General features: G+C 41.7%; 4 long non-coding RNA genes and 1 pseudogene across 16 annotated transcripts; 3 read left to right on the top strand and 2 right to left on the bottom strand.

The window, feature by feature from the left end:
- The first annotated feature begins 14,891 nt into the window (after positions 1-14,891).
- Positions 14,892-15,751, top strand: LOC142840776 (non-histone chromosomal protein HMG-14 pseudogene; annotated as a pseudogene).
- A 13,316-nt stretch (positions 15,752-29,067) lies between these two features.
- Positions 29,068-35,371, bottom strand: LOC142840965 (uncharacterized). 2 transcript variants are annotated; one of them, XR_012908995.1, is made up of 3 exons: positions 35,219-35,371; positions 34,082-34,260; positions 29,068-30,006 (listed from the first exon to the last, which is right to left on the bottom strand). It is a non-coding gene; the product is annotated as an uncharacterized LOC142840965 (long non-coding RNA). The 2 variants fall into 2 exon arrangements; XR_012908994.1 differs by lacking the exon at positions 29,068-30,006 and adding an exon at positions 31,815-32,934.
- A 116-nt stretch (positions 35,372-35,487) lies between these two features.
- Positions 35,488-120,811, top strand: LOC142841440 (uncharacterized). 11 transcript variants are annotated; one of them, XR_012909057.1, is made up of 12 exons: positions 35,488-35,863; positions 52,895-52,975; positions 53,123-53,187; positions 56,327-56,469; positions 56,757-56,897; positions 61,711-61,856; positions 65,216-65,361; positions 68,841-68,986; positions 80,548-80,693; positions 86,890-86,964; positions 91,770-91,915; positions 102,557-105,688. It is a non-coding gene; the product is annotated as an uncharacterized LOC142841440 (long non-coding RNA). The 11 variants fall into 11 exon arrangements; XR_012909062.1 differs by lacking the exon at positions 56,757-56,897 and adding an exon at positions 53,665-53,780; XR_012909061.1 differs by lacking the exons at positions 56,757-56,897; positions 102,557-105,688 and adding an exon at positions 120,635-120,811.
- A 294-nt stretch (positions 120,812-121,105) lies between these two features.
- On the top strand, positions 121,106-122,890 carry LOC142841442 (uncharacterized). Its single transcript, XR_012909069.1, has 5 exons — positions 121,106-121,314; positions 121,438-121,622; positions 122,194-122,312; positions 122,435-122,619; positions 122,744-122,890. It is a non-coding gene; the product is annotated as an uncharacterized LOC142841442 (long non-coding RNA).
- On the bottom strand, positions 121,958-124,316 carry LOC142841441 (uncharacterized). Of its 2 annotated transcripts, XR_012909068.1 has the most exons (4): positions 124,198-124,316; positions 122,693-124,018; positions 122,514-122,543; positions 121,958-122,234 (listed from the first exon to the last, which is right to left on the bottom strand). It is a non-coding gene; the product is annotated as an uncharacterized LOC142841441 (long non-coding RNA). The 2 variants fall into 2 exon arrangements; XR_012909067.1 differs by having other exon boundaries at positions 121,958-122,543.
- Between the last annotated feature and the right edge of the window lie 19,863 nt (positions 124,317-144,179).

Below are 144,179 nucleotides of genomic sequence, written 5' to 3'. Positions count from 1 at the left end.
ACTCGATCATGGGTGATGACTCATGGAGTCTGCATCTATCTGAATCTCTGGAGGTGGTGGTTGACTCCAAAGGAACATCGTTCTCCAGACCCAACAAGGCTGATGCACATAGGACTTCACAGAGACTGTGAGATCAGTCACGAGATCTGCAGGAGCTCAAGCCAGATAAAATCCCAGCCTGGAGGAGGGGAAGTGGCCACAAGGCCCTACACCTAGCAAGTAGCTGTTTCAATGATAGCTGCTTTCTCAATGGAGTGACACTGGGTATGCCAAAGAAACCCGAGAACAGGCAACATGCACAGTAGTTTCCAGTATAAATAGGACTCCATGGTTTTGTTGTTGACTTATAAAAGGACTGTTTGTTTGTTTTAAGCAAGAGAAAGAGCATAATGTTAAGTTGGGAGGAGTTGGGGAAGGGGGAAAATATGGTAAAAATAAATGTAAAATTTAGAAATAAAGAAAAATTAAAAGTAAAATATATATAATGATGAGGCACTGAGGAGATGGCTCTTGCAGAGGACCTGACTTCAGTCCCAAGACCCCAAATGGTGGCTCACAACTGCATGTTATTCCAGTTCCATGGGATATGACAGCGTCTTATGACCTCAGTGGGCAAATCCACAGACACCCACGCTGAGAAAATATCCATACATATAAAATTAAAATAAACAAAAGCTGAAATAATAATAAGATATATCTTTTGATCTGGATAGTGCTCTTAGCCAGAGGACCTGAGTTCAGTTTGCAGAAACTACTAACAGCCATCTGTAATGTGAGGCCACACTGGGCTATTCAACCAATGTTACACAGCAAGACATACATACGAACAAACACACAAACACACACACACACACACACACACGTTCTCCACATAGTCTGTACATTTATATATTTATTCACCATTAGAGTGACTCCATATCATAAGTATTGTTGCCATCCACGTTTCCACAGGAAACTGAGAAACACCCAAAATGGCACATTCACAGCTCACTTCCTAGACTTCCTAGACTCTGGAAACTACTAACTCTCAGCTCTATGATTTGAAAAAGGATCAGAAAGTCAAGGCAGGGGATCCCAGGTTGTCAGACTTTATTCACTGGAAGGGGTATATGAAAGAGAAATATGAGTGTGTGAGGGGAAAGGGCACAGACACTCCTTTGTCTTCCTCCCTAATTTCCTGCGGTGGACCAGAACAAAATCTACCTGTGATTGGAAATGTTGGCGCAGTCTGAAAAGAACTGAAAAGCTTCTCACCAGTATCTCTGAGGACATCTAGTGGTTGTAGATGTGAATGACACCTCATACAAAATGTTCCTGTGGGTCCCAACAGTGAGGACAGGAAGGACCATGAGCAGAAGGGGAGAAGAGCCAGGTCTGTGTGAACGAGACACAGCCAGTCACTGTGACTAGCTTCTCTGATGCGTTTCCTGGCAACTGTTGTCATGTTATCCACAGTGGGTACTATGTTGCAGAAAACTGATGTCACAAAGCTCCTGAAACAAGAGCTGGAGCCATGAATTCATGTGTTCCACGTAGAGAACAAGTATCCACCCATCTAGCCTTGGTCTTGTGAAGACAGGAACCACAGAAAGGGCCTTAGTCCTGTTCTCCTGCTTTCTATTCTGGAGGAATTCCGGGCGCGAGATGGGCACCCCTGGGAGTCAGAGAATCTTACAAGACCTGCTCTGTAGGGACCATCTCCTTTCCTTGGCCAACAGGGACAGGTAGTACAACCTGCCACTCTCCCCTCTGTTCAGCATCCCTGGGGCCTTTCTCAGGCCTGACTAACCCCTCATTCTTACCTTCCAGGATTAAGGTCTGAGGATTCGGCCTCCTCACCAGGCTGAAGCTGTCCATCTACTACTGCAGTCGGCTTCAGTGCCCTTCCCGATCATGGCCAGAACAACTCATTCTGTGTCCATGGTCCCAGGTAGGCTGTGTTGCCCGCTCTTGCTTAAAATGCTTTTGTTGGTCAGGCCTGAAACATGAGCAAGAAAGTAACTTACAGATGGCTAGTCTCACCCTGACTGGTGTACAGTTTCATCATCTTCTCTTTCCACTCAGCATGATTCTGGGAAGCCTGTGCTGGCTGCTGCTGGCTGCTTTCTTCTCTGAGAGCTGGTGCACTGAGCTGAGGAATTACCAAGATCTGAGCCAGATGTCCGGACACCAGACTGTCTCCATTGTGCTGAAGGAAAAACACAAAAAGACCTAGGATTCGAGTATGAGGGCAGTTCACAGTGAAGCTATTAGGCATAACCTGAGCTCTGGGAGGACCAACAGACCACAAAAGACATGCCATAGAACAATGGGTAGGCAGCCTAGGGTCCTAAGTGACATAAAGTTAATGTGGTGGCCTACCTGGGGTCAGGAGAGTAGGAGAATGGCAGTGGGAGACTAGGGATGGCCCAGCTCAGGTCCTTCCAAACAGGATGTGACCAACAATGGTTGCGGTGGTCCATAATAGCTGGATCAGATTAAAACAGTCTCAAGACTTCCTCTGCAGGGTGGCATGCAGAGTGTTCTAACCCTAATAAACTTTCAACTTAGCTTCGTTTTCTCTCTCTCTCTCTCTCTCTCTCTCTCTCTCTCTCTCTCCCTTCCTTCCTTTCTTCATTTTTTTGATTTCTACCTTCCTTCTTTTTTTTTGAGTTTCTCTGTGTAGCCCTGGAAATCCTGGAACATTCTCTATAAACCAGACTGGCCAAAAACTCAGAGATTCATGTGTCTCTGCCTTCATAGTGCTAGGATTAATGGCGTGTACCACCATAACTGACAAACTTCAGCTGTTTCTTAAACTTCTTTACATATTCTTGCATCTTATACACCTACTTACTTATAACAGATTGAATTTTAAATAAGCTGGACTTCTCAGAAAAGCACAACGTTTTTCTAGAAGTATCCATCCTAGGGGGAGCACAACGAAGAGAAGGACAGTAAGAAGAGAAATTTAGGTCATGTGCACACTAGAATCTAGGATGCTGCATCTCAACTTGGCCAGTTTGCTTTGCCTCCTTCATTGCTGTGCTTACACTCCTAAGTACTTGACCAACTACTGCATCCTATCGGAATTCTTCTCTTTTGAGAACAAGAAGGATCAAATGAACAAATGAATGAAAGAGAGAGAGAAAGAAGAAAGGAAAGAAGAGATAAAGGAAGAGACTGCTGCTAAGATCAAGACCAGAGAAAAAGAGTGATCCTCTCCACTTAATAAGAAAACCCGCAAGGCAACTGGAAGTAGGAGTCAGGAGGCCGGAATTAGGTTGAGCAGTGTCACCTGATTTCTTAGCACTGATACCTGGACCTCCTTTCAGGATAATCAAATTAGACCTTGGGCATAAGGTACATAATTCATTCTCTCTCTCTCTCTCTCTCTCTCTCTCTCTCTCTCTCTCTCTCTCTCTCTCCCTCCCTCTCTCTCCCTCTCCCTCCCTCCCTCCCTCCCTCTCTCTCCCTTCCTCCCTCCTTCTCTCTTTCTCTCTCCATCCTCTGCGTGTTGGGGGGAGGTTGTTGTGAGGTTGTAGTGATGTGTGGGATATGTAAGCTCCTAGTATGATCTCACAGCGTATCCAGGGAAGAAAATAACCACATCGGTTGATCAAATACAGGTGTGTGGGTAGCAGTGGTGTGCGTGGGTGGGTGTGGGTTTCTGTGCACACTTCTGGTAGATGCCTAAGGACGGCTATGGGTGTGTTTTCGCAGGTGCTGTCTCTTTTTTTTTCTGAGACAGGGTCTTTATTGGCCTGAAGCTGACAAAATGGGGTAAGTGGTCTGACTGGTAAACCCAAGGGACATTACGACTGCACAGTTTTGTGCTGGATTTTAAGTACAGACTACCAGAACTGGTGTTTTACTTAGATTCTGGGGGTGGAATTTGTGTCCTCGTGCTTGCAAATCAAGCACCTTGCTAACTGAGCTATCCTTCAGATGCTAGGATGAAGTTTTATTTGGGATACAAGATAATCAGAAATGTAGTTTTTAAAAAAAGTGGATGTACTAAAAAAAGTGGCTATATTCTGAAAATTTTAACTTAGACCCTGAGAGTTAAGTGTTTCCCAAATCAGCTAGGCCTCCCACAGACAAAGGTATTATTCCACCAAAACCCAACTTGGTGAGTCAAAGCGTTTAAAACTTACAGCTAACGGATGAGGGATTACTTAGAGGTGCAGAGCAGCGACTGACTGTGGCGAGGAAGAAGGAGTCCTCTGTAGCTGGATAGATAGAAGTGCCTGCCCTGTCAATCGACCTTCCACACTCTCGGTACTCTAGCGTCTCCAGAGGCTATGGAACCACATGTAACTGGGACAGAATCTCACACGCCTGAAAAGGAGATGCTTCACAGAGAGGCTGGAATCTCACGTGAGAGTCTAAAGACACCTGCCCCAAGTCTTGTATAAGAAAACTTCAGCAGGCAGGTGGTGGTAGGGTGTATAACAGGGAAGCTGAGTAAGCCATGGAAAGCAGGCCAGTAAGCAGCATTCCCGCCATGGCCTCTGTATACTGGTATATTTGTGTTTAAATGAATAAAGCTTGCCTGAAGATCAGCGGGCAAAGTAGCCACAATCCTCAGCTATACGGGACAGGGCGGGGTGTGGGGTGGCGCACACCGATAATCCTAGAACTAGAAGACAGAGGCAGACAAATTTCTGTGAGTTCCAGGCTATCCTGGAATATACAAGATTAGTACAGAAACAGATACAAGTGGTGTTGGTTTACACCTTTAATCTCAGTGTTTGGGAGTCACACACTTTTAATCCCAGCAAGAGGGAGTTGGAGACAGGAGCAATTTGCTGAGCAGAGAGAGGAATATAAAGGAGAAGAGACAGGAACTCACTAGAGTGTCGAGTCTGAGGATTCGTGGAGAGAAGACCTCGCCCTTTGAATCTGAACACTTGGTAGCTTAAAAGGTCTCTCTACTGGTTTGCTGCTTTGTTTTCTGATCTTCAGCTTGGACCCCAACACTTATCTCTGGGTTTGTATTACTCTGCTCCACCTCTGCTTTGATTCCTGCTTCGAGATTCCTTCCTTGAGTTCCTTTCACAAAGGACTACAACTGTAAACTTAAATAAATCTTTTCAACTTGCTTTTGAACACAGTGATTACAATTTAAAACTAAGATAGCATATTCCCAAGTGGGGGATAAACCAGACACCTTAAACCTCACATTTGAGCCATGCATAATCTTCAGTGCGTCACATACCCTGCATTCAGAGTCTCTAACCTCCATAAGGCCACATCCTTTTAAGAAATTTTTTTTTAATTTTAGAGATTTATATTTTACGGAAAAGTTGCAAAATAAAGACAGAATATTCACAAATGCCATGCAGCTGGTTGATTCTTTTGTTACTACTTTGAGTAGATGTGTCAAAACTGAGCCAATCAAGGCATTCCTAATTACTGAATCCATGGTTTATTGAGATTTACTTACCTTTTACCATTACTCTTTACCATTGTCCATTACAAAATCCCGCGAGGAGCCTAATTCATACAACAGTGGTTCACATGGCTTTCCTGTAAGACCATGTCGTGTGTGTGTGTGTGTGTGTGTGTAGTTTGTGCTGAGGAATCATTTCTTAGATTTCCAGGGTAAAATGAAACGTTAGTGTGTTGCATCCTTCCCTCCTGTCTTTATCTCAATGGAGTCACCTTTGGGAAGAGCGTGTGCACACTACACCTTGATGAGGCTTCCATAAGAAGTTCTTCTCTGATGTAGATCACCTCCATCAAGGTTGCAGAGAACATCAAGTTCTTCATGTTGTATATTGTTCATTTTATAAAAGCTCCCTCCAGAAATGGAAGCCTCACAGACATGTTGGAAGTCCTAGTTATTTGTTGACCTACCGCAGTGTCTACTGAGAGGGAATCCTCTAAGGAGAAACTACCTACATCAGATTAGGAGGTTGGTCTTTAAGCACATCTGCACGTGGTTTCCTTGATTATTAACTCAGATAAGAGGTCCCACCACTGTAGGCAATGCCATTCCTAGGGAGGAGGCTCTGGGTTAGATAAAAGTCCCAGGGAAGCATGAGCCTATGTGCAAGCCAGAGAAGGGAAAAAGAAACAGCGCTCTTCCTTCCAGGCTTCCCTCCTCCAGGTTCCTGCCTTGAGTTCCTGCCCGCATTTCCCTAGTGATGAACTGTGACTTGGAAGCCTCTGCAAATAAACCCTTTCTTCTCTAAGCTGATTTTGTGTTGGAGTGTTTTAGAACAGCACCAGAAACTCCTACTGTGGCCCACCCTGTTGGCAGGCACGGGCAAGGGAAGGCACATTCCAGACTAGTCTGGGCTACATAATGAAACATTGAATCAAAAACTAAAACCAAAACCCTAGTGATAACCACAAAATGAAAGTGTAAATCCACTCTTAGGAATACAGGTCGCTGAACAACAGTATTCTGCTGTGTCATGGTGTGCCAATGCCTGTCTCTAATGTTCATTCTCTCCTCTCAGAGCCACCAAAGTCGTCCCGTCTCTTGGGCTTTCTAATACTACTGCAGGTATGAGATGAATTGATCTACCATGACTTCCTTTAAAGGTACCATGGAATTGATTTTTCGTGTGAGTGGAAAAAGTGAGGGAAAAAGCCTCATTTGTATACATGGATAGCCAAAATTCCCAAGACCACACATTGAAAAGATGGCCACTCACCTCCATCCACTTGAGGTGCTAGCACATCTAGTATGATGTGTTTTATTCAAAAAGCTGTGACTTTCTCATCAGTGACCTTGGACCCTAGAAGAGAGTGAGGGCGTATTTTACCAATAAGCTAGAATTAAGCAGACCAGCTGAAAAAAACAGATATAATTTAATAATTGAAAAGGATTAACTCACGCGACCGGGTAAAGTTTCTCACTTCCAAAACTGGTCTGGCTAATGAAGCAAGAAGAGTACAAAAGAGAGCAAGGGCAGCTGGATTCCCAGGTTTTCTTCCCTGGCTGCAGGCAGCCACACCCTAGCCAAAAGTGCTTGGCCAAGCTTCCCTATCAAGAGAGCAACTTCCTCTAAAATGTGGTGACAGAAAAAGTTAACTCAGTCTCTTATCCATTGATAACATTCTCCATGCCTGAAGGTGACAGAGCTGTTTTAGGAAAGAAAGAAAAGTAAGAGTCCTGGGAACAAGAGGAATACACAAATATAAACAATCAGAAATTCTTCTGGTTGAAGAAAAGACCAGAAAAAACAATATCCTTTGGTGCAAATAAAGATTATCAGAACGCATGATTGTCATCTTAATACCAAGTTCCCTATTTCCACGTTTTTCTTTATAATACACACAGTGCCTGGCAAGATGGCCCTGTGCCTACAGATGCTTGCACCAAGAACAATGGCCTGAGTTTGCCTTCCTGGGTACAGTGAAAAGAAAGAAGTGACTCCTAAAAGTAGCCTGCTAACTCCACGTGTGTATTGTGACACACATGCATAAATATATGTGGACAAAATGTAAAATATATGTGAATGCTAAAAAGCAAATGATATTTTATGTGTGTTTAACACATATGCACGTGGATTATCTATAGGGTTTTGTAGAATAAAGAGCTCTAAAAAACGACAAAAGTATTTCTATTGTTAAATATTTTACTTATAAAATATGATTTCACCCTGAAACCCATACTTTACTGAACCTCACCATGTGTCCCTGGCTGGCCTCAAAATCATGTCAAACCCTTTGCTTCCACTTTCTGAGCCCTGGGATTACAGGTGTGAGGCACCACACCTAACATCAGGATTTACACTCTGGAGAAAGTAGTCAAAAAGCAATACTGTGTAGACTATAAAATAGTAAGGACATATAAGTTATAATCACTAAAACATATCAGAAAGGCTGATGAGAAATGAGAATGCTCTAAAGCTAAAATATTAAAAATAAGAATGACAGAAACAAAATATGAGGGTCATAAGAGTGCAAATGATAAAGAATAGAACATAACAACAGATACATTAGCTATTAATGCATCAAACACTAGAGATAAAGGATAAATATTTTCTGAACAGTTACAAAAGCAAGAACAGTAATACCTTATCAGTAAGATGGAGATTAAGAAGTCTGTTTGAGGGCTGGGAGGATGGCTCAGCAGTCAGCATCACTGTCTGCTCTTCCAGAGGACCCAGGTTCAATTCCTAGCACCGACATGGCAGCTCACAGCTGGCTGTCACTACAATTCCAGGGGACCTGGCACTCATACACAGGCCTATATCATGCAGGTCAAACACTAACAAACATAAAATAAAAATAAGCAATTCTCTTTAAAGTAGAAGAAAAAGATGCTGGCGACAGTTGTGAACCTGTCACTGCCTTTAGAATCATTTACTGCTAGTTGCTGGGAACAGTTTCTGTTCACAGTTTAGGTTAGTCTACTTAGATTGTTGGTGGGGTTTGCAAGTCTGCTCTTTGAGCACGTAGCCCCCAGCAGGTGGCACTGTTGGAGGAGTGTGGGGAGCATCCCAGGCCTGTAGCATGAGGGCAGGGCCTTTAAGGCTCTTCTTATACTTACCACTCACTGAATCTGATCTGTAAGCTTTGCATCCTGTCCATAGCCACATGAGCAGTCTCCATCATGTGCCGTGGTCCCCATTAACAGCACCGTGATGGCATTGTGTGACACTTTTTCTGGGTATGGAACCCATGTCACACCAAATTGTGGGTAAGGAGTTTATAGAAACAGGGGTGAATCTAAAGCACTTGCATCACTAAAAGCCCACTCTCTCTCTGTTGAGGACCCATGGAGTCTGCATCTATCTGAATCTCCAGAGGTGGTGGAAGACTACAAAGCAGCATCAATCTCCAGACCCAACAGAGCTGATGCACATAGGACCTCACATAGACTGTGACATCACTCACAAGATCTGCAGGAGCTCAAGCTAAATAACATCCCAGCATGGAGGAGAGGAAGTGGCCACAAAGCCCTACTGCTAGCCAAGTAGCTATTTGTGATTGATAGCTGCTTGGAGAATGAAAACAATTTTCTCAGTGAAGTGACACTAGGGATAGCAAACACAGCCCAGAACAGGCCTCATGCCCAGTAGTTTCCAGTATAACTAGGATGCCATGGTTTTGTTTTTGACTTATAAAAGGACTGTTTTGTTTTTTTTTAAGCAAGAGAAAGAGCATAATGTTAAGTTGGGAACAGATAGGGAAGGAAGAAAATATGATAAAAATGAATGAAATATTTAAAAATAAGGAAAAATGAAAAGTAAAATATAAATGTTGAGGTGGGGCTGAGGGGATGGCTCTTGCAAAAGACCTGACTTCAGTTCCCATATCCCAAATGGTGACTCACAATTGCCTGTTATCTAGTTCCAAGCAAACTGACACCATCTTATGACTTATGTGGGTAAACCCACAAAAACACGCGGAGATAAAATATCCATACACATAAAATTAAAATATACAAAACCTGAAATAATATGATACAACTATTGATTTCGACACTGCTCTTAGTCATAGGAACTGAGTTAAGTTTGCTGTAACTACTAACAGCCATCTGTAATGTGAGGCCACCCTGGGCTATTTAGTTCATGGTTTTTTAGCCCATGTTACATACCAAGACATACATACACATTCACACACACACACGTTCTCCACATATCTGTACATTTATATATTTACTTCACTATTATTGTGACTCCATATCATAAGCATTGTTGCCATCCTCATAGTACACAAGAAACGAAAGGCCTAGAGAGACTGAATAAGTAGCTTCCAAGTCACAGAGCAATTAAGATGTTACCCATGGTTTAGTCATGCCTCCTAGGCATCCTGATCATTGTGAGGTCAGAACGCAACCTCGGCACTCAGGATGTAACCCTATGAAGCAGGCAGTAGATATAGGAAACTGAGAAACACCCAAGATGGCACATTCATGGCTCATTTCCTAGACTCTGGAAACTACTAACTCCCAGCTCTATGATTTGGAAAAAGATCAGAAAGTCAAGGCAGGGGATCCCAGGTGGAGCAGATACTGGTTGTCAGACTTTATTCACTGGAAGGGTTATATGAAAGAGAGAGATTAGTGTGTGAGGGGAAAGTACAAGGACACTTGTTTGTCTGCCTCCCTAATTTCCTGTGGTGGGCCAAAACAAAATCTACCTGTGATTGGAAATGTAGCCCCAGCCTGAGAAGAACAGAAAATCTCGCCAGTATCTCTCTCAACATCTAGTAGTCAAGGATGTGAATGACACTTCACACAAAATCTTCCTGTGGAGCCCAGCAGTGAGGACAGGAAGGACCATGAGCAGAAGGGGGGAAGAGCCAGGGCTGTGAGAACAAGACACCCAGTCACTGTGAGGAGCTGCTCTGATACGTTTCTTGGCAAATGTTGTCACGTTACCCACATTGGGCACATGATGCATAACTGATGTCACGAAGCTCCTGGAATCACAGCTGGAGCCATGAATTCATACATTCTGGGTAAAGTCTAAGTCTTCACCCATCTAGACTTGTTCTTGGGGAGATAGGAACCACAGGCAGGGTCTTAGCCTTGTGCTCCTTGCTTTCTATTCTGGAGGGCTTCCTGGTGCTAGATGGACACCCTGGGAGTCAGAGAATCTAATAGGACCTGCTCTGTTGGGTCATCTCCTTTGCTTGGTCAGAAGGGACTGGCAGTACACCCTGCGGCTCTCCCCTCTGCTCATTGTCCCTGTGTTCTTTCTCAGGCCAGACAAACCCCTCATTCTTACCTTCCAGGTTTAAGATCTGAGGATTCTGCTTCCTCCCAGGCTGAAGCCGTCCATCTACTACTGCAGGCGGCTTCAGTTCCCTTCCTGACCAAGGCCAGAACAACTCATTCTGTGTCCATGGTCCAAGGTAGGCTGAGTTGCCCATTCTTGCTTAAAAGGCTTTATTGTTGGTCAGGCCTGAAACATGAGAAAGAAAGAAATTCCAGATGGCTAGACTCACCCTGACTGGTGTACAGAATCATCATCTTCTCTTTCCACTCAGCATGATTCTGGGAAGACTGTGCTGGCTATTGCTGGCTGCTTTCTTCTCTGAGAGCTGGTGCACTGCCCCATATGAGCTGCGGTATAACCAAGATCTGAGCCAGATGTCCGGAAACCAGACTGTCTCCATTGTGCTGAAGGAAAAAGACTAAAAAGACCTTGTATTTGGAGTATGATGGCAGTTGCCAGGGAAGCTATTAGGCATAAGGTGAGCTCTGGGAGGGACCAACAGACCACAAAGACAGGCCATAGAACAATGGGTAGGCAGCCTAAGGTCCTGATGTGGAATTAAGATAATGATGGTGGCCTACCTGGAGTCAAGAGAAAAGGAGAATGGCAGTGGGAGACTCTGGAAGAGCCAGCTCAGGACCTTCCTAAGAAGATGTGACCAACAATGGGGGATGGTGGTCCATATTATCTGGATCAGATAAAAACAGCGTCAAGACTTCCTCTGCAGGGTGGCATGCAGAGTGCTCTAACCCTTTCCCCAGTAAACTTTCAACTTAGGTTTATCCTTTCTTTCTTTCTTTCTTTCTTTCTTTCTTTCTTTCTCTCTTTCTTTCTATCTATCTATATTTCTTCCTTTCTCCCTCTCTTTTCATTTCTTTCATTCTTTCTTTCTTGCTTGCTTGCTTGCTTGCTTGCTTGCATTCTTTCTTTTTTCCTTCCTTTCTTCCTTTCTGTCCTTCCTGCCACACCAACTCCAGTGTCGTCTGTGTGACATGACATCTGTCATTATCCCGGACTAGAGCTACATGTCCTATGGGACGAGGCTTCCTGGAGGGCAATGGCAGACCTGCGGAATAGGCTGGACTTGAGGCATAGATGGATTTCTCGATTAGCTGGCTATGCGAGATATGGGCTTTGCACAATCTCTTTTGTAATAATGATATTCATTATATCTATAACACAAGGAATATCTCTTCAGTAACAACTCTGGGATAGGGAAGCAGAATATGGGGATGTATAAGAATACAGCAGAACCTGTGTCATATACAGGATGTATGATGACCTAGGGAATAGATGGGTTCATGTTGATAGACAAAGACTGTTATGTTATACTTTGAACTTTAAGGATAAGCTTGCTAGATCCCAACCCCCATAGTGTCTGCTGCATAAGGAGGTACTAAAAAGTATAGTTCAGCAGGTGCAGAGAACTGATTACGTATATTTGGTCACTAGATGAAATAAAGGGTTAGGAAGTGGAAGGGCCCCGATAGCAATAATGAAACAGAAACTTTCTATTCATAAGATGAAACCACTTGCCTGAGGTTTACTTTCCCAAGGACAACATTTCCTCTTCTAAGGACGCTTTATGTCTAACACCTGTTCCTGATAGTACACTTTTCTTAAATATCGATGTGACTAAAAGAAGCTTTCATACTGTGCCAAGCAATGATACATGACCTTCTGATTTGTCCGTTGTCTGAATACTATATAATGAAAACCTGAATTCAGTAAAATTGCAGCAGATTCCAACAACTCTCTTGTGTGTTGTGTCTGTCTGTCACTCGCCTAACGTGTGCTTTCCTGTTACTAAGACACTGCTTCTCCCACGGTCTGAGTGGCTCCCCTGGGCCACTTCCTACCTTCCGTCCTACGTATCTTCCTTCGTTTCTTCCTTCCTTCCTTCCTTCCATCCTTCCTTTCTTCTTGTTTATCTGAGTTTCTCTGTGTAGCAATGTTCCAGGAGAGCTCCAGGAAATTTCTCTATAAACAAGACTGACCAAAAACTCAGAGATTCATTTGCCTCTGCCTCCAGAGTACTGGGATTAAAGGCATGCAGCACCATACCTGAAAAACTTCAGCTGTTTCTTAAACTTCTTTACATATTCTTGCATCTTATACACCTACTTACTTATAACAGATGGAATTCTAGATAAGCTGGGATTCTGAGAAAAGCACACTCTTTTCCTAGAAGTATTCATTCTTGGGGGAGGACAAAGGAGAGATAGACATTGAGAAGAGAAATTTAGGTCCTGTGCCCACTAGAATCTAGGTTGCTGCATTACGACTTGGCCAGGATGCTATGCCTCCTTGATTGCTCTGCTGACACTCTTGAGTACTTGACCAACTACTGCATCCTATCAGAATTCTTCTCTTTTGAAAACAAGAAGGATCAAATGAACAAATGAATGAAAGAGAGACAGAAAGAAGAAAGGAAAGAAGAGAGAAAGGAAGAGACTGCTGCTAAGATCAAGACCAGAGAAAAAGAGAGATCCTCTCCACTTAATAAAAAAAAAACAGTGAGGTAACTGGAAGTAGGATTCAGGAGGCCGGAATTAGGTTGGGTAGTATCACCTAAAGGTTGGCAAAGCAGCCAACCCCTAGAGAGACCTTTTACCTCCACCAAGTGTTCATACTCAAAGGGCGAGGTCCTGTCACCACGAATCCTCAGACTCCACACTCCAGTGAGTGCCTGTCTCTTCTCATTTATATTCCTCACTCTGCTCGGAATATTACTCCTGTCTCCAATTCAAAGTGATGGGATTAAAAGTGTGTGATCCCAAAAACTGCGATTAAAGGTGTAAACCACCATCACCTGGATGTGTTTCTGGATCAATCTTGTATAGCCAAGGATAGCCAGGAACTCACAGAGATTTGCCTGCCTCTGTCTTCCAAATCCTGGGATTAAAGGGGTGTGCTACCACCACCCCCTTGTCCTGTATAGCCGACGAGTGTGGCTGCTATGCCTGCTGATCTTCAGGCAAGCTTTATTCATTTAAACACAAATATACCAGTATACAGAGGCCATGGCGGGAATGCTGCTTACTGCCTTGCTTTCCATGACTTACTCAACTTCCCTGTTATACACCCTACCACCACCTGCCTGCTGAAGTTTCTTTATACAAGACTTGGGGCTGGTGTCATTAGACTCTCACCTGAGATTCCAGCCTCTCCTTGAAGCATCTCCTTTTCAGCTGTGTGAGATTCTGTCCCAGTTACATGTGGTTCCATAGCCTCTGGAGACTCTAGAGTACCGAGAGTGTAGAAGGTCAATTGACAGGGCAGGCACTTCCATCTATGCAGCTACAGAGAAGGACTCCTTCTTCCACGCCACAGTCAGTCGCTGCTCTGCACCTGTAAGTAATCCCTCATTCGTTAGCTGTAAGTTTTAAATGCTTTGGCTCACCAAGTTGGGTTTTGGTGGAATAATACCTTGGTCTGTTGGAGGCCTAGCTGATTTGGGAAACACATAACTCTCAGGGTCTAAGTCAATGTTTTCAGACTATACCCACCTTCTTTTTTAGTACATCCACTTTTTTAAAAAAACTACATTTCTGATTATCTTGTATCCCAGCTATACACTTCATCCTAGATCTGAGGGGATAGATCAGTTAGCAAGGTGCTTGCTTTGCTAGCACGAGAACACAAATTCAACCGCCAGAATCTAAATGAAAACTCTAGTTCTGTTAGCCTGTACTTGAAATCCCAGCACAAAACTGTGCAGATGTAATGTTCCTGGGATTTACTGGTGAGAAGGCTTACCCTATTTTGTGAGCTTCAGGCCAATGAAAGACTGTGTCTCAGAAAAAAAAAAAAAGAGGACCGCATCGGAGAAAACACATTCAAAGCTGTCCTTAGGCATCTACCACAAGTGTGCACAGATACCCAGACCCACACCAACCCACCGACCCTACACACACACAATCAAACACACACCTACATTTGATCACCTGGTGTGGATATTCTCTTCCCTGGATACCCGATGAAATCATACTAGGAGCTTAAATACCACACATACCACTATAACCTGACAACACCCTCTGCCGCCACACACAGAGGGATGGAGAGAGAGAAAGAGTGAATTATGTACCTTATGCCCAAGGTCTAATTTGATTAGCCTGAAAGGAGGTCCAGGTATCAGTACTAAGAAATCAGGTGGCAGTCCGTGCGGCGGCGGCTCCGTGACAGGTTCGGCCTCGCATGCGCCTCCCATCCAGCGCTGCCAAGATGCCCAAGAGGAAGGTTAGCGCGGATGGAGCGGCGAAGATGGAGCCCAAGCGCCGCTCCGCGAGGCTGTCGGCCAAGCCCGCCCCTGCCAAGGTGGACGCGAAGCCGAAAAAGGCCACGGGAAAGGATAAGTCATCAGATTAAAAAGTGCAAGCAAAAGGGAAGCGGGGAGCAAAGGGCAAACAAGCTGAAGTGGCCGACCAGCAAACCACGGATCTGCCCGCAGAGAACGGAGAGACAGAGAACCAGAGTCCAGCCTCTGAAGGAGAAGAGAAAGAAGCCAAGTCCGACTAACCATCCATCGTGTCTGTCAGTGTCCCCGCCTCCCTTCTTGTACAATCCAGAGGAATATTTTTATCAACTATTTTGTAAATGCGAGTTTTTTAGTAGCTCTAGAAACATTTTTAAAAGGTGGGGAGAAATCCTGCCTCATCCCATTTTTTAAGTGTAAATGATTTTTTTAAGAGGTTAAATCACTTGCTGGTTGTTTATTTTTTGGTACAACCAGAAAATAGCAGGACACTGAATCAAGAGAGGCTGTGACTGTCTCAGGGGTCACCATAACATTCCGTAGAGGGGGCTAGTTTTATATCCTACAACACAAAGCATATACTAAGTGGTAATTTGGAGTCTCGGTCGTGCGTTTGTGTCTGGAATATTTTCCGTTATATCTGGTGTCGTGTTTCGTAGAACTGTTGGCTAAAAACCCACTCCTTGGTCCTTACCCTGTCAGGACTGTTGGCCTATGGCAGTCCATTTTCCTAACAAGTATAACAATGTGCTGTGAAACATTGAACTTGAGATTGTGTCCTGTGCGTGGCATACAATGGTGAGTCAGTGGAGTTGAGGATTGTGAGGTCTTGGGGAAGACTTGGGGTGGAACATCACTTGGAATAAGTTCAAAGAAAAACAACACATGGCTCTTTTGGGTACGTGAACACGATGTATTACTCCTCAGAGTTTGGGTACATGTTTTAAGAATTGAAATGTCTGTGTACTTTACTCCTCAACCAATAAAATCTCCGTTGTGAAAGAAAAAAAAAAAGAAATCAGGTGACACTACCCAACCTAATTCCGGCCTTCTGAATCCTACTTTAAGTTACCTCACTGGTTTTCTTACTAAGTGCAGAGGATCTCTATTTTTCTCCGGTCTTGACCTTAACAGCAGTTTCCTTCCTTTCATCTTTCTGTCTGTCTTTCTTTCATTCATTTGTTCACTTGATCTTTCTTGTTCTCAAAAGGGAATAATTCTGATGGGATGCAGTAGCTGGTCAAGTACTCAAGAGTGTAAGTAGAACAATTGAGGAGGCAAAGCAAACTGGCTGAGTCGAGATGAAGCAACCTATATCCTGATAGGAACAGGGCCTAAATTGCTCCTCTAACTGTCCATCTCTGCTTTGTCAGCCCCCTAGAATGGATACTTCTGGGAAAAGTGTGTGCTTTTCTCAGAAGCCCAGCTTACCTGGAATTCAATCTGTGATAAGTAAGTAGGTGTGTGAGATGCAAGAATATGTAAAGAAGTGTAAGAAACAGGTTAAGTTCACCGGGCATGGTGGTGCATGCCTTTAATCTGGAGGCAGAAGTAGATAAATCTCTGAGTTCTTGGTCAATCTGGTTTATAGAGAAAGTTCCCGGACAGCCATGGCTACACTGAGATACTCAGATACACAAGAAAGAAGGAAGGAAGGAGGGAGGGAGGAAGGAAGGAAGGAAGGAAGGAAGGAAGGAAGGAAGGAAGGAAAAGAAAGAAAGAAAGAAGAGTAAGAATAAAGGACAAGAAAAGACAAAAATCTTTAATAAATAAATAAATAATAAAAAAACAAAAAAAAAAAAACAAAAAGTAATACCCAAACCATAGTGATAAACACAAAATGAAAGTGTAAATCCACTCTTAGGAATACAGGTCGCTGAACAACAATATTCTGCTGTGTCATGTTATGACAATGCCTCTTTCTGATGTTCATTCTCTCATCTCAGAGCCATCGAAGTCCTCCCGTCTCTTGTGCTTTCTCTAATACTACTGCAGTATGAGGTGAATTGATCTACCATGATTTCCTTTAAAGGGACCATGGAATTGATTTTTCACGTGTGTCGAGTGAGAGAGGAGGAAAGCCTCACTTGTATACAGGGATAGCCGGAAATCCCAAGTACACGTATTGAAAAGATGTCCAATCCCCTCCACATACTTGAGGTGTTAGCATATCACACAAGACACGTTTTATTCAAAAAGCTGTGACTTTCTCATCAGCGACCTTGGAGGCTATTAGAGACTGGTGGTGTGTTCGACTGGTATGCTAGGAATAATCAGACCAGCTCAAAACAGCAGATATAATTTAATAATTGAAAACGGAGAAACTCAACACTACTGGGGTAAAGGTTCCCATGTCCAAAACCAGTCTAAGACAGCCAAAGGGAGCAAGGGCAGCTGGATTCCCAGGTTTTCTTCCCTGCCCCCAGGTAGCCACACCCTAGCCAAATGTGATTGGCTGAGCTTCCCATCAAGAGAGAAACTTCCTCTAAAAGGTGGTGACAGAAAAACTTAACTCAGTCTCTTATCCATTGATAACATTCTTCCTGACAGAAAAACTTAACTCAATCTCTTATCCATTGATAACATTGTTCCAGCCTGAAGGTGACATAGATGTTTTCAAAAAGAAAGAAAAAGCAAGAGTCCTGGGAACGAGTAGAAGTATACAAATATAAACAATCCGAAATTATTCAGGTTGCAGAAAAAGAATACCACAGATAACAACATCTTTTGCTGCAAATTAAGCCCATCAGAAGGCTTGAATGTCATCTTAATACCAAGTTCCCTATTTCCACTTTTTTTATTTAAAATACACACAGGGCCTGGCAAGATGGCCAAGTGCCTACAGATGCTTGTGACCACAATTATGGCCTCAATTTGCTTCCCTGTGTACACTGAAGAAAGAAGTGACTCCTAAAAGTTGTCTGCTACCTCCACTTGTATACTGAGACACACATGAATAAACACATGTGCACAAAATAAAAAATATATTGAATGCTTAAAAGCAAATAATGATACTTTAGGTATGATTAACATATCAGCACATGAATTAACTACAGTGTATTGTAGAATAAAGAGCACTAGAAAATGGCAAAAGAGTTTCTATTGTTAAAAAGTTTTACTTTTGAAATATGATCTTACCATGGAACCCATACTGGCCTGAACCTCACTATGTGGGCCCAGCTGGCCTCAAACTCATGTCAAACCCTTTGCTTCCACTTCTTGAGTCCTGGGATTACAGGTGTGAGGCACCACACCTACCATCAGGATTTACTTCTGGAGAAGGGACATAAAGCAATACTGTGTAGACTATAAAATAGTAAGGACATATAATTTATAATCACTAAAAAATATCAGAAAGGCTGATGAGTAATTATAGAGTTCTAAAGCTAAAACATTAAAAATAGGAATTAGAGAAACAAAATATGAGGGGGATAAGAGAGCAAATGATAAAGAGTAGAACGTCACAACAGATACATTAGCTATTAATGCATCAAACACTGCAAATAGAGGATAAATATTATCTGAACAGTTACAAAAGCAAGAACGGTAATACCTTATCAGTAAGATAGAGATTAAGAAGTCTGTTTGGGGGCTGGGAGGATGGCTCAGCAGTTAGCATCACTGCCTGCTGTTCCAGAGGACCAGAGTTCAATTCCCAGCACCCACATGGCATCTGGCAGCTGTCTTTCAATAAAATTCCAGGGGACCTGGCACCCGTACACAGGCCCATATCAAGCAGTTCAAACACTAACACACGTAAAATAAAAATAAGTAATTCTCTTTAAATTGAAGAAAAAGATGCTGTCGACAGTTGTGAACCTGTCACTGCCTTTAGAATCATTTACTGCTAGTTGCTGTGAACAGTTTCTGTTCTCAGTTTAGGTTAGTCTACTTAGATTGTTGGTGGGGTTTGCAAGTCTGCTGTTTGAGCACTTAGCCCCCATCAGGTGGCACTGTTTGGGTAGTGTGTAGAGCATCCCAGGCCTGTACCATGAGGGCAGGGCCTTTTAAGGCTGTTACACTTGCCACTCACTGAATCTGATCTGTATGCTTTGCATCCTGTCCATTGCCACATGAGGAGTCTCCACCATGTGCCGTGGTCCCCATTAACAGCACCGTGATGGAATTGGTGACACATTTCCTGGGTAGGGAACCCATGTCAGACAAAATTGTGGGTGAGGAGTTTACATAAACAGGGGTGATTCTAAAGCACTTGCATCACTAAAAGCCCATTCTCTCATGGGTGAAGACACACGGATGCTGCATCTGTCTGAATCTCTGGAGATGGTGGATGAATCCAAAGTAACATCGTTCTCCAGACCCAACAGAGTTGATGCACATAGGACCTCACAGAGACTGTGACATCACAAACGAGATCTGAAGGAGATCAGGCCATATAAAACCCGAACATCGAAGAATGGAAGTGGCCACAAAGCCCTACACCTAGCCAAGTGGCTATTTGTGATTGATAGCTGCTTGGAGAGGGAAAAAAGTTTTCTCAATGAAGTGACACTGGGTATAGCAAACACACCCCATAACAGGCCCCATGCCCAGTAGTTTCCAGGATAACTAGGACTCCATGGTTTTGTTTTTGACTTATAAAAGGACTGTTTTGTTTGTTTTTTTTTTTGTTTTGTTTTTTTTGTTTTTTTTTTTTGGTTTTTCAAGACAGGGTTTCTCTGTGTGTTTTGTTTGTTTTAAGCAAGAGAAAGAGCATAATGTTACATTGGGAAAAGTTAGGGAAGGAAGAAAATATGATAAGAATGAATGAAATATTTAAAAATAAGGAAAAATGAAAAGTAAAATATATATGTTTAAGTGGGGCTGAGGGGATGGCTCTTGCAAAAGACCTGACTTCAGTTCCCGGACACCAAATGGTGACACACAATTGCCTGTTATCTAGTTTAAGCAATCTGACACCATCTTATGACCTATGTGGGCAAATCCACAAAGATACACGGAGATAAAATACCCCAACACATAAAATTAAAATAAACAAAACCTGAAAAAATAAGATACAACTATTGGTTTCGATACTGCTCTTAGTCATAGGAACTGAGTTCAGTTTGCAGAACCTACTAACAGCCATCTGTATTGTGAGGCCACCATGGGCTATTAAGCCCATGTTAAATAGCAAAACATACACACACACACACACGCACACATGCACACACACACATACACACACACATTATAAACATATCTGTACATTTATATATTTCTTTCACTATTAGTGTGCCTCCATCTCATTAGCATTGTTGCCATCCACATTGTATACAAGAAACGAAAGGTCCAGAGAGACTGAATAAGTAGCTCCCAAGTCACAGAGCAACTAAGATGTTACCCATGATTTAGTCATGCCTCCTAGTCATCCTGATCATTGTGAGATCAGGAGGCAACCTGGGCCCTCGGTGTTTAACCATATGAAGGAGGCAGTAGATACAGAAAACTGAGAAACACCCAAGATGGCACATTCACAGCTCATGTCCTAGGGTCTGGCAAATACTCAGTCTCAGCTCTATGATTTGGAAAAGGATCAGAAAGTTAAGGCAGGAGATCCTAGGTGGGCCGGATACTGGTTCTCAGACTTCATTCACTGGAAGGGGTATATGAAAGAGATATATGAATATGTGAGGAGAAAGTATGCGGACACTTGTTTGTCTGCCTCCCTAATTTCCTGCAGTGGACCAGAACAAAAGCTACCTTTGATTGGAAAAGTTGGCCCAGCCTGAAAAGAACAGAAAAGCTTCTCGCCAGTATCTCTGTCGATAAGCATAAAATGAAAGTGTAAATCCACTCTTAGGAATACAGGTTGCTGAACAACAGTATTCTGCTGTTTCATGCTATGCCAATGCCTGTGTCTGACGTTCATTCTCTCCTCTCAGAGACATCGAAGTCCTCCTGTCTCTTGGGCTTTCTCTAATACTATTGCAGTATGAGGTGAATTGCTCTACCATGACTTCCTTTAAAGGGACCATGGAATTGATTTTTCATGTGTGTCGAGTGGGACAGGAGAAAACCTCATTTGTATACAGGGATAGCCTGAAATCCCAAGACCACGTATTGAAAAGATGGCCAATCCCCTCCACACACTTGAGGTGCTAGCATACCACACAAGACAAGTCTTATTTAAAAAGCTGTGACTTTCTCATCAGCGACCTTGGAGGCTATTAGCGACTGGTGGTGTGTTCGACTGGTATACTAGGATTAATCAGACCAGCTCAAAACAGCAGATATAATTTAATAATTGAAAACGGAGAAACTCAACACTACCAGGATAAAGGTTCCCAAGTCCAAAACCAGTCTGTGAAACTGCACTAAGAGAGCCAAGGACAGCTAGGGCACTTGGATTCCCAGGTTTTCTTCCCTGCCCCAAGGCAGCCACACCCTAGCCAACTATGATTGGCTGAGCTTTCCCATCAAGAGAGAAACTTCCTCTAAAAGGTAGTGATAGAAAAAGTTAACTCAGTCTTTTTCCATTGACAACATTTTTCCTGCCTGAAGGTGATGTAGATGATTTCAAAAAGAAAGAAAAGAAAGAGTCGTGGGAACAAGGAGAAGTATACAAATATAAACAATCAGAAATTATTCAGGTTGCAGAAAAAGAATACCACAGATAACAATATCTTTTTGTGCAAATTAAGCCCATCAGAAGGCTTGAATGTCATCTTAATACCAAGTTCCCTATTTCCACTTTTTTTAAAAAATACACACAGGGCCTGGCAAGATGGCCCAGTGCCTATACATGCTGGCACCGAGCATGATGGCCTCAGTTTGCCTCCCTGTGTACACTGAAGAAAGAACTGACTCCTAAAAGTTGCCTGCTACCTCCACTTGTATACTGAGACACACATGAATAAACACATGTGCACAAAATGTATAATATATTGAATTCTTAAGAGCAAATAATGATATCTTAGGTATGATTAACATATAAGCACATGAATTAATTACGGTGTATTGTAGAATAAAGAGCACTAGAAAATGACAAAAGAATTTCTATTGTTAAAAAGTTTTACTTTTGAAATACGATCTTACCGTGTAACCCATACTGGCCTGAACCTCACTATGTGGCCCCAGCTGGCCTGAAACTCATGTCAAACCCTTGGCTTCCACTTCTTGAGCCCTGGGATTACAGATGTGAGGCACCACACCCACCATCAGGATTTATTTTGTGGAGAAAGTGTTCAAAAAGCAATACTGTGTACACTATAAAATACTAAGGACATATAATACATAATCACTAAAACATATCAGAAAGGCAGATTAGAAATTATAGAGTTCTAAAGCTAAAACAATAAAATTAACAATTAAAGAAACAAAATATGAGGGGCATAAGAGTGCAAATGATAAAGAATAGAACATAACAACAGATACATTAGCTATTAATGGATCAAACACTACAAATAAAGAATAAATATTTTCTGAAGAGTTACAAAAGCAAGAACCGTAATACCTTATCAGTAAGCTAGAGAGTTTAAGAAGTGTGTTTGAGGGCTGGAAGGATGGCTCAGCAGGCAGCATCACTGCCTGCTTTTCCAGAGGACCCGGTTTAATTCCCAGCACCCACCTGGCAGCTCACAGCTGGCTGTCACTAAAATTTCAGGGGACCTGGCACCCTCACACATGCCTATATCATGGAGGCCAAACACTAACACACATAAAATAAAAATAAGTTATTCTCTTTAAAGTTCAAGAAAAAGCTGGCGACAATGGTGAAGCAGTCACTGCCTTTATAATCATTTACTGCTCATTTAGGAAGGGCTGGTTGCTGGGATTAGCTGCTGCCTTTAGTTCACATTAGTCTACTTAGATTGTTGGTGGGGTTTGCAAGTCTGCTGTTTGAGCACTTAGCACACATCAGGTGGCACTGTTGGAGGACTGTGTGGAGCATCCCAGGCCTGTAGCATGAGGGCAGGGCCTTTGAAGGTTATTACACTTAGCATTCACTGAATCTGATCTGTAAGCTTTACATCCTGGCCATTGCCACATGAGGAGTCTCCACCATGTGCCGCGGTCCCCATTAACAGCACCGTGATGGCATTGTGTGACACTCTTCCTAAGTAGGGAACCTATGCCAGACCAAATTGTGGGTGAGGACTTTACACAACAGGGGTGATTCTAAAGCACTTGCATCAGTGATAGCCCACTCTCTCACGGGTGATAACTTACTGAGTCTGCATCTATCTGAATCTCCAGAGGTGGTGGATGACTCCAAAGTAGCATCGTTCTCCAGACCCAACAGAACTGATGCACATAGGAACTCACAGAGACTGTGAGATCACTCACAAGATTGGCAGGAGCTCAAGCAGATAAAATCCCTGCATGGAGGAGGAGAAGTGGCCACAAAGCCCTACACCTAGCCATGTAGCTATATGTTATGGATAGCTGCTTTCTTAATGGAGTGACAATGTGTACAGCAAACACACCCTAGAACAGGCCCCATGCCCAGTAATTTCCAGTATAAATAGGACTCCATGGTTTTGTTTTTGACATATAAACAGACTGTTTTGTTTGTTTTAAGAAAGAGAAAGAGCATGACGTTGCATTAGGGGTAGTTAGGGAAGAGTGAAATATGATAAAAATAGAAAAAAAATTAAAAATACGGAAAAAATTAAAAATAAAATATATATGTTGCGGCGAAGCTGAGGGGATGGCTCTTCCAGAGGCCCTGTCTTCAGTCTCCAGACCCCAAATGGTGGCTCACAACTGCCTGTTATTCCGGTTCCAAGGGATATGACTCCATCTTATGAGCTCCGTGGGCAAATCAACAGGCACAAGCGGAAGTAATATACCCATACACATGAAATTAAAATAAACAAAACCTGAAATAATAATAAGATATACCGGTTGTTCTGGATAGTGCTCTTAGCCAGAGGACCTGAGTTCAGTTTGCATTACCTACTGACAGCCATCTGTAACTCTGAGAGGCCACTCTGGGCTATTTAGCCCATGATTATTTAGACCATGGTACATAGCAGGACACACACACATACATACATACATACATACATACTTACATACACACAACACATTGTCTACATAGTCTGTACATTTATATATTTCCTTCACCATTATAGTGATTCCATATCACAAGTATTGTTGCCATCCACAACACAATTTTGTGTGCCTCCCTACTTTCTGAGGTGGACTAGTACAAAGTCTACCTGTGCTTAGAAATGTTGGCCCAGCCTGAACCGATCAGAAAAGCTTCTCACCAGGATCTCTGTCGACATCCAGTGGTCAAGGATGTGGGGGCCAGCAATGAAGACAGTAAGGACCATGAACAGAAGAGGAGAAGAACCAGGGTTGGGAGAACAAGACACCCAGTCACTGGGAGGAGCTGCTCTGAAGCGTTTCATGGCAATTGTTGTCATGTTATCCACAGTGGGCACGATGATGCATAAAACTGATATCACAATGCTCCTGAAACCAGAGCTGGCGCCATGAATTCATATGTTCGCGGGAGAGACCAAGTCTCGACCCTTCTAGCCATGGTTTTGTGGAGATAGGAACCACAGAAAGGGCCTTAGCCTTGAGCTTTTTGCTTTCTATTCTGGAAGGCTTCCTGCAGCCTGATGGATACCCCTGGAAGTCAGAAAATCTGACAGGACCTGCTCTGTAGGGACCATCTCCTTTCCTTGGCCAGATGGGATTGGCAATACACCCTGCTGCTCTCCCCTCTGTTCAGCATCCCTGGGGCCTTTCTCAGGCCTGACTAACCCCTCATTCTTACCTTCCAGGTTTAAGGTCTGAGGATTCTGCCTCCTCCCCAGGCTGAAGCCGTCCATCTACTACTGCAGTCGGCTTCAGTGACATTCCCGACCATGGCCAGACCAACTCGTTCTGTCCCAATGGTCCCAGATAGGCTGTGTTGCCCACTCTTGCTTAAAATGCTTTTGTTGGTCAGGCCTGAAACATGAGCAAGAAAGAAACTTACAGATGGCTAGACTCACCCTGACTGGTGTACAGTTTCATCATCTTCTCGTTTGACTTAGCATGAATCTGGGAAGACTGTGCTGGCTGTTGCTGGCTGCTTTCTTCTCTGAGAGCTGGTACACTGCCCCAAATGAGCTGAGAATAACCAAGATCTGAGCCAGATGTCCAGACACCAGACTGTCTCCATTGTGCTGAAGGAAAGAGACTGAAAAGACCTAGGATTTGGTGTATGATGGCAGTTGACAGTGAAGCTATTAGGCATAAGGTGAGCTCTGGGAAGGACCAACAGACCACAAAGACAGGCCATAGAACAATGGGTAGGCAGCCTAAGGTCCTGAGATGGTATAAAGATAATGGGGGTGGCCTACCTGGGGTCCAGAGACCCGCCTGCCTCTGCCTCCTGAGTGCTGGCACTAAAGGCATGCACCACCACTGTCCGGCGGGGATGGCTCTTTCAGAGGACCTGACTTCAGTCCCGAGACCCCAAATGGTGGCTCACAACTGCCTGTTATTTCCATTCAAGGGATGACACCACCTTATGACCTCCATGGGCAAATACACAGACATACACGCAGGTAAAATAACCATAAAATAAAATGAAAATGAAAAAATCTGAAATAATTATAAGATATATACTCTGGTCTGGATAGTGCTCTTAACCAGCGGACCTGAGTTCAGGTTGCAGTACTTACTAACAGCAATCTATAACTGTGAGGGCTCCCTGGGTTATTTCGCCCATGTTTATGTAGCCCATGTTACATAGCAATACATACATACACACACACACACACACACACACACACACACACACACACGTTCTCCACATACTCTGTACATTTATATATTTACTTCACCATTAGAGTGACTCCATATCATAAGTATTGTTGCCATCAACATTGTACACAAGACACGAAACGCCCAGAGAGGATGAATAAGTAGCTCCCAAGTCACAGAGCAACTGAGATGTTACCCTTGATTTAGTTATGCCTCCTAGTCATCCTGATCATTGTGAGGTCAGGAGGCCACCTGGGCCCTCAGAATGTAACCATATGAAAAAGGCAGTAGACACAGGAATCTGAGAAACACCCAAGATGGTACATTCATGGCTCATTTCCTAGACTCTGGCAATTACTCGCTCTCAGCTCTGATTTGCAAAAGGATCGAAAAGTAAAGCCTGGGATCCCTGGTGGGCCATATACTGGTTCTCAGACTTTATTCAATGGAAGAATTATATGAAAGAGAGATATGAGTGTGTGAGGAGAAAGTACACGGACACTTGTTTGTCTGCCTCCCTAATTTCCTGCAGTGGACCAGAACAATATCTACCTGTGATTGGAAATGTTGCCCCAGCCTGAAAAGAACGGAAAATCTTCTCGCCAGTATCTCTCTCAACATCTAGTAGTCAAAGATGTGAATGACACTTCACACAAAATGTTCCTGTGGAGCCCAGCAGTGAGGACAGGAAGGACCACGAGCAGAAGGGGGGAAGAGCCAGGGCTGTGAGAAGAAGACACAGCCAGTCACTGGGAGGAGCTGCTCTGATACGTTTCTTGGCAAATGTTGTCACGTTACCCACATTGGGCGTTCTGTCCCAATGGTCCCAGATAGGCTGTGTTGCCCACTCTTGCTTAAAATGCTTTTGTTGGTCAGGCCTGAAACATGAGCAAGAAAGAAACTTCCAGATGGCTAAACTCACCCTGACTGGTGTACAGTTTCATCGTCTTCTCTTTCCACTCAGCATGATTCTGGGAAGCCTGTGCTGGCTGTCGCTGGCTACTTTCTTCTCTGAGAGATGGTGCACTGCCCCAAATGAGCTGAGGAATAACCAAGATCTGAGCCAGATGTCCGGACACCAGCCTGTCTCCATTGTGCTGAAGGAAAGAGACTAAAAAGACCTAGGATTCGGAGTATGATGGCAGTTGCCAGGGAAGCTATTAGGCATAATGTGAGCTCTGGGAGGGACCAACAGACCACAAAAGACATGCCATAGAACAATGGGTAGGCAGCCTAAGGTCCTGATGTGGAATTAAGATAATGGTGGTGGCCTACCTGGGGTCAAGAGAGAAGGAGAATGGCAGTGGGAGACTCTGGAAGAGTCAGCCCAGGTCCTTCCAAACAGGATGTGACCAACAATGGGGGCGGTGGTCCATATTAGCTGAACCAGATTAAAGCAGCCTCAAGACTTCCTCTGCAGAGTGGCATCTAGAGTACTCTAACCCTTTCCCCTAGTAAACTTTCAATTTAGCTCTAATTTTTCTTTCTTTTCTTTCTTTCATTCTTCCTTCCTTCCTTCTTTTCTTTCTTTGTTCCTTCCTTCTCTTCCTTCCTTGCTCCCATCCTTCCTTCTTCCTTTCCTTCCTTCTTTCTTGTTTATCTGAGTTTCTCTGTGTAGCCCTGGCTGTCCTGGAACTTTCTCTCCAAACCAGATGGCCGACAACTCAAGAGATTCATCTGCCTCTGCCTCCAGAGTTCTGGGATTAAAGGCATGCACCACCATGCCCGGCAAACATCAGTTGTTTCTTAAACTTCTTTACATATTCTTGCATCTTATACACCTACTTACCTATAACAGATTGAATTCTAGGTAAGCTGGACCTCTGAGAAAAGCACACACTTTTTCTACGAGTATCCATTCTAGGGCGAGCACAAAGGAGAGATGGAAAGTGAGAAGAGAAATTTAGGCCCTGTGCCCACTAGAATCTAGGTTGCTGCATCTTGACTTTCCACTTTGCTTTGCTTCCTTGATTGCTCTGCTGACACTCTTTTGTACTTGACCAACTACTGCATCCTATCTGAAATCTTCTCTTTTGAAAACAAGAAGGAACAAATGAATGAAAGAAAGACAGACAGAAGGAAGGAAGGAAGGAAGGAAGGAAGGAAGGAAGGAAGGAAGGAAGGAAGGAAGGAAGAGACTGCTCCTAAAGTCAAGACCAGAGAAAAACAGAAATCCTCTCCACTTAATAAGAAAATCCAGTGAGGTACCTGCAAGTAGGAGTCAGGAGGCCGGAATTAAATTGGGTAGTGTCACCTGATTTCTTATCACTGATACCTGAACCTCCTTCCCGGCAAATCAAATTAGACTTTGGGCATAAGGTCCAAAATTCACTCACTCTCCCTCCCACCCTCTGTGTGTGTGTGTGTGCATGTGTGTGTGTGTGTGTCTGTGTGAGTGGGATGGTATGTTTTGAGGTTGTAGTGGTGTGTGTGGTATGTAACCTCCTATTAAAATTTCGTGAGGTATCCAGGGAGGAGAACCTCCACACCAGATGATCAAATGTAGTGGTTTGTGTGTAGGTGCGTGTTCACGCGCGCAGGTGTATGTGCACACTTGTAGTGGATGCCAAAGGACAGCTTTGGTGTGTTTTCTCAAGTGCTGTCTACTTTTTTTCTCAGACAAATTCTTTAATTTTCCTGAAGCTCACAAAATAGGGTAAGCTGTCTGACCGTTAAATCCTAGGAACATTACTTCTCCACAATTTTGTGCTGGGATTCCACAACTGGAGTTTTATGTAGATTCTGGGTTTTGGAAATCAAGCACCTTGCTAACTGAGCTTTCCCCGAAGGTACTAGGATGAAATATTTAATTGGGAAAGAAGATAATGCGTTAGAAATGTGGTTTCAAAAAAGTGGATGTACTTAAGAAAAAAAGTGGGTGTTTCTGCAAACACTGAATTAGACCTTGAGAGTTAAGTGTTTCCCAAATCAGCTAGGGCTCCAACAGACCAAGGTATCATTCCACCAAAATTCAACTTGGTGAGCCAAAGTTTAAAACTTACAACTAACGGATGAGGGATTACTTACAGGAGCAAAGCAGCAACTGACTGCTGCGTGGAACAAGGAGGCCTTCTCTGTAACTGGATAGATGGAAGTGCCTGCCATGTCAGACGACTGCCCAGACTCTCGGTAATCTAGTGTCTCCAGAGGCTACGGAACCACATGTAACTGGGAGAGAATCACACACAGCCGTAAAGGAAAAGCCTCATGAGAAACTGGAATCTCAGGTGAGAGTCTAATGACACCCATCCCTAGCCCAACGCCCTTGTATAAATAAACTTCAGCAGGCAGGTGGTGGTAGGGTGTATAACAAGGAAGGTAAGTAAGCCATGGAAAGCAAGCCAGTAAGCAGCATTCCCGCCATGGCCTCTGTATACTGGTATATTTGTGTTTAAATGAATAAAGCTTGCCTGAAGATCAGCGGGCAAAGCAGCCACACTCCTCAGCTACACAGGAGGGAGGGTGGCAGACAACTATAATCCCAGGACTGGGGAGACAGAGGCAGGCAAATCTCTGTGAGTTCAAGGCTACCCCGGGCAATACAAGATTGATCCAGAAACAGATCCAGGTGGTGGTGGTTTACACCTTTAATCTCAGTGTTTGGGAGTCACACATTTTTAATCCCAGCACTGGGGATGTAGAGACAGTGGCAATATGCTGGGCAGAGAGATAAATATAAAGGGGAAGAGACAGGAACTCACTGGAGTGTAGAGTCGGAGGATTTGTGGAGACAGCATCTCGCCCTTTGAGTCTGATTACTTGGTAGAGGTAAAAGTTCTCTCTAGTGGTTTCCTGCTTTGCTTTTGTGATCTTCAGGTTGAACCCCAATACCTGCCTCTGGGTTTATATTATTCTGCTACACTTCTGTTGATTCCTGCTTCGAGATTCCTCCTTGAGTTCCTTTCATGATGGACTACAACTGTAAACTTAAATAAACCCTTTCATGTTGCTTTTGACCATAGTGATTACAATTTAAAACTAAGACAGCATATTCCCAAGTGGGGCATAAACCAGACACCCTTGAAGGTCACATTTGAGCCATCCATAATCTTCAGCATGACACATACCCTGCATTCAGAGCCCCTAACCACCATAAGGCCATTTGTCTTTAAGAAAAAAAATTAATTAAAACTGTTTATATTTACAGAAAAGTTGCAAAAATAGGACAGAATATTCCCAAATGCCCTGCTCCTGGTTGATTCTTTTGTTACTACTTTGAGTGGATGTGTCACTATTGTCGAGCCAATCAAGGTAATTACTAAATCCATGGTTTATTCAGATTTCCTTACCTTTTACCATTACTCTTTACCATTGTCCATTACAAAATCCCGCGAGGAGCCTAATTCCTACAGCCGTGGGTCCAATGGCTTCCTGCAAGACATATATATATATATATATATATATATATATATATATATATATATATATATTGTGCTGAGGAATCTTTTATACTTCTCGGGTAAAATGAAACGTTAGTGTGTTGCATCCTTCCCTCCTGTCTTTATCTCAATGGTGTCAGTTTTAGGGAAGAGCATGTGCACATTAGAGCATGGTCAGGCTTCCGTAAAATGTTCTTTTTTGAAGTAGATCACCTCCGTCACAGTTGCAGAGAACATGAAGCTCTTCATGTTGTATATTGTTCATTTTATAAAAGCTCCCTCCAAAAATTGAAGCCTCAGAGACACAGTGACTAGAGTGAGAGAGGAGGAAAGCCTCATTTGTATACATGGATAGCCAGAAATCCCAAGACCACGTATTGAAAAGATGGCCACTCACCTCCATAAACTTGATGTGCTAGCATATTATGCATTACATGTTTTATTCAAAAAGCTATGACTTTCTCATCAGTGACCATGCAAACTAGAAGAGGGCAACTTCCTCTAAAAGGTGGTGACAAAAATAAGTCAACTCAGTCTCTTAGCCATTGAAAACATTCTTCATGCCTGAAGGTGACATAAATGTTTTCAGAAAGAAAGAAAAATAAGAGTCCTGGGAACAAGCAGAAACACACAAATATATACAATCAGAAATTCTTCAGGTTGAAGAAAAAGAATATCTGAAATAACAACATCCTTTGGTGCAAATAAAGACCATCAGAAGGCTTGAATGTCATCTTAATGCCAAGTTCCCTATTTCCACTTTTTTGCTTTAAAATACACACAGGGCCTGGCAAGATGGCCCAGTTCCAACAGATGCTTGTGCGGAGCAGGATGGCCTGAGTTTGCTTCCCTGGGTACAGTAACAAGAAAGAAGTGACTCCTAGACGTAGCCTGCTACCTCCACGTGTATATTGTGACACACATGAATAAATACATAAACACAGATAAAATATAAAATATATGTGAATGCTTAAAAGCAAATGATGATATTTTATGTGTGTTTAACACATATGCATGTGGATTATCTATAGGGTATTGTAGAATAAAGAACACTAGAAAATGGCAAATGTATTTCTATTGTTAAATATTTTCCTTTTGAAATATGATCTCACCCTATAACCCATAATGGCCTGAACCTCACCATGTGTCCACCACTGGCCTCAAACTCATGTCCAACCCTTTGCTTCCACTTCTTGAGTCCTGGGATTACAGGTGTGAGGCACCACACCTAACATCAGGATTTACTGATTAAAGTGGTCAAAAAGCAATACTGTGTAGACTATAAAATAGTAAGGACATATAATTTATAATTACTAAAATATATCAGAAAGGCTGATGAGAAATTATAGATTTCTAAAGCTAAAACATCAACAATAAGAATTAGAGAAACAAAATATGAGGGGGATAAAGAAGTCAAGAAACTAGATATCAAGAGAACAAATATCACAATTAAAAATGGTTATAGATATAAGCAGAGAATTCTCTTTAGAGGAAACTCAGATGGCTAAGAAACACTTAAAGAAATGTTTAACATCCTTAGCCATCAGGGAAATGTAAACAAAAACTACTTTGAGGTTTCATCTTACATCTGTCAGAACGGCCACGATCAATAAAAGAAGTGACAGCTCATGCTGCTGAGGATGTGGAGTAAGAGAAACACTCCTCTGTTACTGGTGGGAGTGCAAACTTGTACAGCCACTGTGGAAATCAATGTTGTGGTCCCTTAGGAAGTTTGGAATCCATCTACTTCAAGACCACTATAGGACTCTTGGGCAAATACCCAAAGGCTTCATCCCACCACAGAGACACTTGCTCAACCATAATATCCAGAAATGGTGGCCAACCTGGATGTCTCTCAACAGAGGAAGTGCTGAAGAAAATGTGGTACATTGACACAATGGAGTATTACTCAGCTGCTAAGAAAATGGCATCATGAAATTTTCAGGAAAATGGATGGAACTAGAAAAAAATCAACTTGAGTGAGGTAACCCAGACCCAGAAAAACAAATATGGTGTGTATTCACTTATATGTGGATATTAGCTGTACGTCATTGATAACCAAGCTACAATCCATACTATCAGAGAAGGTGGGTGTAGAGTAAGAGACTAAAGGGAACAGATAGATCTCATTAGATAAGAAATTGAACAATATATATGTATAGAAAGGAAAGCTGGAATTGGAGGATCGAGTGAGGAGTGGGAATCGAGGGGGTTGTGGGAAGGAATATGGGGTAAAAACAGGTAAAATTAAGGGGCATTTCAGGGGTAGTATGGAAAAATACAGTAGAAATTAAAATATATACATATATGAAGGCAATCCAGATGAAATCACCAAATAGTGGAGGAGACAGAGTCACCAAATGAAGCTTCCAGTATCAGGATTGGGTTATCTAATTGAGTTGTTGGCCAAAGGGGTTCCATGAGAAATGGCAAACAACTCAGACTATTGCCAAGATTGTAGGTTTCTCTCTGTAAACCGAGAGCGAGAGCGAGGCTCCATTGATGAAGACAACACCCACACAAGTCAATAAACATGTCAAGCTGGTGCCTACATAAAGCCTTCACCCCCATGTTCCAGTGTCTTCGATACAGTATGGTATTCTGTATGTTATCAGAAGAGAAACGTAACCATCGAGTGAGCTACAAACCATTCGTCTACAGCGGTGTGCTCTCTGCAAGATATACGAGGGCAGTGGTGGCACAGAGCTTGTGGGAGTAACCAAACAAGAACTGATTTAACCTAGGGTTCATTCCATGAGATGGAACCCATACCTCACACTGCATGGGTGAACAAAAAGCTGAGATTAGAAAGCCAAGAAACCTAGGGCAAAATCAAATACTTCTAATATTGAAGAAGAAAAGAACGGAGTGATGACGCCTAATGATATTCTGCTGGACTCATCACCAGAGAAGCTTCCTCCTGCAACAGATGAGAACAAACATTTTCACTTTCTGCTTTCAGGACACATGTGGTCCATTGTGCTCTGTTTTTTTCCTCTCCATCCTCAAGACCTCTTCCTCTCCTCTCAAGTTCCTCTTTCTATTTTCGTGCCCTACATATGTATGTGAATATGCACACACATATACAGACATTTAACTCTAGAATGTATACATGAGGAAAAAGGAGATATTTTGCTTATCTTAATATTTATATTATGTTTATAGAAATGTTTGTGTGTACATCACATGTGTGTGGGTGCCCTAGGAAGGCAGAAAAGAATTTTGGGTCTACTGGAGCTGATGTTACAGATACTTGTGAGTGGCCAAATGTGGATGCTAGAAACTGAACTCCAATCCTCTGAAAGAACAGTAAGTGTTCTTAACTGCTGAGCCATCTCTTCAGTCCCTTTTGCTCGTAAAATACATTTATCACCATCATTAGTGGTGGTGGTGGTGGTGGTGGTGGTGGTGGTGGTGGTGGTGGTGGTGGTGGTGGTGGTGTGTGTGTGTGTATGTGGTATGTGCCATGACCCGTATGTAAAAGTCAGAGGGCAGACAACTTTTTAGGAGTTGTTTCTTTCCTTCCACTGTGTTTGGAAGTAAGTTCTCCCTTGAAGTTTGTCATACTGAGTTCCCCAAACTAATTGAGCCACTACATTTATCCATTTATAAAAGACCTAAAAAGACAAACTACTCAGGATCTGGGAGGAGAACCTACAAGTACCACTTTACTAAGCTAGATATCAATTTTTATATACATATATATGCTGTGATAATTGTATTTTAATGGCTACACGAAAAACCTTTTTGGCAAATAATTACATAATATAAAGTCTAGTCTTCTTTGGCACATTTAGTGACATTTAAAGTCGCTTTTCAAAATAAAAGATCAAAGAAAGGGAAAACTTTCAAAAAAGAAATTCCCATTTGCAAATCATGACATTTGAAATACATGTCCCCAAATCCTGCACAAAGACAACAGAGAGAGAGAGAGAGACAGAGAGAGACAGAGACAGAGACAGAGAGAGAATGCATATAAACAAATGGTAGAACACCATAGATTGAAATATCAGCTGAGTTAATATGATAAAGAGTAACTTAAGAAGTAACTTCTGTCTTATAATTACCCAGCTTATCGTTTGTTTTCTCCATGTGTATATTATCCTCAGGAATTGGTCAACAAGTGGGTTGTAGATGGTATAAGAGAAGCTTCAGGGTGGGGGCATGGTGGTGCAGATCTTGGGACAAGGGAGCCTGAGCCATCGGGTCTTGAGTTGAAGGGTAGCCTGGGCTACAAAGAGAGAACCTGAATTAAAAAAAAAGAATGTTATAAAATTAAAACAAGCCAATGAATATTTATTCTGTTAGAAAGTATTCATTTTGCAATGCTAGATAAATAAACAGTGGCAGAAAACACGACCATTAGAACTGGGATGTGACTGAAGAAAATAAATAATGATGTGTTTATGTGTGAGTGAAGGTGCTTCAGGCATCTTGTAAGCAAACAGTTTATTGACGTGCAGGTGGCCATACGCTTTTGGTTAAACAATGTCGGTTCTCATGAGTAGCTGTACATCTTGTTTATAACATTTGAACACAAGTACCCATTAAGGTGCCAATAGGAGCTCCCCTGGGACAAGCTGATTTTAGATAAAGTGCTTCCATATGGCTTTTATAGACTTGTGTATGCTACAAGAATTTTCATAATGCTTACACATGTGATTCAGTAACAGATCCAGAACGTAATTATTGTGCTGTCCACACGCAAGAGGCTTAAGTATATATGCACATATATTTTAAATTTCTTAAAAGATTTTTTTTCATTTTACATACCAACCACAGTTCCCCTCCTGCCACTGCTTCTCCCCCACCTTTCCCTCACCCAGCCCCCCATCCACTCTTCAGAAAGGGTGAGGTCTCTCTTGGGGAGTCAAAATGGAAGAACCTGAGACTTTAGCTAACATAAAGTTCTGTCCCCAGCCACTGGGTATTGTCCTGTTCTCTGCAGTCAGATTCTGCTACTAAAAGTACCCTACACCTCGGAGATCCCACGCACGTGTTGGTCTCCTCGGAGGTCCAAGGGAAAAAAGGCGGAAAGTCGGTCCGCGGGTGGCCTCCCTAGTCCCGCCTACTCTCCTAGAGTACTATCTTCTGTAACATGAAGAATAAACATCCAGAGACAGATATTGGGGTTCAACCTGAAGATCAGAAAACCAAAGCAGCCATATGGTCAGCCGTACGAGCCATGGAGTAGTGGCACACACCTTTAAAGCCGGGACTCCTGAGACAGTGGCAGATGGATCTCATGGAGGAGATAGGTTCTTTTAGATAGAGTTCTGAGTGCGACTCCGCCATGGTGAGGACATTTCTGGAAAATTTTGCGAAGCTTTTTCTTCCCCCAACAGAGCAATCCCCACAGGGCAAGACCTCCCTCTGGAGTCCACGTGTGGTGAGATGGCCTATGGTGGAAGCGCAAGTAGGGGAGGTGCTGAGAAGCAGCGGGAGGTTCTCGGAGAGTAGGCGGGACTAGGGAGGCCACCCGCGGACCGACTCCCCTTCTAGCTGTTCTACTTTCCGCCTTTTTCCCTTGGACCTCCGAGGAGACCAGCACGTGCGTGGGATCTCCGAGGTGTAGGGTACTTTTAGTAGCAGAATCTGACTGCAGAGAACAGGACAATACCCAGTGGCTGGGGACAGAACTTTATGTTAGCTGAAGTGTCAGGTGCTTCCATTTTGTTTCAGAGACTTAGAGAGGAGTGGAAGAACCCAGAGACTTAGAGAGGAGTGGAAGAACCAGGGCAAGCGAAAAGAGGTCAGGATATGGAGGAAGCCGACCACGGCAAACTTACTGCGACCACAGAGGAGACCAGAGGACCGAAGACGAGCAGCCAGAAGGTCATCTGCTAGAAGTGAGTAACTTAGCTTCGCTTTTTCAAACATAGGTGTTATATGGTAGGTCGTAATTTGGGGGCATGGTTGTTTCTAGAAAACACAAAAGCAGGAGAATTTTTTTAAAGCATCAGCATTCTAAAGATTAGTAATATTTTAAAAGCAGTAAAGCTACAAATGAGGAAATCTAATGATTTAATGTCCAATGTACAAGGGAATGTATCCATTTTTTTAATTTGTTTATTAAAGATTTCTGTCTCTTCCCCGCCAAAAAAGTCTATATTCCACACGCAAAGCAAAGCTTTGAGAATGTGTGGCAAGGCCGTTTTGGTTGCTTTTGCGATTAAGGTACCATTTGTTTTTACTCTGTAATTTCTCAAAATTGAATACTTTGCCAGGAGCAGGGAAACTTTTACTATTTTTTGAGGTCGAAAGGGCTTCCGGGGTAAAATACAAGCAGTGATACTAATTCGAAGCAGTTAGAATTCTACAGTGATTTGTTGGGCAGCAAAATGATTTAGCACCGAGCACTTTGCGTAAAGCTATACCCGACACGCGTCCGGGTATGTTTAAAGAGAAGCGAGCAACGAGTTCATGGTTATATGCAACCATTTCCTTGTAGACATTGTTTAAAGGTTTATACTTTCAATCCTGGTCGGTGTTAAGCCGGAATGACTGCGCTATTCAACCTGAACATCTCAGCCAGTGTTGGGTATTCCTATCTATATGGTATTTATACGTCTATACTATACAAAGACATAACTGAAAGGATACTGCGACGTACAAAGGGTGTGAATTGCATCTGCTGGCCAGTTTTCTTAGACTATACACGTGTGACTGAATTTCGGAAATACCTGTTTTGTTTTCATAAAGAAAACTGCTTTTACTAACTGAAAAAATACTGCGACGTACAAAGGGTGTGAATTGCATCTGCTGGCCAGTTTTCTTAGACTATACACCTGTGACTGAATTTCGGAAATACCTGTTTTGTTTTCATAAAGAAACCTGCTTTTACTAACTGAGAGAATACTGCGACGTACAAAGGGTGTGAATTGCATCTGCTGGCCAGTTTTCTTAGACTATACACGTGTGACTGAATTTCGGAAATGCCTGCTTTGTTTTCATAAAGAAACCTGCTTTTAAGATGAAAATAACTGCTGAATTCTGTATAGTGACTAAGTTCTAAACGGTAGCTTTTTTTCTGCCTTTACTAAAATATGATTAACACATGAAAATTGGGTGGGTGTATTCAGGTATACTACATGTTTATATATAACATGTATTCTGAAATGATGAGCCCAATCAAGCTGAAAGCCACAAGTTACTGTTTTCCATGTGTGGCGAGAATGTTTGAAATCTTCTGGGTTGGCAATTTTCAAGAGAAATGCCAATATCGACCATTAGTTGTTAAATTCTGCTTGTTTTCCAGTGTTTAGAGACATTTTTTGAGATGATGATTTGGCTAGAGTTCCTACGTTTCTTAAGCTTCATTGTGTAGTACCTGTTTTTTTTTTTATCGTGTGGCAGGTTAGGTAAGGAAGGCCTCGCTAAGAAATTCGAAATTCTTTGAATGGTAATATAGTTATTTTATATGCTATGTAGATTTTTTAATATTAAAGGAGAAAATAATATTCTTTAATGAGCAAGGTCAATGAAGAAACACTTTGTAAATCTTTTACTTATCTAAAATCCAGGCCTTTCAAATATTTCAGGTTATTTTAATCTACCCAGAAATACAGGTTTGAAATTTAAAATGTGAATGTGTGTCAGTCCAATTTTGTGATAAATTGATTGCAGTTTATCGACCTTATGTGTGCTGAAAAAATGGGTAAACTTGAAAAAATCAGGGTTTACATACTGCTTTCATTCCTGATCAAGACAGGGCAACTTTCTAAATTCTTTGCAAACACTGGATCTTAGGAGAAAACACTGTAAGGCCGACTCCTAAGCCTTGGTGATTGTACAGTAATGTTATAGGAAGCATTACTGGTTCATGAGTGAAGGAAACGTGTTTGTGCTCCAACATCAAATGAATTTATGAGATAGACGCATGGTCTTTTGGCAGGAATGATAAAGTCACTCCAGGAGGGACATAATACTATGGAATTGGGCTGTGCAGTTCCTTTGACCCTCCATTTAGACTTCCAGCCACATTGCCTCCTACTGAAGACAAAAGGCCAAAGACCTTGGTGAGAAAATGGAGGATTCCTTGGGCATCTATCCTGAGACCTAAGTCACCTAAAATGGTGCCGAAATTTGCATTTCTCTAGGAGCTAAATTTCAGAGTGCTCTTTTAGAATTCATGAAAACAAAGCAGAGTTAATGAAACTAGGTGCTACAGGCCTGCTTGATATCCCCCATGGGAGCAAATGGATCTTTCCTCAAAGAGGTTTTGGTTTGTGTGTGTGTGTGTGCGCGCGCACGTGTGTGTTTTTTCCAGCCAACGAAAGGGAGTAGAAGCGCCAGGGCTAAGCAGGTTTTCCAGAACAGTATTACTGCCCAGAAGAAGTTGTTTGCCAATATCCTGTGGTGTGAGTGGGATCTCCAGTAAGTCTAGCAGTTAAGAAAGCTTGCCTCTTTGGTAAAGTTGAGTGAGTCAAGGCCCTGAGCAGACCTCCTTCAATTTCAAAGTAGGAGTCTGATGGACTCAAGGGAAGAAACTAATGGGGCAGACAGTGGCTGCAGAACTGAGGCTAAATACCAGGTAGATCAGGGCCTAGTGGAAAGGATACTCTAGAGCCGGCGGCCCCCAACCATAAAATTATTGGGTTGCTCCTTCATGACTGTCATTTTGCTACTGTTATTATGCATCATAATGTGAATATCTGTTTTCCGATGGTCTTAGGCAGCCCCTGTGGAAGGGTTGTTCGACCCCCAAGGTGGTCCTGACCTATAGGTTCATGGACTGTAGGGGGACATGCTCATACCTCAGTTTTTATAAGGGGGTGAGACTTTGCCTATTTAAACCTGTTGTCATTCTGGTAATAAAACTGAAACTCATACTTGGGACCTAACTGTTTATTCATGTTAGCAGGTATTCAACTTCCTGCTTCATAGCATTTTCTATTGAGTATTCGTTATAGGCCTACTGAGATACCCTCTTATGAGAATTTTAAGCGCACCAGGAACCCTAGGTCATTTGGTCAAGCAAAGTAAGAAATATTGAATATTTCACAGGATTCGCTGAAATGCACATTTCTTTGTACCAATGACAGTGCTGGTAATGACCACTTACAAGAGAGGACAGAATTGTATTTTGGTATACTGTTGTAATGTTTTTCTCACCACTTGAACACTATTTACCCCGAATGTTTCACCTCTACTATGAAGCCTTCATCTGTTGACCCTAGCGTTCAATCACAGAGGAGGAGGAGTCGCCCGAAGAGACCATCTCTCATATCACAGCTGACGTAAAAGCATGAGGATTTTACTGATTCTGTCATGACAGGGTCTTCCAGCAGTCGGGAGGCTAGAAGACCCTGAATGGCTAGTACAGGCTATTTTTAAAGGGAAAAACCACAGAAGGAAGGGGGGTGTCTGGGGGTTGTTCTTTAACTATTATGATTGACTTATTCAAAGGGGCTGTTACCAATAATTGGCTGGAGAGTGGTTGCCAGATCAGATGAGGTAAAGGGAAACTTCTGAGGGTCACTTTGCCCCTTCCCAGGGACTAAGTTAAAACATCAGTAACTGAGTCAACACCTAAGGGTTATCTTGCCCCTATTCAGGGAGATGGAAAGTTCCCAACATCTCAGTACATGCATGCATAGCTGTTATGTCCTTGGTTCCCAGAGGAGGATGGGAAGTACTGAGAGTTGTCAGAAATGGCTTCAGAATTGTCTTAAAGTTCTACATTTCCCCCTCTTATGTGGTCAAATATCCCAATCCTGGGATATTAGTAAATTTGGGGCACTAATTTGATCAGTACAGAGAAATTAGCAGTATCATCAGAGATACAAGGGGTTAAACCAATGTTGTAGGCCCATCATAGATCAATAGAGGGCACCAGTACCAGTTTCTTGTCTTGGGATTTGGGAGAGTCAGGTTACACAGGTACTGATATTGAGGGGTTGGAGTCCCCAAACATACTTTTGTTAAGGTTAACTTTTTCTCTTGCCCCCATCTACAGGACGTATGAGAGGTGATATTGTTGAAACTGCCAGATGAGGCTATTCCCTCGTAATAGGGAGATCCTCCTGACAGGCAGAGCCAGCAAGATTGTGTCAAGCTGGGCTCAGTACTATTTAGCAAGGAAAAGGCTCCCTGCACAAGGTCAAATAGTCCTTGGCTGGTGGTGGGAGGTCCCTGCAGAGAAGCAGGGAGAGTAGCTTAGTCCAGCTGGCAGCAGCAGGCTCTGGTCAGATAGTACTTGGTTCTCTACCTTAGCATAATGGAGAAGGTGGCACCTAAATCTTGCTGCTGTATCCTGTTTTGGGAAATACCATGGCATGCCCCAATTCCTTTCCGACATCCATGGAGACAGTCCTGCTGCTTGCCCTTGGGAGACAAGTGTGGGAGATGTCACAGGTCCCTGTGCTCCACATGGAGCATTGCTTTGGAAGTCTAATTTTTTTTTTTTTTTGGAAGTCTAATTTTTACAAACAGTTATCCAGTCCCAGGAAGAACTAGATATTCAATAAGCATCCCCAGTAGTTTTACATTTTCAGGCAGGCACCACAGTATAAAAATCTAGTTTTCCCAAGTGGCATCTATGTTCTGGACCCCCATACCTGAATATTTCCGACAGGGGAAAATCTTCTGCCAGCCTCCAGGGGCAGCTGTGGGGGATGTGCATCTCGGATATCCCAGGATACTAGTTGACAGAAATCAGGGACTGTTTTGGAGTTGGTCCATACCACCTTTCCAGTTTGTAAGGAAACCTGCCAAGTCAGTTTCTGGGGTGCATAGGGATCATTACAAAAGGGGTGGGGTAACAAAGCAAGGGCTTGAGGAGGCATGGATTGTGGCGCAAACAGATGTGAGCTGGTGGTTGCTGCTCTGGCTGTGGAGATTTTGCTGCGCTTTTCTCACATCCCTCCAGATATACCCCAGGAGTCACAATTCTGGAACAGATGCGAGATTTCCGGGTGCCCGGGCTGGTTCAGATTGATAGATAACAGTCTGGGAAGAACAGCATTAGGATTATATACTGTTTTACATAGGATCCTGAAAGGGGGGTTTCGGGCCCAGAACAGGACAAAGGAAGGGGGGGGGTGCCCGGTCATTCCCAGACGGTCTATTTTTTTTATACCTGTCCTGAACACTGGAGTCAGTAATTTTTCTCAGTCTTGTCCACATCCAGATTTATCTGGGCAACAAGGCAGTTGATTATCAACAATCCCGATTACCTCGGGCAGGCCAAACCTCAGAAAGATTTCTTCTTTATTTTCTTTACCACCAATTGAGCTATTTCTCATTTGGTGGGAAAAACTTCTGTCTAACCGGAGAAGGTGCTATAAAAACTAGGAGATATTTATTACCATATTTTCCTGGTTTTATCTCAGTGAAGTCCACTTCCCAATGTGTACCAGGTCGGTCTCCCCTTATTCTTATGCCCTCCAGGGCATTCTGATGACCTGCATTTACCTTGGTACAGGGGACACAAGTCGGACATTACCTGCTGTATGAGGGACTTAAGGTCTGGAATATAAAAAAATCTGTCTTTTTCATTAGAGATTTAATTTTTTTTTTCCTAAATGAGTCCATCGGTGCATTTGAGCGACCAGGTCAGGGGCATCCTTCTTGGGTAACATGATTTTGTCCTGATACTTGCAAGCTTTTTGTTGTTCATCAAAATCTTCATTAAGTTTCTGGATAGTCTCTAGATCCTGGGCAGAGTATTGGAACTAATTCTCTGACTCTGGAGAATCTGGTATCTCCACCAGAGACAATATTCTCGAGCCCAGTGCAGCATGCTTGGCTACCTTATCGCCACACCATTTTCTCTGACTGCAAGGTCATTGCCTTTTTTTGGTGTCCTGGGCAATGAATAATGCTCACCTTTTTTGAGCAGAAAGAGGGCCTTCAATAGCACCAAGATTTCAGTATTGCTTTTAATCTCCTTTCCTGGCTGATGTTAACAATCCCCGCCTCTTATAGATCTCCCCATGCAGTGGGCCATTGCAAACAATAGTGGCTGGAGGAGGCGAAAATTTTTTTCAACAACTAAAAAAAGAATAAATAAACAAAACAAAAAAAACCGCATAACGGCTATCCGTGTAGATGTTTACCTTTTGTCCTTCTGATAGATCTAGTGCCTTCATCAGGGCTATTAATTCTGCATATGGGCTGAGGTTTCTGGCAGCAGTGCCGCTGCCCATAAGATGTCTTGCCCATCTACCACCGCCGCCCCTCCCGCTTTGTGCTCACCTTCTTTGAGGAAACTGCTGCCATCTGTAAGTCTGCTCAGCTCTGCCACCGGCTCTGTTTGGGCAACTTTGTTTGAAGCTGGGAGCTGGGAGCTGGGAGCAGTTGTTCTCTGTGAAACTTGCAAGCAGCTTGGGAAGGCTGTTTGGAATTTCTCCAGCACCTCCCGGACCCCTCCTCACTTCAGTCAGTCGCTGCCTGGGGAGACTGGCGGCTGTAAGCAGAGTTCCTGGGCTTGGGCTGCGACCAAGGCAGCTTCCTCAGCGAGGTGGGCATGGCGAAGGCTGAGGAGCAGCCTGCTTTTCCCTGCAACACTCGGGAACAGCAGGGAGTGAAAACAAAAAAAAGGCTTTTGATCACCTAAACCTAATCGGGGGGCTTTGACTTTGTCAGTAAGTCTTTCTAATGAAGTCCTGAGACACTCAGAGTCACTGGCTCTTTTTCTCAGCCCTACAGTTGCTAAGGTGGTTCGCTCATAAAGGTTGTTTTAACATAGAGTGCTCAGCCCTTGTGTCCACAGTCAAATGTTTTGGACACAGTGACACCCAGCCTGGGTGCACAGCATAAGCAAGGGAGGGTGTCAGGCTACTGTGCTCCAGCATGGTCACCTTGGCAGTTGCGCGGGGCAGTTGTGCGGCAGTTGCATAGACCTCTCAGGTGGGCAGAGCGCTGCTTCAGTAGCAGGCTGTGCTCCTTGCCGTTCTCCACCCCTCACTTCTGCTCAGGAGCTGCTTTAGGAAGGGTCTCTTTCTGCGGCTGCAGGGCCGCTCCTCTTCACTGTTTTCTTTTGTCACTGGGCCCAGGCGGTGGTCGCACAAGTCTGCATTCGGCCAGGTCAGGGGCTGCTCTGTCTGAGGCGCGCAGTCTCTGAAGCTGCTGTCTTTTTTTGCCTCCCTATCTGCCTAATTCTTTCTCTCCTACCACTGTGGCCAAAATTCTTTACAAATTTCTTTCTTGCTTACGATCCCTCCGGTCCGCTTTCTTTTGCTTCCCGCCTCCCCCACTTTCTTTTCACTTTCTCTGCCTCCTGCTTCTGAAACAGTTATTCAGACCTTTCGTTTAAATCTAACCACTGTAACTTTCCCCTTATCTCTGATGCTAAATGCTCTATGAAGGCCATAGCTCCCGCTGTCTGCTATCAGAGGCTGGGTCAAAGGGAGTAAAACGCCTGTAAATCTTAAGAAACACAACTATTTGTTTAACTGGCCCCTGAAGAACCTCTCTTACCTAGACCAAATGAGTGGGATGCCTTACAACCAACCCCCTGAGATAGAGAGACTGGTGGCTTTGACTGTCAGCCACCCCCCTACCTGCTGCCTTATTGAGATTCCAAGTGGGCTGGTGGGTAGTCAGAACAGATTCTATGAGTCCAGGCACAGCCTGCGAGTCTGAGAAAAGGGGGAAATGTTTGGGAGGTCCCTCCCTTTTACTCCCTTCTCCACACCCGTTCCTGAGGAGCTAGAAGACCTTGAATGCCTGGTACAGGCTATTTTTAAAGGGAACAACCACAGAAGGAAGGAGTGTCTGAGGGTTGTTCTTTAACTATTATTCAAAAGGGCTATTACCAGTAATTGGCTGGAGAGCGGTTGCCAGATCAGATGAGGTAAGGGAAAATATGAGGGTCACTTTGCCCCTTCCCAGGGACTAAGTCAAAACATCAGTAATTGAGTCAACACCTAAGGATTATCTTGCCCCTATTCAGGGAGATCAGTACGTGCATGCATAGCTGTTATGTCCTTGGTTCCCAGAGGAGGATGGGAAGTACTGAGAGTTGTCAGAAATGGCTTCAGAATTGTCTTAAAGTTCTACACATCCATGTCTACAAAAACAAGAAAGTTCCTGGGGAAATTGGTGATGGGCCTGGCTGGCCTTGAGGATGCTCTTGAGTGAGGTAAGCTACCCAGTGAATGGTGATGTTTGATGAAACAGCATGTTTCCATTGTCTTGGGTAATAGATGAAAGCCCTGAAGTGACCCATGCCTTCTTCAGCGCATTGCAGATATGCTCGTGGGCTGTGCTGGCTAGGTTAAGCTGCGTGCAGTGAAGTAATAGTTTCTCCAGGGTCTAGACTAAGGAGCCTGCACCTGTGATGATGGTGTGTTGTTTCTGAAGTCAGACTTTTGGATCACAGATAAGATAGCCGAAGCCCCTGCCTCCAGAGGGCAGGCGGATCTCTGTGAGTTCGAGACCAGCCTGGTCTAGTTCCAGGACAGGCTCCAAAGCCACAGAGAAACCCTGTCCAGAAAAAAACCAAAAAAAAAAAAAATAGCCGAAGCCCTAGAAATCATCAGGTGTGTGAACTTCCTATTTGTCTGGCTATAGTGGTGCACACCTTTAATTCTAGCACTTGGCTAGCGGAGCTCTGAGTTCAAGGCCTTCCTGGTCTAGAGAGCGAGTTGAGTTCTGCGACAGCCAAGACTACACACACAAAACCAAACCAAAACAAAACAAAACCAAAAAAAAAAAAACCCATCCTATCTTGGAAAACCAAAAACCAAACCACACCAAGTTTGTATTCACATACATTTTAGTTTAGACTAAGAGATTACATCTAGCCAGTCCTTTTCAGGACACAGATATATGCCTTTGTTTTAGGAATGGAAAACAAACTTTAGTTCTTTTTTGTTGTTGTTGGAACTTTAGGATGAAGCTAATTTAGTTAGGGAATACAAGAGAAACAATGTGTCTTTCTCCACTTATTACATACATGTTTAAGTCAAGTAGACCACAGAAACATGGATTCAAAAAGTGAGTAGGTACAAAGGAAGTATATGGAAACTTTCAAATGAAATAACTAATTACGTAACTGCCAGTTGTTTAATTGCCTTTAAAGTTTAAAGTTGTGTGTGTGTGTGTGTGTGTGTGTGTGTGTGTGTGTGTGTGTGCGCACGCGCGTGCATACTTTATTTTCTGCGAATGGGTATTTTGTCTGCATGAGAATGGAGACACACATGAATGGTGCCCATAGAGGCCAGAAGAGGGCATCATATCCCCTGGAACTGGAGTTGAAGCTGTTGTGAGCCAGATGTGGGAGTTGGGAACAGAACTCAGGTCCTGGAAGAGCAACAAGAGTGCTTCATTACTTAGTCACCTCTTCAGCTGCAGCCTTGACTCTTTAACTTAGTCTTGTGTTTAGACTTATAATGTTGAAATTAGAAAACATGTAATATTTGAAATAATTGGTAGTAATAATTACCAATAAAAATAAAAGGTAAACCTTGGTGCCATTCAAAAGTACAATTGGAAAATATCCTTGTCTTTTTTCTCTAGAAATAATCATACTTCTATCCAAGATTTAAAGACCTCACGTTTTACTGGCCTGGATTACTGTACAAAGTAGTGGGTTTCACTTTGGTATTTTTCTATTTTGTAGGGAGAGGGCCAGGGCTTAAGACTCTCAAATTCAGACTAGGCTGGAACCATGATATAGTCCAGATTGTCCTCAAATTGGTGACCATCCTCCTGCCACTCTGGAATTAGACATGCACCATCATAGAGATGTGTAACAAACTTTGATAATATATATCCCTTCTAATACCTTGTACGTTGTAACACACGTTTTCCCCATTTCATATCGCCTTATCCCCAGTAGCCCCTAAAGGCCCCACTCTTAAAAGACCTCACTCTTCAGTCTTCTTTTTTATGCATGTGTAATGCTATCTTTAACTTTTATATCTAATGAAACATGACAAGTTTTGTGATTGGAGAAAATTATAATTGAAGCAAATGAAGAGGTACATAGCATACAAGTCAAAGTCCATGCCAGTAAATCCTTTGGCCTATATACATACATGTGCCCACACATGTGTAATAAACATAACAGCAGAATGTAAGGGATCAAAGATTACATAGCTATAACATATTTTAAGAGTATTTGCTCCAGTTGCTATTATTTTGTTTGTGTTTTGTGGGCTTTTTGTTTGTTTTTGCCACAATGCATGTTAGTCTTTGTATTTGCTAACTACAAGGTAATACTTTGAAGGGCCTGGAGAGATGGCTCAGCAGTTACGAGCACTGGCTGCTCTTGGTTACGAGCACTGGCTGCTCTTGCAGAGGATCTGAGTTCAATTCCCAGCGCCCAGATTGTAGTTTATAGCCTCTATAACTCAAGTTCCAGGGGATCTGATGCACTTTCCTAATTTCTACGAGGACAAGGCACATGTGGGAGACATGCAAACAACATTCCTACAATAAAAGTAAATTAAAAAAAAATTTAAAGAAATGCTATCTTCGGGGCTGGAGCAATGGTTCAGCGGTTAAGAGCACTGGCTGCTCTTCCAGACGACCTGAGTTCAATTCCCAGCACCCACATGGCAGCTCACAACTGTCTGTAACTCCAGTTCCAGGGCATCTGACCATCACACAAATAAAGATAAAGTAATAAAAATAAAAAAAGAAATGATATCTTTCCCCCAAAAGCTCCTGTCAATTGTTAATGCTTACTATCACGTGTTGAGTGAAGGACTCATGCACCAAACTGTATGTATAATGTAATAAAAAAGGAAAAAATAGAAATGTTTTGTGTATGTCAATAAGCCTGCCTTAGATAATACAGGAGTAACTGGGCTTAGCACTTGAAAAGTGCATCAGGAGTTCAAGACCAGTGTCATAACAGGTTGTAGGACAGCCTGGGCTGAGACCCTGTCTCTCTTACAAAAGAATGTGGGGGGAGCTGGAGAGACGGCTCAGAGGTTAAGAGCATTGCCTGCTCTTCCAAAGGTCCTGAGTTCAATTCCCGGCAGCCACATGGTGGCTCACAACCATCTGTAATGAGGTCTGATGCCCTCTTCTGGCCTGCAGACATACACACAGACAGAATATTGTATACATAATAAATAAATAAATAAATAAATAAATAAATAAATAAATAAATAAATAAAAGAATGTGGGATGTTTAAATAATGAGGAAACTAAAATTGATTTAGTTAGATAGCTCCAATTCTCCTACAGAGTTTTCCATCACTTTGGTAATGTTTAAGCTGGGGCTAGGAGTACCGCTTAGTGTTAGAGCATCTACCAGCATTGCAAGGCCATGGGTTCCAAAGAAATAGGTAGCCGAAAAACTTTTAGGGTTTTCGAGACAGGGTTTCTCTGTAGCTTTGGAGCCTGTCCTGGACTTGCTTTGCAGACCAAGCTGGTCTCAAACTCAGAGATTCACTTGTCTCTGCTTTCCGAGTTCTGGGATTAAAGGCACGCACCACTACTGCCTGGCGATGGATGAAAATTGAAAGATGTACTGCTCTCAGCTCTTAATAGTCTTTCCAGAAAATTGAATTTGTGTTAGATAAGTTGTGATGTCCAGAGAATCTTTAAGAATTGTGAATCAATTTAGAACAAATAACGTGCAGAAAAAATTGCTCATGAAATGTGATTCATTGGCTATTTGTGATTTCATATATTTTTATCTCCAGTTGTTCATAGGAAACAGAACTAAAGACACTTTATAAAATCCTTTGTGTGCCTGAATTTGTGGTGCTGGTAACCTCTGCACTTTTTTTTCTTTTCTTTTTTTTTTAAAGATTTATTTATTATGTATACAACTTTCTGCCTCCATTTATACCCACATGCCAGAGGAGGGTGCCAGATCTCTTTACAGATGGTTTGGAGCCACTATGTGGTTGCTGGGAATTGAACTCAGGACCTCTGGAAGAGCAGACAGTGCTCTTAACCTCTGAGCCGTCTCTCCAGCCCCACCTCTGCACTTTTTATCCATGACTAGTTCGTAACTCAAAGAAATGTTTAATTCTAAAACCATTGGAGTTAAGAAATATTAAAAATATTACATACTCCAGGGCTGGGTGTGGTGGCACTGCCTTTAGTCCCAGCAGCCAGTCATTCACAGGCAGGTGGGTGGATGTCTTTGAGGTCAAGGTCAGCCTGGGCTACAGACGTGAGATTCAAGGGGAAAAGTTTGTATTTTAATGAATAGTTAGCATGCTTGTAAGACTTCAAATTGTAAAAAGCTGTAATAGGTGGTAGAGTAATCTATCTGAACCCTTCAGGTGCAAAGTAACTAGGTTTTAGGTTAAAAGTGTGTGCGTGTGTGTGTGTGTGTGTGTGTGTGTGTAGTTGGATTTTCTTTATCTTTACTCTTTGGGGGCCCACAGCCCAGCTCCCATATGTAATGTATCTTCAACTAATATTCTATATGTAGTGTGTGATATGTGGATAGAGGCAATATGACAATATATAAAGAAGTTGTTCTAATTTTGATTAGGTGTTTAACAATCTTTTGACTTTGTAATTCTCCAAATGAGAACACATTACCAGCAATGGTGCGATTTTTGTAATTTGGAAGAAGATCTACTTCCAAGAATAAATATAAAAAGATTTCCGTCTAGGGAAAATGTCTTAATATGGAAGTAATGGAAGCCTGCGGAGTATATCATTGACACAGAAGACAAGAGAAAATCCTACTCGGGATGAGTCATTGTCATTAAGGTTTCAACCTTAATGTGCATTTATATACGTATGGATACTATGTAGCACATGTGGGTGAATATAGTGAATGAAATGACAAGTATCTTTGGTAATGATTTACTTTCTAAAAATGAGAACTTGATAATTTATATGTAATTTTGTCAGGCTGCTTAGGAATCAGGACTGTTTTTGTTACTTGGTTTATTGACTTTTTTTTCTTTCTTTTTATTTTGTTTTAAAACTTCTTTATGGAATCTTTGGGAGTTTCACATCATGCACCCCAATTATGTTCACCTCCCGGTTTCCCCATATTTTACCCTCATCCCTGTTGCATTCCCCCCCACGAAAGAAAATAAAACAAAGTCATCAAGTGTGCCATTGGGATGGATGAAGAGGTGATGGAGAGGCAGGAGAGAGGACACAGAGAGATTTTGCTATTTCAGGTGTGGTTATTTTTTTTGTTTTTTAGGCAAGGTCACACTTTATAACAGCTTTTGCCTGGTCACACTTGTAACTTAGGCTGGCCTCAAACTTGTGCTAATTCTCCTGCCTCAGCCTGTAGAACATGAAGATTACTGAGCTGAATCAACACACTGCAGTTGGTCTTAATTAATCAAAACCCAGAGATAGATATAGGGGTTAAAGCTGAAGGTCAGTGAAGCAGAGCAGTAAACCATTAGAGAGACCTTTTACCTCTACCAATGCTCAGAGCTAAGAGGGTGATCCTCAGACTGCCTAGAAGGCACTGTGTCTCCACCAAACCTTAGACTCCAATAAGCTCTTGTCTCCTCCTCCTTACATTCCTCTCTCCGCCCAGCCTTATCACTCCTGTCTCCACCTCCCTAGGGCAGGGATTAAAGTGCTGGGAGCACCTTTGTGTGAATTCTGTTTCCCTTTTCAGTCCTTTCCCACAGCTCAGGGTGGCCTTGAGTTCTGGGATTTTTAGGTGTGAGCCACCACGCCCTGGCCTCTAGTGACTTAGCTCTGCTCTGTGGTCTTCAGGCAAGCTTCATTTATTAAAACACAAACAAAATATCACTACACTACACTTAGCTCAAGGAGTGGAAATTTCTTTGCACACCATAATGTACAAACATCTAATTTTAATACAAATTTATTGTTGTGTGAAAGAATTTGGACTCTATTGAAAGGGACTAAAGGAAACAATTCAAAATGTGGTTTTAACAGGCTTTGTGAGAGTATTTATTTTCTGATCCTCTGACTTGGCCTATGTGATAGATCCGAATGAGAACATAGCTTTAATACTTTTCTCTAGAAGACATATGATAGCGCATACACACCCAAAGAAGATACAGAAAGCAGTTGAAGTCTATTTAATGGCAAGGCAGAGTGCTGTGTTCAAAGGGCAAATGAAAGCATCCATGTAAAAAGCGCAGGTCTTACTTCAAAGGGAATAAGAGATGATGCTTTATTTTGGAACCAGAGTGACCGACACCCAGGAACACAAATACCTTGTTCCACAGTCAAAGCACTTACATGATATTTAAAGGCTATAAATCAAATATTTACCAAGTGTTTTGGTAGGGGTCACGGGTGTATGAGTTATAGCCAAGGGAAGAGCTCTGATGTAGGTTGCAAAACAGATAACTTTTGGATTGACGAAAGCCATTGGATACATTTAAGAATACATTTTAAGGTTTTGCTAATCACTGGGGTGTTAGTTCAGGCACCAGCAGGCAGTGAATGACTTTCAGAGAGACAGAAAATAGCCCAAGATAGTTTGGCTTGGTCTGTAATACCTCTTAACTAGGTACTTAATTTAACTAGCATTAAAGTTCAGCTAGTTAAATAAATAAATATTTATTTATTTCTTATTTATACAGTATTCTGTCTGTGTGTATGCCTGCAGGCCACAAGAGGGCACCAGACCTTATTACAGATGGTTGTGAGCCACCATGTGGTTGCTGGGAATTGAACTCAGGACCTTTGGAAGAACAGGAAATGCTCTTAACCACTGAGCCATCTCTCCAGCCCCAGCCTATTGGCCTTGTAGACTGTTTAACACAGGGACAGCTCTGTTCTTCCTTCTTGGGGCTTTAGTGAATAAAAGCCTAAGAAGACACCTACACAGGAATCCTGCCATGTGGTGCATATAGTGAGAACTCCCTGGGCACTCCCCTTAAGGTTTTGGCCAAAAGGCTGCTAACAAACTCTATGGCCTAGGTCTTTTTTTTTTTTTTAAGAAAATGGGAGGATGGGCAATGGTGGCGCATACCTTTATTCCCAGCATTCAGGAGGCAGAGGCAGGCAGATCTCTGTGAGTTTGAGACCAGCCTGGTCTACAGAGTGAGTTCCAGGACAGGCTCCAAAGCCACAGAGAAACCCTGTCTCGAAAAACCAAAAAAAAAAAAAAGAAAGAAAGAAAGAAAGAAAGAAAGAAAGAAAGAAAGAAAGAAAATGGGAAATTACTTTGGAGATGCAAAGATGAACCAAAAAAGGACATGGTTTGTTACCTGGAGAGGTACTCCTGCTCTTGAGGTCCCACATTTTTCTTTCTTCCTTTTTTAAATTTAATATAAAATTTTCTTAGATTTAGATCATTTTTGATAAGTTGGGAAAACACTAGAGATGTGATGCCCAGTGAGTGAGAGCTGAGCTGTGAAAGCTAGCTGTGAGATGGTTGCTTTATTGTGTTGGTTCGCTGTTTCATCCATAGGCTGGCAAGGAGATCAGTGGTTCAGGTAGAAATTCTGCATCAGGTGAGACTACAGTAATATACCATACATGGAGGAAACAAAATTATTAGTTTTATGTTTGTTTGTTTGTTTTTTAAATAACCTTTTCTCTCTGTTGCTTTGGTGCTTGGCCTAGAGAAAGCTCTTGTAGACCAGACTGGCTTCGAAGGCACAGAGATCCCCAGGCCTCTGCCTCCCGAGTACTGGTTTTAAAGGTATGCCCTGCTACTGCCTGGCTTATTAATTAATTTTTGAGATATGGTCCCTCAATATAGTCCTGCCTGTAATTTTGTAGGCCAAAATTAGTTCACGCAGGCCTGGAACTCAGCGATTTGCCTGCCTCCGCTCCCCAGTTGCTGGTATTAAAGGCTTTTGCCAGGAGAAGCGACTCAATTACTTTTTTTAAAAAAATACTTGATAAGCATAATGATATCCAGCCTCTGTTTCTTTTTATGTGGAAAAGAGACAAAAATTAATGAGATTTCTTTGATTTCTTTTCTAATGACCTATTAGGGATGTTTTCAGGAGCTTGAACTGATTCATGCCTCCTCCCTTTTTCCGAAGGGCGGGAGGAGGACCGCTTGCTGGTATTGCTGAAACACTAAGGAGCACTACTGCCATCATGCGGATGTAGTTTTAAATCAAATAGAGCAGTTACTGCATTATCGTGAGGACTGCTGGTTTATATAAATTCATTCCGCATAGAAGCCCAGCTAGCCACAACTTTAAACTGGTCCACCCTTTTTCGTCTGTGTTAGTCCAGTAGTTTTGGGCAAAAGCTTGATGTTGACCTGAAAACAGATTTATCCATGGTGAAAAATGCCTGAGCAGCCCGCATCTTTCCAGAAGTTATGGGGCGGGACTTTGGTGGTGGAAGCCTTGAGCCTAGCGGGCCTTACTTAACCTCTGTATTATTCCTTTATTTTACCTTTTCCTTATGCAGCATTACTGCGTAAGAAACCGATTTAGTAAAAGTGTTACCCGCCAACTCCCCAACTCTGTGGATTTGTTTTGGCAGCTTTCACTGAGTCCAGGCTGCCCAGGAACTTAATGTAGCCAAGGTCTTAATCCTGTGCATTCTGCTTCCACCTCCCAGTTTCCAGGAACTTAGCACCTAGTGCCTGTTTGGAGGTGCTATTTTAAAGCAGCATATGTGCTTGCTCAGGTATATGGACACAGCAAAAGTCTATCTCATTGCCTTGAACAACGAGAGCAACTGGAGAAGGGCTAGAGGCCAAGTTGGCTTCAGGATCTGAGTACATTCATTTCCTTGGCCCAAAAATTAAAAATTTGGTTTAGGGCCAATAAATAGAAGATTACAAGGAAAGAAGCAGTGCTAATATTAACATCAAACTAACACACTTGAAGTTTTCCTTTCCAGGATATTTGCAATGATAAAGTAGAGTAGCATCAACTAGATAAGTGAATATCTGTGATCAAACCATTTCGTCATAGCTGATCCTGGTACTTTTTTATGAGATCTAACTAAAATAATTATTGGTAGTGTTGTACATGTTTTTAATAATACTAATGATTTTTATTTCATTTTTCTACTTTCATTATCTTCAGGACTCCTCAGAAGTTTGAGAAATGAAGACTTTTCTGTTATTTGTGGTGTTAGGAATCCTTTTGCTAGTTTCCCACTGATCAGTAAGTTAAATGTAGATTTTTTTAAATGGAAATTACTTGTACAGTATCAAGTTTCCTGTGACATTTTCATTTACGCTTAGCATGCTTCGATTTTATGCATCCGCAGTACCCTAACTTTTTATCTCTTATCCTTTTCCTGTTCCCTAGTAAACGCCCATCTACTTTCGTGGCCCAAGGAAGATATCTGAGAATGCCTTCTAGGAAGCAAATAGGTACTTGCTGATAAGCTTCTTATTTTTAAAAAATTAATTCTCTGATTTTTTTCTTTTGTTGTTTTTTGAGACAGGAGTGCCTCATCTCCTGTCTCTACCTTGTCCTGGGGTTACAGGGATGTGCCACAATTTTTGCTTTGCTATGCTGGGGATGGTGTCCAGGGTCTCCCTCCTTACTAAACAACATATTTCCCTCCCCTACCCCTGTGGACTCCCCCTCCACGCATTATTTTCTCTGCACATCTCTCCATCCCTCCTTTAGCTCCTGCCTGTAAATCCCCAGCTGCCTCTGCTGAATTCAGGATTGAGCCTGATTTATTTCTTCCCCCATTGAAAAATTCCTGTAGCGATAATCTTGGTTGTTTTAACAATGATCAAAGTAATTTTGTCATTAATATTAGTAAGTCAAGTCAGGATGCTTACAGATGGCCTATTTCTGCCACTGATTTTTTTTTTTAATTTCTTTATATCCTTTAGGTGAGGCTTACGAAGATTTGCTCATAAAGCAACAAGCTGATAATTTGGGTTGCCAAAGACAAAGCAAAGAATGGTGGTATATAATCCCAAGATATCAAGACTGAGAATGTAGAGAGGTAGTTCTCGATTTGGTTTCAAACAGAAACTAAGAATTTACTGCTGTGAGCTTATCCAAACAAATCAAATGTAAAGCAGCCTCCATGTTTCTTGATGCCTTTGCCTCTGATTAGTTTTTTTTTTTTTTTTTTTGAGATGGGCTAGGCGGGGAGTACGCATATGTACAAATACCCAGAGTGCTTCTGCAAACTTGCTAGTTTCTTTAAGAAAGAAAAGGTGCCTAGTCTGGTGGCACAGCTAATGGCAGCGTGATTTAATTGCAGCCCTTGAGTGGCTGGATCTGGCAGATTTTGGCGAGTTGTAGGCTGCCAGTCTACGCAGTGAGTCGCAGTGGGCAATTTACTGGACAGGTACTGCGGTGGAAATTTACCTTGAGAAAAGGCGAAAGTCCGAACTCAGTGGTTTTAGTCCTTAATTTGGCCTAGAAGGAAAACAAAAGTAAAATGGCTGCTCTAGGGGCTCCACTGATTTCGAACAGGATTTCTTGGCCTTTTTTTTTTTTTTTTTTTTTTGGTCTCAGAGTGGCGGTTTTGTTTTTTCAGACTACGAAGGGCGGGAGAGGAGACAGCTAAGATGGCGGTGCTGGCGCTCTATGGAACACTACTGCCATCGTGCGGTCAGAGTTTCAGAGACTCAATGAACAGTTTCTTCACTGTATTCAATGCCAAGGCCGCTCTAGGCATACTTCTTCAGGCATGGGCATATTCTGTGTTAGGGTTGGTTCGCTAGGCACAGGCGTATTTCTAAGGCCCTAAGTATGATCCGAGCCCAAGAACTATTTATGTAGAACCTGGAACGCGAGAGGCCTGTGTACCAGGGATTTGGAAGCTTCCAGGACGTACAGACACAGGAAGTCCTAGGGCGGGACTTATGTTTTGAATACAAACAAACACTTGGCATTTGTTAATTGTGTCTGAGAGAGGATTTACAGGCTTCAGAGTTGTCTCTTCTCGGCCTTCATCCACCAAGTTTAGCCCTTGAAGCACAAGTTAACTTCAAGGGAAGTAAAACATGTCTGAATGGATAAGGTTCAGTGGAGAATTATCAGTTACAAAATGCTAACCAACCGCGTTCCTAGGCCTTTGTCTCTAGATTCTGATTCTGACTATTATTAGAATCACTATTGGGCTTGGAGGGCGGGAGTAAAGCAGTCAAGGGTGGCCCTTGTGACTGTCTATAGAGCACTATTGCCATTGTGCAGGAATAATTACAGTACACACGGCACCATTACAGCTTCATTCCCGTGAGTCTAGCAGTGGGGAAAGAATTCCTGGAAGGATACACCTGGCTTAGACTTTGGGGCCCAGTGCCTTTCCCCTGAGGCAAGAGGAGAAACTTGGACAGCAGTACAATCGTAGTATTAAAAATGAAGTAAGTGCAAGGAGCCAACAGAGGACCTGCAGGTGCTTAGACTAGCAGACAGGAAGTTGCGGGTTGGCATTTTGGTCTTTTTATCTGGGGCATGAACTTTCAACTCTTGGTGGGGACGCCTGTCTCCTGCTCCTTAAAGTATGAGTCAGCAGGATTTTAAGTAGTGTCCTCTTACTAACAGGCTACATCTCACATACGTGACCAAGAGATACATGCCATGTTTGTGGGGTGGAAAGCTAACTATAGTTAAGTTGGCCATATTACCAGAAGAGATTTTCACTGTTGTGGCAGACCTCATTGTCCTAATGACCATTCTGCAGAAGCAGAATGCCTGACCCTAAAAGTCATATGGAATTTTTTTTTAATTTATTTATTTATTAAGGATTCTGCCTCCTCCCCGCAACCGCCTCCCATTTCCCTCCCCCTCCCCCGATCAAGTTCCCCTCCCTCATCTGCTGGAGGAGCAATCAGGGTTCCCTGACCTGTGGGAAGCCCAAGGACCGCCCACCTCTATCCAGGTCTCCTAAGGTGAGCATCCAAACCATATGGAATTTTGATAGACCGACAAATCTAAAATTATCTTAAAATAACCAATATACAGCATCTAGATCTCATAACTTAGTGTCAAAATGGAATTAATCTAACAAGCATGTTACATACGTTAATCTAACAAGTATATTTGTGGCATATAGACAGGTTGCGAACCCAGAAATCCACTGAGGCAGAATCTCAGCATCAAGCTTAAGCGACCCTGGAACACATTATGTAGGCCAAGGGAAAGTGTAAGACTAAAGTATGCTAAACAGTCCAGTATCAAAACAACAACATGTATGCAGTTAAACTATAGGAAAGAGCAGTGGGCCGCCTATGTTCCCATTGGATAGGAGGGAGCCCCGAGAGAAACTCTGTGATATATCCAGTTGGAAATCAGAGACATTTCAATACACACATGTGTTTCTCCTTGTAGGGATTTGTCCAGCATTCCGTGTTGACGGGTATCTGTGCCGCTAATGTCAGCCTCCCACTGTGCACCCAGGCCCATTTTCTAGATCTCTTTGTGTAGATCTCCAGTGGTCTATGATAGCCAGGGAAGTTGTGGTGTGAAAGTAGATAATAACAATTAGATTTGCTTTTTTTCAAGCACTGTGGTGACCGCATTTTTTTTCCTACCTAGACCTGGATGCCTAGTTCTGCGAGGCGAGACCAGAAATCAGGCAGCCACCGTGAGCAAGCACTGGATGGAGAAGCTGCTGGTGCAGACCAGGAGAAATGCAAGATTGGACCATTGACAGAACACTGACTTCTTCCAAAGAGAAGGTGGTTGCCTCAGATCTCACTTTCATCTGTCTTTCCTTCTTCCTGGTATTGCTCTGAGATGTATTTATTTATCCATTTACTCATGTATCTATTTACGGGCTTCTTTTTGTCTTTTGATAGTGGAGGTCCAATGCAGGTGCAGACCCATTAGATATGGCATTGATATAAATGAAAAAATAGAAGCTAAGCTCTGAGAGTGCAGTGCAGCATGCACCCAAACAGGGAACAAGGAAACCAAGGCTCATTCAGTTACTGGAGACTTTGCAAGGGATTTTTTTTTTTTTCAGTCTGGAAAGGCCTGAGAGGAGATGCATACAGGATACCTTCTCTATTCTGGAGCAACACTGCCCTCGTGTGGAAATTGTTTCATACATACCCTTCCATGTGCAGACACAGCTTTGTAAAATCGGCTTCTACCCATTTGGAAGGTAAGGGTCAGGGGATTTTAAATTACCAAGTTTGCCTGGCCTCATACCATTTTTTTTCTTTTTCTGTACGCAAACTGAAATGAGGAGCCCTTTTAGAGTCTTAATATAAACCCTGTTGACTGAAGGCCCAGTTACTAGTGCACAGCTGTCCTGAGGTCCAAAAACAGGAAGTGAGGGGCAGGGTTTGCACCGCTCAGATCGCAAATTGAATCTACTAGCTCATATCTTGGGGCAGGAAGGCGCCTCCTTCTCCAGGTTCTAGTGAGAAAACTGAACGGTCTGTATTTCTCTTGAGGCCTGAGGAGAAGTCGAGGAAGCCCATGTGGGCTTCTAGTTTTCTTGTAATTGTCATCTTCCGCCATGGCTAAGAATCATGGGAAGGAAGCTTAGCTCAGTGGTGCTGTGAGTTGTGAAACTCTATCCTGATGATGGCAGTAGAGCTCCATGAAGGACCTGGTACCCTCTGGCCTCCCGCCCTTCCTGTCTGAAAAAACGGCATCCAGAGACCCAAATAAAATGGTTGCTAAGAATTTTGCCCAGCTCTGAGTAATTTAAAAGCCATTTTTTTTTTATTTTGTTTTCCACATTCATCAAAAGTCACACCTAAATTTAGCAGAGGTCTTAGGACTCTTTTTGTTATGGGGAGAATGTTTCCTTCTTTATAACTCTTGATTTTTACCCTTGCTGGATATGTATGCTGTTCTTAAAAATTTGGTCACATTAATTTGTTGTAGGTCTTACACAATAAAGTTAGGAGATTGAGGAGGAAAGAATTATGTTACCCCATACAGGGCAATGGATATACAGGTGGGGTTCGTTGCTTACTTAGCATGCCCTAGGTACCTGAGATTTATTTAATATAGTGATTTGTGAGGCTACTTCCTATTTAGCCAATTTGCTTAAAGTGTTTAGGCATTTCCTAGTGGAATTTTCAGGATGACTTCTGTCTACTGTCATCGTCTACAAGTAAAGATACCTTGATGTCTTCCTTTCCAGTGTATCATTTGCTCTCCTTCAGTTGTCTTATCCCTCAAGGGAAGATTTTTCTAAGAAGAGACAGGCCCCACCTAAGAGGTTGGGACAGGGAATTGGATGTAACCTGGCATGCTCAGTAGGAGGAAACAAACCCACTTACTCCTTTGAGGAGATGATAAAAGATTCAAAGATGCCTGCACCAATATACCTGGCCTTTCAAACTTTGTATGGCTTTGATGAAAATTGCTCAGAAATCCATAATGAAAAGTACCAGTTTTTTGTTTTTGGGGGTTTTTTTTTGGTTTTTTTGTTGTTGTTGTTGTTGTTGTTTTGGTAAACAAATTTAGCCCTTTTGAGCTTCTTCTACTTAAACCTTGGACAGCACAGTTTCCTTTTGCTACGTTTTTCTTCCTACTTCCCTTGAGAGCACTGCTTGCATTGACAGTAAAACTGTGTGTCACCTCCAAAGTTTCCTCAAAAATAGAGGTATGAGGAGCTACGCATAACATGGTCCAGTGTAGATGCAATTTTTTTTTTCGTATTTAGTTTTATTTATGAGACAAAAGTTTATAGGCACAGCCCTGTGATCTCTGTGGTTGGAATTTATACTTTCCATTTTCCCTTCTTAAGAATTTTGTCTTTTGTGCTTTGATGGTGGATTCCTGTGAAGGTCTAGACCTGCCAATTGTGACATTGACAGAAAATTAGAAAATTAAAATGGAAGCTAAGCTCTCAATAAATCAATTCTCCCTTTTAAAGAAGTTCTGCCTGTCACAGTTTTGTACTCTGCCTTTGTATTGTACGTTTTTTTCATATTGGAAAGGCGGGAGCAGAGCAATGCACGAATGTTGCCCTCTTTGCAACGGGGCAACAGTGCCATCATGTGGAATGTGTTTCGTTTATCCTTGCGCATGTATGCACTGCTTTCTCAAGCCTATTTCTGTCCATTCTCGCCTCCTTCGTGTAGGCAGACTGGAATCATGGGATCCTTCAGAGACTTAATATAGACCTTATTGTCCTAGTGCCCAGTTACTAGGACACAGCTGTCCTGAAATGCAGGAACAGGTAGTGGGGGGCAGGGTTTGCACCGCTCCCCTTGCAATAGGAATCTACTAGTTAGTGTCCTAGGGCTGGAAGGCGCCCCATTCTCCAGATTCTGGTGAGAAAACTCTGCAGTCCATCTATCTGTTGGGGCCTGTAGAGAAGTTACAGAACCAGAGTCGGCATGTAAGGTTGTAGTTCTCTGCACCCTCCATCTTCCACCATGGCTAAGAATCATGGGAAGGAAGCTCAGTGGCGCTGTGGGTTGTGAAACTGCATCCTGATGATGGCAGTAGAGCTCCATGAAGGACCTGGTGTGCTCTGGTCTCCCGCCCTTCCTGTCTGAAAAAACGCTACCCAGAGACTAAAGGAGATGGCTTCCGGAGTTTTGTCTGGATCTAAGGGCTTCTTGTGTTTTGATTTTCTTGTTCAGTCAAAGTGAGACATAAATTTAGCTGAGGGGGATATTTCTTTTTTTATGACATTTTGCTTTTAGCCTTGCTGGATACTTAAGGTGTTCTTACACTTTTGGTCCCATTAATTTATTGTTGGTTTTGCACAATAAAGTTATGCTGAAAGATTGGGAAGCAAAGGATTATTGTGTTAACTCCTGCAGTGAGATGGATACAGATGAGGGGGATCATTGCTTACACAGCATGACCTAGGCATTGTTCGTTTTTTTTGGAGCCTGTCCTAGAACTAGCTCTTGTAGACCAGGCTGGCCTCAAACTCACAGAGATCCACCTGCCTCTGCCTCCCTAGTGCTGGGATTAAAGGTGTGCACCACCACCACCACCTGGCCCGCAATTGAGTTTAATAAACTGTTACAAGTGACTGGGTGGGGTAACTAACAGACACATAGTATATGTCATTTAGGTCATTTCGCAATGCCTAATTTTGGAAGAACCATCCATGGCAGTAAATCTTACCTATGGGGATAGAAATGTAGAAAACGATTCTTAATAGTGAGACCTATTTATTTTGCTGTAATAGTTTTATTAATCATTTTACTGAATAATTTTAATGCATGCGAATCAGTTCAATGTTTTCAATGCATTTGAATCAATTCTAAAATATCAAATGTTTTCACTGATTTGATATTGCCTGCATACTTCAGATCCCACAATTTATTAGAGAAAAATGAACTTTCTAAAGCCTGCTCCATGACATCTAAAGAATAATAATAATAAAATAAATTAAACCCAAACTAATTGGATTCTGACAACCAAAGACAAAATGGAACTAGCTAGGCTATGGTGGTGCTCATCTTTAATTCCAGCACTCTGGAGGCAGAGGCAGGCACATTTCTTTGAGTTCAAAAATGTTCTAAAATGAAAATTCCAGGGCCAGTTGGACTGTTACACAGGGAAATCCTGTCTCAAAAGAAGCAACAAAACTAAACTCATCTAAAATAAAACAAAATAAAAAAGGCAACTAAATAAAGACTTACAGAGACACACATTTATACACATTGGAATAACACAACTGGAAACCAGAGTGTGTATGTCTTGTGTATATATGTATCTTATATATATATACATATATCTGCAAAATTTTCTGGTTTTGTTTTTAAATGCTCTGAGTTCATTATGAGATAGAAAGAACAAATGTCATTAAATCACTTTGTGGTGGCCTTCTACTGCTTGGCATGAGGCCTAGCTTCAAGCGTAGTTTGATTTCTCAGTGTCCTTCCATTGAGGAAAGCTAAGTTTGCATTTCTAACTGGCTGTCAATGGCAAATAGTTTTGGGGTTAGGGTTGGAATTGTGTCATCTTCTCCTTTCAGCTCCAGGACCCCATCTTGAGCAGTGCCATGTAGGCCTTGTGCATGCTGCCTCAGTGTCTGAGTTGATATGTGTTGTAGCCATGTTGTGTCCAGAAGGCCTCAGTGGCGTCCTCCATCCCCCCCTGACTCTTAAACCACTCTATCCATCTTCTCTCCTGAGAGCTCCTGAGCCCTGGGGGGGGGCGGGGGGTGGGTTCATGTAGACTTTGTTCTTTTTCTCCTTCCTTCCTTCCTTCCTTCCTTCCTTCCTTCCTTCTTAGGGTTGAGTCCTTTAAAGTTTGTTACTTTCTGCATATTGTATGACTGTTGGTCTCTGTTTTTGTGGGCATATGCTGCAGGAAGAAGTTTCTCTGATGTTGACTGAGTAAGGTCCTGATCTTCAATTGTCTTATCCCCAAGGGAAGACTTTCTAAGGAGATACAGGCCACATCTAAGAGGCTGGGACAGGGAATTGGATGTGATGTGGCATGCTCAGTGGAGGAAACAAACCCACTTACTACTTTGAGGGGGTGACTTAACTTACAAAAGATTCAGAGATGCCTGCACCAACATACCTGGCTTTAAATTAATGAAAGGCATTTGAAACCTTGTATGGCTTTGAAGAAAACTTCTCACAAATCCATACTGAAAAACATCAGTTAAAAAAATATGTGTTTTGAGAATGTTCTACTTAAAACTTGGAGTACACAATTTCATTCTGCAGTTTTTCTCCCTACTTTCCTTGATATCCATGCTTACATTGACATTAAAACTCTGTGTAACCTTCTAAGGTTTCCCAACAATAAAGGTTTGAGGAGCTATGTATAACATTGTCTAATTTAGATGGAGATTTATTAGATATTCAGTGTTTTTTGTAGGACAAATTCTATAGATACAACTCTGTGATCTGTCTCAGTGTCTGGATCAGGATGTGGGTTGGTTACCAGAAAATCTGTGAAGTGAATCTGGCAGAGAACCAGACTTCCTGGTTTCTAGATATGATTGACTGGCTGCATTTTCTTATTCTTCCTAGAACTGGAGCCTAAGATTTAATGTCAAGCACCAGACAGTCCTATACCAGCATAGACACTGGAGGTAGAATCGGCTGGAGAGGAGGAAACTCAAGGCTTGCTCACTGACTGGCCACTGACTGCTTCAAAACAGAAGAGGCCTGAGATGGTGGGCACTTCAGCTCTCCATCTCCTTCCCTTTCCCTCCTGCTTCCATCAGTTTCCATGTACTTTCCTTCTTCCCTTCTTTGGATTTTTGTCTTTAGTCATTTTTGGTGGTTTCTGATGAAGGAACAGAGCTACTAGTTGTGGCATTCAGATAAAACTCAAATGGAGGCTAAGCTGTCAATGAATCACTTTTGCTCTCTCTGAAGGAAGGAGAAACATTGTTGGATTCTGCTTTGGTTTGTGTGTGTGCTGTAGATTTTTTTAAAATAGGAAAGGCGGAGAAGAGCAATGCATGTTCTTTTCAGTGGGGCAACATTGCCATCATGTGGAATGTGTTTACTTTATCCTTGCGCATGTATGCACTGCTTCCTCAAGCCAATTTCAGCCATATTTGAAAGTGAGCGTCAAAACGATTCTCAAGTGGCCTAGCCTTGCCTCCTTCTGTTTTCTACTTTTGTCTTGTAGGCAGACTCGAGTCTTGGACTCCTTCAGAGACTTAATATAGACCTTAGTGTCCTAGTGCCCAGTTACTAGTGCACAGCTGTCCTGAGATCCAGGAACAGGACGTGGAGGGACGGGGTTTGCACTGCTCAGATTGCAAATTGAATCTATTAGCTTGTGTCCTAAGGCACAAGTCGCCTCCCTCTCCAGGTTCTGGTGAGAAAACTTTACAGTCCATGTTTGTGTTGGTCCCTGAAGAGAAGTTAGAGAACCCAAGTCGAGCCAGCACCTCCAGTTTTAGTGTCTGCAGCCGCCATCTTCTGCCATGGCTAAGAATCATGGGAAGGAAGCTCAGTGGGGCTGTGAGTTGTGAAACTCCATCCTGATGATGGCAGTAGAGCTCCATAGAGGAGCTGATGAGCATTTTTCTCCCGCCCTTCCTGTCTGAAAAAACGCCATCAAGAGATAAAAGGCCCAAAGTAGATGGCTGTCTAAAATTTGTCTAGTTCTAACAACTTGTGTTTTGTTTTTCTTGTTCAGTCAAAGTGAGACCTAAGTTTAGCAGAATTATTGTGTTAACTCCTGCAGTGCCATGGGTACAGATGTGGCGATCATTGCTTACACAGCATGACTTGGGCATTTGAGTTGTTTTTTTCTTAGTTTGTTCTGTTTTGTTTTATCTTAGACATGGTTTCTCTGTAGCTTTTGGAGCCTGCCCTTAACTAGCTATTGTAGACCAGGCTGGCCTCGAACTCACAGAGATCTGCCTGCCTTTGCCTTAGGAGTGCTGGGATTAAAGGCATGCTTCACCATCACCCAGAGGCATTTGAGTTTTATATACTGCCACAAGTGACTGGGTGGGGTAACTAATGGACACACAGTTCATGTCACTGGTCCTTTCCCAATGTATAATTTTGGAAGAAACATCCATGGCAGTAAATCTTACCTATGGGGATGGAAATGTAGAAAAAGAGTCTTAATAGTTATTGAGATCTATTTATTTTGCTGTAATAGTTTTATTAATCATTTTACTGAATAATTTTAATGCATGCGAATCAGTGCAATGTTTTTAATGCATTCGTATTATTTGTAAAATATCAAATGTTTTCAGTGATTTGATGTTGCCTACGTACTTCAGATCCCACAATTTATTAGAGTAAAAAGGAACTTTCTAAATCCTGCTCCTAGTACCTTTACAAAATCTGTGTGTTGCATTCACATGTTATGTGTGAATCAACTTTATATACTTCTGTAACTCTAAAGTGAAGTATTTTTATATATTATATGACATCTTAATAATAATAAAATAAAATAAACCCAAACAAATTGGATTCTGACCAAACAACCAATGACAAAAAGGAACTAGCTAGGCTATGGTGGTGCTCATCTTTAATTCCAGCACTCTGGAGGCAGAGGCAGACACATTTCTGTCAGTTCAGGGTCAGCCTGTTCTAAAATGCAAATTCCAGGGCCACTAGGACTGTTACACAGGGAAATCCTGTCTCAAAAGAAGCAACAAAACTAAACTGAACTAAAAGAAAACAAAACAAAAAGGGAGCTAAAGAAACAGAGACACACATGTTTGTACACATTGGATTACCACAAAAAACAAAACAGGAAACCAGTGTGTGCGTATGTATGTTGTAAGTATGCATTGATGTATGTGTGTGTATATGTATATATATGTAAGATTTTTCTGTTTTTTGTTTTTTAAATGGTCTGAGTTCATTATGAGATAAAACCTACAAATATCATTAAATCACTTTGTGGTGGCTTTCTACTGCTTGGCATGAGGCCTAGCTTCAAGCGTAGTTTGATTTCTCAGTGTCCTTCCTTGAGGAAAGCTAATTTTGCATTTCTAACTGGCTGTCAATGGGAAACAGTTTTGGGGTTAGGGTTGGAATTGTGTCATCTTCTCCTTTCAGCTCCAGGACCCCATCTTGAGCAGTGCCATGTAGGCCTTGTGCATGCTGCCTCAGTGTCTGAGTTGATATGTGTTGTAGCCATGTTGTGTCCAGAAGGCCTCAGTGGCGTCCTCCATCCCCCCTGACTCTTAAACCACTCTATCCATCTTCTCTCCTGAGAGCTCCTGAGCCCTGGGGGGGGGAGGGGGGTCATGAAGACTTTGTTCTTTTTCTCCTTCCTTCCTTCCTTCCTTCTTTCTTAGGGTTGAGTACTTTAAAGTTTGTTACTTTCTGCATATTATATGACTGTTGGTCTCTGTTTTTGTGGGCATATGCTGCAGGAAGAAGTTTCTCTGATGTTGACTGAGTAAGGTCCTGATCTTCAATTGTCTTATCCCCAAGGGAAGACTTTCTAAGGAGATACAGGCCACATCTAAGAGGCTGGGACAGGGAATTGGATGTGATGTGGCATGCTCAGTGGAGGAAACAAACCCACTTACTACTTTGAGGGGGTGACTTAACTTACAAAAGATTCAGAGATGCCTGCACCAACATACCTGGCTTTAAATTAATGAAAGGCATTTGAAACCTTGTATGGCTTTGAAGAAAACTTCTCACAAATCCATACTGAAAAACATCAGTTAAAAAAATATGTGTTTTGAGAATGTTCTACTTAAAACTTGGAGTACACAATTTCATTCTGCAGTTTTTCTCCCTACTTTCCTTGATATCCATGCTTACATTGACATTAAAACTCTGTGTAACCTTCTAAGGTTTCCCAACAATAAAGGTTTGAGGAGCTATGTATAACTTAGTCCAATTTAGATGGAAATTTATTAGATATTCAGTGTTTTTTGTAGGACAAATTCTATAGATACAACTCTGTGATCTGTCTGAGTGTCTGGATCAGGATGTGGGTTGGTTACCAGAAAATCTGTGAAGTGAATCTGGCAGAGAACCAGCCTTCCTGGTTTCTAGATATGATTGACTGGCTGCATTTTCTTATTCTTCCTAGAACTGGAGCCTAAGATTTAACGTCCAGCACCAGACAGTCCTACACCAGCATAGACACTGGAGGTAGAATCGGCTGGAGAGGAGGAAACTCAAGGCTTGATCACTGACTGGCCACTGTCTGCTTCAAAACAGAGGAGGCCTGACAAGGTGGGCACCTCCATCTCCTTCCCCCTTTCCTCCTGCTTCCATCAGTTTCCTGTACTTTCTTTCTTCCCTTCTTTGGATTTTTGTCTTTAGTCATTTTTGGTGGTTTCTGATGAAGGAACAGAGCTACTAGCTGTGGCACTCAGATAAAACTAAAATGGAGGCTAAGCTGTCAGTGAATCACTTTTGCTCTCTCTGAAGGAAGGAGAAACATTGTTGGATTCTGCTTTGGTTTGTGTGTGTGTTGTAGATTTTTTTCAAGTAGGAAAGGCGGAGAAGAGCAATGCATGTTCTTTTCAGTGGAGCAACATTGCCATCATGTGGAATGTGTTTCTTTTATCCTTGCGTATGTATGCACTGCTTTCTCAAGCCTATTTCCAGCCATATTTGAAAGTGAGCGTCAAAACGATTCTCAAGTGGCCTAGCCTTGTCTCCTTCCGTTTTCTACTTTTGTCATGTAGGCAGACTCGAGTCTTGGGCTCCTTCAGAGACTTAATATAGATGTTAGTGTCCTAGTGCCCAGTTACTAGTGCACAGCTGTCCTGAGATCCAGGAACAGGACGTGGAGGGGCGGTGTTTGCACTGCTCAGATCGCAAATTGAATCTATTAGCTTGTGTCCTAAGGCAGGAAGCCGCCTCCCTCTCCAGGTTCTGGTGAGAAAACTTTACAGTCCATGTTTGTGTTGGTCCCTGAAGATGAGTCAGGGAACCCGAGTCGAGCCAGCACCTCCAGTTTTTGTGTCTGCAGCCGCCATCTTCTGCCATGGCTAAGAATCATGGGAAGGAAGCTCAGTGGGGCTGTGAGTTGTGAAACTCCATCCTGATGATGGCAGTAGAGCTCCATAGAGGAGCTGATGAGCATTTGTCCCCGCCCTTCCTGTCTGAAAAAACGCCATCGAGAGACAAAAGGTCCTAAGTAGATGGCTGTCTGAAATTTGTCTAGTTCTAACAACTTGTGTTTTGTTTACCTTGTTCAGTCAAAGTGAGACCTAAGTTTAGCAGAATTATTGTGTTAACTCCTGCAGTGCCATGGGTACAGATGTGGTGATCATTGCTTACACAGCATGACTTGGGCATTTGAGTTGTTTTTTTCTTAGTTTGTTCTGTTTTGTTTTTTCTTAGACAGGGTTTCTCTGTAGCTTTTGGAGCCTGCCCTTAACTAGCTATTGTAGACCAGGCTGGCCTCGAACTCACAGAGATCTGCCTGCCTTTGCCTTAGGAGTGCTGGGATTAAAGGCATGCTTCACCATCACCCAGAGGCATTTGAGTTTTATATACTGCCACAAGTGACTGGGTGGGGTAACTAATGGACACACAGTTCATGTCACTGGTCCTTTCCCAATGTATAATTTTGGAAGAAACATCCATGGCAGTAAATCTTACCTATGGGGATGGAAATGTAGAAAAAGAGTCTTAATAGTTATTGAGATCTATTTATTTTGCTGTAATAGTTTTATTAATCATTTTACTGAATAATTTTAATGCATGCGAATCAGTGCAATGTTTTTAATGCATTCGTATTATTTGTAAAATATCAAATGTTTTCAGTGATTTGATGTTGCCTACGTACTTCAGATCCCACAATTTATTAGAGTAAAAAGGAACTTTCTAAATCCTGCTCCTAGTACCTTTACAAAATCTGTGTGTTGCATTCACATGTTATGTGTGAATCAACTTTATATACTTCTGTAACTCTAAAGTGAAGTATTTTTATATATTATATGACATCTTAATAATAATAAAATAAAATAAACCCAAACAAATTGGATTCTGACCAAACAACCAATGACAAAAAGGAACTAGCTAGGCTATGGTGGTGCTCATCTTTAATTCCAGCACTCTGGAGGCAGAGGCAGACACATTTCTGTCAGTTCAGGGTCAGCCTGTTCTAAAATGCAAATTCCAGGGCCACTAGGACTGTTACACAGGGAAATCCTGTCTCAAAAGAAGCAACAAAACTAAACTGAACTAAAAGAAAACAAAACAAAAAGGGAGCTAAAGAAACAGAGACACACATGTTTGTACACATTGGATTACCACAAAAAACAAAACAGGAAACCAGTGTGTGCGTATGTATGTTGTAAGTATGCATTGATATATGTGTGTGTGTGTGTGTATATATATATGTAAGATTTTTCTGTTTTTTGTTTTTTAAATGCTCTGAGTTCATTATGAGATAAAAACTACAAATGTCATTAAATCACTTTGTGGTGGCTTTCTACTGCTTGGCATGAGGCCTAGCTTCAAGCGTAGTTTGATTTCTCAGTGTCCTTCCTTGAGGAAAGCTAATTTTGCATTTCTAACTGGCTGTCAATGGGAAACAGTTTTGGGGTTAGGGTTGGAATTGTGTCATCTTCTCCTTTCAGCTCCAGGACCCCATCTTGAGCAGTGCCATGTAGGCCTTGTGCATGCTGCCTCAGTGTCTGAGTTGATATGTGTTGTAGCCATGTTGTGTCCAGAAGGCCTCAGTGGCGTCCTCCATCCCCCCTGACTCTTAAACCACCCTATCCATCTTCTCTCCTGAGAGCTCCTGAGCCCTGGGGAGGGGGGGATTTCATGGAGATTTTGTTCTTTTTCTCCTTCCTTCCTTCCTTCCTTCCTTCTTTCTTAGGGTTGAGTACTTTAAAGTTTGTTACTTTCTGCATATTATATGACTGTTGGTCTCTGTTTTTGTGGGCATATGGTGCAGGAAGAAGCTTCTCTGATGTTGACTGAGTAAGGTTCTGATCTTCAGTAGTCTTATTCCTCAAGGGAAGACTTTCTAAGGAGAGACAGGCCCCACCCTAGAGGCTGGGACAGGGAATTGGATGTGCTGTGGCATGCTCAGTAGGAGGAAACAAATCCACTTACTACTTTGAGGTGGCAACTTAAATTAAGAAAAGATTCAGAGATGCCTGCACCAACATACCTGGCTTTAAATTAAAGAAAAGCCTTTCAAACTTTGTATAGTTTTGAAGAAAACTTCTCACAAATTCATACTAAATAATAGTTTAAAAAAATTTGAGAATGTTCTACTTAAAGTAGTGCACAATTTCTTTTTGCAAATTTTCTCCCTATTTTCCTGGATATCCATGCTTCCATTGACATTAAAACTGCGTGTTACTGTCACCTCCAAAATTCTCCCAAAAAGAAAGGTATGAGGAGCAATGCATAACATGGTTCAATGTTATACATGGAAGTTTATTAGATATTTAGTTTGATTTATAGGACAAAAGTTTATAGATCCAACTCTTTGATCTGTCTGAGTGGAACTTATCATCCTTTCAATATATGTGTCACTCTAATACTTTGGAACATTAAACCTTGAGGCCTAGTTAGGTCATCACAGGGGGTGGTCAACCTTCAGCTGCACAGGCAAGTCCTGTAGCCTGGATCAGGATGTGGGTTGGTTACCAGAAAATCTGTGAAGTGAATCTGGCAGAGAACCAGCCTTCCTGGTTTCTAGATTTAATTGACCGGCTGAATTTTCTTATTCTACCTAGGACCGGAGCCTAAGATTTAACTTCCAGCACCAGAAAGTCCTACACCAGCATAGACACTGGAGGTAGAATCGGCTGGAGAGGAGGAAACTCAAGGCTTGGCCACTGACTGGCCACTGTCTGCTTCAAAACAGAGGAGGCCTGAGATGGTGGGCACCTCAGCTCTCCATCTCCTTCCCTTTCCCTCCTGCTTCCATCAGTTTCCATGTACTTTCCTTCTTCCCTTCTTTGAATTTTTGTCTTTAATGTTTTGATGGTGGTTTCTGATGAAGGAACAGAGCTACTAGCTGTGGCACTCAGATAAAACTAAAATGGAGGCTAAGCTGTCAGTGAATCACTTTTGCTCTCACTGAAGGAAGAAGGCAGGGCTGACACATTGCTGGACTCTGCTTTATTTTTTGTATTGTAGTTTTTTTCAAATTGCGAAGGCAGGGACGGAGAGATGTATGCCTCATACCTTCCTTGCAGTGGGGCAACACTGCCTTCATGTGGAACGTGTTTCAAAAGCACCCTTCAACATGGAAACATTGCGTATTCAATGCTACTTCTAGGCATTTTGAAGGTGAGGGTCAGGGAGAGGGGACTCTTATTTTTGGCCTCAAAGCATTTTCTTTTTCTGTAGGCAGTCTGAAATCATGATTCATTTTAGAGCCTTAATGTTAACTTTATTGATTGAAGGCCCAGTTACTAGTGCAAACCTGTCCTGAGATCCAGGAACAGGATGTGGAGGGGCGGAATTTGCACTGCTCAGCTTGCAATAGGAATCTATTAGCTTGTGTCCTAGGGCAGGAAGCCGTATCCGTCTCCAGGTTCTGGTCAGAAAACTCTACATCCGTGTTTCTGTTGGTATCTTAATAGAAGTCACAGAACCCGAGTTGGCACCTACAGTTGTAGTTGTCTGCAGTCGCCATCTTCTGCCATGTTCTGCTAAGAATCATGGGAAAGAAGCTCAGTGGCACTGTGAGTTGTGAAACTCCATCCTGATGATGGCAGTAGGGCTCCATAGAAGAGCTGGTGAGCATTTGTCACCCGCCCTTCGTGTCTGAAAAAATGTCTCTAGAGACAAAGTCAGCAAGGAAAATGACTGCCAGTATCTTTGCATAGCTCACTGCTGTGAAAAGTGGTTCTGTAACTAAACAGTGCCCTGAGCTCCTGGCATCTAGTTAGAGAGAGAGAGAGAGAGGAGTGATATTTTGAGTAAATGGGTCAAGACCATGATGGAATAACCCACAGGAACAGCTGATCTTAGCTAGGTAGTGGGAGCTCACTGAGTCTGGACTGACAGCTGGGAAACCTGCCTACTACTGAACTAGGTCCTTGAATATGTGACAGTTGTGTGGCTTGGGCAGTTATTTGGCCACTGGTGGTAAACCAGTATGAACTGGGTTTCTTATGTCAGTTCCCTATGGAGGGATACCTTGGTCAACATGGATACAGTTGGGAGGGCCTTGGTCCAGCCTCAACTGAAGATGCCAGGCTTAGCTGACTCTCCATGTGAGGCTTAACCCTCTCTGAGGAATGGATGTGGAATGGGGTTGGGGGGAAGATGGGATGAAGGTGGGACCATTGGGGGGGAGGTCGTCCATGTCTACCCAAACTGAAGTTTCTGTTTTAGGGATATTTCCATTTCATTCATTTTCTTTTCTCTTTGTTCATTTACCTAGCAGTTTTTAATTGTCTGGTATTCTTTTTGTAATTTTTATTCAGTTAAGGTGTTCTCTGAGATTAAGAAGCAAATTCATATGAAGTTAAGACTGCAGTTCAATGGATATAGCTGCTGGATACAATATTTGGGTTACTTAGTGTAGGCCCTCTTTTTGAGTCTCAATTCTGGGGTTGCTAAGCAAATTCATGTAGTAGTTATGTGCCTGGGGAAACTTCCCAATTCCTAAAATTGTGAAAAGTATCTATGTAGGAAATCTTACTAATAATATGATTAGAATGGAAATTTAGAAAGTAGTTGATGAGATTCATAATCATTCAATTATTGTGCTGGGATAATTTTTTAATTTTCATTATTTAGGTATTGATTTTATTGTTTGTTTTCCACTCTGGGTTTCTTTATATTTCCTTGGGAACATCCTCTGTTGTTCAGGCTGGTCTCAGAGATCCACTTGTTTCTCCCTCTGTGAAAGTGTGTGCCACCACCTCCTGGCTTATTAATCATTCTTACAGAATTATTTTCTACATGACGCCACCACTGTACAGCATGTGTATGTATTCTGGATGCTAAGAAAATTTACTGAATATATATGTATTGCCCTTGGACATCAGATTCCACAATTTCTGAGAGAATAATTGGCCTTTCTGAAGCCTGCATTTATTAATCTGTACTACACACTCCATATTGCTTTCAAGTATTATCCCTTATCCAACTGTATATACTTCTATCTCTTCAACTTATGCATAGACCCACAAACACAAGAAAGACATACACAGAAGTTAAAAAATGCTTCAGTTGCTTCTTCTTACTGTTGATGGGAACTATTGCTGAGTCCCACAATATGCACAAGTCCCATAATATGCACAGAATCAGATTTGTGGACTACTAGATCATGGATGGGATGTCTTCACATCCTTCCCATCAGGGCCAAGGGAAATGTGCAGAATAGGCAGACAGGTTCTAAGAGCCAGAGGGCATGGATGATACCAGCAGGACTGATACATATGAACTCAGAGACTGGCAGCCCACACAGGGTCTGCATAGCATGCAAATGGTCCCATTACTTCGAATGGAGAGTGTATGTTGAGTTACCCAAACACTCCAATTCATGCCAGCAGAAAAGGAAATTTGAGATTTCTCTGATAAAGTCTCAATGGGCATATAAAATATACTTATAGTAGGTCTTTCCTTTGCATATTTTTATCTTACTAGTCTTGTTTGTGTGTTATGATTTCTGATTGTGTTTTTATAGATTTTGGTTTCTACATGTGTTTTATCTGTACATGACACTTGTGCTTTTTCTTTCAAAGAATTTGTTTTTCTTTCTCCTTCCTTCCTTCCTTCCTTCCTTCCTTCCTTCCTTTCTTTCTTTCTTTCTTTTTTCTTTCTTTCTTTCCTTCTTTCTTTCTTTCTTATAGAATCTATGTAGTTCTGACTGTCCTAGACCTCACTATGTAGACCAGACTGACCTAGAACTCACAAACAGCTTCCTACTCTGACTTCTGAATGCTGGAATTAAAGGAGTGAGTCACCATATAGGCTCTTGCCTGTTTTTTAAAGAGAGAGAGAATGGAGGTCTGTCATTAGATGGGTGGGGAGATGGGGAAGGGGAAACCATGATCAGAATATATTGTACAAAAGAATTAATTTTCAATTGAAAAGAAAATACTTCATAACAAAGGAATGTGCTTTCTTTCCATTATAAATGCAAAACTTAAGAATGAGCAAGACTTCCTCTGCTTCCTTTTGGAAATTCATAGCATGTGCAGAGAATACAATTTACATAGCTGGGGCAAAGATGTGAGCTGTCTTTGATTCTTGGGTCTTTAGACAAAGAGTTGCCAACAGCTTGACTCAGAGTAAGTAATCTAGGCAAGCTACAGGGTAGAGGGAGAGCACAGCTAGGTATGTAGTTACTTGGTAGCTCAATTTGGTTTGCTTTTAAAATTATTTGTCTTACATCATGACGACAGTTTTCCCTCCATTCTTTCCTCCCATTCTGGCCCTCCACTGCCCTCCCCCTCCTTCCAATCCACTCCTGGTTCTCTTCAGAAAGGGACGGGCATCCCATATCCATAGGACTAGGCATGGCATATCAACAAGTCATGGCATGTGCTCTGCGGTAAGACTATGCACTTCCCTTTGTATTAAGGCTGGGCAAGGGAACCCAGTATGGGGAATGGATGTCTAAGAGCCTCCAAAGCCTTAGGGATAGTCTTTGCTCCCACGGTCATATACATGTAGAGGGCCTAGGTCAAGCCCATGCAGGCTCCCTGGATTTTGGTTTAGACTCTGTGAGTGCCCATGACTCAGGCTAATTGTTTCTATGGTTTTCTTGTAACTCTTCCGACTTTTTAAATCCTTCCTTCTCTCTTTAGCAGAATTTCCCAAACTCTGGCTAATGTTTGGCTGTGGATCTCTGCATTTATTTCCATCAGTTACTGGATGAAGGCTCTCTGGCAATTGATCACAGGAGATGGCCAGTTAAGGTTATGTATCCACTTTTGCTAGAAGTCTTAGTTGAGGTCATCCTTGTAGATTCCTTGGCATTTTCATTGCTGTAGGTTTCTAACTGACCCCAAAGTGCGCCCTCTTCCCAGCCATCTTTTTAAGTAATCTTCTCCTCCACCTACCCCCTAAGTGCATCCCTCAAGTTCTTATCCCCACCTACACCCAGTCCACCTAGGAGATATCTTCTATTTCCCCTTGCCAGGGAGAGCCATTTGTCCCTCCCTTGAGCCCTCCTTGGTACCTAACCTCTCTGGGTTTGTGGATTATAGATAGCATGTGTTATCTTTTACTTTACAGCTAATATTCAATTATGAGTGAATACATACTATGTTTTTCTTTCTGGGTCCAGATCACTTTACTCTGGATTTTTTTTTTCTCGTTCCGTCCATTTGCCTTCAAATTTCCTGATGTCATTTTTTTAAGCAGCCGAGTAATATTCCATTGGGTAAATGTACCACATTTTCTTTATCCATTCTTCAGTTGAGGGGTATCTACATTGTTTACAGGTTCTGGATATTCCCAGTCAAGCTCCTATGAATATAGTTGAGCAAGTGTCCTTGTGATAGGCTGGAACATCCTTTGTTGACATGCCCAAGTGTGCTAATGTTGAGTCTTGAGGTAGATCGATTCCCAATTTTCTAAGAAACCTCTATTTCGACTTCCGAAGTGGCTGTATAAGTTTGTACTGCCACCAGAATAGGAGGAGTGTTCCCCTTGCTCTACACTCTCTCCATCATAAGCTGTCATTTGTGTTTTTGATCTTAGCCATTCTAACAGGTGTTATCTCAGATTTGTTTTGATTCACTTTACCTTGATGGCAAAGGATGATGAACATTTCTTTGTGTATTTTGGCCACTTGAAATTCTTGTGTTGAAAAATTCTGTTTTTGTCAGTATCCCGTTTTTTAATTGGATTTTTTTTTATGTCTAGTTTCTTGAGCTCTTTATATTTTGGAGATCAACTCTGTGAAATGTGGGGTGGTGAATATGTTTTCCCAATTTGGTTTCAGATGGAAAAAAAAAGATAAGACCCTTCAGCAGTTCTCACCAAAAGGCGAAATGGTTGTGTTTTCTGAAACCTTTTCTCTGGTGATGTTTTCAGGTAGGAAGGGTAGGAGAAGAGCATTAAGGTATTTCTTTTGACCACAGCTGGTGCATTACTGAAAATGCTTGGGATTCTTGAACATTCCTTCCTTCACAGTACCCACTTCTTCTTCACAGACCGCACACAAGGCCTATTGCATCCATCACAATATGGAGCATGAACAAGTGAGTTGGGCTAAGAAGCAAGTTCCCTGATGCCTAATTTTTCTCTAATCAATGCACTGAGTTAGCAACACTTTCACTTCCCACCTCCAACTGGATGCTGAGATTTGCCCCCAGGACCACAAGAGAATCAAGTATCATGAGAAAGGCCTGGAGATAGAAGTCTGCTGGGTGAAGAGGGGAGAGATACAGGGCTCCGTCATTGACTGCACTCTTCTTTAAAAGAGGAGATGCATGAAGAAGGTGGTGCCCCAGATCGCACTTCAGTTCTCTGCTTTATTTTTTCTTCCCTCCTTTGGTGCTAGAGTAATGGTGTAGGTCCTCATCCACTAGATGTGGCATCAGTAGAAAATGCTCATAGAGGCTGAAGTCTAAGAGAGATCACTTTGAAGAAAGAAGGCAGGACTGCTGCTGCACTCTGCCTTTGTAGTGGAGTTTTGTTTTGTTTTGTTTTGTTTTCCTGACCAGAAAGGTGGGCGCAGAGAGCTGCAGTGAGGTTTTCTTGCTCCTCTGGGGCATCACTGCCATCATGTGGAAAACATTTCATAAAGAACTTAATACACACTGCTTTCTCAATGTGGCTTCTCGCCATGTTGAAGGTGTGGGTCAGGGGGATTCTTAAATGACCAAGCCTGGCTCCTACCACTTTTTTCCCCCTGTGTGCACAGACTGAAATCATGGGACCTTTCCCATGATTAAATATTTAATTTTATTTATAGAACAGGTTTATAGACACAAGTCTCTGATTTCTCTGACTGGAATTTATCGTCCTTTTAATGTATGTGTCACTCCAATGCCATGGCCTGAGAAGGTGGGTGCCTCAGCTCTCCATCTCCTTCCCTTTTCTTCCTGCTTCCATCAGTTTCCATGTACTTCTTCCTTTCTTTGCATTTTTGTGTTTTAATGGTGGATTCTGATGAGAGAACAGATCTACTAGCTGTGGCACTCAGATGAAATTAAAATGGAAGCCAAGCCTTCAGTAAATCAATTTTACTCCCTCTGAAGGAAGAAGGCAGGGCTGCCACAGTTGCAGGACTCTGGCTCTGTATTGTCGTTTTTTTTTTTTTTCAGACAGGCAAGGCGGGAGTAGAGAGGATGTATGGATGGTGCCTTTTTTTTTTCAATGGGGCGACAGCGGCATCTTGTAGCAGTTTTTTCATATATCCTTTGGCATGCATACACTGCTTTCTCAATGCTGGCCTTTTTTCCATTTCCTATCGCTCTTTTCGTGAAGGCAGACTGAGTCATGGGATCCTTCATAATCTTAATGTAGACCCTAGAGACTGAGGGTCCAGTTGTTAGTGCACAGCTGTCCTGTCGCCCAGGAATAGGACGTGGAGGGACGGGGTTTGCACTGCTCCCTTTGCAATAGGAATCTACTAGCTGGTGTCCTAGGGCTGGAAGGTGCTTCCTTCTCCAGGTTCTGGTGAAAAAAACGAAGTCTATTTGTGTTGGGGCTTGAGAAGTCACTGAGGCCCAAGCGGGGCACCTACAGATGTTGCCATCTTCCGCCATGGCTAAGAATTATGGGAAGAAAACTCGCTGGCGCAGTGATATTTGAAACTCCATCCGGATGATGGCAGTAGTGTTCCATGAAAGAGCTACTAGGCACTTCACTCCCGCCCTTCTTGTCTGAAAAAAAAAAAACGTGATCCAGAGACAAAAGCCCCAAAGAAGTTGGCTGGCCTGAGTTCACCCAGCTCTGAGTACTTTATTATTTCATACTGGCCTTTGGACATCAGATTCCACTATGTTGTAGAGAAAAATCGGCCCTTAAAAAGCCCACATCTAGCAACCTATAAAACCAACTCATACATTGCCTTCCCGCCACACAAGGCAGATTTACAGGCGCAGACACCTGAATGTGCCAGCACACACTACAAGCAACTTTCAGTGTAGTTTCTGCATGTGAGGAAGAACATTTGGTGTTTCTCTGAGTCTGGCACTTTGCTTTGTGACTTGTTCTCTACATTTTCATTTTCCAGATTTTAGCCGCCATGCATTGTGCAGCCCTAAACATACAAACATCTTTGTAGCAGAGTATCCAAGAGTAAGTTTTACTGTGGCCTGGTGCCTGGTTCTGGCATTCGCTTTCCCCTGAAGATATTATTATTGTACTCAAATCTATTAGAAAAGTAGGTAACATTTGATGAAAGTAGATGAATTTTTTTTTTTTTTAAATTCAGCCTTGGGTGCCTAAAGAGATCTCTCAGTGGTCAAGTGCACTTTTTGCTTTTGCAGAGATTCTAGGCCCAGCACCCACATGGCAGCTCATACTGGTCTGTAAGTCCAGTTCCAGGGGCTAAGATCCCCTTTTCTGACTTCCTGGAGTGATGGCACTCAATTTGTAGACATACATTCCTGAGGGGAATTGCTGAAACACACAAAACCTTAAACTAAGTCAGCATCCATTGATGCTGTGTTTGTAGCTCAGTAGTAGAGTGTTTTCCTGGCATAGAGGAAGACATAGATTCCATCCCTAGCACACTGCAACTGGAATTGGAACCAGTCCTTGGCCCGGAGACTATGTCAGAGAATATCTAAGAAAGATCCTTAAGAATATCTAATAACTGTATGATTTAATATTTTATAGGATAATCAGTAATTTATTTACATTTTTACGTAAAGACAAATACTGGGGCTGTTAAGTGATAATGGTGCTTTCTACCCTGCCTGAGCATATAAATTCCATCCCTGGAAATCTAACGGTGGAAGTGAACAGATTCTGCAGGTTATCCTTTTACATCTATACATCGGTCAAACACATAAAATCAACACATAATGTACATCAATTTTTAAATGGCAAGTAGATATTTTTTTTCTTTCTTTTTCTTTTTCTTTTCTTTTCTTTTTTTTTTTTTTTTTTTTTTTGATTCAGGGTTTCTCTGTAGCTTTGGAAGCGGTCCTGGAACTAACCCTTATAGCCCAGGCTAGCCTCAAACTCACTTAGATCTGCCTGCCTCTGCCTCCCGAGTGCTGTGATTAAAGGGATGTGCCACCACCGACTGGCAAATACATTTACTTTAATATATTTATTATATTAAAATATAAAAATATATTTTAGATATATTTACTTAAAAATGTTGCTGCAAAACACTCAGCGTCAATCAAATTACAGCATATACATTATTCTTCAGGATGTTTTCAAAGAACCTATGTATAAAAGTTCTTGTTCGTACATGTAATGTAAAGGAAGTGAAACAAACCTCCCAAAAGTTATCATTTATCTAACAAGGGATATGGAGTAGTGAAAGCAAAGAAAAACTTTTTCCTAACACACACACACGAAAGTGAAAGAAGTTGAAATCTGCTTCATCAGTTTCCTCTTGCAGTAGATGGGAACTAATATAGAGACCCATGTGTGGCCAACGTGCAGAAAGTGAGAGACTTTGGAAGACTTAGTCCCAAGGCTCAGGGATCTTTGCAGAAGAGGAGGCAGTAAGGAAATAAGAGTCAGGGAAAGGGAGACAAGGGACAGTGTCTATCAGATACAATAGGAGTGATACATGTTACAATTCACAGAGGCCAGAGTGACAACATGCACAGGGCCTATACAGGTTTAAGCTAAAGATGGTCCCAACCTTGAGAGTGGAAAGTGGACCCAAATCTGCATCCCTAAGCAAGAAGCTGTCTTCAGTTGACACCCACGTGCAAGGGGAAATTTTCATGTGCTCCAGTGGAGTCACGGCAGGCACATAAAGACATTTAAGGGTAGGCCTCACATCCAGCAGGCAATGGCCATCTCAGAACAAACTCAATGGGATTGTTGTAGGTTTTTTCCTTTGGGCATTTACTCCTATTTTCCTTGCATGTTATAGTTTCTGAGTTTGTTTTTAGGATTTGTGTGGATGTCATTTTGTTCTGGTTTGTTTGTGCTTAAGTACTGGGAGGAAATGGAGGGTAAGTGTGATCAAAATATATTGTATGGAAAAATTATTTTCAATTAAATAGAAAGGAAAAATATTTTCTATCAAAGGATCTCTAGTCCATGGGTTGAGAGGGGTGTCTATCTCTAGTTGAAATTCATAGCATGGGTAGGTACCAAAGATGTGAGCTGCTTGCCTCTTTTCAGTCTTTAGATAAAGAGTTGCCCACAATTCGACTAGAGTAGCAAGAATGGAGGCCCGCTACAGGGTAGAAGGTGAGCACAGTCATTTGGTGGCTCTTTATTTCACAGAGAATCTGCCTAATAGGCTAGATTGCAGAGTTCGATGTTATTTGACATGCTTGGTGATAAGTAGCAGGGAGGTGACAATTTAGTGTAAGAGAATGTTCAGAGTGGAGATGGTAGGTTGAGGCCACAGTTTGATTTCACGGAACAACAGCCCAAAAGCAGAACACTGAGCTTGTGTCTCCCAAATGGATAAAATGTAAGGCAGCCATATTTCTTTGTGTTTTTTTTTCAAAGCAGAAGGGTGGGAGAAAATGTCTCAAAATGACGATTTCATGAGCACCTAGAACAACACTGCCACCACGTTGAAATAGTTTCAACATAGACAGTACCATTCCCGGTTCCTGCGTTCTCCTCAGAGTAAGGTCTGTAGAGGTGTGACACCTCATTACCTAGGTTCTGATGAGGAAGTTCTATAGTCCGTGTTTGAGTTACGGACTGAAGTGAAGGCAAGAAAGCAGTGTCACTATGTGCAGGCAGCCGTTGGTCCTCTCTGGGTGCTACACTCTCCATGTGCTGATAAGAAAGCTCTATTTACTGAGAAACTAGTAGTAAGTGCACAGCTGTCCTGAGGTCCAAGAGCAGGAAGTGGGGGGGGGGGGTTTGCACTGCTCAGCTCACAATAGGAATCTACTAGCTGGTGTCCTAGGGATGGAAGGCGCCCCATTCTCCAGTTTCTGAAAAATAGGCGAGAAAACTCTACAGTCCATGATTCTGTAGGGGCCTGAATAGAAGTCACGGAAACCCAAGTGGGCACCCACAGTTTTAGCTTTCTTTAATCGTCATTTCCCCCCACCCCATGGCTAAGAATCATGGGAAGGAAGCTCAGTGGCACTGTGAGTTGTGAAACTCCATCCAAATAATGGCAGTGGAGGTCCATGAAGGAACTAGTGGGTGCCTGTCTCCCGCCATTCCTGTCTGAAACAAAAAATGCCACCAAGGGACAAAGACTCATGAAAACAGGGCTGCCGAGACTTTCGTCCATCTCTAAGTACTTTGAAAGCCCTTTGTGTGTGTGTGTGTGTCTTGTTTTCCACGTTTATTCAAACTGAGACCTAAGAGGTCACAGGACTATTTCTGTTTCCTTCGTTATAACTCGTTATTCTTACCCATGCCAGAAACCTAAGCTGTTCTTAAAATTTTGGTCCTATTAATTTGTTGTAGGTTTACATAATAAAGTTACGTTAGGAGATTGAGAAGCTAAAAATTTTGAGGCCCCATACAGTGCAACGAAGATACATGATGGGTTCCTTGCTTACTTAGCATGCCCTAGGGACCTGAGATTTATTTATTATAGTGATTTTTGTGAGGATACATTGTATTTAGCCACTTTGCTTAAAGTTTATCAGGTTTAGGAGTTACCTAGTGGAATTTTCAGGATGACTTCTGTCTACTCTCGTAATCTACAAGTAAAGGTACCTTGACATCTTCCTTTCCAGTGTATCATTTGCTCTCCTTCAGTTGTCTTATCCCTCAAGGGAAGATTTTTCTAAGAAGAGACAGGCCCCACCTAAGAGGTTGGGACAGGGAATTGGATGTAACCTGGCATGCTCAGTAGGAGGAAACAAACCCACTTACTACTTTGAGGGGGCAACTTAACTTAAGAAAAGATTCAGAGATGCCTGCACCAACATACCTGGCTTTAAATTAAAGAAAGGCATTTGAAACCTTGTATGGCTTTGAAGAAAACTTCTCACAAATCCATACTGAAAAACATCAGTTAAAAAAAATATGTTTTTTGAGAATGTTCTACTTAAAACTTGGAGTACACAATTTCATTCTGCAGTTTTTCTCCCTACTTTCCTTGATATCCATGCTTACATTGACATTAAAACGCTGTGTAACCTTCTAAGGTTTCCCAACAATAAAGGTTTGAGGAGCTATGTATAACATAGTCCAATTTAGATGGAAATTTATTAGATATTCAGTGTTTTTTTTTTGTAGGACAAAAGTCTATAGATACAACTCTGTGAATTTTTGGAGTGCCTGGATCAGGATTTGGGTTGGTTACCAGAAAATCTGTGAAGTGAATCTGGCAGCGAATCAGCTTTCCTGCTTTCTAGATTGGATTGACTGGTTGCATTTTCTTATTCTACCTAGAACTGGATCCTAAGATTTAATGTCGAGCACCAGACAGTCCTACACCAGCATATGCACTGTTGGTAGAATCGGCTGGAGAGGAGGAAACTCAAGGCTTGATCACTGACTGGTCACTGACTGCTTCAAAACAGAGGAGGCCTGACAAGGTGGGCACTTCAGCTCTCCATCTCCTTTCCTTTTCCTCCTGCTTCCATCAGTTTCCTGTACTTTCCTTCTTCCCTTCTTTGGATTTTTGTCTTTAGTCACTTTTGGTGGTTTCTGATGAAGGAACAGAGCTACTAGCTGTGGCACTCAGATAAAACTAAAATGGAGGCTATGCTGTCAGTGAATCACTTATGCTCTCTCTGAATGAAGGAGAAACATTGTTGGACTCTGCTTTGGTTTGTGTGTGTGTTGTAGATTTTTTTCAAATAGGAAAGGCGGAGAGGAGCAATGCATGTTGTTTTCAGTGGGGCAACAGTGCCATCATGTGGAATGTGTTTCCTTTATTCTTGCGCATGTATGCACTGCTTCCTCTAGCCTATTTCCAGCCATATTTGAAAGTGAGCGTCAAAACGATTCTCAAGTGGCCTAGCCTTGTCTCCTTCCGTTTTCTACTTTTGTCTTGTAGGCAGACTCGAGTCTTGGGCTCCTTCAGAGACTTAATATAGACGTTAGTGTCCTAGTGCCCAGTTACTAGTGCACAGCTGTCCTGAGATCCACGAACAGGAAGTGGAGGGGCGAGGTTTGCACTGCTCAGATCGCAAATTGAATCTATTAGCTTGCGTCCTAAGGCAGGAAGCCGCCTCCCTCTCCAGGTTCTGGTGAGAAAACTTTACAGTCCATGTTTGTGTTGGTCCCTGAAGAGAAGTCAGAGAACCCGAGTCGAGTCAGCACCTCCAGTTTTAGTGTCTGCAGCCGCCATCTTCTGCCATGGCTAAGAATCATGGGAAGGAAGCTCAGTGGGGCTGTGAGTTGTGAAACTCCATCCTGATGATGGCAGTAGAGCTCCATAGATGAGCTGATGAGCATTTTTCTCCCGCCCTTCCTGTCTGAAAAAACGCCCTCCAGAGACAAAAGGCACAAAAAAGATGGCTGTCTGGAATTTGTCTAGTTCTAACAACTTGTGTCTTATTTTCCTTGTTCAGTCAAAGTGGGACATAAATTTAGCAGAGGAGGATATTTCTTTTTCTTTCTTCTTTTTTGTTTTTTAATAACATTTCGTTTTTACCCTGCCCGATACTTAAGGTGTTGTTACATGTTTGGTCCAGTTAATTTGTTGCTGTTTTTGCATAATAAAGTTATGCTGAGAGATTGGGAAGCAAAGAATTATTGTATTAACTCCTGTGGTGCCATGGATACAGATGAGGGGATCATTGCTTACACAGCTTGATTTAGGCATTTGAATTGTTTTGTTTTGTTTCTCTGTAGCTTTGGTGCCAGTCCTAGAACTCCCTTTGTAGACCAGGCTGGCCTGGAACTCACAGAGATCCGCCTGCCTCTGCCTCCTGAGTGCTGGGATTAAAGGCATGTGCCAGCACCGCCTGGCTTGGTTTAAGAATTCTGGGATTAAAGTCATGCTTCACCACAGCCTGGGGGCATTTGAGTTTTATATACTGCTACAAGTGACTGGGTGGGGTAACTAATGGACACACAGTTCATGCCACTGGTCGTTTTCCAATGTATAATTTTGGAAGAAACATCCATGGCAGTAAATCTTACCTATGGGGATGGAAATGTAGAAAAAGAGTCTTAATAGTTATTGAGACCTATTTATTTTACTGTAATAGTTTTACTAATCATTTTACTGAATGTTTTCAAAAAATGCGTGTGACTCAGTTCAATGTTTTCAATGCATTCGAATCAGTTGTAAAATATCAAATGTTTTCAGTGATTTGATGTTGCCTATGTACTTCAGATCCCACAATTTATTAGAGAAAAAAGGAACTTTCTAACTCCTGCTCCTAGTACCTTTACAAAACCTGTGTGTTGCATTCACATGTTATGTGTAAATCAACTTTATATACATATTATATGACATCTAAATAATAATAATAAAATAAATTAAACCCAAACAAATTGGATTCTGACCAAACAACCAAAGACAAAAAGGAACTAGCTAGGCTATGGTGGTGCTCATCTTTAATTCCAGCACTCTGGAGGCAGAGGCAGGCACATTTCTGTGAGTTCAGGATCAGCCTGTCCTAAAATGCAAATTCCAGGGCCACTAGGACTGTTACACAGGGAAATCCTGTCTCAAAAGAAGCAACAAAACTAAACTGATCTAAAACAAAACAAAACAAAAAGGGAGCTAAAGAAACACAGAAACAGACATGTTTGTACACACCGGATTACCACCAAAAACAAAACTGCAAACCAGTGTGTGTGTGTGTGTGTGTGTGTGTGTGTGTGTGTGTGTGTGTGTGTGTATGTATGTTTTTTGTGTGTGTATATATGTGTGTGTGTGTGTGTGTATATATATATATATGTATATGATCCCCCCCCCCCCCATCAGTTTCCATGTACTTTCCTTCTTCCCTTCTTTGGATTTGTCTTTAGTGTTTTGATGGTGGTTTCTGGTGATGGAACAGAGCTACTAGCATTGGCACTCAGATAAAGTTAAAATGGAAGACAAGCCTTCAGTAAATTAATTTTGCTCTCTCTGAAAGAAGAAGGCAGGGTTGCCACAGTTGCTGGACTCTGCTCTGTTTTTTGTTTTTTTGTATTGTAGTTTTCTTTCAAATAGGAAAGGCGGAGCAGAGCAAGGGATGGTTTTTTTCAGTGGGGCAACACTGCCATTATCTGGAAAGTGTTTCAAACATTTACTTGTGCACGCGCACGTTGCTTACTCAATGCTATTTCTAGGCATTTTGAAGGTCAGGGTCAGGGAGAGGAGACTCTTATTTTTGGCCTCCTACTATTTTTTTCCTTTTTCTGTAGGTAGGCTGAAATCATTCATTTTAGATCCATAATCTAAACTCTATTGACTGAGGGCCCAGTTACTAGTGCACAGAAGACATGAGATCCAATAACAGGAAGTGGAGGGGCGGGGTTTGCCCTGCTCAGCTTGCAATAGGAATCTATTAGCTCCTGTCCTAGGGCAGGAAGCCGCCTTTCTCTCCAGGTTCTGGTTAAGAAAACTCTACAGTCCATGTTTCTCTTGGGGCATGAATAGAAGTCACAGACCCCAGTCTGCACCTAAAGTTGTAGTTGTCTGCAGTCGCCATCTCCTGCCATGGCTAAGAATCATGGGAAGCATAGTTCAGTGGCGCTGTGAATTGTGAAAGTCCATCCTGATGATGGCAGTAGAGCTCCATGCAGGAGTTGGTGAGCATTTATCTACTGCCCTTTCTGTCTGAAAAAACGCCACCCAGAGCGACAAAGGTCTCAGAAAAGACAGTTGCTTTGAGGTTTGCCTAGCTCTGTGTCATTTGCAAAGTATTTTGTTTTGATATTTCAAATGAAGCCAAACTAAGGCCTAAACCTAGCAAAGGTAACGGAACTGTTCAACCTCTTCTGTAGCACACTTACCTGTCCTTTGTAATTGCTTTACCAATCTTCTTTAGTTTAATTTAGGCACCTAATATTATTTAAATTTTTGTTAGTATTTTTCTCTAATTTTTTTTTTTTTTTTATGAAACATACTCATTATAGTTTATTGCCATTCATCAGGCCTTGGATAGACAATCAGTCTTTCTCCTTTGTCTTTTCTTAGGATTCCATCCGTCAAGTCTCAAGCTGTTCTATGAGGTTTAGAAGCAAAGTTCCTTGAGTTTGGCATGTGCAGGGCAGTGGCTATAAATGATATGTTGAATGTTTGAGTTCCATGTCCTAGACTAGGAGTGGTGGTGAGGTGGGGAGCTAGTTTTTGTATATGCCTTGCAACAGAAAATTACTGATTTCTAATATTGTAAGAAATATCCATGGTAGCTAATTTCACTCATCATATGATTAGAATGGTATTGTAGAAAACAATGAGATAATTATTTTACTTTAATAATGTTATTAATGTTTTACTGAGTGTTTTCTCTCTGTTTGAATCTATATTGGAGGCCAAGAGAATTCACCGAAAAATAAAATATGTTCTTAGTGATTTGATGTTGCTTATGGACATCTGATTCCTCTAGTTCCTAGAGAAGTAAAATTAGTCTTTCTAATGACTTTATTGAGTCATCTGCAGGTAAAAACTCATTGTATGTAAGTATTATATCTTAATAAAACTCTGCTATAACTCTTACCTTCAAGCTGGAAGCTCTTTACTTCAAACTTTATAATTTTTATAATTAAATAACAATTGCATACACAAATTTAAATCTAGTTTCTGCATATGAGAAAGATAATATCGTTTTTATCTTTCTGAGCTTATTTTATTTGATATTTTTGTGTCTATATTTTACTTCAGTTCACGATTTTGTTTCTTTTCATGGCTGATTAAAATTTCGATCATCGTGCAGACTATATTTTTTTCATATATTGATGAATATTTATGGTTGTTTCATTTCTTAGCTGTAGGCCATGATGCAGCAGTATCATGGAAGTGCAATTATATTTCATAGCAGAATGTATAGTCCTTTGAAGATATAAGGAAGAGTAAGATCAAGTCATCCTTTACTATGTGTTTTTGCCTGGTTCTGATGTTATTATGACCTAGCTTCATTGTAACTGTACCAGAGATAAAAGATGAACTTCAAGGGTCTAGGTAGATAGTTAGCAATTAAGAGCATGTAGAGACCTCAGGATCAAGACCTGTTGGCTCACACCTATCTGTAACTCCATTTCCACAGCATCAAATTCTCTCTTCTGAGTTCTTGGAATAAAAACAGTCATTGGGTGTACATACATTCCTAGAGGTGAAACAATGATACATAGACATTTCAAAATTAAGTCAACATGCATTGTTTCTGATTTTGTGGCTTAGTTAGTAGATTGCTTCCCCTGAATATCACATATGCCACTGTGTTTTACTATCAGCCACAATACTATCAAGTCAGTGAATATCTAAGAGCAATCCTAAAGAATGTCTAAGAATATATGAACCTCTTGAGTTTTGGGCAGTCCTTGGGCTTCCCACAGGTCAGGGAACCCTGATGGCTCTTGGAGCAGATGAGGGAGGGTGACTTGATGGGGGAGGGGGAGGGAAATGGGAGGCAGTGGCGGGGAGGAGGCAGAAAGCATAAATAAATAAATAAATAAATAAATAAATAAATAAATAAATACAGAATTTAAATGGTAGATGTCTGCATAAATGAAAACTTTTAAAGAGATATATGTTTTATAGCTTATTTTAAATATATCTTAAATATCTTATAGTTTATCTTAAGGTATGTCTATTATCTTTATGTACATTGAAACCATGAAATAATACAGAGATTTCTCGTATCCACTGTCTTCAGTGTGTACTGAGCTACAGTGCAAGAAAGCATTTACATTAAGTTATTGCCATGGATTGTGCTACATTATTAACTACGTTCCTCATGATATAGGATAGTCAGTGCCGTGTATTTGTGTTTATTTATGTAAATACGGATACTGGGGCCGTTGAGATGGTAGATGTACTTGCTTCCAATCCTGAGTACATGAATCCTATATCTGGAAATCAAATAGTAGAAGAAACAGATTCCTGCATGCTGTCCTTACAATACACATGTGTTCACATGCATAAAATTAATAAATAAATGTAGATCAACTTTCAAAAGGGAAGGAGATAGTAAATATTTAAACATGTTAAGCTGTGATTATAATTACTTCGCATGTTGCTCCAACAGATACCTGGTGTTTTTTCAAACTACAGCATACACCTTAATTTGTAGTTTATTTTCAGAAAACCTTACAAAGAAGCAAATATATGTCTATTTAAAACACTGCAAGATAATCATCCAAAGGGCTTTAAGTTGGTTAACAGGCTGATATTTATGCAAACTTAGTATTCTTAAATACTGGGTAGATCTGAAATTTAAGGGATAAACTAACACACACATGCACACACCGCATGTATATGAAGATAATTAAAAGTAGTTGAACAGGGAGTGAGAAATGGCTCGGTGGTTAAGAGCACTGACTGTTCATCCAGAGGTCCTGAGTTCAATTCCCAGCAACCACATGGTGGCTCACAACCATCTATAATGAGATCTGGTGCCCTCTTCTTGCCTGTAGGGATACACATAGGCAGATGTTGTGTACATAATTAATAAAAAAATGTAATTGGACAATGCTTCATAGTAAAGGAATGTTTTTGTTGTTTTTATTTTAAATGGTGAACTGACAGATAATTGAGGTGTCTCTCCTAATGGAAATTCCTACCATATGGGGGGACCACAGGTTGTAATGCACTGACTCATGTGAGCTGTCTCTTTTTCTTCTTAGATCCTTTGACAAAGTTGCCAACAATTCAACACAGACTATGAAAAAAGCTGGTGGATTAGAGTGTGGCCTGCGAAGGTAACCTGGTAAAAGAGGAGGTGGTTATGCCAACTCGTAGCTAAATCTGATCTTTCAGGCCCGAAAGTTCCCTCTTCATTTTAGACAGGATTCAAGAATTTGATGAGCTTAAACTGCTCAGTGGAAAGTACACACCTATACAGTAACAGGGTCGAGGTGATTTAAGAATGCATGCATAGTGGGGAAGTGGTAGGATAAGCCCAAGGTTTGTGTTTCTGTAGAACATCCAGGGGGGCAGTTCACAGTAAGGTAAGCTTGTCCTTCAAGTTGGGCAAAATGCATGGCAGCTGTATTTCCTGGCCACTTTCTCCTTGGTTGGCATTTTTTCCACACAAGAAGGGTAGGAGAAGAACTCTTGTCAGTGGCCCTGTAAACCTAGGTAGGACTCTACACCGCCATGAAATAATAGTTTCCACGCTGACAGCACCATTCCAGGTTCCTGCCTATTCTTAGGGCAAGGCCTCTCTGAACAGGCCTGGAAGAGGCCTTTCGGGCCTCGGAGAACCTGTGTATGCTAGTATTCTCTCGATAGTCTAATTATTGAAGCAGTTACATGTCCTGATTGAATAGTCTGGGGCTATGTTCTACTAAAATCTTAGGCTTTGTCATGACTGCAGCAAAAGAAATGGAAGGAGAGTTTTTGAGTGCTTATTTTAATATGATCCTTTCCATTTTAGTATTTCCCTTTAACAAGCACTGCCTTATTTTTACAAATCTGTACAAGTGTGCTTCTTAAAAGAGGCAACACAGTTTAACAGATGATAAAAGTGAACTCTTGAAGCTATGGGTAGAGACTTGCCTCACATGCATGAGGCCTTGTGTTTGATACGAGGCACGTCAGAAACAGTGGAGCCCCCACTAGAAGGTCGGCGAAGGAGCACCAGAAGTTTAAGGTCATGCTAGGCCACATGGGGTCAGCCTGGGCTGAGAAACTCCTTTAAAATAAAATAATAGAGAAAGGAGTAAAGAATTTAATGGGATTGAAGAGTTCAGTTTATATTTTTGACAATAAGTGCACGTTGATTTCAATGAAGAGTATAAATGGAAATATATCAGCCCGTGTTAGGTACCGTAAGGATTACTGAATGTAGAAAAGGGATCCCTTGCAAACATATCTGTAGTAATAGAGATGCCTTCCTCTTGCCACTGAATTTAGAAATCTCAGCATTCCTTTCCTGCTGTGCTTGCAATGTCTCTCTTAATTTTCACAACAGCAAAGCCTAGAACATAAACTTCTGGGCAGAAATACACAGATGAATAGCAAAAAGCCATCTGGAGACGCACTGAATGAAACCTTTTGTTTAGGTGGATTGCCAGAATGTGGGAGCTAGAGCAGTAAGAACCTGATTCTATGTTAGACTCAGGTAGAGTATGTACTATGAGGTGTCTTCCAAGTAAGTCTGGGTAGTAGGGAGATTCTTTATTATACAAAAGGAGGAAGAAAGAGAAGAAACAAATAAAACTATTTCACAAAAATCCCTATTGTACTTTTTTCAGACAAGAAGGGCGGGAGCAGAGGGCATGACTGTTGCCCTCTTTGCAATGCGGCAACAGTGCCATCATGTGGAATGTGTTAAGTTTATCCTTGCGCATGCACACACTGCTTCCTCAAGCCTATTTCTAGCCATCTTTGAAAGTGAGGGGCAGCATGATTCTCCAATGGCCTAGCCTCACCTCCTTCATGTAGGCCGACTGGAATCATGGGCTCCTTCAGAGACTTAATATAGACCTTAGTGTCCTAGTGCCCAGTTACTAGTGCACAGCTGTCCCCAGGTCCAGGAACAGGAAGTGGAGGGGCTGGGTTTGCACTGCTCAGATCGCAATAGGAATCTACTAGCGGGTGTCCTAGGGATGGAAGGCACCACATTCTCCAGGTTCTGAGAAATAGGTGAGAAAACCCTACAGTCCATGATTCTGTTGGTCTCTGAAGAGAAGTCAGGGAATCCGAGTTAGCACCTGCAGTTGTACTTGTCTGTAGTCGCCATCTTCCGCCATGGCTAAGAATCATGGGAAGGAAACTGAGCTCAGTGGGGCTGTGAGTTGTGAACTCCGTCCATATGATGGCAGTAGAGCTCCATGGAGTAGCTGATGAGCATTTATCTCCCGCCCTTCCTGTCTGAAAAAACGCCATGCAAAGACAAAGGCCCTAGAAAAGATGGCTGCTATGAGTTGCCCAGCTCTAAGTACTTTGAGAAGTATTGTGAGTGTATCTTGTTTTCTGCATTTAGCCAAATTGAGACCTAAATTTAGCAAAGAACTTAGATCTCATTTTGTTTTGGAGAATATTTCCCATTTCCATCTTTATACTACCCCCTCCCCCCCATTTTCTGCTTTCTAGATACTTTCGGTGTTCCTACAATTATGGTCCCATTAATTTTTTCAGGATTTACATACTACGATTATGCTAGGAGATTTGGAATCAAGGGATTATGTTACCCTGTGCAGTGCAATGGAAATAGCTGAGGGGTTCATTCCTTGCTCAGCACGCCCTAGGCCGCTGACTTTCAATCACTCCCTCTTGGCATATATAGTATACTATTGGAAATTTACCAGTTCGTAATATTGAGAGATACCTTCATGGAAGTAAATCGTATTCATGAGGACAGAATTGTAAAAAAGAATCAATGGTAATAATGAGATCTTTTAGCAGGGCTTCTGGTGGCATGTGCCTGGTACTGGTGTTACAAACCTTTAATCTCAGCACTTGGGAGTCAGTGGCAGGAGGATCTGTGAGTCCTTGGCCAGCCTGTTCTACAGAATGAGTTCTGGGATAGCCAGGACTACACAGAGAACCCCTGTCTCAAAAGACAAAACAACATCAAGGAAAATGTTGGAATTATTTTATTTATCATTTTACTGAATGTTTTCTGTCTTTGCAAATGTTCTATAATAATAATAATAGCTGTTGTCATTATTATTTGGGTTTTGTTTTGAGGCAGGGTTAGTCTGTATAAAAGTCCTAAGTGTCCTGGAACTCATCTAGTAGACCAGGTTGTTTTAGAAGTCTCAGTGATCCCCTGGCCTCGGCCTCCCTGGTGCTGGAATTAAAGGCCTGCACCAGACCACCATCACCACCATAGCCGGCCTGAGAATCATTATTGAGGCCAAGAAAATTAACTATAAACATCACATGTTTTCAATGGTTTGATGTTGACTGTGTAGTTAAGACTCCATATTTTTAAGAGAAAATTGCCATGTCTGAAGCCTGATTCTAGTACCTGTACTCAAGTCTTCATATTATATTCACATTTATTAATGAACTACATAGACTCTTATAACTCCATCAGGTAGTTTTATATATTATAGGATCTTATTAGAAAACAAACATCTAAAGAATAGTAATAAAATAAAGAAATAAGCAATGGATTATGACAAAACAAGTGAAAAAGAAAAGGAGCTAAAGAAAAACTTACACAGAGACACACATGTGCACACAAAGAATTCCACAAAATACCAAAAGAGGAAGCTATAATATATAAAACAGAATGTGTAATTTTTGGGTGTGTGTGTGTTTTAAATGCCCTGAGATTATTATGAGACAAAGAACCTCCAGATCTGTCATTGAGTTCATTTTGTATTGGCCATCTACTGTTAGGCATGGGGCCTAGGCCTTAATGTTTGTTTCACCAGTGTGCTTCCCTTGAGGAAAGCTAATTTTGCATTTCTAACTGGCTGTCAATGGGAAATAGTTTTGGGGTTAGGGTTGGAATTGTTTGTCATCTTCTCCTTTTAGCTCCAGGACCCCATCTTGAGCAGTGCCATGTAGGCCTTGTGCATGCTGCCTCAGTGTCTGAGTTGATATGTGTTGTAGCCATGTTGTGTCCAGAAGGACTCAGTGGCGTCCTCCATCCCCCCTGTCTCTTAAACCACTCTATCCATCTTCTCTCCTGAGAGCTCCTGAGCCCTGGGGGGGGGGGGTTCATGGAGACTTTGTTCTTTTTCTCCTTCCTTCCTTCCTTCCTTCCTTCCTTCCTTCCTTCCTTCTTAAGGTTGAGCATTTTAAAGTTTGTTACTTTCTGCATATTATATGACTGTTGGTCTCAGTTTTTGTTGGCATATGGTGCAGGAAGAAGCTTCTCTGATGTTGACTGAGTAAGGTTCTTATCTTCAGTTGTCTTATCCCTCAAGGGAAGACTTTCTAAGGAGAGACAGGCCCCACCCTAGAGGCTGGGACAGGGAATTGGATGTGATGTGGCATGATCAATGGAGGAAACAAACCCACTTACTACTTTGAGGGGGCAGCTTAAGAAAAGATTCAGAGATGCCTGCACCAACATACCTGGCTTTAAATTAAAGGCCTTTTAAACTTTATAAACTTCTCACAAATTCATACTGAATAATACTTAAAGTAGTGCACAATTTCATTTTGCAAATTTTGTTCCTACTTTCCTTGATATCTATGCTTACATTGACTTTAAAACTGCGTGTTACTGTCACCTCCAAAATTCTCCCAAAAAGAAAGGTATGAGGAGCAATGCATAACATGGTTCAATTTAGATGAAAGTTTATTAGATATTTAGTGTGATTTATAGGACAAAAGTTTATAGATCCAACTCTTTGATCTGTCTGAGTGGAACTTATCATCCTTTCAATATATGTGTCACTCTAATACTATGGAACATTAAACCTTAGGCCTAGTTAGGTCATCACAGGGGGTGGTCAACCTCCAGCTGCACAGGCAAGTCCTGTAGCCTGGATCAGGATGTGGGTTGTTCCCAGGGAATCTGTGAAGTGAATCTGGCAGAGAAACAGCCTTCCTGGTTTCTAGATATGACTGACTGGCTGCATTTTCTTATTCTACCTAGAACCGGAGCCTAAGATTTAACGTCGAGCACCAGACAGTCCTACACCAGCATATGCACTGGAGGTAGAATCGGCTGGAGAGGAGGAAACTCAAGGCTTGATCACTGACTGGCCACTGTCTGCTTCAAAACAGAGGAGGCCTGACAAGGTGGGCACCTCAGCTCTCCATCTCCTTCCCCTTTCTCTCCTGCTTCCATCAGTTTCCATGTACTTTCCTTCTTCCCTTCTTTGAATTTTTGTATTTAGTGTTTTGATGGTGGTTTCTGATGAAGGAACAGAGCTACTAGCTGTGGTACTCAGATAAAATTAAAATGGAGGCTAAGCTGTCAGTGAATCACTTTTGCTCTCACTGAAGGAAGAAGGCAGGGCTGACACATTGCTGGACTCTGCTTTATTTTTTTTTTATTGTACTTTTTTTTCAAATTGCGAAGGTGGGGGCGGAGAGATGTATGCCTCATACCTTCCTTGCAATAGGGCAACATTGCCATCATGTGGAAGGTGTTTCAAATGTACCCTTCAACATGGGAACATTGCATACTCAATGCTACTTCTAGGCATTTTGAAGGTGAGGGTCAGGGAGAGGGGACTCTTATTTTTGGCCTCATAGCATTTTCTTTTTCTGTAGGCAGGCTGAAATCATGATTCATTTCAGAGCCTTAATGTAAACTTTATTGACTGAAGGCTCAGTTACTAGTGCACAGCTGTCCTGAAGTCCAAAAACAGGAAGTGGAGGGGCGGAGTTTGCACTGCTCAGATTGCAAATTGAATCTACTAGCTTATATCTTGGGGCAGGAAGGCACCTCCTTCTCCAGGTTCTGATGAGAAACCTGAACGGTCTGTATTTCTCTTGAGGCCTGAGGAGAGAAGTTGAGGAAGCCCATATGGGCTTCTAGTTGTCTTGTAATTGCCGTCTTCCGCCATGGCTAAGAATCATGGGAAGCAAGCTTAGCTCAGTGGCACTGTGAGTTGTAAAACTCCATCCTGATGATGGTAGTAGAGGTCCATGGCGGAGCTGTTGCGCATTTATCTCCCGCCCTTCCTGTGTGAAAAAAGGGCATCCAGAGACAAAAGGCCCAAAGAAAATGGTTGCTCAGAATTTTGCCCAGCTTTGAGTAATTTGAAAGCCATTTTTTTTGTGTGTCTTGTTTTCCACATTCATCAAAAGTGACACCTAAATTTATCAGAGGTCTTAGGACTCTTTTTATTATGGGGAGGATGTTTCCTTCTTTATAACTCTTGGTTTTTATCCTTGCCAGATACCTATGCTGTTCTTAAAAAATTGGTCACATTAATTTTTTGTAGGTTTTACACAATAAAGTTAGGAGATTGAGGAGGAAAGAATTATTTTACCCCATACAGGGCAATGGATATACACGTGGGGTTCGTGGCTTACTTAGCATGCCCTAGGTACCTGAGATTTGTGTATTATAGTGATTTTTGTGAGGCTACTTTCTATTTAGCCAATTTGCTTAAAGTGTTTAGGCGTTTCCTAGTGGAATTTTCAAGATGACTCTGTCTACTGTCGTCATCTACAAGTAAAGGTACCTTGACGTCTTCCTTTCCAGTGTATCATTTGCTCTCCTTCAGTTGTCTTATCCCTCAAGGGAAGATTTTTCTAAGAAGAGACAGGCTCCACCTAAGAGATTGGGACAGGGAATTGGATGTAACCTGGCATGCTCAGTAGGAGGAAACAAACCCACTTACTCCTTTGAGGATACGATAAAAGATTCAAAGATGCCTGCACCAATATACCTGGCCTTTCAAACTTTGTATGGCTTTGATGAAAATTGCTCAGAAATCCACAATGAAAAGTACCAGTTTTTTGTTTTTTTTTTGGTTTTTTTTTTTTTTTTGTTTTTGGTAAACAAATTTAGCCCTTTTGAGCTTCTTCTACTTAAATCTTGGACAGCACAGTTTCCTTTTGCTACGTTTTTCTTCCTACTTCCCTTGAGAGCACTGCTTGCATTGACAGTAAAACTGTGTGTCACCTCCAAAGTTTCCTCAAAATAGAGGTATGAGGAGCTATGCATAACATGGTCCAGTGTAGATTCAATTTTTTTTTCGTATTTAGTTTTATTTATGAGACAAAAGTTTATAGGTACAGCCCTGTGATCTCTGTGGGTGGAATTTATACTTTCCATTTTCCCTTCTTAAGATTTTTGTTTTTGTGCTTTGATGGTGGATTCCTGTGAAGGTCTAGACATTGACAGAAAATTAGAAAATTAAAATGGAAGCTAAGCTCTCAATAAATCATTTCTCCTTTTTAAAGAAGTTCTGCCTGTCACAGTTTTGCACTCTGCCTTTGTATTGTACGTTTTTTTCATACTGGAAAGGCGGGAGCAGAGCAATGCACGAATGTTGCCCTCTTTGCAACGGGGCAACAGTGCCATCGTGTGGAATGTGTTTCGTTTATCTTTGCGCAAGTATGCGCTGCTTCCTCAAGCCTATTTCTGTCCATTCTCGCCTCCTTCGTGTAGGCAGACTGGAATCATGGGATCCTTCAGAGACTTAATATAGACCTTATTGTCCTAGTGCCCAGTTACTAGGGCACAGCTGTCCTGAAATCCAGGAACAGGTAGTGGGGGGCAGGGTTTGCACTGCTCCCCTTGCAATAGGAATCTACTAGTTAGTGTCCTAGGGCTGGAGGCGCCCCATTCTCCAGATTCTGGTGAGAAAACTCCGCAGTCCATCTATCTGTTGGGGCCTGTAGAGAAGTTACAGAACCCGAGTCGGCACCCTCCATCTTCCACCATGGCTAAGAATCATGGGAAGGAAGCTCAGTATCGCTGTGAGTTGTGAAACTGCATCCTGATGATGGCAGTAGAGCTCCATGAAGGACCTGGTGTGCGCTGGTCTCCCGCCCTTCCTGTCTGAAAAAACGCCACCCAGAGACAAAAGGTCCAAAGGAGATGGCTGCTGGAGTTTTGTCTGGTTCTAAGGACTTCTTGTGTTTGGTTTTTATTGTTCAGTCAAAGTGAGACATAAATTTAGCAGAGGGGGATATTTCTTTCTTTATCACATTTCATTTTTACCCTTGCCCGATACTTAAGGTGTTCTTACACTTTGGGTCCCCTTAATTTGTTGTTGGTTTTGCACAATAAAGTTATGCTGAGAGATTGGGAAGCAAAGAATTATTGTGTTAACTCCTGTGGTGCCATGGATACAGATGAGGGGGTTCGTTGCTTATGCAGCATGACCTAGGCATTTGAGTTGATTTTTTCTTAGTTTGTTTTGTTTTGTTGTTTCCTAAACAGGGTTTCTCTGTAGCTTTTAGAGCCTGCCCTTAACTAGCTATTGTAGACCAGGCTGGCCTAGAACTCACAGAGATTTTCCTGCCTCTGCCTTAGGAGTGCTGGGATTAAAGGCATGCTTCACCATCACCCAGAGGCATTTGAGTTTTATATACTGCTACAAGTGACTGGGTGGGGTAACTAATGGACACACAGTTCATGCCACTGGTCCTTTTCCAATGTATAATTTTGGAAGAAACATCCATGGCAGTAAATCTTACCTATGGGGATAGAAATGTAGAACAAGAGTCTTAATAGTTATTGAGACCTATTTATTTTGCTGTAATAGATTTATTAATCATTTAACTGAATATTTTTAAAAATGCGTGCGACTCAGTTCAATGTTTTCAATGCATTCGTATTAGTTGTAAAATATCAAATGTTTTCAGTGATTTGATGTTGCCTACGTACTTCAGATCCCACAATTTATTAGAGAAAAAAGGAACTTTCTAACTCCTGCTCCTAGTACCTTTACAAAATCTGTGTGTTGCATTCACATGTCATGTATAAATCAACTTTATATACTTCTATAACTCCAAAGTGAGGTATTTTTATATATTATATGACATCTAAATAATAATAATAAAATAAATTAAGCCCAAAGTAATTGGATTCTGACCAAACAACCAAAGACAAAAGGGAACTAGCTAGGCTGTGGTGGCGCACATCTTTAATTCCAGCACTCTGGAGGCAGAGGCAGACACATTTCTGTGATTTCAAGTTCAGCCTGTTCTAAAATGAAAATTCCAGGGCCAGTAGGACTGTTACACAGGGAAATCCTGTCTGAAAAGAAGCAACAAAACTAAACTGATCTAAAACAAAACAAAAAGGGAGCTAAAGAAACACAGAGACACACATGTTTGTACACACTGGATTACCACAAAAAACAAAACAGGAAACCAGTGTGTGTGTATGTATGTATGTTGTAAGTATGCCTTCATGTATGTGTATATCTACCTATCTATCGGTAAGATTTTTCTGTTGTTTTTGTTTCTTAAATGCTCTGAGGTCATTATGAGACAGAAACTCCAAATGTAATTAAATTTACTTTGTGGTGACCCTCTACTGCTGGGCATGAAGTCCGGCTTCAAGAGTAGTTTGATTTCTCAGTGTGCTTCCCTTGAGGAAAGCTAAGTTTGCATTTCTAACTGGCTGTCAATGGGAAATAGTTTTGGGGTTAGGGTTGGAATTGTTTGTCATCTTCTCCTTTCAGCTCCAGGACCCCATCTTGAGCAGTGCCATGTAGGCCTTGTGCATGCTGCCCCAGTGTCTGAGTTGATATGTGTTGTAGCCATGTTGTGTCCAGAAGGCCTCAGTGGTGTTCTCCATCCCCCCCCCCCCCGACTCTTCGTCACTTTCTGCATATTCTATGACTGTTGGTCTCTTTTTTTTTTTCCGTATATGCTGCAGGAAGAAGCTTCTCTGATGTTGACTGTAAGGTCCTGATCCCTTAAGGGAAGACTTTCTAAGGAGAGACAGGCCCCACCTTAGAGGCCGGGACAGGACCCACTTTCTACTTTGAGGGGATGACTTAACTTATCATAAAAGATTTACAATATAGACCTTTCAAACTTTGTATGGTTTTGAAGAAATCTTTAGTTAAAAAAAAATTGTGAATGTTCTACTTAAAGTAGTGCAAATTTTCATTTTGCAGTGTTTCTTCCTACTTTCCTTGATATTCATGCTTCCATTGACATTAAAATTGTCACCTCCAAAAGATTTCCCAAAAAGAAAGGTATGAGGAGCTATGCATAACACAGTCCAATTTAGATGGAAATTTATCAGATGTTTAGTTTTATATATAGGACAAAAGTTTATAGATCCAACTCTTTGATCTGTCTGAGTGGAACTTATCATCCTTTCAATATATGTGTCACTCTAATACTATGGAACATTAAACCTTGAGGCCTAGGTAGGTAGTCAACCTCCAGCTGAACACCCAAGTCCTGTTACCTGGATCAGGATGTGGGTAATATTTAACAATAATCTGTCTGTATTTATGTCTGCAGGCCAGAAGAGGGCACCAGACCTCATTACAGATGGTTGTGAGCCACCATGTGGTTGCTGGGAATTGAACTCAGGACCTTTGGAAGAGCAGGCAATGCTCTTAACCACTGAGCCATCTCTCCAGCCCTGTGTTTAGTGTTTTGATGGTGGTCTCTGATGAGGGAGCAGATCTACTAGCTGAGGCACTCAGATAAAATTAAAATGGAAGCTAAGCTGTCAGTGAATCAATTTTGTTCTTTCTAAAGGAAGAAGGCAGGGCTGCCACAGTTACTACACTCTGCTTCTCTTTTTTGTATTGTAGTTTTTTCAGACAGGAAAGGCGGGAGCAGAGCAGTGCATTAAGGTTGCCTTCTTTGCAGTGGGACAACAGTGCCATCATGTGGAATGTTTCCTTTAGCCTTGAGCATGTAGGCACTGTTCCTTCAAGTCTTTTCCTGGCCATTTTTGAACGTTGGGGTCAAAATGATTCTTAAATGGCCGAGCCTAGCCTCCTTCCGTTTTCTACTTTTTCTTTGTGAAGGCAGACTGGAATCATGGGATCCTTCAGAGTATTAATGTAGACCCTAGTGACTGAAGGCCCAGTTACTAGTTTAAGGCTGTCCTGTGGTACAGGAACAGGAAGTGGAGGGGCGGGGTTTTCATTGCTCTGCCGAATCAACTACCTCGTGTCATAGGGCAGGATGCTGCTTCCTTCTTCAGGTTCTGGTGAGAAAAAGAACAGAGTATTTCTGTTGGGGCCTGAGAAGTTGAGAAAGGCCAAGGAGGCATCCACAGTTCTAGCTGCCCTGTAATCTCTATCTTCCGCCATGGCTAAGAATCATGGGAAGGAAGCTTGAGTGGTGCTGTGAGTTGTGAAACTCCATCCTGATGATGGCAGTAGAGCTCCATGAAGGACCTAGTGAGCGCTTATTCTCCCGCCCTTTCTGTTTGGAAAAAAACGCTACCCTGAGACACAGGTCCCAGAAAAGATGGCTGCCTGGAGTTTTGCCCAACTCAGTACTTTGAAAAGGGTGTCTTGTTTTCTGCATTTATCTAAACTGAGGGTCAAATTTAGCCAAGGCTGTAGAAATATTTTCTTCTTTTATGGAAGATGTTTGCCATTTCACTATTTTTCACTTTTTTAGCTTCTTAGCATAATTAAAATTTTCTGGTACTGTTTTTCTTGTAATTTTTACACAATAAAGATTTTTTCTGAGATTCAGAAGGAAAGTAATATGAAGTGAATCCATGCAGGGCAATGGCTCTACCTGAGTGATCCAATAATTGGGTTTTATGCCCTAGGGCCTGGTTTTGGCCTCAATTCTGACTGCCCTTAGTTTTCCTATGTTGCAACTGTTTTAGTAGTATTTTATTTTTGTCCCATTTTCCATGTGAAATTAATCTAAGGCATAACTGTAGTCATTTTTTATTTTTGTCCCATTTTCCATGTGAAATTAATCTTAGGCATAACTGTAGTCATTCTCTTCCAACTCATTTTCTTGAGTTATGTAGAATATTCCTGTTTTCTTGTTTTAACCGTTCATTTTCACGCGTTTTAGGTACTCAATGATGTCCTTAATGGTTATGCAATATTTATTTTTTTTAATTTTCACACAATAAAGACGGGTTTAGAAAAAAAGTAAACCTCCCCTCCCTTCCTCTCCCCTTCCTGTTGACCTTCTCCTATGGTGATATCCAGTTCTGCCAGCACCATTTGTTAAATATACTTTCTTTTTTTCATTTTATGTTTTTTTTTTTTGCTTCTTTGTCCAAAATTAGGTGTTTAATATGTGGATTAATACCCCGGTCTTCTATTCAGTCCCTTTGGTCCTCCTGTCTGTTTATGCTGATACTAGGCTGTTTTCAGCATTGTAGCTCTGAAGTAGTTTGAAGTCAGGTTGTGATGCCTCCAGAAGTTTCTTTATCGTACAGGATTATTTTGACTATCCTGGGTTTTTTGCTTTTCTATATGAAGCTGAGTACTGTTCTTTCAAGGTCTATTAAGTCTTTTGCTAGCTTTTGCATTATTTCTATAGATTGCTTTTGGTAAGATTACCATTTTTACTATGTTAATTCTATCTACCCAAGAGCATGCTAGATCTTTCCATTTCTTCAATTTCTTTCTTCAAAGTTTTAAAGTTCTTGTCATAGTGGTCTTTCTCCTGTTTGGTTATTATTAGCCCAAGGTATTTTATGTTATTTGTTCCTATTGTGAAGCGTGATGTTTCTGATTTCTTTCTCAGTCCATTTATCATCTGTATAAAGGTAGGCTATTGTTTTTTTTGTTGTTGTTGTTGGCTGCTACATTATTGAAGCTGTTTATGAGTTGTAGAAGTTCCTTAGTAGAATTTTTGGGATCACTTATCATTATCGACTGTGAATAGTGTTAGTTTGACTTCTTCTTTTCTGATTTGTATCCCCTCGATCTCCTTTTGTTGTCTTATTGCTCAATCTACGACCTCAAAAACTCAAAAGTATATTGAACAACCTTGTCTTGTTCCTGATTTCAGTGGGATCACTGAGTTTCCTTCCAGTTTGATGTTGGCTGTTAACTTGCTGTATATTGCCTTTATTATGTTTAGGTATGTTTCTTGTATCCCTGCTCTCTCCATGAAGGGATGTTGTATTTTGTTGAAGGCTTTTTCAGTTTCTAATGAGATGATAATGAGGTTTTCATTTTTCAGGTTGTTTATATGGTGGATTACACTGACCGATTTTCGTATGTTGAACCATCCAGGCATCTCTGGAATGACACCAACTTGATCATGGTGGATGATTTATCTGATGTGTTCTTGGATTCTGTTTGCTAGTGTTTTATTGAGCATTTTTGCATCAATGTTCATCAGTGTTATTGGTCTGTAATTCTTTCTTAGTAATATGGTTTGTTTATCAGGTTAATTATAGTGTCATAAAAAGTTTGGCAGTGTTCCTGCCGTTTCTATTTTGTAGAACAACTTGAGGAGTATTGGTATTATTTCTTTGAAAAAAAATCTTATAGAATTCTGCACTGAAACCATTTGGTCTTTTGCTTTTTTTTGTTTTGTTTTTTGGTTGGGAGACTGTTAATGACTGTTTGTATTTCTTTAGCAGTTATAGTTCTTTAATTTACCTGGTTTTGATTTAATTATGGTACTTGGTATTTATCCAGAAAGATGTCCATTTCCTTTAAATTTTCCAATTTTTGTGAAGTACAGGTTTTCGAAATATGACCTAATGATTATCTCTCTGGATTTATGCCATGTCAGTTGTTATGACCCCCTTTTCATTTCTGATTTCATTAATTTTTATATTGTTTCTCTGGAACCCTGCCAATCTTAATAATTTAAAGAACTCTGCTCACCAAGTAGCTTGCATCTAATAATCTGTGCCACGAACTCATGTATTGCATTCATGTATAATAGGGTAATAAAATGCACCTATAAATTCAACTTGAGTTGGGCTTTAAAATTTTAATCTATAGTGTTTATTCACTGACTTTTCCGTAGTATTGGGGTTTGTAGTTTACTGTTTCTCGTCATAGGTCATGTGTGTCCTTAATTAGTTGTCAATCTATTACAGTGTTCCTTCAGGTCAGCCAACCTTTGATCATCCTCCCTGAACACTTTTTGGGTATCACTGGGAAGTGCTTGCATGCACAGCTCTAAATATCAAATTTAATGGTAAGAATTTAAGAGAAGTACATGAGAAAAAAGGCTCCAGGGGTGGCTCAGCAGTTAAGAAAAGAAGCACGTGAGTTTTGTTTGGTGTACTGGCTTGCTTTTTCTGCCAACTTGACACAAGGTAGAGTCATCAGCAGCAGGAGCCTCAGTTGACGAAATGTCAGATCCAGCTGAAAGGCATTTTCTCAATGAGTGATCAGCTGGGGGAGGGCCTAGTCCATTGAGGATAGTGCTATCTCTGGGCTGGTGGTCCATGGTTCTATAAGAAAGCAGGTTTAGCAAGCCAGTAAGCAGCACTTCACCATGGCCTCTGTATCAGCTCCTGCCCAGTGGTCCCTGACCTCACTTCTTTTAGTGATGGACAGCAATGCTGGACTGTAAGCCTAAGAAGCCCTTTCCTCTCTGACTTGCTTTTTGGTCATGATGTTTCATCATAGCAGTTGACACCCGAACTAAGACAGATTATGCTCGTTATTTATTGGATGTTACATCTAAGAGACACATGGCTATTTTGGGCACAAAAGTCTGAGGTAAATTGTTATTGGGCCCTGGGCCTTCAACATTCCAGCCTCTTCACATTACTGTAGTTCTTATGAGCTTTAGTAGAGACACATTTTTTTTTTCAAATTCTTTTTCACATCATGTAAACCGTGTCTCCTCAAATCTTTAAGAACTATAGGTGTGAAGTATAAAACCTCTTAGAAGCTATTAACTTATAGGCCCAAGATGCTCTCCCCATCTTGTTGTTCCCACCTCTCTGGTGTACCCACCAATGTATTTCATACTTGCCTTGATTTATGATTTTGTTCTGTACAGCTATAAAAATCCTGTGAAACTGCTTCCATGTTGGAACACAGAATCTGTATAAAACTATGTTTACAGGCCATTGTCACTCAGAATGGCTCCAGAATAAACTATCTCTTGTTTCCTTTAAGATGGGAGTTGTGTGTCAGAGCTGGGCAGTGGTGGTCACACCTCTAATCCCAGCACTTGGGAGGCAGAGGCAGGTGGATCTCTGTGAATTCGAAGCCAGCCTGGTCTACAAGAGCTAGTTCTAGGACAGGCTCCAAAGCTACAAGAGTAACCCTGTCTGGGGGAAAAAGGAAAAGAGGGGAGTTGTGTATTTTATGTTGACATGGTGGCATAAACATGTTATCTCAGCACTTTGGGAGCTTAAAACAGTTGAATCCTTGCAATTTGAGGCTCACCTGAACTACCTTAGGGAGAGCCTATGTCAAATTAAATACTAAGTCCCCATGCTTGCCTGGGTCTGTCATTCCACCTACTTTATATATATATCTGCTTCAAAAGAAAAGGGGCTGGGTGTGTAGTCTCTGTGGTCGAGTACTTGCTCGTTTTGTTATAGGCACTAGGCTCAATCCCCAGTATCAAAAAGGGAATAAATATATACATAAATCAAGGGTTGGTGATGTAACTCAGTGGTGAAACTTGATGGTAAGACTGTTTCTTTAAATTAATAAAGGGCCTAAATCAATTATTCCAGCCTCAGTACTGCAGACTGGCCAGGTGTGTGTTGGGAGGCACAGGATCACTGGAAAACAGTGCTTGAATACACATAAAGGAACAAGTAGATTTGTGATTGTTTACAGATTTTTCCAGGGCTCAAGTGCTTTCCTTTTACTTTTTCCTTACTTACTGGATAAACATCAACGAGGTAATTATGCAATGCAGAGAGAATTTATGTAGACAAAAGATGATGAGAGGTGGTTTTCGATCTTTGGCTTGGATTAGGAAAATCAAGAGTAAAATGGTGGCCTTGTAAACTAGCTCACTAACTCTGGACAAAATGGTTGACAGGCATTTCTCTTTTTCTTTGTTCTTTTTTTTTTTCAGACAAAATGGGCGGGAGAAGAGGGTGCAAGATGGCGCCACTGAGCTTACCTAGAGCACTACTGCCCCCAAGAGGCTTTAGTTTTAACAGATATAGTACAGCCAATGTTTCTTTCCCATAAGCCCCAGCCAGGAAGAGGACTGGCTGCCAAGCTGAAGCTTATTGTGTTCTAGACCGGGAGACAGCAGAAAGCAGGTGTACCCTGGAAGCTGGTGGAACTCCTCATAGAACCTGGAAATCGAGGGACGTGAACCCAGGGTTGGGATACTGAAAGTATTCTATCAAGTTTGGACTTGAGAAATGGGAAAAAAAAACTCCAAGACAAATGCAAACTCTCCAGTCTAGATGATGTTATGGTTTTGGTCCCTTTAAGAGACAAGCCACACCCACTCCCCTCCCCATCCTCTGAGGCAGGCTGATCTTCAGCTTCCAGCCTGAGCTCGCTCTTTTCCATCTTCCTCTCGGAGAGGCAACTTCGCTTCTGCCTCTCTGCCCACTTCTCTGCTTCCCCCCTTCTCTGTCTCTTTCTCCTCTTCTCTCTCTGCCTCCCCTCTCTGTCCCCCCCTTCGTCCTTTCTCCTTCCATAACTCCCTGAATAAACATTCAACCTCACCCTGCATGTCGTGTCTATCCATGTTTCTGTCTTCTGCCTGCCCGCCATGTGTGTCTCCCTGCCTGGGACCAGTCATTGCTGGGAGACCAGCAGCCGTCTCTGCCTGGGGCCCACTGCCTGCTGCCACATGGCCCACCACCACCACCACCACCGCTCAGGGACCAGCAGCTGTCTCTGCCTGGGACTGGCTGCTCCCAGGGCCCGCTGCCTGCCACCATTTGGGACCTACAGCATTTTTTAAAAAAGAATAACAGATGGCTCCTGCTAGAGAGTGAGACTTTGTGTCAAAGAATTTAAGGCATGCTGGGTGGTGGTGATTTTTGCCTTTATTCCCAGCACTCAGGAGGCAGAGGGAAACAGATCTCTGTGTGTTTAAGGACAGCCTGGTCTATAAGAACTAGTTTCAGTATAGGCTCCAAGCTACAAGAGAAACCCTGTCTCAAAAAAACTTCTGGCAGTCTTGTGGGGTATGGTCATGGTGGGTGTGGAAGGGTGTGTTTGCGTGTAGTACGTGGAGGGCATGGGTAGGTGTGTGTGTAGGAATGGGGTAGGGGGGGAATGCCCTAGGGTGTGTGGGAGACAGAGAGTGTAGATTCACTTTGAGCCTTAAAATCCCAATGATTTTTTTTTTTACAGAAATTGAATAGGTAATCAATCCTAAATTTCACTTGGAATTTGAAGATGAGCAATTAATATAATATTGATTTTCACATATGAAAATCAAACAAGCCCCATATTTTATCACTCTTTCAACTATGTTTTCAACTAAAATACAGAAATATGTTAATATATGTCCACAGTTAAGGAGATGCCTGAGTTTGGGTAAAGCTATGTCCTTATGTTGTCTGTCAGTGTTGAAGATTGTTTGAATGTATTTCTGGGCAACATGCATATCCATTTTAAGAACTACACAGATGTTAATGAATACTGATTGCATAAGAATGGATTGCACTGAAAGCTCTCAGGCCACACACATCTGGGTGACAGAATTAAGTTGCCACTTTTAACCATTCGATGCTGTTTAAAAATGTTTTTGGAAGATACAGTGTGCTTTTTCTATGTTTGAACAGACACTTTGTAGACTTTTCAATGGACCCTTGGTAGTCCAACTCTCACCATCTTGAACCTGAAGGGTCCACAAATAAGAATATAAAAAATGTAGATTCCAGAAATAAGAACGTAAAAGTAAAGAAATATAAAGTTGTAAGCCTAGAAAAGTGAAAGCGGGCTGTCAGTAGCTTAAGTAATTAACAGCAGGTTGCTTTACAACTGCTGCTCTGTTTACAAAAGTGAAGCATCCCTCTACAAATTGAGGGTCAGCTTGGCAAACTGAGTGTTGGGGAATGCAGACCCTCAGACCCTGAACTTTCTATGACCCCTTGACTGCCTGAGTAAGCAACTTGTTTTCCTATGCTACAGCTATTCTGAGCACAAGACCATCATGAGTCCCTGATGTCAGGGGAGTGGTTTCTGGTGGGCTTGCAGCTGAAAAATCCGGAGAGCTGGGGCATGGCCATTAGTCAAGGAGAGCACTATAGAAGCTGTCCTGGAATACAATAAAATTGGCATTCTTGTTTCAAGAGTGACCAATGTCTCTGGTTTTTTTTTTTTAATCCCACAGTTCCAGGTGGCGCAGATGCCACTTATGACCAGAAATTGGTGCGAGCTGAGTTAACTTTTAAATGATGTACGTGACTGACTTTTTGGTTTTATATTGTCCCATATCCTTCCTTGCTATGTGAAACTGGCCGTGTCAGGGGAGGTGCAGACTGAGCCTTGGTAAACACTATCAAGGGATACCAGGGAAGACAATAAATTAAGTACAAACACTAGTTTGCCTGAAAAACCGTTAATGGAAATTGCAAAGAAGGGCAACTTGTATCTGAGTTTTACCTTGAGATTGTAAAAATGATCTTGTTATTGCCTAATGCTTGCTATAAAAGGAGTTAAAAAACCAGCCCTCTGCTACAGCCTTAAAATCTCTGGCTGTGGTCTCGGCTAGCTGATAAGCTTTTGTGCCCTAGGGAGATTTTTTTTTTTTTACTTTATTTTCCTGGAATCTGGTTTCTGGAATAAAGTTTGTTCTCGTTCATTAGACTTTGCGGGTCTGTCCCCATTTTTGTGTGAGCCCCGTGGACCCAACAAACCCACTTCTCTGATGCATCCAACATATTTGAAAGTTGTCTTGATTATGACTTTCTTTGTTCTGTTAAACTATTTAAGAAGCCCCATTAAACTGGGTCGTGGCCACTCAGAATGGCTCAAGATTAAAACTAAAAAGATATCTTATTCCCTTTAAGGTGAGAGCTGCGATTTTTACATCAATACCAGAAACTCCCCAGAAATTAGAACTTTTTAGAGATAAAATACAATGTAATTAAGTTTAAAAAAGAAGAATGCCAGCCTAATTCCTGGGTGCCAAAGGACTGACTAGTGCCTAGGTCAGAATATGGAGAATACTGGGAAGTAAATCTGGATGAGAACCATGATTTGTTCTCTAATCCTGTGGTTAAGCATTTCCCCTTCCTTCCTAGGTCTGGATCCTCTAGGTTTGCCCTCAGAACCACCAGAAAATCTGATACTATGTAGAAGCCCTCGGGATAGAAGGCTGCTGTGCAGAAATCAGAAGACTTGGTCGTGTGGATACTAACTTCTTTGAAAAGATGGTTCTAGATTAGTGGGTGCCTTAGGCCTCAATTCATTTTTTTTTCCATAGTTTTGGTACTGGGATAAAATTCTAGCCTTTACTAATATATCTAATTTGCTATTGATAGCAAATGGAAACCAAATGGTAAATTCTTAGATAAACTCACTCTTTTTCAGATCGAGGAAAAAAGGTTCTTTTGGGATTTTTTTTTTTCTCTCAACTTGGCAGGACTGGAGCAGAGTCAACTCCTTGAAGCTTATGGAGCAATCCTGCCATCCTGCGGACAAGTTTCACAAACCCCCTCAGATACATTATTCCATGCAAGTCTCTAGAAGTTCCTAGGGAGGCTGAAGCTATGGGAACTGATCCCAGACTCCACAAATCATTACGATATTTTCCTCTATGAGTAGCATGAAGCCTTATGCACTACTGTAGTCAGTCTTGACGTGTAACCTAGTGACAACGTGACCAGAACCAAGTGCACAGTTGCCTAGACATGTAGGCAGAGGCGTTGGAGGGAGTGGAGATTCAGGTGTTGTTTTTTTTTTTAGATTAAAAAAGTTTGTATTTATTACTGTTTTGTTATTTTCAATAATGTGTACATTATTAAATCAATTCAGACACACCCTCCACAGGAGCTGAACCATTCCTCCAGCCCCAAGCTTGAAGTCTTTGTAAAAATTAATTTCTCTGAAGTGTGTCTTAGCATTAAATTTCCATTGGGAACAACTGGCTGATTTAGCAAGACTGAGCAATCCAGAAAGGAACACACACACACACACCCCTCAAGGGCATGGTGATTTCAGGAGAAAGCTTGCATGTGGCTCCAAGGGAACTGAGTAGTTGACAAGGGCCCCAGGAACATAACATTTATATCTAGGAGGGGCGCATTGTTTTTTCCGAACTTGAGGATCCCAGTTGGTAGTCCTAATGTCTTCCTATATCAGTATTTTTGTCCAAGGGTCGTCTTTGCAGGCTCCTCCTCTTTAAGTACCATTAGTGTCTAGGCCTCTCCTAAATCCTTTGGAAATGATATGATGTCCCCTTTCCCCAGCCTAATCTTCTAAGACCTTTAAAAGGCCAGTCCTTCCTTTTCAGGTAAGCTGCACAGAAAAGAACTTGGTGTTTTATGTATTCTCTCGTGTTAGTATCGATCTGAACAATTCCTGAATCTTCCTCATCTTGAGCAAGAAAAAGAAGCTACGACATGTAGTTACAGTTCACTTTAGCTAGCCTTGGTGGTATGATTTACTTTAGTCAACTAATTGGCTAGAATATCATTTTGACTCCACCATAGGATTGATTTGGTGAATAAAGGCAGAAAAGGGGGCAAGCACTTAAAGTCCATAGAACACCTTTGTTTTGTTTTTATTTTGAGAGACAAAATCTAGATGTGTATTCCTGAGTAGTGTTGCCTCAGCATCGGGCTTTGGGTAGTTTCCGTGTTTTAAGGTATTTCTAACGAAGCTAAGTAAACAATGTGAACCCTAAGTGGTGCAGGAGAATTGTCTGTATTCTGTCAATCATGTTTTAAATAAACGCTGATTGGCCAGGCAGGAAGTATAGGTGGATCAGACAGGAAGTAGATGCGGGGCGATGAAAACAGAAGAATTCTGGGAAGGAAGAAGCCCATTCCTCCCAGTCCTGCCCAGACATGGAAGACCATGTAATCTGCCAGGCTGAGAAAGGTAAAGAGCCATGTGGCTAATATAGATAAGAATAATGGGTTAATATAAGCTACAAAAGCTAAGAAGTAGCCTGAGCTAATGTGCCAATCAGTTTTATAACTTATGGAGATATCTGTGTGATTTTGGGGCTTGCCAGCTGTGGGATATCTGGCAGGACAGAAACCCCAACACGCAGGCTCTTCATCTTACACCTAAGAAAAATGTATATGGATGTCCCTGGGAAGGGGAAATAAACAAGATTTCCCAACAAAATTGGGGGGGGGAGGCAAAGAGGGCAGGAGAAGGGGAGGGTGACAGGGTAGGTCTTAAGGGAATAGGATAATTGAGATGGAGGAAGGACTGGAATATTTTGATTGAGGGAGCCATCATCGGGCAAACAAGAAACCTGGCACTAGATAAATTCCAGGACTCAACAAGGATGACTCCAGCTAGGACCCTAAGCAATAGAGAAGAGGGGGCCTGATCTTGACTTGCCCTCTAGTCAGTCTGATGAATATCAACATAGAACCTTCATCCAGTAACTGATGGAAATAGAGACCCACAGCAGAGCAATAGACTGAGCTCCCAAAGTACAGTTGAAGAGTGGGAGGAGGGAGAATATGAGCAAAGAGGTCAAGACCATGATGGGTACACCCACTGAAACAGTTTATGTGAGCTATGGGAGCTCACCAACTTTAGCTTGACTGGGAAGAAACCAGTATAGGACCAAACCCTCTGAATGTGGGTGAGAGTTGCATGGCTGGGGCAGACTACAGAGCCACTGGCAGTAGCACCAGGATTTATCCCTACTGCTTGTACTGGCTTTTTGGGAACCTATTCTCTTTGGATGGATACCTTGCTCAGACTAGATATAATTGGGAGGGCATTGAACCTTCCTCAAAGCAAATTGCCTTACCCTCTCTAAGGAAGGGGTAGGGTGTAGGGGAGGGAGGAGGGGAAGGAGTGGGAATTGGGATTGGTATGTAAAATGCTAAAAGATATCTCTACCAAAAACTTCATAATTCCAAATGTTTCTTTTTATTACTGTTTAATACTAATATTCTTTCAGCCTCTCCTTCAAATGGAGAAAATATTTATTGTCCATCCCCAGTCCCAAAGCAAGACTCAAGAGATGTTTAAGACTCATTAGAAACCTATACTGATTATGAGGACAGCCACTTTCGGCTCAGGCTGTCATCAACAGACTCCATTTGTCCATCACACACCACTGTATGCTTTCTCTGCTACTTTAGAAAAGCAACCATTTTACAGGGGAACGAATACCTTTCCTGTACACAGTGTATTGGTACAGTATCTTATGCTGTTTGAGCTCACGGAGAAGCTGACTCTGGAAGTGGGACTTGGCCTTCCTACTTAAGATCCAAGCATGATTGAAAGTATGCTCCTAAACCTCTTGTCCTTGGTCAGTCTAGGCACTTAGGGAAGAGAGAGCAACGAAACAGCCCAAGAGTAAAGGCACTGTATCCTTAAGGAAGAGCTAAGAGTAAACTTATTTCCAACAGAGGTTTCTATTGTTTAATCTCTAACAGGAAGATGTCTGTGAAGAACACAGGTAATGGGGTACTCATTCCCAGAAAGGACTTCATCTGCAAACCCTCAGTAACACCAGCATCACAGTTCTAACATGCCTTCTTCAGTTGGTTTCTGAAGAACGTCAGAAACACTGATTTGATGATAGTTTGCTATCTACCTGTTGGTCTGTTTCTATATGGTACCTACACTCACAGAACACCAAAAGCACAGGAATGGTAGATCACTCTTTGGACCATACAGAGTATAAAAAAGATCTTTGAGTCTCTTGTCTTTTCTATGAGGTTTGCCTGGGAATTTACAAAGCCATGTCAACAATTTGTACATAGCTAATCTTTATTATGTTATTCTATGCATATAGTTTAGATCCAACTATCATTTAATCAATAAGATGTCACTGTGATATTAAAGAAAGAAAACTCATAAGAAAGGGAACTCATAAGTAGAAGAGATGAAATATTAAAAGAATGTGGAAGCTTAGTCCTAAATGAAGATCATTGGATGTTTCCAACATGGGAAGGTCTAGGCAGGTTAATATGTAAGATTAAAATTTCTAATGTCAAAGACCAGCCAAACCTCTTTAAATCAATAGAATTCTCTTAAGTTAATGATATCCTTTTGGTAGTATTCACAAGGACTGAGTCAAACAATCAAAATTGTCTACTCAAGACTTATTTATAATGTTTGACTTTTGGCAAACTTTATCTAAATGTTTCCCAAATGTTAAAAAAGATACAAGAATGGTATAACTGACCTGGGTTTTTAATAATCATAATTAGAAGCCTATACTGATGTGGACAGAGTGGTTAAATGGGACTGTATTTTGGCCCTTTCCCTCAAAGGGCTTACAACTCTGGCAAGTCACCTGTCTTCCTGATCAGAGAGCTATGGAGACCCTACAAGGTGGACTCTCACCAGTTTACATTAGCATTCATACATTCTATGAAGATTAGAGTCCATACAAAAGAAAATCCCCTCAATGCTTCAAAAGAATGTTGTCAGCAATGCCTTGTGACTTGTGTGCAACAGATGGTACAAGTGGTAAAAATAAAGAAAAAGAAGCTAAGAGTCTGAGGGTCTTCAAAGGAAGACCAGATACTCAACAGGCTTTAACAGTAAAAGAAAAGTTATTTTGGGGTGTATAGTCTTAAGCAAGTAGAAAAGTATAATTAAAGATTAAAAATTATATATAAATATATACATATATTTAATAACTACACAAAATTATTAATATGTATATTTATGTATAGGATATATTTGGATCATACCAGACATTAGGTTTATAATCTATGGGAGATGTTTTTAGAAAACTATTTCTGACTAATGCTTTTGATGAGGAAAATGCTGGGTAGACAGAAGACTTCAAACTTCAGGTCAATTTTAACACTGTAGCATGCACATGGGAACCTACAGTTGAGAGAGACAGGGATACTGTTCTAACCTCCAAATCATATGCTACTTAAATATCATTTCTTATTTATGTGGGTGTTTTATCTTTGCTGTGGGACAATGTTATTTTAACTTGTCTCTTGTACTTTTAATAAAATGCTGATTGGCCAGTAGACAGGCAGGAAATATAGACAGGGCGGCCAGGCAGGAGGTAGAGGCTGGGCAATGAGAATGCTGGAAGAGGGAAACGCAGTCTGTGGTCGTGACCCAGCCTCAGAGGAAGCAAGATATGACTGCTTCACCATAAAAGGTACCAAGCCACGTGGCTAATTTAGATAATTAATATGGGTGAATGTAAGTAAATCAGTAAATAAGAAGCCTGAGCTAATGGGCCAATCAGTTTATAACCAATGTATAATTGCTGTGTGATTTTTGGGACTTAACGGCTGTAGGATAGGGTGGGACAGAAAACCTTGGTCAACATGTCTTTGTGTGTTTGATGCCTGCAGAAGCCAGAAGAGGGTGTCAGATCCCCTGAGACTGGAGTTATTGACAGTTGTAAACAACTATGGAGGTGCTGGGAATCAAATGCTCCAGAAGAACAGCCAGTGTTTTTAAGCACTAAAGCATCTCTCCATACCCTACACCCAACTTCTCTTTGCCTTTAATCCTTGCCTCCCATCTCCAGTGGAGGACTTCCTCACTATACATAGCTATTATATAAATAAATTTATTAATACACTTTTTAGGTCTCTTACTTGAGGGAGGCCCACTGAAAGGGTACTCAATGACCACACCCAAAGCCCTGAAAATGATGTCAAAATTCTTTAACTGCCAGTTAAGAGTTAACTCTTAGAAATGGTGAGATCAGGAGATGGGAGCTGGCTAGGTAATTTAGGGGCAAGGACCTTCAAAGGAACAATTCTAGGAATGTCTTTGGTTCCCCAGGCAAAAATGTTTTGTTATCTTGAGCTGAAGTTAGTTGTCTGTGAGCCACCTGACATGCCTGCTGGGGACCTAATTGTGTCTTGTTCAAGAGCAGCAATCATATTCAGTCCCCAGTATGAGTTGCTTTGCAAGTTTTTATTTATTTATTTATTGGTGCTGCTTTTTTGCATGATTCGTGCACTAACTGTCCTGGTTAGTTTAATGTCAACTTGACACAAGCTAAAGTCATCTAGAGGAGGGAACTGAAAGGCATTTTCTTAATGACTGATAGGCCCACTGTGTGGTGCCACCTCTGGGCTGTGGGTCCTGGGCTCTATAAGAAAGCAGGCTGAGCAGCAAGCAAGTAAGCAGCACCCCTCCATGCCCTCTGTATCAGCTCCTGCTTCCAGGCTCCTACCCTGACTTCTTTTATGTATGGAGTATGATGTGGAAGTGTAAGCCAAATAAAATAAACCACTTTTTCTTGTTTTTGGTCATGGTGTTTCATCATAGCAATAGAAACCAACACTTTCTGAATTCTAGACCAATACTATTTTTTAATGTGCTATTGAAAATGTGTTAAGTATCATACCAAAGAGATGAAACACACAAGCACATACAGAGCCTATGATATTGCAGGAAATAGTGAAGAATAGTGAGAATGTTCTCTTGTTAAATGAGCAAATGAGACAGAATTCAAGTAACCTGTGATAGAAATTCTGACAGCTGTGGGGCACTTCCCTCCAACACTTTAATACAGAGGAGGGAATTGTGCTTGTTATGGAGGAGGTGCCAGGTCAGAGATTGCCTGAGCCCAACTTGGAGGCAGAGGCCTCTAATCCCAGAACTTGGGATGTTGAAATGGGAGTTGAAGGCATGCATGGGAAACAAAGCAGTCTAGCTTGATGGCAGATGTTTATGATCCCATCTCTTGAGCTGGCATAAGAGCTGGGGGAGCCTATCGGAGTGGGAGGGGCATTCAAAGGGATGGAGAGGAGCCAATTAAAAACCCAATTCTGTCTATACTAATTGGAAAAGGCATTTGCCTGGGCCAGGCAAAAGGGTATGGTAGTTACAGCACTTGCTGCACAAGCCTAACAACCTGAATTTGAGAACCAAACCCTTACAAAGGTAGAATGAGAAAACTAACTCTGGAGAATAGTCCTGACCACACAAATGCCATGCTGTGTGCACAAACACACCACACCATCATACAATCCTAATAAGTACAATTTAAAATTTAAAAAAATTGAATTAAGAAGAAAAGGGGGCCATTGGATTATATGATGCTCTGCAGGCTTCAAGCAACTGCTTCCTTTACTGGTCTTCACTGAATGAATGAAGTTGGCCACTATGGAAAACAAAAGCAAAGTCCCCTATAAATATATTTCACATCTGGTAAGAAGAGACCTGAATTATGATGAATTTAGGCCTTGGTTCCATCTGGGGGTGGGGACTAAAAATGAAATACTGTTGAACTCTTGAGTTATTGGACAAAACTTGACCACAGTCATATTTCCTGGTGCCCCTGTCCACCACCCCCTCCAGATACAAAAGGCTGGAAACAAGCGCTCACAATGCACACATTTCTAGAACACTACTGCCATCATGGGGAAAAAAACTTCAAAATTCCTGGCACCATTAAGCTGCTTTCCCATGATTCCTAGCAATAGCAGAGGAACTACCGGAGCTTCTTACCGGGGCTTTTTGACTTTTAAGGTCCTATGAGAGACACAGATTGCTGTGTTTTCTTATTTCATACCTAGAGAGTGAGGTCCCTAGAGTGGATTGGCTGCTGCAGAGACATCGTGGCACAGGAAGCAGTGTGGCAGGACCTGCGGTCTTCCCATTGTGAACAAATCCAGAGGAACCCTGTTCAACACTAGCGCAGGTGCTCTGGGGCCCTTGTTTCCTGTTCCAGTCCCTTAGAACAAGGAATAGGGGGCTTCCATTTGATTGTCACTATCCTAAGCACTTTAATCTGTCCATGTCTTGTGAGTGCAATGCACAGAGCTGCTGCTAAAGAAATTTCATACCTGAAATTAGCAACCCACACATGAAGCAGTTTGAGAACACAGATCTAGAGCAGACAAACAGCCACCAGAAGACAGGGCACAGAGCTTGTTCTTCACCTTTCCATAGGAAAGCTTTTTAGAAAATTTCAACTCATTGCTTTTTTATTTGAGGTATGCATGTGTGTCAGGGTGTTTATTATGTGCACATATGTGGCTATGTGCAGGTGTGTGCAAGTGCCCACAGAAGCCAGAACAGGGCACTGGATCCTCTGGAGCTGGAATAAGAGGCAGTTGTGAGTTGCTGTATATGGATGCCGAGAACTGAATTCAGGGTCATGTACTCTGAAAGAGCAGTACACATTCTTAATGGCTCTCCAGTACCCCTCTCCCTTTAAGCTTCCCTTTCTTTTAACACCTGCTAGTAGCTACATATTCTGGGAAGGTTACTGTCACCACTATTCCTTCCACTTTCTACTCCCGAAATCAGGAAAGCTGTGCACTTGGTCTGGCCTGTGGGTCACTTAACATCAAGACCCTGTGGTGGTACTTGACTGAAGATGGGCGTGTGCCAGCTAAATCCATATTTCTGCTCTTTAATCCTGCTTTATGAAAAGTCTGCCAGATACTATGGGCCAGTAGGCTGAATAAGGGTGCCACAATGTTACAGAAGAACTTTGGGTGACTGTCCAGGCAGTGAGAGGTCTCTGTGAATTCTACAGTTTTGGGAGTTGCTTACAATGCACTTCCTGATTACTTAGGTAATACTATATCCTTCTGGAGTCTTTGATGGACAGTTATAGTTTTCCTTAGTTATGATAAAAGATAAAGTAGACATAAATATTGTAATTATAATTCTTACTTGTTACCTGTTTTGTTCTATGTAATTTTACTATGTTAAAGTTAAAACCTTCCTTTTCATTTAAACAAAAAAAAGGAAGTGGTGTGGGAAGTCCTTCTGTATATGTGTTGCTTTTATTGGTTAATGAATAAAGCTGTTTTGGCCAGTGGTTTATCAGAATAGAAGGAGAGAGTAGGTGGAATAAGGAGAAGCCATGTGGAGAAAGATGCGAGCTGCCAGCAGGAACCTTGCCAGTAGGCCACAAGCCTCATGGTAAAATATAAAATAATGGAAATGGGTTAATTTAAGATGTAAGAGTTAGCCAATGAGAAGCTAGAACTATAGCAGCCTCTCCTAACACTTGACTCCAGTTCATTGGCAGAGAAAAGAATGGGGAGACCAGACTTGGTTCTGGGCCTATTAGATCCCATCCAGACCCAGACTTCCCCTAAGCTGCTATGGCCAGCAGGAAGAAAAATTCTTGGCTAAGGAAATTACTATTATTATTATTTCATATATTACATCCTGATCACAGTTTCTCCTTCCTTCACTTCTCCCAGTTCAGTCCCCCACCTCCCTCTCCCCTCTGTGTATGCTTCCCTCTGTTTCCCTTCAGAAAAGAACAGATCTTCCAGGGATATCGACCACACATGGCATAACAAGTTACAGTAAGACTAGGCACAAGGAATTTATAAAACTATCTCTACATAATGCAGTGTTGTCTGAGAAAAGCCAAGGGGCTTTATGCGTAGGCACTTTGTTCTCACCCTTCCAATTTAAAAACAAATAAACACAAACAAACAAAACCAACTGCCATTGGTAGTTACCCAGACTCCAGTAACTGGCTACCTCGTCTTTTCACTTCCACTCTTAGGATGTAGGCTTTGCTTTCTGTTTGACAGTAATGGCAGATATCCTGGACAAGGGTACCACTTGCAAAACCAAGGCAAGTGAGCCTTAAAGCACTTACCTCCATCAGGTGCCTTACTGTTTTAAAGAAATCAAGAGCTGCTTCATTCACCCTCTTCTTTAGCCAGCAGCATTCTCTCTCCAGAGCTGTCTCGTGATATCTCATTGTCTTCTGAATGCAGGTCTAGAAAGGAAAAGAAAATGCTCACAGCTCAGGGCATGGAGAACAGGGAATCACCAGCAACTTGATTCTCATCCAGGTTCAGTTTGCTAGTTCCTTGGGCATCCTATTCTGTATCTGACCCTGACACTAGGCCTTGTATGCCTGGTGGGAAGCTGACTTCCAAGGCAATTGAAAACTACACAAGGCCCTTCTTTGTGTGGTACATGTCTTGGGGAAATCACACAATTTTAATTTATGGTATTATGATTGAACATTGAAGCACATTTAAATATTTTCTTCCATATTACATAATCACTGTTTCCTATGGCTTTTGCTTATGACTTTGCCATTGTTTCTCTTTGGTACTTAAGACTATTCTGTAAAGGATTCAGAAACTAACCATGTGCTGATCAAGAGGAAAGAACTTTGTATGAAACAGTGATAGTCTTTTGCATATTTGTTCTCACTCTTTGATGGCCTTAATCCAGAATTCTCTGAAAACAGGGAAGCACCACAGAAAATCTGCATTGAAATTGAATTTTTTTACATGCGGCCTGTCGCATTTTCTGCTCTGATTTCTGAGAAATTTTTGGCAATGTAAAAGAAACGCAAGATCTGAGTGTCAGAAAATAAAATAGTTGCAATTATCTAATTGATTAGCCCCATTTTTTAAAATCTTTTTTTTTATTGAGAAAATGAGGGAAAAAAAAAACAAGTTTCCACCTCCTCCCAGCCTCCCATTTCCCTCCCCCTCCTCCCACCCTTCTCCCCCTCCTCCCACCCTTCTCCCCCTCCCCCCACTCCTTTCCCCCTCCCTCTCCAGTCCAAAGAGCAGTCAGGGTTCCCTGCCCTGTGGTAAGTCCTAGGTCCTCCCCCCACCGTCCATCCATTTTTTTTATAAAAATTTCAGTTCTCAAAATATTCTTACTACAAACCTCTATTAATTGGATTGGCAAGATGGTTCAGTGGGTAAAGTCACTGGGCACCATCCTTGACAACCTGAGTTCAAGCCCCAGGAACCACATGGTGGAAGGAGAGAACCAACTTCTTACCTCCATATTAGACTCCCACTCCCACAAACATAAACACTCAATAAATAAATGTAGGGAACTAGGGAGGTGATTCAGTGGTTACGAGCATTTGCTGCTCTTCCAAAGGAACCAAGTTTGGGTCTCAGCACCCAAAACCCTCTGTTACTCCAATTTCAGGACATTTGATATTCTTTTCTGACTTCCACAGGTACCAGGCATGTACATGGTGCAGACAGACAGATATTCAGGCAAAACATCCATATACAAAAAGATAATAATAAAAAGTTCAAAAACTTTAAGTAAATGTAAGAAAAGTGGGAAAATTCTATTCATCTATAGAAAAACATACTTACATAAACTCTTTCACACTTGTACATAAAACACACATTATTTTCAACATCCTTAGTCATCAGAGAAATGCAAATCAAAACAACTCTGAGATTCCATCTTACACATGTAAGAATGGCCAAGATCAAAAACACTGATGACAGCTTATGCTGGAGAGGATGTGGGGAAAAGGGAACACTTCTGCATTGCTGGTGGGAATGCAAGCTGGTACAACCCCTTTGGATGTCAGTGTGGCGATTTCTCAGAAAATTAGGAAACAACCTTCCTCAAGATCCAGTAATACCACTTTTGGGTTATTTATCCAAAGGATGCTCAATTGTGCCACAAGGACATGTGCTCAACTATGTTCATAGCAGCATTCTTTGTCATAGCCTGGAAACAACCTAAATGCCCCTCAACTAAAGAATGGATAAGGAAAATTTCGTACATTTACATAATGGAGTACTACACAGCAGAAAAAAATAATGACATCTTGAAGTTTGCAGTGGTGAGGGAGAATCATCTGTAATCTGTCAATCATGTTTTAAATAAACGCTGACTGGCCAGGCAGGAAGTATAGGCGGGAAAACCAGACAGCAAGTAGAAATGATGTAATGAGAGCAGGAGAATTCTGGGAAGGAGGAAGTTGATTCCTCCCACTCCTGCCCAGACTACCGAAGCAGCAGGCTGTGATCTGCCCCACGGAAAAAGGTACTGAGTCACATGGCTAACATAGACCAGAAAAATGGGTTAATCAAGATGTGAGAATTAGCCAGTGAGAAGCTAGAGCTAATGGGCCAATCAGCTTATAATTTATGGAGACCTATGTGTGATTTTCTTTGGGGCTAAACAGTAGTGGGGTACCGGGCAGGACAAAAACCCCAACAAACAAGCAGGCCTGGCCCTTCATGTTACATTGCAGGAAAATGGATGGAGCTAGAAAACATTATTTTGAGTGAGGTAACCCAGACACAGAAAGACAATTATCGCATGTACTCACTCATAGGTGGTTTTTAAACATAAGGCAAAGAAAACCAGCCTCCAACCCAAAATCCCAGAGAATCCACAACAATGAGGACCCTAAGAGACACATACATGGATCTAATCTACAAGGGAAGTAGGAAAAGACAAGATCTCCTGAGTAAATTGGGAGCATGGGGACCTTGGGGGAGGGTTGAAGGGGGAAGCAGAGAGACAGGGAGGGGAGCAGCGAAAAATATAGAGCTCAATAAATATCAATTTTAAAAAATGATGAGACTAAAGCTGTATATGACCTAAAAAACCTAAAAATTATTATATAATGTAGAATGTAAATTCACATCCAATCCATATTTATACTATAGAAAATCAAGACTTTTTAATTCTTAAATCTGGATGATAAGTTTTGTTTTAGTTGGGCAATGGTGGCACATGCCTTTAAACCCAGTACTAGGGAGGCAGAGGCAGGCGGATCTCTATGAATTCAAGACCAGCCTGATCTACAGAGTGAGTTTCAGGATAGCCAAGGCTACCCAGGGAAACCCTGCCACAAAACAAAACAAAACAAAACACAAAAAACCCCAAAAGCTGTTTGTCTCAGTATTATACTTTTAGACATGTCATATAGTACCTGTGAATAATTTTAAGGCAGGAGAATCAGATTTCTAGCAAATTCAAGTTCAGCTAGAGCTATGAACAGGAGACCATGCCCCAGCCACCTCTCAAAGGAGGAAATCTATCTTCAAAAACAAAATTTAAAAAAATAATGGTTGAGTCAGGCAGTGGTGGCACACGCCTCTAATCCCAGCACCCAGGAGGCAGAGGCAGGCAGATCTGTGAGTTCAAGGCCAGCATGGTCTACAAGAGCTAGTTCTAGGACAGGCTCCAAAGTTACAGAGAAACCCTGTCTCGAAAAAGCCAAAAAAAAAAAAAACCCTCCAAAAAACAAAAAACAACAATAATAATGGTTGAAACTGTCATCTCCCAATTCAGTCACCCAACTGTGTACCCTGGGAAATCTTTAATAAGATTGATGTATTTACATTATTTCCACGCACGTATAGCTTTCCAGGAACATCTATCTCTATTTAAATAGAAATCAGCACAAACATAAATACCTAGCCAAATATAGTGCCTCAGTTCAGTAGTCCCAGCCTGAGGAGGCAGAAACAGGACTGCAGCAAACTTAAGGCCAGCCAGATCTCCATAGACACTTTCAAGTCAGCTAGAACTACATAGTGAGACTCTGTCTCAAACAAATAAAATATGCTTATTAAAAATGTCCCCTTTCACATATATACACTAATAGAGACAATGATTAAAAAAAACACAGCTTGACCTGCGCTTATAGAAGCTCATGGACTCTGGATCAACAGTTAGGGAGCCCCCATGGGACCAAGTTAGGCCCTCTGCATCTGTGTGAGTTGTATAGCTTGGTCTTTTTGTAAGGGACATAGCAGTGAGATCAGGACCTGTTCTTGGTGCTTAGTTGGCTTTTGGAGACCTGTTCCCCATGCTGGATTACCTTGCCCAGCCTTGATGCAAGGGGAGAGCTTGGTCCTGCCTCAACTTGATGTCCCATGCTTTGCTAAAGTCCACGGGAGGCCTGTCCCTTTCTGAATGGAGATGGAGGAGAGAAAAAACTGGGCCTTAGATGAGAAGAGGGAGGGGAAACTGTGGTTGGTATGTAAAATAAATGAAAAAATACTATTTAAATAGAAAAACACAGCTTGAAAAATGTGAACATGCATACAGATGCATACATCTATACACATTTCTAATTAAAACTAACTGCACGCAATAGTCACTTTAGTCTTCATCAGTACCTTACACAGCTGGCATATATTCGTATCAGTAATATATTTTCCCATGGTTGAAACTTCTTAAGACTCTTAAGAAAATAGTAAAGTATGTAGTAAGCAAAGCCCAGTGAGAAGAAATACCAATTTCAAACATCATGTACCATGTATCATAATCTTTTCCTTATATACATATATTTCATTTATATGAATGTTTTCTTCCCATTTCCAGATGAACAACATACATTATTCATTTTGATGCCATTCTAAATAGACTTTGTTTCTCTACTCCTCTATCATGACGAGGGATGTGAAGTCACAATTCTTTAAACCACAGAGTGCTGAGATTACCATCTGGCTTTTGGTACTGGTTTTTAGACACATCTACTCTGCTAGAAGACATAACCAGGCTCCAGACCTCTGGGTATACTTGAGACCCCAAACCGTGTTGTAATGGTTCACCTTGGATTTTTCAGATACAATTATATTACATAAAGACCTCCTAACTCTTGGCACAAGGGGCAGGAGTAGGAGCAGGAAGCAAGAATTCTTAAAAATGTGTACTTATCTGAGTATTTCCACCAGATCATGTTCACACAGGTACCACCTAAAGGTCACACATCAGGACTTCCAACCCGCGAGGGTCCACTCTAAATTCCTCTTAGAGTGGCATTCTAGGATAGAAGCAAATGTTATGATCAAAATGTAGCTAAAGAAATTTAAAACGCAAATCAGTGGGCATTTAGATGTGAGAAGACTCCCAAAGACATAGACCTCTAGCAAGCTGAGCTCCCGTGCGGATGGAGTTGTGGGTGTGGCCAAAATCTAGGGATTGCCTTCTCCCAAGGTAACATCCCAAGATGCCTAGGAAGCCTTACAGCACAAACTTAGAGCCGTAAGACATGCCGAAAATCGCAAAACTGTCGTACTGCAAAGCGAGGAAAGTTCGAGAAACAGGACTCAGATGTACGTGGACCACAGAATCAACGAGTCCTGTGGTTCTGGTTCCGTTAATTTAACGTAAGAACTTCCCTGTGGGATTTCTTTTTTCTTGTTTTCTGCTAGTCAGCAAGGGTTCCCTCTAAGTACCTCCTTCTTTAGGTGGTGGTTCTTAAGAACAGAATCAATTTCCAGGTTCTTAGGGCCTGAGTCTTTGGAAAATGCAAGTAGTTCCAACTTAGAGCTTCTTAAAATTCTCTACTTTTTTAATTCTTCCCCGTCTCCAGGTCTCATGAAAAGGAATTTCAATGGGCTATAAGGTACAGAACCCATTTCTGCACGATGGCAGTAGAGTTCTTTCTATACCTGCTGGAGCAACGCACCTGCCCATCGCGTCTGGAAAAAAAAACTCATTTGAATATAAGCATGACACAAACAATTTCTCCCTCGATATCCTCATTCTTCAGGTCGGTACTCAACAAGAGAATCAGTTTCCAGGTTCTTAGGGCCTGCGTCTTTGGAGAATGCTAGGAGACCCACCTTGGAGCTTCTTTTATTTATTTATTTATTCATTTATTTTTATTATTTAATTGAAAATTTCCACCTCCTCCCCTCCTCCCATTTTCTTCCTGCTCCCCCCATCCTCCTTCCCTTCCCTCTCCAGTTCCAAGAGCAGTCAGGATTCCCTGCCCTGTGGAAGTCCAAGTCCTCCCCCCTCCATCCAGGACTAGAAAGGTGAGCATCCATTCTCGACTTTTCTAATTTCTCCGACCTCCAGGTCTCATGAAAAGGAATTTATTTCAATGGGCTATGTGGTACAGAACCCATTTCCACGCGATGGCAGTAGAGTTCTTTCTATACGTGCTGGAGCAATGCACCCGCCCTTCGCATCTGAAAAAAAAAAGAAATCTCATTTGAATACAAGCAAGACAAGAACAATTTCTGCCTCTATATCCTCATTCTTCAGGTCGGTACTCAACAAGAGAATCAGTTTCCAGGTTCTTAGGGCCTGGGTCTTTGCAGAATGCTAGGAGATCCACCTTGGAGCTTCTTATAATTCTCTATTTTTCTAATTCTCCCCTGCTTCCAGGTCTCATGAAAAGGAATTTCAATGGGCTATATGGTACAGAACCCATTTCCACGCGATGGCAGTAGAGTTCTTTCTATACCTGCTGGAGCAATGCACCCGCCCTTCGCATCTGAAAAAAAAAAGAAATCTCATTTGAATACAAGCAAGACAAGAACAATTTCTGCCTCAATATCCTCATTCTTCAGGTCGGTACTCAACAAGAGAATCAGTTTCCAGGTTCTTAGGGCCTGGGTCTTTGCAGAATGCTAGGAGACCCACCTTAGAGCTTCTTATATAATTCTCGACTTTTCTATTTCTCCCTGACCTCCAGGTCTCATGAAAAGGAATATCAATGGGCTGTATGGTACAGAACCCATTTCCCCGCGATGGCAGTAGAGTTCTTTCTTTCTTTTTTTTTTTTTTTGATTTGCTAATTTCTTGAACTTTATTTTTTCTTTTTTTTTAAAATTGATTTATTTATTTATTAAAGATTTCTGCCTCCTCCCCGCCACCGCCTCCCATTTCCCTCCCCCTGCCCTGATCAAGTTCCCCTCCCTCGTCAGTCCAAAGAGCAATCACGGTTCCCTGTCCTGTGGGAAGTCCAAGGACGACCCACCTCTATCCAGGTCTAGTAAGGTGAGCATCCAAACTGCCTAGGCTCCCACAAAGCCAGTACTTGCAGTAGGATCAAAACCCATTGCCATTGTTCTTGACTTCTCAGTAGTCCTCATTGTCTACTATGTTCAGCAAGTCTGGTTTTATCCCATGCTTTTTCAGACCCAGGCCAGCTGCTGGAGCAATGCGCCCACCCTTCACGTCTGGAAAACAAAAAAGAAATCTCATTTGAATACAAGCATGACACAAACAATTTCTGCCTTGATATCCTCATTCTTCAGGTCGGTACTCAACAAGAGAATCAGTTTCCAGGTTCTTAGGGCCTGCATCTTTGGAGAATGCTAGGAGACCCACCTTGGAGCTTCTTCTATTCCCTACTTTTCTGATTCTACCCCAACTCCAGGTCTCATGAAAAGGAATTTCAATGGGCTATGTGGTACAGAACCCATTTCCACGCGATGGCAGTAGAGTTCTTTCTATACCTGTTGGAGCAATGCACCCTCCCTTCGCTTCTGAAAAAAAAAAGAAATCTCATTTGTATACAAACATGACATGAACAATTTCTGCCTAGATAACGTCATTCTTCAGGTCGGTACTCAACAAGAGAATCAGTTTCCAGGTTCTTAGGGCCTGGGTCTTTGGAGAATGCTAGGAGACCCACCTGGAGCTTCTTAAATAATTCTCGACTTTTCTTATTCTCCCCCGCCTCCAGGTCTCATGTAAAGGAATTTCAATGGGCTGTATGATACAGAACCCATTTCCGCGCGATGGCAGTAGAGTTTTTTCTACACCCGCTGGAGCCACACACCCGCCCGTAGCTTCTGGGAACAAAAAAAGAACAAACAAACCACCAGAGTGCCGGGAGCAATTTCTGTCTGCATTTCATCCTTCAGGTGGTGGTACAGGAAAATAGAATCCATTTCCAGGTCTTTGGAAAATGCAAGTAGTTCCAACTTAAAGCTTCTTAAAAGTCTCTGCTTTTCTGATTCTCCCCCACCCCTAGGTCTCCTGGGAAGGAAATTTCCATTGCAAGGATGTACAGAACCCATTCCCTCATGATGGCGGTAGAGATATTTCTATCACTGCACCTGCCCTTTCTGTCGGGGGGGGGGGCAGAAACTGACCTGAATACAAGAGTGCCAGGTACAATTTCTGCCTCCATATTACCTATTTTACTGGGACCAACTCACAGCTTTACAGATTTTTCTCTTGGCTTGTAAAAAAAAAAGAAATTGTTATTCCTTTTACACGTTTTATGTTTCATTCTATGGTGTTCAGAGGGTTAGAGTCCATGGCTACAAGCACAGCTAAGAGCATATATCTGGGTCTAAAACCGAGACAGAGTACACAATGGGAATGGCCTTTCCAAACTTCTAGTGACATACCTCCTGTCTCGGTTGGCACTGCATTATTTGTCTTCTGGTGTCATGCAGAGTACCTTCCTGTAACAAAGAGAATGAAGGCTGTGGAGGACTTCTTCATGTTCAATGAGTTGTGTTTGTATTGTCACCAACAATGGGCCTTGCTGTCAGTTTGTGAAAAGCAGCCTGATGTCTTGCCAACAGCCATGGTTGTTTGGGTATTCCCATGGGATCCCTTTGGCCAACAACTCATTTAGATGTAACTCAAGCCAGTACTGAAAGTTTCATTTGGTGACAAGAGATGGTCAGTTGGGACTCTGTCGCACCCATTATCCTCTAGAACAACAGAGACAATAAGAGCTCTTAGCCATAAAGAATTGTTTGGCCCAAGCCTGACCATTCTGCTCCACTTGCAGAAATAATATGCTCGAGCATCAAAAACAACTCACACTGCTCCCCGTTAAACCACACACCCACGAACAGCTCTAACTTCCCAGTAGCTACCCACATATATGTAGATTCGCCTTTCCCTCCAGTTCCTCTAAATGCACTCACCCTTCATCACGCTGTAGTTTGAGGCCCCTCCCCTTTATAGCAAAACATCCTCAGTCTGTCTGCTCATTTTCCTAAAATGAACAAAATACTTAAAACAAGCTAAATAGTCAAAATTCAAACGAGCTTCAGAGACCTGAAAGCAAGCAAACAAAGAATGCCAAAAAACGTGGCTATCGAAATTTAAAACACAAACCGGTGGGCATTTAGAGGTAAGAATGACACCCCCCCCCCAAAAAAAAGACATACAGACCTCCAGCAAGCTCTTCTCACAAGCCGATGGGCTGTGGCCCATATCTATCTAGGAATCACCTTTGTCCTGGGAATAGTCCAAGATGCCTAGGAAGCCGTATGGCACAAAGGTGTAGCCGTAACGCATGCCGGTTAATCGCAAAACTGTCGTACTGCAAAGTGCGCGGCGAGCGAATTTCGCGTACGGAAAAAGTAAACGGCTCCACAACCTGATGGTTTCAGCGCACAATTCTACCAGAACTTGAAATAAAAGCGAATACCAATACTCCTGAAATTGTTCCACACAATAGAAACAGAAGGTACATTGCCAAACTCTTTTTACGCGGCAACAGCTACCCTGGTACCCAACCACACAAAGATGCAACTAAGAAAGATATAATTACAGACCTATCTCCCTCATGAACATTGATGCAAAAATACTCAATAAAATACTGGTGGTTCCCAGGAGTCCACGGAGATGACCCCAGCTAGGACCCTGGGCAGTTATACAGTTTTCCTTGTTTGTCAGATGCAGAACGCAAGTTTTGATAGAAAGTAAATTAGGTACCAGAGTTTAAAAACTCACCCAGATAGGACAGATAATGGAGTATTTTCTCTGAATTTGTAAAATGCAAGGCACTAGACATTGTTAATTTATTTATTGCCTGTATATACTTAATATAGTCACTATATTTATTGTATATAGTTTTTCTTACATTATTTATAGCTTTATTTTTATCTTAGACAAAAGGGGAAAGCAATGATATTTTATTTGTATTTTAATAAATAAAGCTTGCCTGAAGATCAGAGTGCAAAGCTAAGCCACTAGAGACCAGGGAGTGGTTGGTGTCACACACCTTTAATCCCAGGACTCAGGAGACAGGTAGAGATACATCTACAGGTAGTTCAGGACTACCCTGTGGTACACAAGATCGATCCAGAAACAGATTCAGGTGGTGGTGGCTCTCACCTTTAATCCCAGCACAAGGAGGTGGATATAGGAGCAATTTTGGTTGGGCAGAGAGAGGAACTCACTGGAGAGTGTTGAGTCAGGTTTGGCACAGCTACAGTGCAGTCTAGGCAGGCCTGAAGCTCATTTGGTCTTTCAGCAAGTAGTGCTGTATCATCAATGAAATGCAAGTTACTGATTCGCACACCACCTATCTGCAAGCCTATCTCCTCATCCTCCAGGGCTGTTGCTATTATTAATTCCAGGAATATACTAAAGAGTAGTGGTGAGAGGACGCATCCCTGCAACACTCCTTCCAAGCACCAGGAGTGAATGGCATCATGGGTGGAGGAGCTGGAGGTGGCTATAATATATTCAGGCGCCAAGATGCTTCTCAGACTCTTCAGAGATATGAGAACGAAGTGATTCTCTTGGAATGGAAGAACTCAGTCATAATTTCCATACACAAGAAAAAGAACAAGCTGGACTGTTCAACTTACAGGGACATTAGTTTGTTGTGCCACAGTAGCAAGATCTTCCCCTCCATTATCCTGCATTCTGTACTGCTATTGCCCCAGTACATCTTGCAGGCAAGTAGCTTGTAGATGAACGGTTTTGTGCCTGGGTTGGTGTCCAGTTCCACAACTGAAAGTCTTGTCTGGTTACAGAAGATGGGGAAATCAAACATCTTATCCTCCATTACTAAGAGCCCTTGCTAGAAACACTCACATAGATTTCAGGGAGTTCTCACTGTACTAAGTTTCTATGTCAGTCCCCTCCCCCAAATTCTCTCCAGTTTGCTGTGGGATAATGCTCTTGTACTCTGTAAAGATTTGTCACTTATATTCACTTAATAAAACGCTGATTGGCCAGTAGCCCAGCAGGAAGTATAGGCGGGACAACCAGACAGGAAATAGAGGCGGGTCAATGAGAACAGGAGAATTCTGGGAAGAAAGAAGTCCTAGTCTGAAGTCCTGACCCAGAAACAGAGCAATCAAGATGTGACTGCCTCGCCGAAAAATGTACTGAACCATATGGCTAATATAGACCAGAATGGTGGGCTAATATAAGTTGTAAGAGTTAATAAGAAGCCTGAGATACTGGGCCAGTTTATAACTAATATAGACCTCTGTGTGATTTCTTTTCTTTTTTTTTCTTTTTTCTTTTTTTTGGTTTTTCAAGACAGGGTTTCTCTGTAGCTTTTGGTTCCTGTCCTGGAACTAGCTTTTGTAGACCAGGCTGGCCTAGAACTCCCAGAGATCCGCCTGCCTCTGCCTCCCGAGTGCTGGGATTAATGGCGTGCGCCACCACTGCCTGGCTTCTGTGTGATTTCTTTAGGACTTAACAACTGTGGGGACCAGGAAGGATAGAAACCTCAGACAACACACTCCCACGAGCAAAGGAGGAATGTTCCTCTTGATCCATATCCTTGCCAGTATGAGCCATCATCAGTGTTTTTGATCTTAGCCATTCTGACAGGTATAAGATGGAATCTCAAAGTAGTTTTAGTTTTCATTTCCTTGATGGCTGAGGATGTTGAACATTTCTATAACCATTTCTCAGTCATTTGAGAATCCTCTGTAGGGAGTTCTCTGTTTATATCTGTATTCCATTTTTAATTGGATTTTTTTGTTGATATCTAGTTTCTTGAGTTCTTTATATATTTTGGAGATTAGCCCTATTTGAGATGAAGAGTTGGTGAAAATTTTTTCCCATTCCGTAGTGTGCCATTTTGTTCTATCGGTAGTGTCCTTTGTATTATGGAAGCTTTTCAGTTTCATGATGTTGCATTTATTAATTATTGATTTTAGTGCCTGCATTATTGGTGTATTTTTTTCAGGAATTTGTCTTCCATGCCAATGTGTTCAAGGCTCTTCCCTACTTCCTCTTCTCTCAGGGTCAGTGTATCTGTTTTTATGCTGAGATCTTTGATCCTGTTGTACTTGTGTTTTGTGTATGGGGATGGATATGGTTCTATTTGCATTCTTCTACCTGCTGACATCCAGTTAGACCAGCACCATTTCTTTTATCCATTGTGCATTTCTGACTTCTTTATCAAAAATAAGGTGTTCGTACGTGTGTGAATTTATGTCTGTGTCTTCCAATCGGTTTCATTAATCAACCTCTCTGTTTTTATGCCAATACCATATAGTTTTTATTACTGTAACTCTGTAGTACATCTTGAATTTGGAAATGGTGATACCTCTGGGAGTTCTTTTATTGTCCAGGATTGCTTTAGCTATCCTGAATTTTTTGTTGTCCATATTAAGTTGAGCATTGCCCTTTCAAGGTCTATAAAAATTGTGTTGGAATTTTAATGGGGATTTTATTGAATCTGTAGATTGTGTTTGCTAAGATGGCCATTTCCACTATATTAATCCTACTGATCCATGAGCAAGGGTCATCTTTCCATCTTCTGATGTCTTCTTCAGTTTCTTTCTTCAAAGACTTGAAGTTCTTGCCATACAGTTCTTTCACTTGCTCGGTTAAAGTTACCCCCAAGATATTTATATTTAGTGGCTATTGTAATCGGTATTGTTCCCCTGCTTTTTTCTCAGTCTGTTTATCATTTGTATATAGGAGGGCTACTGACTATTATTTTTTTTTCTTTAATCTTGTATCCAGTCACTTGGCTGAAGGTGTTTATCAGCTGTAAAAGTTCCCTGGTAGATTTTTTTGGGTCACTTATGTATATTATGATATAATTTGCAAATAATACTATTTTGACATCTTTACAGTTTGTATCCCCTTGATCTCATTCAGTTGCCTTACTATTTTAGCTAGAACTTCAAGAACTATATTGAATATATATGGGGAAAGTAGACAGCTTTATCTTGTTCCTGTTTTTAATGGGATTGCTTTGAGTTTCTCCTCATTTAATTTGATGTTGGCTATAAGCTTGCTATAAATTGCCTTTATTATGTTTAGATGTGTTCCTTGTATTCCTGATCTTTCCAAGACTTTTATGATGAAGGGGTACTGGATTTTGTCAAAGTCTTTTCAGCATCTAATGAGATGGTATTGTGACTTTTTCTTTCAGTTTGTTTTTATGGTTGGTTATATATGACCAGATTTTCTTTGGGAGCCTACAGAAGTGGATCTGTTCCACCTTGACTAAAGGTCAGAGACTTCAGACCTATTCTTGTTCCTTCACAGTTAGTTATATGACAGGAGGTTTAATCTAAGGTGTGGCTACCAACAGGCTGTTTTGACCTAGCATGTGGTTACTTGATATTTTGGGTATTGAGAAGATAATTGCTTTGTTCTTTGCATACTGGTAAGGAAGTATTTTGTCCTTCCCCCTCCTTTATGGGCGGGGGTATATAAAGGTTATGAGAAATAGACATGAGGCAGATCCCAGTACTTACTAGATGCCCTCCCAACTCTATCAGTTGTCTCTTGTCTATTTCTTTCTTAATCCTCATGTTTCCCTTCAACTCTGGACGAAAAAGCCGGACAGGACCCCATAGTTGTTGTCCGGACTTGGGATATGACAAATGGCCCTCAATGTGGGGCTTAAGACAATTTTTGTATGTTTAGTTATCCCTGCATCTCTGCAATGAAGCTCACTTGGCCATTATGGATGATCTTTCTGATGTGTTCTTGTGTTTGGTTGGCAAGTATTTCATTTAGTATTTGTGCATATTTGTTCATAAGGGAAATTGGTCTGTAATTATCTTTCTTTGTTGAGTATTTGCATGGTTTGAGTTCAGGGTGACTGTGGCCTCATAAATGAATTTGATGATGTTCATTCTGTTTCTATTTTGTGAAATAATTTGAGGAGTATGGGCATTAGTGCCTGTCCCATTGTATTGGTTTGTCTATCTTGTTGATTTTCTCAAAGAACCAACTCTTTGTTTCACTGACTCTTTGTATCGTTTTTTGTTTCTACCTTATTGAATTCAGCCCTCAGTTTATTTCCTGCTGTCTACTCCTCTTGGATGTGCTTGCTTCTTTTTGTTCTAGAGCTGCCAGGCATGGTTTTAAGTTGCTAGTGTGAAATCTCTCCAGTTTCTTTATGAGGGCACTTAACACTGTGAACTTTCTTCTCAGCACCGCTTTCATTGTGTCCCATAAGTTTGGGTATATTGTGTATTCACATTCACTGAATTTAAGAAGTTTTCAGTTTCCTCCTTTATTTCTACCTTAATCCAGTTGTGGTTCAGTAGAGAGCTGTTCAGTTTCCATGTTTTCTGTTTGTAATCTTTCTGTTATTTCCGTTGTTGTAGAAATTCAGCTTTAAAATGTTTGTTTTTCTCTTGGCTTTCTTTAGTGGGATTCATTAATTTTCTCCAATTTTCTGTTTACCTTTTTCTCTATTTTATTTTTGTTTGTTTCTTTGTTTGTTTTTTCAAGACAGGGTATCTCGGTGTAGCTCTGGCTGCCCTAGAACACACTCTGTAAGACCAGGCTGGCCTTAAACTCAGAGATCCGCCTGCCTCTGTTTCCTGAGTGCTGGGACTAAAGATGTCGGCCACCAGTGCCTGACTTTTTTCTCTATTTCTTTAAGGGCTTCATTCACGTCCTCATTAAAGAGCTCTGTCATCTTCATAAAGTTGGTTTTAAGGTTTTGCTTTTTATTTTTGTTTTGTCTTGATTTTGCTTGAGCTGTGTTGCAGTATTCAGGGTTTGCTCTAGTAGGATGACTTAGCTCTGGTGGTGACATATTGCCCTGGCTGTTCTATTTATTTATGTATTTATTTATTTGTTCAAATTTTTACTATTTATTTATTTGTAGTTTATTTATTCATCCATTTATGCATTTATTTGTTTTTCTTTCCTTTATTTATTAAAAAACTATCTTTTCTCATTTTGCATTCCAGTCCCAGTTCCTACTCACTCTCCTCCTCCTCTTCCTTTCACCTCCCCCGCCTGTCCCATCGCCATCCACTTTTCAGAGAAGGTATGGTTTCCCACGGTGAGTCAGCAAAATCTAGCATATTGCTTTGAAATAGGACCAAGGCCCTCCCCACTATATCTAGGCTGAGCAAAATGTCCCTTCAAAGAGAATGGTTTCGAAAAAGTCAGTAAAAGCAGTAGGGATAAATCCTGGTCTCACTCCCAGTGACCCCACAGTCTGCCCCAGCCATACAACCGTCACCCACATTCAGAGGACCTAGTTTGGTCCTATGCCAGTTCCCTTGCTGTCAGGCCAGCGTTGGTGGGCTCCCATTAGTTCAGGTAAACTGTCTCAGTGGGTGTTCCCATCATGGTCTTGACCTCTTTGTTTGAATTCTCACTCTTCCCATTCTTCGACCGGACTTAGGGAACTCAGCCCAGTGCTCCACTGTGGATCTCTGTCTCTGCTTCCATCAGTTGGCTTGGTGCAGGATTTCTCTGTGTAACTGTCTTGGCTGTCCTGGAACTCCCTTTGTAGACCAGGGTAGCCTTGAATGCCCTGTCTGTTCTTGATACTTTTGCTTGCATCTAGGCATCTGGGGTTGGGGTGATTATATTTCTAGGTCCCAACTTTAGGGTTTTTCTTTGTGGCGGGATGTGTTTTGTTGTTTGGTTTCTGTTTATTCTTTGGTCTTTTGGCTACTATGGCCTGTTGTTGAAGAGAGGATCTCCACTCAAGTTGGGGGCTATAAAATGGTAAAGAGAAGTGGTGGTGGTCATTGGGGGTTGGTGGGGGAGACCACTGAGAGAATTGGGAAGGTCTGCTGTTGAACAGCCTACCTTGACTTTTGGAGGTCATCATAACTTCTTCTAGAACAGGGAGTCACTACCTGAGTTAGGAGCTGGAACACAGTGATAAGGAAAAAAGGGGGGGGGACTAGGGATAGTCTGGGAAGACATCAAGAGAGTTGGGAAGGTCTATAGGCAGGCTTACCTGGACTTCTGGAGGCCAGGATGGCCTCTTTCAGGCAGGTGGTCTTCACCCCTTGGCATTGGCTTTTGAAACCCCAAAACCCACCTCCAGTTACACAGGTCCCCCAGGACCACACCTAATCCTCCCAATCCTACCAAAGAGTTCCACTGCCTGGTGACTTAGCTTTCAAATGTATAAGCCTATGGAGGGCATTCTTTTTCAAATCACTACACTATTAATATAAACAGAGTATTATCTCAAAATGAAAAAGTAAGAAAATTTTAGCACCTGTTTCTGACCAAGGAAGTCAGCATACCAGTAACTTGAAACCTTCCGGAATGATGCTTACTGGGTTTTTGTTTTCAGGATCTCTTCTTTAATGTTGTTTCACTTTCAACTCTATGTATTTATGTGTCGTGGGTGTTTGTACACATGAATGCAGGTGCCCACAGAGGCCATAAGAGTTGTTGACAAGATCCCCTGGAGCTGGAGGTAGATGTGGTTGCATACTGCCCAGTGTGTGCGCTGGAAACCAAATCCAGGTACTCTGGAAGAGTAGAGCATGCTCTTAACTGCTGAGCCCCCTCTGCAGCATCTTCATGACCTCTTTGCATATTCAGCAGGACACCCTAGCCAGTATAATGAGAGGAGATGTAATGCCAATTAAAAATCAGTGGAATGCTGTAAGTAGAGCGAATGAGGATGCTGGCACGGAGGTCAGATGAGACGTGCTCTTTACATTTGGAGTGGATCGCCCTACCTTAATTCAGCCATAGTAGAAACTGCTTCACACACATTGCCAGGGGTTCATCTTCTATGTAATTCTAGGCTTGATTGAACTGTCAATTAAGAGTAATCATCACTAACATATCTTGACCAAGGAATTGTAAATTTCCCTTTCCTGAGCATCACCTGAGCATCAGGTGGGGCTGAGACAATTTATTTAGGTGAGCCCTCACTCCCCAAGTACCTGGGGACTTGAACTGCCTGCCCCATTCCTCAGACTGTGGCCAATCTCCTGCTTAGCTTTTCCAATTTATCACAGAGTTTACTTGGCTTTTCGGCTCTCAGTCTTTTCACTTGATTTTTGGATCGTGACTGCTGTTTTCGTTCAAATCAGCGTAGGCTTGGCTGCTTCAAAGATGGAGACATGCTCGTTGGCCTTTTCTCTGACCTCGACTATTGTGTAGCACTGGTGAATAGTACTCTGTGTACTTTCCTTAAAGTGGAGTGGGATTGGTCATAGAAACAGCTCTGACACACTCCCTAGTCACAGTCATGTGCAAGACCTATGCTGACTTCCCTGCAACCATCTCCATGGAAACCATAAAGGCTATGCATTTTGAGAAGTTTAAGGTCAAGTCCCTGTGGCCTATTATTTTTTTTCACACTGAACAACACAGGTGAAAATGAGTCATAGAAAGTGATACAGGCTAAGTTCTGGAAGGGAAGACTTCTCCCCAGCCAACAATCAAAGGGGATCCTGAGCTGTTTCAGCTTACCATGCTATTACCAATTGACAGAGCTGTCCAAACTTTCCTTGCCTTGTTGCCTATTTCAGACTGTTTCATGCTGATATAATGGAATACCACAGACTGGGTAGTGTTTGACGAATAGAGGTTTATTTCTTACATTTCTGGAAGCTGGAAAGTTTGAGTTAAGGGCAACATCTGGTGAAGTTATTCTGGACATACTATAACATGGCAAAGGGCGTCATGTTTGTTGCAGAACACTGTTCTCTAGACATAAAATGACCACTGCTGTCTTGAAATGAGAGAAGTTGTGATTACACACATGAGACCCTCAAGAAAATGTACCCATTAACATGCCCTCACAAAGGGAAGAGAGAACACAGGAAGCCGTGCAAGTCACTAGCAATTCTTGAGGTGGCCCATGGCTTACAATGAGACTCTGATGCCATGGATAGAAAAGCTTTATTTTCTATTGTTTTCTCACAGCATAATATTGGCACAAAAGCAGATACGGGGATCAATGGAATAGAAAGAAGGTCCCAGATGGCACAACGTTTGTTGCCTGATTTTTGACAATGTTGCCAAAAGTATTCATTGAAGAACAGACAGCATCTTCAGCATTGAGAAAACCAGATATGTACATGCAGACGACTGAAATTAGATTCTCACCTCCTACCCTGAACTAGAATCATCTTAAGACAAATCAAAGATCTCAGTGTTAGACACGAAATTCTGCAGCTACTAGAGGAAAAAGCAGTGACTATACTTCAACGTAGAGGCAACAGGCAAAGGATTGCTGAATAAGACTCCTATTGTCCATGAAGCAAGGTCCACAACGGCCAGATGAGACTGCAGGAGTTGTGTTTCATTTTTAAAGAAACATCGAAGCTCTCTTCAGGCTGACTCTACCATTTGCATCCCCTGGTGAACATGTATGAGAAATCTGCTCTTTCCTTACATGTCTGTTGGCTTTTGATCGTGGAATTACTTTTTATTTTGTGTGTTTTGAGTGTTAGTGATCTCTCACTCGGGTTTTGATTTGTGCATCCTTCATGATTTTTATCCTTTTACGGGCTTACTTGCCATTGTTTGTCCTCTTTTGTGTTTATCTATTTTTTAAAAATATTTATTTATTTATTATGTATACAATATTCTGTCTGTGTGCATACCTGCAGGCCAGAAGAGGGCACCAGACCCTATTACAGATGGTTGTGAGCCACCATGTGGTTGCTGGGAATTGAACTCAGGACCTTTGGAAGAGCAGGCAATGCTCTTAACCTCTGAGCCATCATCTCTCCAGCCCTGTCAACCCCAGTTCCCTGTAGTAGGAGCAGCAGTGGGCTGCATTCCCGCCCAGCTCCGCAAGGCTAGCTTTACTGGAAATAATTACACGGAAACTGTATTCTTTTGAACATTGCCTGGCCCATTAGTTTTAGCGTCTTATTGGCTAACTCTCACATCTTGCTTTAACCCATATTTAATAATCTGTGTTGCACCACGAGGTGTGGCTTACCAGGAAAGATCTTAAACTGCGTCTGTGTTGGGTGGGAGAATCATGGCGACTGCCTGACTCAGCTTCTTTCTCCCAGCATTCTGTTCTGTCTACTCCACCTACCTAATTTTCTGTCCTATTAAAAGGCCAAGGCAGTTTCTTTATTTAACCAGTGAAATCAACACAAAACAGAAGACTCCCACATCAGTTCCGCCTCCCTCCTTTTCTCCTGTCTCCTACCTCCCCCATCCCATCCCCCATCCACTCCTCAGAGTGGGTAAAACCTCTCTTGGGGACTTAACAAAGTCTGGCATACCATGTGAGGCAGGACCAAATCTCTCCCCACTGTGTCAAGGCTGAGCAAGTATTCTCTCCATAGGGAATTGACTCCAAAAAGTCAGTTCATGCAATAGGGATAAATCCTGATTCCACTGTCAGGGTTTCCAATCAGATCAAGTCACACGACTGCCACTCACATTCAGAGGGCTTATTTCGGTTCCATGAAGGTTCTCCAGCTGTCAGTCCAGAGTCTGGGAGCTCCGGACTAGCTTTGATCAGTTGTCTCTGTGGGTTTCCCAGTCATGAGCTTGACACCCCCCCCCCCCCGCCTTGTTCATATATTCTCTCCTCCGTCTCTTCGACAGGACTCCTAGAGCTCGGCCTGGTGCTTGGCTGTGGATCACTTCATCTGCTTCCATCAGTTACTAGATGTAGGTTTTATGATGGTTTGACCTCTTTTGTGAACTGTTTGCTCAGGTGTATCTTCAAATCAGATTGTGTATGTTTTGGGATTATATATGTCTTTTCACTAGTGAGTTTGTAAGTTTGTTGTATATTATAGTTATTAAATTTTTTATCAGATAGACCATTTACAAATATTTTTTCTCCCTCTGTGAACTCATTGTATTTATACTTACTAAATGGACTCTTTCACAAAATAAATTATTTTAATATTGAAAAATGTAATTTATCAAATTTTTTGTTTTGTATCAAGTAAATCTGAGAACTCTGTGTAACCACACATCTTGAATATTTTTCTTACATGTTTCTCCCTAAAAGTTATAACATTTTATGTATATGTTCTCGATTACACTTGGGGCTGCATGTGTGTATACATTGTCAATCATTGGTGAAAGTTCATTTTTTTTATGAATTTCCAATTGCTCTATTTTTGAAAGTGATGTTTTTCATCTGCTAAATTGATTTTGCACCTTTGCCCTCAGCAAATCAATGAGCAGATTTCTGTGTGTCTTTTTCTGGGTTTTGTGTTGTGTTCTATTGATCCATATGTCTATCACTCTGCCAGTATCGCACACTTTTGATTACTGTGCTGTAGTTAGATAATAAAACTTGAAATTAGGTAGATTGATTCTTCTTACCTTGTACTTTTTCAGACTGCTTGTAGGCCTTCTATTTCCTTTGACTCTTCATATAACTTTAAAGTAACAGCTGTCGAATTCTGGGCACAATTTTTCTATATCATATTTATATCTTTTAAAATCTACTTATATCTGTTTATTTTGCAGATATGTGTTGCATATAGTATGAACTACATGTTATATTGTATATATTGTATTAATTCGATATAATGTATTGTATATATTATGTAGACATTGTATTAAGTATGTATATTTATACTAGTAAGCTTAACCTCTTTACTATTGAGAATTCAATTTTTTGCCAGATGTATCATTTCCCAATTCACAAACAACCTATGTTACTGCATTTATTTAGGTACCTTTTATTTCTATCGTTAACATTATGCAGTTTCAAGCATATGATTTCTATATTTTGTTAGGTTTCTACTTAAATCCTTCACGAAGCCATTTTTCACATTAAAAAGTGTGTTGTGTGTATAGGCATGAAGAAGACCTGCAGGAGGCATCCTTTCTCTCCATCATGTAGGTTTTGGAGTTGAACAAAGGCTTTCAGGCTTGATCACAAGTTTCTTTCCCAGCTGAGCCATCTTACCTGCCCAAGACCTTCACTTTTTAGGTAATTGCTATTTGTATTACATTATTGAATTTTAGTGTCAACTCATTCTTGCTAGAATATAAATAGACAGTTTTTCTTTGTGTGTTGATCTTTTTCTTCACTTTTGTATCTCATATCAGTTCTATGTGTTCATATAGGATGTAAACAATCATGTCATCTGCAAATATGTTGTTTTGTTTTTTTCTGCTATCACACATATATTTCTTTTCAAATACCGCTTCATAGTGTTAGCTAAGTTTTGTAAGACTATGTTGAAAACATATGGGAAGAATGGATATCCTTGCTTTGTTCCCACCCTCAGACACAAAGTTTTCCATCTTTCAATTTTAAGAAAAATAATGCCAGTTTTTATTGTTGTTATGATACTCTTTATCAAGCTAAGGAAGCATTCTTCTGTTACTGTTTTCCTGAGAAAAAGTTTTCAAATATAATCTTGAGTTCTTGAAATGAGGCTTTTTTATGTGAAAGAATGTTTTATGTTGGAGCCATTTCCTTTAAATGGGTTGAATTATTGAGTTGACAGAAGGCAGAACATGTAAGAAGTATTCCTCAAAAACCTTGCTTGCACTCTACTTACCCATGAACAGGTAATGTTAGGCATGGTTGCAAGAAGGCCTTGAATATTACCCTTCAACATTCATGTCATATCAGAAACACCAGAGATCCTAGAAAAATGCTCCTTTATTTAAATACAATGATTTATGGAACAATTGAGAATTAGCATACAGAAAGAATTGCAGTGCCTCTGGGTTGAAATTATGAAAGGGAAAAGGGAGCAAGATGAGGTCAATTCTATTACTAAATGATGGTGACACCTGTAGTGGCTATGGGTGGTTTATTGTTTCCTTGAGTTACCAAAGGTATTTCCTGTTTTGGCTACTAATTTCCTACGTGCTACTATATTGAAGGATTGTATAGAACATATGAGCTTTGCCTGACACTGGAAACCTAGCCAAGTATTAAGGGGCAGTGAAATCACGGATCTTGAAAGAGAACCTACAACCAACAATACTCTACTAAACCAGCATACTTTCTAACTCCATTCTTAACATTTGTCTTTATATCTACAGATAAGTTCAGTCCTCACCCTCATCAAAGAAACTTCTCTTTGTATCAGAAGGAGATTGTTACAGAAAACCACAACCAATCAAAATGCAGAGTTGTGAAGCACAATGCTAATGGACACATGAACAAAACACTCTTCTATTCAAGGCTCAGGGACCATTTCAGAATGGGGGTAGGAAGACTGTAAGAGCCAGAGACCTGGGAAGTCTGCTATGAGATTTTATCTTCCAGTAATGTCAGAAATGACATTCATAAAGCCTCTCCAACATGACTACGCTAACGTGAGTCAAATAAGGACATCAACAGTAGACATGCCAAGTGGACAGGAGCCCAGGGGACCTCAACCCTACACAAAGAACTAGAGGTAGCAAAGGAATACTGAGAGTAGGAGGAAGAGTCTTCTCTAGGGAATAACACAGCAGTTAGTTATCCAATTCCAAATGATCAGCTCAGAAAACGTACATGTGAGTAACATTATTCAGATCGAAAAGGTTATATTTAGGAACAATCATGTATATAAGCACAATATATGCATACACATGAATATACATGCATCGACACATATACATTGTTGTGGGATGTTTGTGCACTGTGTGAAGATATATTGTTGTGATTGGTGTAATAAAAAGCTCGATGACCAATAGCTAGGCAGCAGGTATAGATGGGACTTCCATGGAGGGAGAGAAGGAGGAATCTAGGTACACAGGAGAAGCCAGGAGACATGGAAAGGAAACAGGAGCTGTAGGATGGAAGGGAGGTAACGCCACATGATAGAGCACAGATTAATATAAATGGGTTCATTTGAGTTCTAAGAGGGACAAGCCTAAACTAAAGGCCAAACTTCCATAATAAGAAGTCTGTGGTTGGTTTTCTGTGAGTTGATGCCCCAAAGAAAAACCTGACTACGCGTATGTAGCAACAGTTAATGAAAACAGAGGCCATGAATTTGAAAGAGAGCAGAGAGAGGGCTTGGAAAGGGACAAGGGAAGTGAGAAATTATCGAATTATATTATAATCTCAGAAATAGAAGAAATAATCGAAGGAACAAGTCTTAAAACTTGAATCAGAATTTTGAATAGTAGCAGGATATAAATGTGTCTTTGCATGGGTCCATTATTTGAATGCAAAGTGACTTTCTGTGATGGTCCTTGCACGTGTGGACGAGGTGGCTACTGTAGTCAGAAGACAGGGACTGACTTTATTTCTCTCTTTTTGCACCCATTCTATATTCATAGCTTAGGGCTTTGGTATTTGTACTACAATAAGAATCGGATCAATTTGTCTTGTCATTGCTCCATGAGGCTTCTTGAGAACCCAGATCACAGGAATTAGTTTTTCCATTCAGCAAATGGCATTACAGGCCTCCGTGTAACTAATCGGTTGGGCTATTAATAGGTATATATGCACATACACATATGCGATGCAATTATATGCATGTAGTTTTACATATAAGAATGTAGCCTGATCACTGTAGGGATTGTCTGGATATCCCCATGATGACCACCAGAGGGCACCTTTATACCGTTAGAAGCTGATTGCTTTGCATCAAAGTACAAACCGAAGGGATTATGAAATACAGAGAAATTTGCCCATTCCTGGGAGATTTACCAGGTGTTGCTTCTGGAATCTGGGCTGTGATAGGGAACATTAGGAAGAACTCTACTCTTTATGAATTCAGCCTACAGTGGCCTAGGCAGCGGTCACCTAGCCATAAATATTAAAGGAGTTATTAAAGGAACAAGCAACGTAGAGGTATATAGCTCATGTATCATCTGGGTATAGGAACAGGATGGATCAGGCGAGGGGACGAAGGGAGAGAGCACTGGGACAGACAACTGGAATCTGGAGTTTCTCTGGGACCAGCTAGAAACCCAGAGCAATGGGAACTCCTAGGAATCTATGAGATTGACCCTAGCTAAGACTACTAGCTGTGGGGGATATGGAGCCTTGACTGATCAAGGCTTCCAGTGGAAGAACCGGACACAAACACAGCCACATAACCCTTGACCTACAATTTGCCCGGCCTACAAGACATACTGAGATAAAGCTGGGGAAGAACTTACTTGTAGGAGTGGCCAACCAATAACTGGTTCAGCTTGAGACCCATGCCCTGAGAGGGAGTTCACCTTTGAGGGCCAGGAACCAGAGGCGGGATAATCGAGAGACCGGCATAGAACCTAACCAGACTGGCAAAAACTCAATTAAGTGATGCTTAACGATAGGCTGCTATACTCATAGATCAGTGCCTAGTCCAATCATTACCAGACAGGCTTCAGCTAGCAATCGGTGGGAACTGATGCAGAGACCCAAAGCCAAACATTAGGTGGATCTTGGGCAATTCCGTGGAAGAGTGGGCGGGGAGGAAGGATTATAGGAGCCAGAGGGGTCAAGGACACCACAAGAAAGCCCACAAAACCAACTAAACTTGGCTCATAGGGGCTCACAGAGACTGAAGCGACAACCAGGAAGCTTGTATGGGACTAACCCAGGCGCTCTGCATACATGCCACAGTTGTGTAGTGTGGTCTTCTTGTGGGATTCCTAACAGTGAGAGCAGGGGCTGTCTCTGACTCTGTTGCTTGCTCTTGGGACCTATTCCTCCTACTGGATTGCCTAATCCAGCCTTAGTAGAAGAGAAAGAGTCTAGCCTCCTTGCGACTTGATATACCTTGGCTTGCTGATATCCATAGGAGACTCGCTTGTATTTGAAGCAAAACCAGTAGTGGAGTGGATGGGGGAGTGTAGAGAAGAGGTACGGGGGAGGAATTAGGAAGAGGGGAGCGAGGGGAAACTTTGGTTGGGATATAAAAGCCAAAAAGGTTAAAATTCATACACACGTATATAATTTATGCAATACAGTTATATGTATGGATTTTTACATATAAGAATTTATGCTTATTAGTCTGGATATGCCCAAGACGAACACCAGAGGGCACCCTTATACTGTTAGAAGCTGATTGCTTTGCAGCAAAGTATAAAATACAGAGAATTTTGCCCATTTTGGTGGGGTTTCTCAGACGTTGCTTCTAGAGACTGGGCTGTGATCGGGAACATTGGGAACAAGACTACCGTGGCCTAGGCAAATGTCGCTAAGTAATAAATATGAGAGGACTTATTAATGTAACAAGCAAAACAGAAGTATATATCTGTATCATCTATATGGAGACTTCCAAATATAGATTTTTGACATTTCCTTTTGAGACTCAGGTGCATATCCAACTGACTACTAGATAAATCTCTAAATGAAACTAAAAATTTTCAAGATAGAAGTAATAGCTTTCAGAATGATTTTCAAATCCCTTCTTAAGGGATTTATTTATGCTCCTTTTAGGGTATCTGTTTCTGTGTTATGTACCACTTTAGAGAATTGGGGGTGAGCCTATGAATGAAACATACATATTCTGGGCTTTCACGGAACATAACTACTAGGATCAGTGCATATAGAATAATAATATCGCAGAAGGCCTTTCACTGTGCTTCCTGTTTCCTGCTTCCTGCTCTGTTGTTCTTCTCCACGCCCCCTCCTCCCTATCTGTTCCCCACAAGCCCTTTAGACCACAACCCGGCCAGGCTGAGACACTTCAAGCTTGCAGACACGTCTCTTTCTTTGGTCAGGCTCTTTTTGTGCCTACGTGCAATTCCAGTTACAGCGTTTCTACCAGGGGAAGTTTCATTCACCTTTCAAAACTCACTTCAGAATTTGCCCCTTCCAGGAAGCCCTCCCCTCTTCCCTTTATCCTCTAAGCCTAGGAAATGTGAAAGAAATGCGTCATAGTGTCCTGTTTTCCTCTCTTACAGCATTTCCCACGTAGCATTGTAATTGTTCACTGCTTTGTCTCTCCCTGTTCTGGGAGCAATTATCATGCAGAGACCTTTATCTCAGAGAATAAGTAGAGGCATTGCTAAGCTGCTCGTGTTTTCTGTCTCTTGTTCTCCTTGTTCTCAGCCAGTACCTAAACTCATTTGACTCAAGGTCTTTAATGCACCTGCAATTGGTGACCTTTTGTTGAATGTCTTTCTTTTTATCTATTTCCCCCAGAGCTGTTCTTTAGAACACAAAATGGACTAACAAGAAGCTACAGCGGGGGCTTGCCAGCTTTTCTTTTAGCACTCCACGCTGGTACACTTTGTCCAGCCGCTAGAGACTGCACAATGACGGTGGAGGACTGACGAGTGGAATTTTCTCATATCCAGCTCTGAGAGACGAGTTAGTCTCCAGTTTACTTAAGTGTCTAGAAAAAAAAACAGACTTTGCCACACACTCTGGGTTATTAAGACTTCAAAATGTATTTTAGTCCTTCTCAAGTGATATTTCATATGAGCTTATTAGGGGACAGGCTTCCTAAATGCCCCCATGTATACCTCCAGTCCCCTTGCTGTTGTTCATTCCATCTAGTTTGACCATGACAACAACCAGTATCATCACTGCCAGTGGAAAGAAGTCCAGTGTTCAAGGATTTCTCTTTTACTAGCTCTTCCATGACTCTCACTGAAACTGCAGGAATATTTAGGTAGAGTCTTCAGTAATGAGGAAAAGTTTGTATAAAAAGGCATTAAAGATTGAGAAAGTGTGTGGGAATAAGAGGTTTGAATTGAGGGAAAGAATTAAAAGTAGCTTTCAGGTAAGGAGACAAATGGAAAATAAAAAGCTAGTAAGGGCCACAAGAAACAAACAGCTGGGGATAAAGGTGGTGTTTACTGAAAGAAACAAGAGGCTTCTGTGCAGAACATCTGCCAAACATAAGCGTAATTACCAAGGCTTCCTACAGATGGAGCCCTAGTCCCAGAACTAGGAACAGAGACGTGGGTAATGGAAATTCACGCCCATCAGAGGAATAAGACTCCTTTTATTTGTTTTCTCTTTCTTTCTCTCCTTTCTAACTTTAATTCTTTTCTGCCCCTGGACCCCAGCTTTCTTTTACCTCTAAGGAAGAAGTACCTCCGTTCTTTCGTGCCAGAACTGACCACAGCTAGAGCTAGGTAATTCTACCTTTTGGTGATTTGTCAGGTTTGCACTGCCACAGAGCATTTCAATTTTACCTGGTACTTTCACGTCCTTCTGGCCTTTTCTTCTCCTTTCTTCTTTCTCTCTCTTTCTTGCTTCCCACATCCCTTTTCTAATGGAAACACACATTTATTTCCTACTTGTACCAATATCCTTTCCCTGTGTTTACAGTCACGCAGAAGAGCCTCTAATCTTAAAGGCTGCTGTTCTATAGTCCTGGTGAATTCATTGCTTTCCTCCTTTTCATCTCAAGCTTTACTAAAAACGTAGTGTACACTGATGCCTTTTATTCCTCACTCTCTACTATATAGCTTCTGCAACTACAATCTACTGTAACATCGTGTTTGAACGTTTCTTCTGAGCAAACTGAATAGTTAGGTATAGTCAGAAACGATTTTCTTCCATATATCTGACATATCCTTTAAATTATGTCAGAATCCTGAATCTGCTCTAGCCTTTGTATTCTTCCACTGCTGTCACTACAAACGATTCTTTCTATAACCTATTTATTTCTTTGTCTACCACGCAAGGGTGCATCTTCTGCATGAATGTTCCTTCTGCTTTTTGCCCCCAATTTTCAGAATGGTCATCCCACAATCCCATCACAATTTATTTCCAATATTTATCTGCACCTCTGTCCAGCCTCTCAGAACAGACTCATGTATCTGAGTATCTGATGAGCATCCCAGGTGGTTTTCAATCAAACGCCTCATATTCAGCTCTATCTAAAATGGAATCTATTGGCTTTCAGCCAAAGGCATTATGTACTCTTCTCTCATTCCTTCCCTGCCTCTTTCCTCCTTTTTCCTCCCTTCTTCTTTTGCTTCTTCCCTCTTCTGAGAGCAGTACGTTTTTTATCTTCAGTCTTTCAATGACGATTTCGAGAGCTGCAATGTTGTTCTTGCTTTTAAAACTTCCTAGGAGCTAAGGCCCTTAAATTAGCAATTGCAATGTGTTCTCACCATACCTAGCTTAAAGAAACAGAAACAGTCCACATATCCTTCACCCACGAGGACTTCATCTATTTTCTCTACATCAGCACTCAGAGCCGCTTGCTTTTAATACTTGTCAGTTGCCCTTATTTAGTGACTGGGCTTCAGGTTCTTGTTATTAAAGAAGATGAAGAGACTTCCAAAGAGGGGTGGAATCTGTGCTTTAACATTATCTTACCAGTATATTAAAGGTAGGATATCTGAACGGGAAGACACACTCAAAGATGCCAATTAGGGGGGAGTACAGCTTTGGCTTTGTAAACTTGGAGGCGATGCCCTTTTTACATTCTTCATAAATACATAGAATAAAGTGGGCTTGGAGTAAAGGGACAGTTCAATTACATTTCAGAGAAGGGAGCAGAGCCAGAGAATGTTGGAAACGGAGCAGCAAAGCTGAATACTTAGAAAACTGTGTGCACAAATGGACACTTGAAGTTAGATTATTTAGATGCATATGCTGACATTTTGCAATAGCCTTACATAAAAAAGAAGCCATCCAGTAGAACTGACAGGATTTATATGCAAGAGAGAGTCGAGGCCCAGCATATAAAATGAAAGCTAGCACTTCTAGCCATGAAATGGTAATAGCTGAAATTAATTTCTTAAAAGCTTGGAAATTTGGCAGAAGGAACCAGAAGATGAACAAATTCCTATAAGAGAAGGGACTGAAAACAATGAGAAATGGTCAAGGGGAGAGAAGTCCAGCTTTCATTTTAAGCTGTCTGAGAGATATGGTATGGTTAAAAAATAATTTAAAGAAAGCTCTCAAGGAAAGAAATGAAGCCAAATGCTTTGATGAGAAAAATAGATATTTTCCATTTTAGAACCAACTAGTGGGAAGCACAGAAAAAGAATAAAGAAGTTAGAATTGAAATAGAGAACCAATCAAAGTACAAAAGACAAATGTCTCTAATCGCTTGAGTCAGGGTAATATGAGGAAGAGGCAAAGGCAAATGCCACTGTCTCATAGCCAGGAAGAGAGGAAGGTGGCTGTGTGCTGGAGAGATTACAGGCACGTAGGCTGTAGTCCCTCCACGTCAGTTAGGCGAGTTCTTTATGAAGCTATAAGACAGGAAAGGATTCAGGCTAATACGGGGTATGCCAAAGCTGACAGAAAATTGAGAGTGACTCAGCAACAGGCTTCACAGCTCAGAATGGGAGGGAATAGCAAGAGCAAGGTGTTAATGAGAATATCTGGATCTTTGTCCTTTGTGGCCACAGCA

Source organism: Microtus pennsylvanicus, chromosome X (genome assembly GCF_037038515.1).
Source record: "Microtus pennsylvanicus isolate mMicPen1 chromosome X, mMicPen1.hap1, whole genome shotgun sequence".
In the NCBI taxonomy this organism is placed as follows: domain Eukaryota; kingdom Metazoa; phylum Chordata; class Mammalia; order Rodentia; family Cricetidae; genus Microtus; species Microtus pennsylvanicus.
This window is presented reverse-complemented; position numbering and strand designations above follow the sequence as displayed.